This window comes from Pteropus medius, unplaced genomic scaffold (assembly GCF_902729225.1).
Source record: "Pteropus medius unplaced genomic scaffold, Ma_sr-lr_union100, whole genome shotgun sequence".
NCBI classification, from domain to species: Eukaryota; Metazoa; Chordata; class Mammalia; order Chiroptera; family Pteropodidae; genus Pteropus; species Pteropus medius.
In genome coordinates this window covers 13,383,796-13,501,507 of record NW_024352784.1, presented here as the reverse complement: position 1 = coordinate 13,501,507, position 117,712 = coordinate 13,383,796, and the positions used below count along the sequence as shown (strand labels likewise).

The 117,712-nt window shown below is 33.9% G+C and overlaps 1 protein-coding gene and 1 pseudogene across 29 annotated transcripts; one reads left to right on the top strand and one right to left on the bottom strand.

Moving 5' to 3' along the window:
* Positions 1-27,155: 27,155 nt before the first annotated feature.
* On the top strand, positions 27,156-117,447 carry PICALM (phosphatidylinositol binding clathrin assembly protein). Of its 29 annotated transcripts, none has more exons than XM_039848232.1 (23): positions 27,156-27,631; positions 54,751-54,893; positions 58,455-58,530; positions 62,057-62,159; positions 67,654-67,747; positions 69,791-69,902; positions 71,398-71,504; positions 73,550-73,591; positions 76,882-76,967; positions 79,107-79,230; positions 79,494-79,630; positions 81,936-82,039; positions 87,241-87,390; positions 90,699-90,779; positions 94,969-95,076; positions 96,950-97,081; positions 97,175-97,205; positions 97,379-97,478; positions 100,350-100,373; positions 101,761-101,820; positions 103,337-103,441; positions 114,655-114,757; positions 115,946-117,447. In XM_039848232.1, exons 1-22 carry the CDS (start codon positions 27,502-27,504, stop codon positions 114,745-114,747), a joined length of 2,142 nt encoding a protein of 713 aa, XP_039704166.1. In that variant the 5' UTR covers positions 27,156-27,501; the 3' UTR covers positions 114,748-114,757; positions 115,946-117,447. The 29 variants fall into 29 exon arrangements, with proteins under 29 accessions (XP_039704166.1, XP_039704172.1, XP_039704178.1 ...); XM_039848234.1 differs by having other exon boundaries at positions 27,168-27,631; positions 87,262-87,390; XM_039848233.1 differs by having other exon boundaries at positions 27,168-27,631; positions 96,965-97,081.
* On the bottom strand, positions 61,720-61,838 carry LOC120590680 (uncharacterized; annotated as a pseudogene).
* Positions 117,448-117,712: the final 265 nt, after the last annotated feature.

Sequence of the window (117,712 nt, the reverse complement as noted above, 5' to 3'; positions counted from 1 at the left end):
GATTGATTTGGCATAGGCTTTGGAGATAGGTAGACCTGGCTTTTTGATCTTGATCTAGTTTATTCAACCTTTTGGAGTCCGATTCCTGAAAATCATAACACTATCTTATGAAACATGCAGACCAAAAGAGTTGTGGAAAGCCTTGAGCCCAGTGCTTGACAGATTGATTATACAAGTAAAGTTTGTATGTTTCAAGTTTCTATAGGGTGTGGGAGTTGTATACTATTCACATATACTACTTTCTCAAATTTCCCCGATAATAAGCGTTTCTTATGGTATTGGTTAAAGATACAATTTCCCAGGTCTCATCCCAGACCTGATGAATCTGAAACGCCAAGGCTTGGGAGCTAAGAAACTATATTTTTACAAAAGTTTATTTGTTAGCAACTGTAAAAGTATTGCTTTTCTATAACAGCTTTATTAAGATATAATTAATGTACCATAAGATGCATCCTTTTAAAGTGTACAATTCACCGGTTTTTAGTATGTTCGCAGAGTTATGCAATCATCACCACTAATTTTAGAAAATTTTCATCATCCCCAAAAGAAATTTCACGTCTGATAGCAGTCACTCTTCATCCTCCTAGCCCTTTCTTAAAAAAAATTACTTACTTATTTATTTTTTATGGTGACATTGGTTCACAAAATCCAATAAGTTTCAGCTGTACACTTTAACTGTCAGGCATATATATATTTACACTGTGTTCACTTCCCATAGTTAGATTTCTTTCTGTCACTACATATTTGATCCCCTTGACCCCATCTACCTTCCCTCTCCTCCCCACTCTTTACCCTCTGGTAACCACTAGCCTATAGTCCATGTCCATGAATCTCTGTTTGTCTTGTTCACTTGTTGCTTTTAGGTTTATATCCCACATATAGGTGATATCATGTGATTTTCAACTTTTTCTGTCTGCTTATTTCACTTGCATGATTATCTCAAGGTCCATCCATGTTGTTGTAAATGGCAGTATTTCATCTCTTCTTATGGCTGAGTAATATTCCATTATATACATGAACCATAGCTTCTTTATCCAATCATTTATTGTAGGACACTTCAGTTGCTTCCATGTCCTGGTCACTGTGAATAATGCTGCTATGAACATCGGTGTGCAAATATCTTTTTGGTTATGGGTTTTCAAGTCTTTGGGGTAAATACCCAGTAGAGAGATTGCTGGATCATATGGTAGATCAACTCTTAGTTTTTTGAGGAACCTCCATACTGTTTTCCATAGTCCTCTAGCCCTTTTTTTAAAAAATTAAGTTTCCTGGGTGACATTGGTTAATAAAATCATATAGGTTTCAAGTATAAATTTAATAATATGTCACCTGTATATTGCATTGTGTGTTCACCACCCAGAGTTAAATTTCCTTCTGTCACCATATATTTGACCCCCTTTACTCTTATCTAGCTTCCCCCCTTCCCTCTGGTGCCCACTAAACTGTTGTCTATGTCCATGAGTCTCTGTCTGTTTGTCTTGTTCGTTTGTTGCTTTCAGTTTTATATTCCACACATAAGTGAAATCATATTGTTCTCAGCCTTTTGTCTGACTTATTTTGCTTAGCATGATAATCTCAAGATCCATCCATGTTGACGCAAATGACAGTATTTCATCTTTTCTTATGGCTGAGTAATATTCCATTGTATATATGAATTAAGGAAATGCAAATCAAAACCACAATGAGATACAACCTCATACCTATTAGAATGGCTGTCATCAAACAAGACAAGTAACAACAAGTGTTGGAGAGGTTGTGGGGAAAATGGAATCCTCATACACTGCTGGTGGGCTTGTAAATCGGTACAGCCGCTATGGAAAACAGTATGGAGGTTCCTCAAAAAATCAAGACTAGAATTACTATATGACCTAGCAATCCCTCTTCTGGGTACCTACCCCAAAAATGTGAAAATATTTACCCCTAAAGATATATGCACCCCAATGTTCATTGTAGCATTATCCACAGTGGCCAAGACATGGAAACAACAGAAGTGTCCTTTGAGAGATGATTGGATAAAGAAGATGTGGTACATAAGATATGGTATTTTTAAGAAACATTCCTTGTGATTTGTATCATCAGAAAAGTTAGAGAAACACTGATATAGACTATCAGTATCTGTTATGTTCTGTAATTATAAGCAAAATTCAAAATAACATAATATTGTTTTAATAATTTAAATTTCGAATGTGTGGAGCTTCATTAGTCTAATTAAATTACACAGTTGGGTAGTTTAAGTGAAATTTACACAAACATTTAAACTTTTAGTCCATCTTTTTCTTTGTAGGTTCCACAAAATAGTCAAACTTCACTCTCATTAGTGAATAAATAATACTGTTTTGGGCTTTAACTGACTTAATATCAGCAGAAAAGAGCCAAGAATATTATAAAACACTTTGGTAATGTTCAGCACTATATAAATGTTTATTATGATAATTATTAACTGTTACAATTATAATAATGGTCTACATCTACAAAACTTGACTTGCGAGTTAACTAGCCAGCTGCATTTTAATATGCTTTTACCAAATCTCTGTATGCGTCATAGAGACAAAGCTTGAAATAAGCATTGAAATAGCACAAATATCCCTTCTTGCTTGAACCCAAATTATTTTTTATTCTTTCCTTCCTTTTTTTGGTGGGGCAAAATGCACATTTTAGGTTATGTTTTGCAATATATGTAGATACCTTTGTATTTTTAAATATTTGGCATCCAGATATACATTTAATATTTCATTCAAAGGTAATGCTGTGGGTGCTGATTATTTTCACCTTGTGTTGTATGTGGCAGAGACCCAGAAGAGAGAGAAAATGAGGAGGAAAGGGTGGGAGATGGATTGGATAGATCAATGTAATAGCAGCTGCTCTTTTGGAATAAATGACTATTCATTGTGGAACATTTACTAAGCTTCTACTGGAAGCCAGCTACTATCCTAACTCCTGAACCTACCTACTAACTGCTCTGTTTTTTCAATGGCCTCAGTTTTGCCTCTGAGCCCTGTGATCAGTTAGAGGCATGGCAATTGTTAGTGACTGGTAGATATGTTTCTGTTAAAAAGAGCCAGGCTGTTCTTTGTTGCCCTGGGCCACAGTTAACACACGGTGGTTGATGCTCTATTTCAGAACTGCCTTTAACTCGTTTATTTTATGTCTATGTTTATCTCACAACAGTGCAACAACAATAACAAGAACAACAACAAAAATGCTGATGGTTTACCTTACTCTCACCTATTGGAGTTAACTTGAGATGAATATGCTTTAGGACTCTTAAATCAAGCATTAGACACTATCATGAATCTAGACTATGCCATCATGTATTTGTTTATAGGTTGCTTTCACATGATTCTTTAGTTGTTTTCTATTAAAATTACCTTTTTATTTAGCAAGTACGCTTCCACACTTTTTTTCCCCTATGACATAGTACCCAGGATAAAACTATACATGTGGAAGGTACTCAAATGTTGGTTAGAATGAATAAATATAAATAAACATATTCCTTCATTAACTGCACTATAGGATCTTGTTGGTGACCATTTCTCTTCATTTGACATTCAGTAGGTGACACTGATAAAAATTTCTTTTTAAAAATTTGACATGTAGTGTTTTTGGAAAGTTGGAAACTACCAATTGTAGGGAAGTTTGAATATGGTCACTAATAATGGTTAATTTTACTCCCAGTGAGTTAGATTAAGGTATTTTTTTCCTCATTCCAGAAAATCTAGGAAGTATACATAGAGTTTGAAATAAAAAATTTTGATTACTTTCGCTTTTATTGTGCATATATTCTATATAATTGTATTTTATTTAATTGCATTTGTTTACATTTTCCTTGACATTATTTTTTCTTTTTCATTGTTTGCATCTTGGAGTATAGTCTTCCTAACTTGCTTTTATGCATCTATACATTTTTTTCATAAAAATATGCGTGTTCATTTGTATTATAATTGACTATACGCATAATATCTCTTTTTACAAAGCTACTCATTTTTGATTGAACAGAGAACTGATGAGAACAAGGGATGGAGATGCAGAGCAATATCTATGGGGAGACAACATCTGATCAGGAATGGGACTTATTCTTCAGTTTCATAAGTAAGATGTCTCTGCTTTCCATTTTGATTTAAATCTGTTCTAGGGTATAGATCATATCCTTTACATCGGTGTGTCTCAGACTTTAGAATACCTCACAATTATCTGAGCAGCTTGTTTAAAAAATGTAGAAAGTCCCCAGCCTAGCCTTCAGAGATTCTAATAGGTAATAAGTCATTTTTGTCAGTTTTGACTAACCAGCATTTAACTCCACTTCCCATTTTCATCTTAATTTCCCTTCAGAGGAATCTACCTTTGTGTACAGTGTTAGAAAGAGCCACCTGGTCCTGGGACTTAGGCCCCATTATTTGAGGGCTCTTTTTCTGCACTTTCAGTCTATAGCAGTGATGCAATGATGAAGTTAGAACTGGAGATAGTGTCAGTGCGCAGACCACACCATTCCTGCACTATGATTTTTGTTGTGGTTCCTCTAAAACTTCCTTGGGTCTAATCTCTGGTCAATCTGTAAACCTTTCATATCCTTCCAGTTGGTTCCTTCTTTGTCTAAGGGAGCCCGAGTTGTTTTCTGTTGCTTGCAGAAGAAACCAGCATAGAAGATCTATACTAGTAAGGTCTAGGAACTTATGTTTTTAGCAAGTTCTCCGGGTGATTCTGATGCAGGTGGGTCCTCCCCTACAGTATTATGAGAAATGCTATCCCATATCTAGTGTTCTACATAGGTCATGGAATCATGGTACTCATGTAAAAGACACTCAATAAATGCTTGTTAGTTTAATAGATAAATGGATGGATAGATGATGGATTCCTTATAAAGCCGTCTGACCTCAGGTCTACTGCTAGATTTTTGTCAAGTAAATGTAGGGATATGGATGTTGTTCCCCCAAAGATTTCTTGGGTGTATGTGCTAGTTTTACTTTGCTGTAGTTAAAAACCAATTTCTAAAGCAGTTTGGAAAAGATACAATAGGCTGGAATTGATAAGAAAGAATCCATATCAGACTCTTACAAGGAATGAAGAAATGAGATTTTTATAGGTATGGCCATATGTTTGTGGTTGGCTTTCATTTTTGTTTTCCTTTCTGGATAACGGCATAGGTCTTTGAAATCTTGTATATTTCGTCAGCATTTTATATGGCAAAGAAAAATAATAAACTCTTAAAGACAGCTAATCGAACTTTCCTCTTCTTGCTTAAGTAGCTTGAAAAGTACGCCAGTAGCTAATGAAATTTTTCATGACTTTGACCTTGTTGGTGACCTCTTCAAAAGTTGGAGCAAAGGCCACGCTGTGATTAGTTTTCTTTGTAGGACTTTTCCATTCGCGATTTCCTCTATGTTCTAAGAAGTCCTTATAAGTATTAGTAAAAGATCTTTGTAAAAATTTTCTTTCATGTAAGGATAGAGCCCTCTTTATTACTTACAGGCCTTCAAGAAATGTGAATAAGCACCTGTGCACCCCAAGGACCTAGGCTTAGTTGACATTAATATATCTTTGGAGCAGTTTGGCCATTGCTCTCCACTCTTAACTTCTCAAGCTTTTTAATTTGAGAGGCGGTGTGACTCTGGCTTAAGAACTTGGACACAGAATTTGAGTCCTGGTTCTGCAACAATCTAACTACAACTATGGATTTATTTGTCTATCTTTTCCCACTTCTTGAATAGGGATCATGTTTTATTTGCCTTCTTATCCTTATCATCTGACACATAGTTAGTACTTGGTTAATGTTTACTTAATGAAGCTTGAATTAATTCCTAACCTTCAGCAGCTCACGGTCTTTCTGGATATCAGATTTGTCGCTTGTAAAACAGACTGGCTGTTCTCTAACATTATTTCCAGGTCTGACATCTGTGATTATATGATCTGCGTATCCTGAAGCCAACTTCCCTAAGCAATCTCTCTTGTTTGGGGCATTGAGAAATGGCATTGCGTTATTTGCTTTGTTATAAGTGACTTCCTCATCTCTGAGTCATCCTTACTGAAAACAGTGTCAGAGAGCCTGCAGTATTGCTGTATATTTAGTGGAGAACCACTTGGAGAATTGCCCATTCAATATTTACTTCTATAGTTTCGGGCAGAGTTTTCTGCTCCATGAGGACTGCTGAGATATTTCACGTGGCTTCTTAAAGACATCTTTCACCTCACGGAGTTTGGTATTTATCTGATTAGACTAACTTGGCAACATTTCAGTAAATCTGTTGGTCAGCTAACAAGAGTTCAGATGCCAGGGCATTTATCCATCCATAACAAACTACAGCTTTTCTTTACCACTTTATTGTAGAGAGAGTTTTGTTGAGGACTCATAGAAACATAAGAGCTCAAATTATAACATCAATGTTGTAGAAGGTCAGAGTGGAAGGATCTGAGATTTATTGTGAGGGGCTTCAGTGGCTGCCTGAGTGGGGTATAGAGCGGGGGAAGTCTAATTAGGCAGGACTTTGAGTTCTCCTTCCAGCTTTTTTCCATTCTACATGGTGATCTTCCGAATACATTTATTTTTAAAATTTTCTGCTGTTAAATAAAACTTTGACCTATCAAACTAGTCCAACTCATCATTTACAGATAAAAAGGCTCATGAGGATGAGGGATTTGCTCTTAAGAGGTCACTGAAAGATCTAGACTGGCTCCTTATTTTCAAAAAGATTTTTGGAAAATGTCACAAGTAGATCCGAAAGCTTAACTTTTATAATTTGCAAAGCACAAATATATACATATCATTTTGATCTTCACAACAGGCTTGAAAAGCAAGCAGCGCAGATATTATTAACCCCAATTGACAGATAAGGAAACTGATATGAGGCAAGGTCAAGTGACCTGCATAAGGCCATAAGTGTTACAGCCTGGCCTAGAGCTCAAGTCTTGACCTTGAACCAGTGCTTTTTGTATTGCATCACACTGCAGACTGAAGAAAGACACATGACAAATAAATGTCAACATATCTTAGAGACATGAGTTGGTAGTGGGTGGAGGACTAGCACAGATTCTGGTGCCTGAGGATATGATTTGGCAATCATGTGCATTTCCCCAAAGTCATCCTATGCTGCCATTGCTCATAGTCTGAATCATGTATATTGTTCCCATTGGGGGAACATTTGTGCATACTTTTCCATGTGCTATTTTAGCAACATCAATGTGCTAATTGTGAAGACAAAATTATCTTATTAGATCATAAGGAAACCTGCCTTTTGGATTTGTTAAGCTTTTGTTCCTGCTGATTAAAAACCTTTTGGTATTCCTTATAAGAATTTACTTAGCCAAAATTTTTAATGTGCACCTAGATGAGTTTTCCTTTGCATTAAAGTCTAATTTTTTCTTTCATTTTCTTTTCTCCTCCCATCTTCTATTCTCATCTACCTCATTAATAATTATTCACTATTGAAAATGTAAAATATCTTTTCAAGGGTAAAAAGAAAACTTAAAAAGAAATGAATTTATAATCTTACAACATAGGACTTATAAAATAGATTAAAACACTTAAGACATTAGATTGCGAAAATAAGAGACCATTTGAAAAGAAAAACTAGGCTTTCTGGGGAAATAGCTGCATGGTACTTTTCAATGTAATGTATAAACCAGTTTGAAGTTTGAGGATAAATGGCCCATTTGGCTAGGTTACCTTTCCTAGTACTCTAGGAAAAGGTTCTAAGGCCCTTAAAATCATAAAATTAATGAACCGTGTAAAGAGCAGAAAAATAATTTAAACAAATTTCATAGTACAGAAATCCAGAATATTTAGGCCATCTTAGGAGAATATAAACATATTATTTGAAAAACTGCTACTGTATTCATTAGCTAGGATTAATTAACAAGTTACTTCTTCTTGAAGAAGTTGTTTAGGTATCTCTGGCTTCTTTGGGCCAGATAGAAATAGGATAGATAATATTTAGAGTGGGGAGTAGAAAAGGAAAATGATCATGGGGAGAAGGCCAGATTCTTCTCTTTACTTTGCCCAAGAGAGAACAATATATAAAGATTTTAATGGATCCTTCTGTCCCTTGGGATTAGGTATAGATGAGAAGGGTAGAAAGCCATAAATAACAGTGGCTTAAATGAAATATAAATTTATTTCACTATTATATAAATTAAGTATAAAGCTAAACAGTCCAGGGTTGGTAAAGCAGATCTATAATCATCAAGGACACAGACATATTTACCTTATTGCTCTGCTATCATCAGCATATGGCTTCAACCTAGTGGCTCAGAATCGCTGCTGGAGCTTCAGTCATCATTCTTTATTCTCAGCCCAGCTGAAGGAGAGAGATGATGAAGGCTGCATGATCTCCCTTTAAGGAGCCTTCTAGGAAATCTCAAAGGACAATTCTGCTAACACCTCATTGATTAAACTTAGTCACATGGGATTATAGTTAACTGAAAAGGAAGCTTCTTTCTCTCTTTCTTTCTTTTTGAGTAGCTATAAACCCAGCTAAAATCAATATTCCATCACCAAGCAAGAATGGGGGAGTGGATATTTGGGATTTTGTCTGACACTAGTCTTATTTTTCAATCATCATTTGGTTAGCGGTTGCCTACCTCTTGGGCTTAACTGCATGAGTTTGCTTGACTCCCTCTTATTTTCCCAATCTGGACAAAAGAGTAAATAAATAGCTGCTGCTACTGGTCCAATAAAAGAGAGGTAAACTTGGGAGGGTTTATTTCTATCCCTACAACTTGCTGGGAAATGCATCTTAAGACGTTCAGTATTAGATACAGGTTGCTTCTTGAGGGACGTCAAAAGAACTGAAACATAATAAAATTCTATGACATCATCGTTCTATCCCTAAATATACAAATCTAAATTTAAATGTTATTCAAAATGGCAGATGAGCCAAATAACCATATCCCAAGTTGGTATGAACCTGTGTGTAGCATGAGATTTTTCTGAGAAAAAAATTGCTCTACACAGTTCAAATCTAAACAAGGCGAACATCTCCAAACATCCTGTAAGTCGTTTTCTAGCAAGGATCACAAGAATAATAGTGGAAGCCAGACAGAATTTCAATAAACTCCGTCTTCATTTCAAAAAGATTTATGGGAGAATCAAGATCCATATGCCATGGTTAAAAATGGTTAAGCAAGAACTAAGAGACTTAAAAAAAATTATTACTTAATAATATAAAAATTTGTTACATGAAGTAGAGGGAGTACTGTAGTTGTCTCAATGAATCTATTTTAGACTGTCAATTCACAAAATATTATGTTCATTAATTTCCCTAGCCAGTTGTTGGCTCCAGATTAATCATCATTGATTTGACAAACATTTATTGAATGTTTATTGTGTTCCAGGCGTATGCTAAGAGCTGGATAAAACAGTGTCTGCTCTGAAGGAGCTCAAAGTTTGGTGATGACAAGTTACTTATAATTTTCATCCTCATGAATAACAGTATCATTATACTCCATGATCTCAGAACTTAGTATTTAGGATTAAGAGCTGTAGATGGTTAATCAAGAACAAAGTGAAAAGAGCATAGGCTTAAGACTCAGAAAACATCCACATGAAGTTCATCCCTGTTAGTTACTACCTGTGCCCTTGAGCAGGTTACTTAACCTTTCTTAATTTCAGTCTCTTCCTCTGAAAAAAAAAGAATAATGCTTCAGCATTATTCAGAGGATTAAATGATATAATGCAAATGCTGTGCTTGGCATACAAAAGGCACTCAAAAACTGGTTGTAATTATAATTATTAATTATCGTACTATTTCCAAGAGTGAATTGGTTCTACACAATGCTTTGGAGATGTATATGAAATAATATATATTCATACACTGTCCTTAGTACTTTACTCAGTGAGATGGGTATTTTTAAGCATTGCAGCCATCCTTCAGGGTAGTTATCATTACTGTCACCCCCATTTTACAGACGAGGAAACTGAGGCATACAAAAGTTAAGGAACTTGCCCAAGGTTATGCAACTAAGTAGCAAAGTTGGGATGTAAACTCAAGCACTGTGTCTCCAGAGACTGTGCTCTCACTATCACACTATATTACTACAAATAATTTAATTCTTTAATCCATGAATCATATATAGGACTAGAAAAAACTCTTTGACTTCTAGTTATTGACTTGTGGCGCAGTTATAACTCATCCTCCTCCCTGGGCAAAGTGACCCCGCCTTAGGCCCTGTATTTTAGAAGGACCCACATATCACAAACATGAAAAATAAATTTATTAAATAGCACATTGGCACCTCTGGCACTTGAGATCTGGTGCACTGGCGCAGTGTGTTCTCAAACTTCCCTNTTCTCCCTCCCTCCCTCTCTCTCTCTCTTTCTTCTTTCTCTCTCTCTCTCTTTCTTACTTATTTATTATTTATTTATTTATTTATTGTGACATTAACGACATTCAGGCTCCAGAGAAATGCTTCTTTACATCTCTTTACATGTCTTGTCCTATGTCTCTGAATAAAAGGGAGCTATGTGTAAATGCTGTGAAGTCTTGTGGCTCGTTATCACCAACAGATTTGGAGATGAACACTGGTAGTTTGGGTGAATTTGAATAGTAGAAGCATCTGAGTAGGGAAAAAGACTTTTCAGATCCTTCCTCTCAGATAGATAGCATAAGTGCCAGAGATTTTTGCAGTATCATTTTCCAGTGTACCAAGCATTCATTTTCTTGCTTTTCTTCATGCTTTAATTTATGTTTCCAGAAGTATTAATGAACCAGTATGTTATTTGCAATAAATGAACATGATGACTGAGGGACATTTTGCAATATAAAACAATTCATTTTACTTACAAATGGGTATATAGGTAGGCTGGACATAACACACATGATGCGGGAGGGCAGTTCACCACATTGGCTGTGAGAGGGCCAATACAAGAATTGAGAATTGTTTGATTTTTATTAAAATATTTAAATAGATGAAAATAATTTTTAAAAATTGCCTTGATAATTTTGATTAATAGTTTTGATGTTTGATAATTAAAATTTGTTTTTTCCTTTTCAATTTTAAGAGAGGAAATTTTGAATTCTTTAGAAAAGTCATTTTAACTATATAAAATAATTGTAATTTTTCCATTTTTTACATTTCCTTTACATTTTTGATGCAAAATATATTCAAAATTTGATCACTTTAAATACAATTATGTTTTGTTTTTTTTAATCTTTTAGAGCATAAAGAATGAGCACAAATAAGGGCAATATAGAAATAGAAAATATGAAATTGAAATTAAGAAGTGAAAAAGAATTTTTCAAAATAGAAAGATAGGACATTTTTTTCTCTAGAGTTGAGATCCCATTTATTAATAATATTATAACTTTTAAATATTTAGACATATGATTTGTGGGCCTCTATGTCCTGTGTGGTCCTACCTCCACAAAAGTTAGGGGTGGGCCTTTCAGGCAGAGTCCATACACAGTTGACAAAGCAAGCTCTTTTTGGCCTAACTGGTATTTTAGCTTATCTAAAATAATATAATTAGATCAGTAGCTACACAAAGAGAGACAAGTCACAAATTAAGAAACTGGAAAAACAAATTAATAGCAAAAAAAAAAAATGGCACATTTCTGAAATATGAATAATTTGAAGAGGACTGCATGGTGGATTTAGGCATTTTAAGTACTACACAGTTTTCTTGGAGAAAATAGTCAATGTGAAAAATCTCTGTGCTATGTTCTGAAGTAAAGAATGACTTCTGAGACAAAATGATATTCAAGGAAGAAAAACATGTTGAGGGTTTTTCCTAAAGAAGTGTTACTATTAATTTGGCCAATCAATAAATGTATAATGATGCTCATGTAATGTGCTCCAACACTGTTAGAGAACAATGGGCAGAGGGAAGTTTACAATCTAGTTGAAGAGATAAGCGATGTATACTTTGAACAATTAGAGAAGAGACACTAAAGAAATTGTAAACAGTGAGGTTCAAAGAAGTGTCATGGAGGATAAAAGCAGAGAAAGATTGGTATGATCTTGAATCAACCTGCATGGCAGACTTCATAGAGAGGCACTGGGGTGAGACCCATTGTAGAACCCCTAGGATGGAGTTAGGGCTGTATAAGTCCAGAGAAATCACATGAGTTGTAAACTATATTTTAAAACAAACAAAATGCTAACCCTCTCTCTCCTCTCTCTCCCATAGTAGTGCTATAAAGTTCACTAGTGTTATCTAGTCCTTTTTTTTAATCAATGAGGGAACCGTTATGTGTATGTCTATGGGGTGTGTGTGTGTGTGTGTGTGAATGCCATTAAATAGCACTCTTTTTGTCTACTTGACTTTGGAATCATCTGACAGACTAGGAGTCAGATAATGGGAGGTTAAAATAGCAACTTTATTAGTAAAAATCTAAATTGAAAAATATAGCTTTGATAGGTGGTCATATTTCTCCCCAAAATTGGATAGACTTGTTCATCTAGACATGGGTCCAAGTGACACCCCCAGGCTTCCCTAAGCAGGTAGAGGCTCTGTACCACTTAGAGAGAACAGACCAGATACAAAGTCTGCAGTCAGGTGAATCCAACCAGGTAAAAGTTATGTATAGGGCTAGAGCTAGGGTCAAGTGAATGAGGCGTCTAGGGTGCAAAATTCAAGAGGACCCTCACTCTCAGGCCCATAAATGTGTCAGACTCATAACCCTGAAAGTGAGGAGATTTTTCAGTTTTGTGCTCCAGGTGCCTCCCTAGTCCTAGCCCTGGCCAAACATGTCCATTTCTTTTTCCTGAACTCATCAATCAGGTAAATCTCTCCTTCTCCCCTAGGGAGAGTGAGCATGGAGGCAAAGAGAGGCCAGGGGTGTCACTCTAGTAGATGTCTCTGCACATGGAAAGAGGCTGGAGGAAAGGACTTTCCCCCTAAAAGAGTCATAGAAGTGAAATTTCTTGCCAAGGCTATACAAACAGTGAAGGCTATACCATAGGACTCCTGATTCCTGTTCATAAAAAAAAAAAGATGATAAGATACAGCTTTGAGTAATTAAACCCATTCACTAGAGCATTAAATTAATCAGGTCCTCTATTATTATTAATATTATTTTGCCTTTAAGACTCTTCTATGAAACTTAAACAGACTGTATATTAAATTATACATGGCATGTAGTAGGTTGAACGGTGGTCCCCAAAAAGATGTGTCTACATCTTGTGACCTTATTTGGAAAACAGGTCTTTACAGGTATAATTAAATTAAGGATCTGGATATGAGATCATCCTTGTATATTAAATTATATATGACATGTAGTAGGTTGACAGTGGTCCCCAAAAAGATGTGTCTACATCTTGCGACCTTATTTGGAAAACATGTCTTTACAGGCATAATTAAATTAAGGATCTGGACATGAGATCATCCTTGATTATCTAGGTAAACTCTAAATCAAAGATAAATGTTTTTATAACAGACACATGGAGAAGAGGAGAAAGTCTAGTGAAAATAGAAGCGGAGAATGGGATATACAGCCACAAGCCAAAGAACACCTGGAGCCAACAGACACTGAAAGAGGCAAGGAAGGATTCTTCCCTAGAGCCCTGCCAACAGCTTGATTTTGGATTTCTGGCCTCCAGAACTCTGAAAGAATCAATTTCTATTGTTTCAAGCCACCAAATTAGTGGTAACTTGTTACAGCTGTCCTAGGAAACAAATACATAGGATGTATATATATTGCCATTACTTATCTATTATTATCTATTACTTATCTATTATTACAAAACTTAGTGGCTTAAAATAACATCTCACACAGTTTCTGTGGGTCACGAATTTGGGAACAGTTTAGCCGGCTAGTTCTGACTCAGGGTCTTTCCGAGGTTGCAATCAAGATATTGGTCAGGGCTTTTGATGACTTGGCTCATGGTGGTGCCTCATGATTTGCTTCCAAGATGGCCTACTTACAAAGCTGGCAAGTTAATGCAGGCTGGTGGCAGGAGGCCTGAGTTCTTTGTCACATGAACCTTTCCATTGGACTGTTTCAGTGTTCTCAAAACATGGTGGCTGACTTCTGCCAGAGTGAGTGAGCCAAGAGAGAGCAAAGTGGAAGCTGCGATATTTTTCATGACTTAGCCTGAGAAATCATACACAATTATTTCCTCAATATTTTATTGGTTCTACAGGTCGTTCCTATTTATTGTGAGAGGGGGACCATACAAGGTCTTGAATAGCAGAGCATGAGGATCACTGAAGTCCATCTTAGAGGCTGGCTAGCACGGGTCCCAAATTTTTCAGGGTATTCATGGAGCCAGACTATTTTCCACACAGTCACCTGTACCACATATTTGGAGCCATAATGCTAAACTACATAAAATACTCTTCAGAGTTATGAACTTGAGTTATTTCAAGTTATTTAAATCTTCAGTTCAGTTTACTTTCATATTTTAGGTTGAACCATATGAGACTTGCTATTTTCGTGGGTGAATAACTATCTAATATCAGCAATTTCATGTTTTCAACCTGCTACTTATAAAGGTGGGACTACAAGCTAAGACACCTTAGATCAATTTCTATGATGTTATACAATAAAAACACGTTTCTTTCAAACCATTAGTTAACCATAATTTTAAATGAACTAGAATAAACTACCCTTCAAGCACTCCAGTTATTTGAAATGTTACTACAGCTTTGATGTTCCCATAAAGTTTTCAGTTCATGAGCCAAAGAATCTGTGAGGGCAATGTATCAGTGTGACTTTATAAAAGTAATTTAACATCCCTGGGACTAATTTTCCTCATCTTTAAATAAAGGAATTGGACTAGACGACATCTAAGCAGATTTTCTGTGCAAAAATTTTTAATATGTCTTTATATGCTGAGTATGAGCCATTATCAGTTTCTTTCTTAAACTCAGCGAGAAAAACTGCATATCTGAGTTGTAGAAAAAAATGTATTTAACTAAGTATGTTTATTCATTAATATATAGAATTAATATTTAAACTCAAGGTTCTTAATGTTTTTTAGTAGCCTAGGGAGTCTTCCTTCCTTCCTTGTTCTCTAGAAAGCATAGATTGCCCTTCGGTAAGTCAATTTTCTTAATTTGACTTGCTATATTTGACAACATTTTTTTGGTTCACATATTTCTTCTTGTGCCAAGTATGGCATTTTTCATTTCCCACAGAATCAGGACAAACTGTACATCCCCTGCTGTGTCCAGGGCAGATCTGGCTAAATATCAACTATGTTAATTGGTATAGAGAAAACAGCAGTCCTATTTTCATCTGATTAAAAATCCCCACAAACATTCTCCTCTAAAGCAAAGCTATGTCAGTACAAAATGATTTAATTATAATAAAAAGTTTGGCAGATGTGTCTCTCCTGCCTTCACTTTACTGTGGCATGCAGAAATGCTACTGTTTCCTGGCATTTTTCAGTAGCTAAAAATTTAATCCTTCTTTTGGAGATTTCGAATTTGGTACTCAAAACTTTCTCTGGACTGCCAATTGGAATAAAATATCTTTGCTTTAAAGTGATATTTTTAAACAAATGATTTACACAACTATATATAGAACCTTATTTAAAATGTAGTTTGAAATATTTTATTCTGCTTTTAAAAAGTCTCCATGTTAAAAATTGCCCCAGGATGAGCAGATTATGTAATATAATTGCTTTAGTTAATTGGGGTGTGGGAGGTGTGGGTGTAAGGGAATAAAAGGTAATGAACTTTGATAAATTTATACAAGCAATAACAAGGTACCAGGGAAAATTCAATTTTATCAGTGAGTGACTATATCTTTAGTGCTCCTTCAAAATTGTATGCTTCCTCTTCAGTGTTGGAATTCCCTTAGATTCTGTCTCACTCCTGGGAGCTCACTCCCAGGTTAACTTTATACACTTCATGATTTTACTAACTACTGGTACACTCATATTGTTTAGAGCTATAGCTCCAACTTACTGAAAGCACGTTACCATACCAGACAGTCCTATTTGTGTGTCTTAAATTTAATATATCCAATCTTCCAGTTTCTGATTTGCCTGTAAGATGCTTAGAAGTTAATACTCTGTCACAGTAACAAGTAAAAAGCTGAACAAAATGAAAAAGCAACTCTTCTTAGATCTGTCAGAGAGGTGATATCACAGGGCAAACTGCTGCCCCCACCCCAAGTTGAAGACAGACAGGTGAACACAGAGAATAACAATTTACCAAAACAGAAACCACCACAGGAACAAGTAAGGGACAAGAAAACTTAAAGTGTAATTAACAGATTTCTAGAGACTCAAGCACTTGTATGGACAAGCCTGAGAGCTGAAAACTCTAGAGGATCTCAGGCATATCCCCCACCACAGACACTCCTTTTGTGAGTTTTATCTCCAGGAGCTCTACCAGGCCCTCACAGTGAATACCAGAGAAAATTCTCCTGGTGTTTCCATCAGGAGAAGGAGAAAAGAAACCATTTTGAAACATACCAGAACCTTCTGTTTTTAATAAGCCTTACCCTCAGGAGAAACTATTTTACCAGAGGCTAATCTGCTGGGGTTATATCAGAGCCTAACCTGATATATACAAATATAGGGCCATCCTGTCCCACCTAAGATGTGGGGGAAAACTGAGAAGCATTGGTAAAATTCACAAACCATGGACACAGGCTCATCAAAATACTGAAACTCTATCATTGGACTATAGAACACTTTTTCCCTGATATCTTACCACCACAGCATGAAAGATCTATTTACTGGAGTTCCTTTTATCCAGTACATCGTATCTGGATTTTAACAAAAAACTTACAAGAAATACTAAAAGGCAAAAACGCAATTTGAAGAATGTGAACAAGCATCAGACCAGAGTCAGATATGGCAGGAATGCTGAAATTATCAGACTGAGAATTTAAACAACTATGATTAATATGTTAAGAGATCTAATGGAAAAAGTAGACAATATGCAAGAACAGATAGATAACATAAGTAGAAATATGTAAGTTCTAAGAAAGAATTTAAAAAATGCTAGAGATAAAAAACACTGTAACAGAAATGAAAAATGCTTTTGATGGGCTCATTAATAGACTGGGCATGGCTGAGGAAAATCCATGACTAGACTCTGAGCTTGAGGATATAATAGAAACTTCCAAAACTGAAAAAGCAAAGATAAAAAAGACTAAAGGAACAAAATAGAGTGTCCAAGAACTGTGGGAAAACTACAAAAGGTATAATGTATGTGTAATGAAAACGCCAGAAGGAAAAGAAAGGAAGAGAAGCAATATTTGAAGCAATAATAACAAAGAATTTCCCCCAAATAAATGTCAGACAGCAAACTATAGATCCAGGAAGCTCAGAGAACACCAAGCAAGATATATCACTTTAAAAAATTACACCAAGGCATATCATATTCAAACTTCAGAAAATAAAATATAAAGAAAAACTCTTGAAAGAAGACAGAGAGGGGAAAAATGCCTTACCCATAAAGGAGCAAAGACAAGAATTACATTTGACGACTTCTCAGAAACCATGCAAGCAAGAAGAGAGTGGAGCAAAATTTTTAAAGTGTAGAGAGAAAAAATTACTAACTTAGCTAGAGAAATAAGACAAGAAAAGTCATATAGACTAGGAAGGAAAAAAATTAAACTATCTCTGTTCGCAGGTGACACAATTGTCTATGAAGAAAATCTGAAAGAATTGCGAGGAGGGGTACTCTCCGGGAACTAATAATTATAGTAAGTCTGTAGAATACAAGGTCAATATACAAAAGTCAACTACTTTCCTATATTTCAGCAACAACAAATGGAATTTGAAATTAAAAATATCATCATTTATATTAGCACATAAAAAAGTGAAATACTTAAGTATAAGTCTAATAAAATATAAGATCGATATGAGGATAACTACAAAACTATGATGATGGATATAACAAAAACAAATAAATGGAGAGATATTCCGTGTTCACGGATAGAAAGACTCAATATCATCAAGATTTCAGTTCTTCCTATCTGAGATATAGATTCAGTACAGTCCCAGTCAAAATCCCAGCAAGTTATTTTATGGACATCAACAAACTGATTTTAAAGTTTATGTAGAGAGGCAAAAACCCAGAAGAGTCTACTCAATATTAAAGGAGAAGATCAAAGTTGGAGACTGACACTACCCAACTTCGAGACTTATTATGAAGCTACAGTAATCAAGATGGTGTGGCATTGGTAAAAGAATACACAGATCAATGGAACAGACAGGAGAGACCCGAAATAGAGCCACATAAAAATGGTCAACTGATCTTTGACAGAGGAGCAAAGGTAATGTAATGGAGTGAAGATAGTCTTCTGTTCAAATGGTGCTAGAAAACTGGACATCCACGTGCAAAAACAAAGAGAATCTAGACAGACACCTTATACCCTTCACAAAAATGAATTCAAAATGGATCTTACACCTAAACGTAAAATGCAAAGATATAAAATTCTTGTAGATAACATAGGAAAACCTGGGAGAAAACCTAGATGACTCGGTATGGCAATGATTTTTTTTTTGATACAACACCAAAGGCATGATCCAAAAAATTGATAAGCTGGACTAAGTTAAAAAAAAAATCTTCTCAGCAAAAGATGATGTCAAGAGAAAGAGAAGACAAGCCATAGATTGGGGGGAAAAATTGCAAAAGATACATCTGACACAGGACTTACCCAAAGTATACAAAGAACTCTTAAAACTTAACAGTAAGAAACCAACCAACCCAGTTTTTAAAATGGGCAAAAGACCTGAACAGTCACCTCATTAAACAAGATAGACAAATGATAAGTAAGCATATGAAAATATTTTCAACATCATATGCCATTAGGGAATTGTAAATTTAAGCAACAATGAGATACCTCTACAGACCTATTGTAAAGCCCAAATCTGGAACGCTGAAACCACCAAGTGCTGGTGAGGATGTGGAATAACAGGAACTCTCATTCATTGCTGGGAGGAATGAAAAATGGCACAGCCACTTTGGAAGATAATTTGCGGTTTCTTACAAAACTAAACATACTCTTACTATGCAACCCAACACTTCTGCTCCTTAGTATTTACTCAAATGAATTCAAAACTGAAGTCTACATACAAACCTGTACATATATGTTTATAGCTGCTTTATTCATAATTACCAAAAAGTGGAAGCAACCAAGATGTCCTTCAGTAAGTGAGTGGATAAATACATGGTGGTACATCCAGACAATGGAATATTATTCAGTGCTAAAACGGAATGAGCTATCAAGCCATGAAAAGACACGAAGGAAACTTAAATGCAGATTACTAAGTGAAAGAAGCCAGTCTGAAAAGGCTACATAGTGTGTAATTCCAACTACATGACATTCTGGAAAAGGTAAACTCTGGAGATGGTAAAAAGAGCAAAGGATGCAAGGACTGAGGGAGAGGGATGGATAAACAGGCAGAGCACAGAGGATTTTTAGGGCAGTGAAACTATTCTGTATGATACTACAACAGTGAATATATGTCATTATACGTTTGTCCGAACCCATAGAATGTGCAATACCTGAAGTGAACCCTTATGTAAACCATGGACTTCGGGTATCCATATAGGATCATTGATTGTAACAAATGCGCCATTGCAGATGGTAATAGTGGGGAAGGTTGTGCACGTGTAGGGACAGGGAACGTAGGAACTTTCCACTTAATTTTGCTGTGAACCTAAAAATGCTATTAAAATATAAATTTTATTAATTTGGAGAAATTAATATGTCCAAACTGAATGTATCATTCTCTCCCTGCCACCTTCCCAATTTCCTCTCCTTCCAGTATCCTCCTTTTCAGGGAATAGAATCATATATCCAGATAGCCACAGTCAGAAATCTAGGAATCAAGCTAGACTTGGTGTTCTTTTTTTATCTATTTCATGGAATCCCTTCATTAAGTCCTATGTATTTTTACCTCTCTATCTCTAGACTCTATAGGATTCTACATTAGGATATAGATTCTAATGCCACTGTCACAATGCCTTCTATCCACCAGCCAGTTTTCCCTTGATCTGCCCTCGGGCTAAGTTTTATTAACAAGTACAACTTTTTGTTTTCTAATATTTTCTCATACAAATGTAAATCAGGCCTAATGCAGACCGTAAAAAGTAAAACTTAGCTGTTCAGAACTTTCTTGAAAACTTATCTTATAATAATGCTTTAGTTAAATTAAAAACCAAAGTATTTCACGGGTAGAGGAATGAGGAAAGAGACAGAATAATAGTTTATGGCTGTGGGACATCTTTTAATATATAATTTAATTTAGAAAATGAAAGGAACACCAAGGGCAGTTAGTTCTTCATGACATTCCTGTATGGAATCTGTCAATGAATTCCTATTGCCTTCAGAACAATACCCAGACTCCTTCACATGGCATACAAGGTTCTTCATGGCCTAGCCACTATCTTCCTTCCAACTTCCACATTCACCCAGTTATTAAGGTCAAAAATCCTAGGAGTCATCCTTATATCTCTTTCCCTTGAATCACTGTCCTCAGATTCTACTCGCTACTATTCAATCCACTGGCAAATTTTGTTGATTCTGCATTAAAAACATGTCTAACACTATCTACTTCTTATCATGTCCATGCCTTCAACTCTAATCCAAGTAAGTGTCACTGACTGCTTTTCTGGTCTAAAGCAATTCCTTCCTAACTGGTTTCCCTGCTTCCGTTCTTGCTTTAAATTCCATTCTTCGCACAACAAGAATGTACATAAAATTCTATTTTTTGAGATCATGTCATACCCTGTTCAAAACATCTGATGACTTTTCACCTCACTTAGAATAAAATTCAAATTCCTGCCAAATCTCTCTGTATAAGTTTCCTACTGTAGCTGTAACAAAATTACCATAAACATAGTTAACTACTTGATGGAAATTTATTGTTTAGACTTGGAACCTCCAGAAGGAAAGAGGCCTTTATGATGGATGTTAGTAGCCTGGACAGGGATTGGTTAGAATTTGTAAATGAAGTGAATTACTAGAACACATGAGTCTGTACAGAGTTACAGTTAAATCAGTTTATTTGTGGTCTTATCTTGTACCATACGGGTCTAAACAAACTGATGTTAAAACAAAAAGAGCTTAAATAGTTTGTGTCGCATATCATAGAATGGTGCATTGATCATTTTAGTTTTTGCTTCATTCCATTTTGCAAATCATTATAGTTTTTGCTTCAGTTCTCAGTGCCTCTTCTTTTGGTCAATCTTTGGCCTGAGCAGAAACAAAGACCATTATTTTTCTGGGGATGTGATCAATCCAGATCTACATTGCTATTTAATAAGTCACGATTATGCACTGAGTTTTTCATGGCTTTATATTGACCTAATTATTAGGTCTTCTTGTTCTTCTGTTGGATGATCATTTGTAAATCATCTAGTATAGCCGTGGCTATGCAGCAGCATTTAAGACTCTGAAGATCATATATCTGGTAACTGCAATACAGATAGACACTAAGACAAAATTATTAGAGTTTGCAAGGCATTACAAATCTATATTCCTAGATATTGAAAACTGGACAATGAAAGCATTTGACATAATCTGCTTGGATCTTCCTTATATAATCAAGTTTTTTTTCCCTTCAATTTGGGTAGGGTTTGTTTAAACTTACCAGAGTATGAAGAATTAATCCTATATCTGGTAATTGTCAAGGATACAGGTCTTGAGAATACCCCAAGTATAGGACAAGGATCCCCATTAACAATCTAGGACCTTAATCCAGAAGAAGGGGAAGAAAATAGCCAAGAGGATAAAGATGCAAAGCCAAAGGGATACACATACAAAAAAGAACATGATGATCAGTGGGGTCTTGTTCCAGTGGTCTTGGTTGGAAACAGCCTACTTCATGTAGTCATCAGCTTGTTCTAAGGATCTAGAACTAGCCGTCTATTTTCATATGACCTCTGGATATTATCTAGACTATTCAACATGCCTTATAAAACCCTACATGATCTGGCCATATCTCTGAGATCATCTTCTAAGTCTCTTTCTCCTCTTCACTCATTTCTCTGGCCACACTGGCCTTGCTGTTTTGCAAACAAGTTAATCTTGAGCCAATCTGAGAGCCATTGTTCTTATTGTTTCCATTATGCAAAATGGTCTTATTCCCTTATTTACATTGCTGACTCCTACCATCCACTCACATCCCATGTCACCTCCCTAGAAAGGTTTTCCATTTTCATTCAATTTAAAATCCTCTTCCCCTGTCATTCTTGATTATTTTGCCCTGCTTAATTTTTATTCATAGCACTCTTCACTCCCTATATGTTTCAGATTTATTTTTTTGTCATATGCCTCACTTGAATATATGCACATATTCAAGAAGGCAGAAAACTTTTCCATTTTATTCACTGATATGTTTTCAAGACCTAGAACACTATCCAGCATATGTAAATGCTCAAAACGACTTGCTGATTGAATGAATAAATGAAAACCTCACACACACTATGTGTGAGCCATATAAATTTATCTGCAGTCCTCAAATAGCACCTTCTTTTGCATGTGCGGCTTTCCACTGCAGGGAAAAATTTCTTCCTGATTCACTCACAGTTCCTAATCATTATTCAAGACTCAGCTTACTGTTACTGCCCCTGAGAAACTTTCATTGATTCCTCTAGGAAAAACCAGGTATCCTTTTTCTTTGTTCTTATAGTACTCTATGCATACATTGATGTATTACTTAATACATTGTGTTAATATTTTGTCTAACTGATCTCTGTATCTTGGGAATCTATCAGAGTGCTCTGCCCATAGAAAATTCTGAGTAAAAATATTTGTTGACTGATTTTGTTTATTGAGTGACAACTGTGTACTAGTTTTTTATGTACATTATTTTAATTCTGACAGTAAATATGTGCGATATTATCCTTGTTTTCTGTATGAGAAACTGAGTAAATTGTGCAGAGTTTTAAACCTAAGTGTGTCTGGCTCTAAATCCAGAACTTCTCCCATCGCCTCAAATGAATTAATAAATCTCCTTCATTTTACTGATGCTTAGCTGTCAAAATTCAATATCCTAATTTTGTCATTAACATTAAAACTCTGATGTTATTTTAGTTCAATGTTGCATATTCTAATACTTGATTTAATTGATTCAGCCTCTGTAGGTTACAGAAAAGAATAGACCACAGACATCTTAATGACTCAGGTATCCTTTTATTCTGCTTCATAATTAGAGAGTTTCTGATGATGATTCAGGGTCAAGATCTGGTTAATCTTCTCTTTTAAGGGAAGGATTATATTTAACAACTAGTCTACACATCATCTTTCAACAGGTATAGAAGTTCCAAATACATTGTAAGTCATATTGAAATTGTAAAATTAATATACCTCAAAGACAGGAAAGTGTGACAGGAGTGAGTTAAAGATAGTAAGAGAGCCTCTGTGTATGTGAGAGAACCTGGAGGTTACCCTGATTAATGTCTTTTCAGCATGCTAGGTGAAGCAGTGTGTATTAAATGCCATATAGAAGTTTATAAAAATTCAGACATACATAAACTAGTATCATGAGACATTCAAGCAGTGAGAGCCTAGACTCGAAAGTCAGATAGACCTGAGATCTAATTCTAGCTCCCTCACCTAATAGCTGAGCAAATCTAAGCAGGTTGCTTAACTTTTTCGAAGTCTCAATTTCTTCACCAGTAAAATGGAGAGAGAAGAAGCATATTAGGCAGGGTAGCTAATTTCAGAGGCATAATTTAATAAAACAAGCCAAATCCAACACAGGTTCTTCCTGGTCAAGCAGTTCTCCTGGGCAGCATTCCTCCAAGAATTAATTTGGGGCCCCGGTTTCTTCAGTTTTGTGATTCCGACCTCCTCTAAATTCTTTGGAATCTTCATTCAGTGGATAGGTAGAGAAAAAAGAGAACGTGGAGAGCATATAGTGTTTTTAGAGATTTTGTGGGCCAAGCTTTAAATGGCTTATCATTTCTGTCCACATTCTGTTGGACAGAAATTAGTCACATAACCCAAATTAATTACAAAGGAGGCTGTATGTTTGGGAGAAAAGAAAACAGAGTTAAGTGAACACCAAGGTGCCTCTGTTACTTAATGTCACGAAGTATTTTAGGGTTTAACTGAGGTAATGCATGTAATGTGTTTAGCACAGGATAAGTAATCAACAAAGTTACATGTTGTTACTATAAGTATGTATGCTGAGGGTCTGAATAAGGATCCTACAGTTAGAAGTGAAGTACTTGCTTTGAGCTTCCAGAAAGAGAACTCAGCCACATTCAAAGAAATATTATTACCTTTTTGCAAGGTTATATAAGATTATGATCTTTAACTGATTTGGCAGCATCGATAAGTATAAACATAGAAAGATGAGGGCAAAGAAGGTTGCCAGGTGTTCATATTAGCTTAGCTAACAGAATGTCAAAAGATTATAATTTAATAATTATAATTTAAAAGATAACATTAATGTTTAAGAAGAGTGGGAATAGGGAACTGTAGGTTCATTGGCCTGGGAAAGGACTTAAGTAATAAGGAATAAAAATTCTAGTCAATCCTTTCTTCCATATTCTTTTTCTCTCTTACTTTCAAGTCATAGACATCATCAAGGTTCTTCAGGTGCAGCATATTTTCTTGTCCTCTGTTGTCAATTAAAATATTGTAAGACTCAGAGAACAGAGACCATGTTTGTCCCACACATTATTATGTGCCTAGAATAAAATGTGTAGGCAAGAAGTATTTGTTGAATGAATTTAACCTACATTGGCAGTTGCTTAAAGTCTTGCCTAAAGGGTCTAGGTCAGTAGTCCCCAACCTTTTTGGCATCAGGGACAGGTGCTCCTATGAGAATCTAATGCCTGATGATCTGAGGTGGAGATGAGGCAGTGATGCTAGCGCACTGGGGAGTGGCTGCAAATACAGATGAAGCTTTGCTCACTTGCCTGCCGCTCACCTCCTGCTGTGAAGCTTGGGTTAGGGACCTTTGGTCTAGGTAAAGTAACAGAAAGACAATGAGTTTTTAAATCTTGCTTCTGCTACTTTAATAACTGTGGGATTCTGGGCTTTCTAAAGCTTAACCTGTAAGACTTATTTTTTCCCCTTTTATTAAAGAGGTATAATACTTTCAGAGTTACAGTAATAAGAATTAAATGAAAAACTTTATGTATATAGTGTTCCCAGCAAATAGTTCCCATCAAAGAACTGTTGCACCTTCCCCCTAAACCCTATACCTATTTTAATTTGAGGAACCTAGAAAATATCACGTGCTATTCAAGTCTTTCCTTACTTCTGTTTTTGGTTCTGTTCATTTGTAATTAAAACAAATAGGCTCTAAGTTCGTGATCAAAGTTAAGAGCTGATTAGTTCCCAAAGCACTGACAGGTTCACCTTTAGAACAGTAGTCAGCACCTAGAACAGTGCCTAATACATAGCAGGTGTTCAATACAAATTTTTTGAAATAGTGAATGAATTAATAAAGTACTGAAATAAAGATGATGCTCCAGGCAGATAATTAATGGGATGGACATGATATAAGTGTGAAAAAGTGAGCAGATTTTATATCAAATGAGAGGTTTGGAGTGGTGTTCCCAAATGGGTGACTTCAAAATGTTTTCATTTATTCATTCAACCAGCATTTTCCCTAAGAATGAAATATTCAGCTATTGATAGCTAAACACCATGCTCATGTGGACCTCCTCAGGGGGGTTACCAGTACAACTCAGGCCAACTGTGACTTATTCAGTGGAATCCGTAGAAGAGTAACAAGGATGGCTGACATGTCTTTAGAATTGGGTAATTCAACTGCCTGAAAATGGTGCAGCAAACTGGACACCAAACCTCAGGTGGACTGCAGATGCACTGAAGAAGTCATTACAGTTTTGTGAAATTTGGGGCTGGCTTGACAAAGATGAAGCCTGCTGGTTTAAGAACTGTATGTTCTTGGCAAAAGCGTGGTGTTGCAGAATTTCACCAGCTATAGTGGAAAAAAAAGGGGAGAAAGAGAATGGGAGGAGACTACAAAATCCATGATATGATACATAAAATGTTAACTATTAGCTTTGCATCTTTTGAGTCACCAGATTGAAGCACAGTATTTTAGATTTGGCTGGCAGATGGTGTACACAGACTTTCTGAGGATGTTAGCATTTCATTCGAAACTAGCAAGACTACATAGGACTATCATGGTAATTTAACTTCATAGAGGTTTTAAAACTTATCTCAAAACCTGGGTTAAATGTGGAACTCTAATAACATTTTAAAAGTCTTTGTTAATAGATCTGGATCTCATAGAACAGATTCACAGGACATAATAAGTCCTCAAAAATGCTTACAGAGTAATGTCAATGTCTTCTTTCCCTGAAAATCTGGTTTACACAAGAGTATAGGGAAGAAAGACTAAACCAGAGCAGATGGCAGGTAGTGATGCTTCAATTTTTTGAATGGGAATTCTTAATTTACCACTCTGCTCACTTCACTCTATGGTCTGGACCTTTAATCACATCAGCCAGCCTGTTGGGTTCAAGCTAATCCTGGTTGATATCGTCCTAATACTTCCCTTTTCAAATTCCAGTGAAACTATGTGTTTCCTGTTCTGTTCGACACCCTAGAGAAAGAACACTGGCTGGTTAATGGCTAAATTTAGATTGGCAGCAATGTGTCCAGTTTTGAAAGAGATAAACAAAAACAGGTGACATTTCCAAGCCTCTCAGGAAAACAGGGTGAAAAAACTCAACCCTTCTGGGGTAAGTATGCAGGGAGAGCTTCTAGAGTTCCACAATAGGGAGAGGCCTGCTGGCAGGCTCAGAAAATGAGCCGACTGAAGCCTTTTCCTTTTCTTTAAAGCCAGGATGGCCTTTCGGGCACACCTAAACACATTTTTGATTCTGCTAGGAAAGCCCGGGGAGCTGGCGCTCTGAAACCCCGTTCCTCAAGGGGAGCTTTGAAGGCATCTGCACCTCTTTGTTAAGACATAGGTTTCAACCGTAGGCACTAGGACAACCTTGGGGTGGGGTGGGAGAGGGGAGAAGCCGGACGCCCTGCCCCCAGCGCGCCAGACTCCCCGCCCCGCCTACTCTCTGTGACCCTCCCCCGCGGGCTCAGCCTCGGGCGACCTGTTGGCAAGCAGCGTCACGTGACGCGGCCGGCCGCGCACTGCCCCGCCTCGGGCCGGCCGCCTGTTGCGCCCGCCGGGCGGGTTCCATCACGTAACGCGCGGGCACCGCCCCGCTCTTCCCTCGCGGAGCGAGGGAGGGCGGGCGTCGAAAGAAAAGGGAAGGGAAAAGGGGCGGGAGAAGGAGGAGAGGCGGCGCTCGAGTCACGTGACCCGGGGCAGCCCGGAAAGCTCCGAGGAGGAGCCTGGCGCCGCCATTTTCCTGCAGCTGCCTGTCCCTCTTACCCTGCCCCGCTCCAGCTGACCAGGGAAGGGGTGGGCTGAGCTGAGGCGGGGGCAGAGGAGCGCCCGACACCGTGCCTGACCCCGCGGGTGACACAAGCCTGTTCTTTCCGGGCTGGGTGGCAGCGCGCGGCCCTGAGCCCCGCCCCAGGCCGGCAGGCAGAGAAGGAGCCGGTGGGGGTAGGGGGTGCGGTGGGGGGCGGGGGTCCTCCGGCTTTTGGGGGTCCCAGTCCCCGCCGGCTGCGGAACGGGAGGGGTGGCGGAGGAGCCGCAGAGATGTCCGGCCAGAGCTTGACGGACCGAATCACCGCCGCCCAGCACAGTGTCACCGGCTCCGCCGTATCCAAGACAGTATGCAAGGCCACGACCCACGAGATCATGGGGCCCAAGAAAAAGCACCTGGACTGTGAGTGAAGCTGACTGCTGCCCCCAGCCTCGCGCCCCGTGTCTTTCCCCCCATCTCTTTTCTTACCCCCCTTTAGCTGCCAGTTCCCTCTCTGCGTCTTGTCTGGCACGGCGGGTCCTGAGCTCGTCCGAGCTGTGTTCTTTTTGCTTCCATCACACCTGCCTTCACGGCTTCCGTTCCCTGTCTAAAAATCCCTGACAAGCCCCTCCCCTCCGGGATCCTAGAGGACCCTCGCTTCCTTGACCGGGGCGCCACGACACCCCATCACACCCGACCAACTTGTCTCCCCAACTTAGCCTCTCACCTCCCTGCCTCCTCCGTCTACTTGCAGCCTCTGCTGTTTCATCCCTCCCGTCCCGTGCTGCCTAGTTGCTCTCTCCTGAGCGTCTCCCCGCTTGCTCCCGGTCTCAGCGCCCCATTGTTTCCCGTTAGCCTTCTTCGGGTTTCCGTAAACGCCTGGTGGCGTGGACCCGGATCCCTTTTTCTCCGCAACCCTGAGAACTGCCTCCCTCGAAGTGATTACCACTTCCTTTGCTCCACTAGCTGCTTCTCCTGTCCCTTCCTTTTCCCGGTTTCTCTTCCACCTAACTCCCATTTGGGTTACTTTTCTTTGCCTCTATACCTTCAGTTAAATGCCTTCGTCTCCTTTTATTTTGAATATCATACTCAATACCCGACTTTTGTCCCAGACTACTTTCTTCCTGTGAGTAGAAGTGAAGGGATTCCGTTTGGTGTAGGGAAAGCTTTATGGAAAGTTGGGATTTTTAGTTGCCTCTGGTGGAATTTTATCATATTTTCATGCTTTTGACTGGGGCAAGTTGTGAATGTTCGGCATTCCCTCCGCCTTTTAATTTATTTTTATTTATTTTTTTTATTTTTAGTTCTAATGGGGATAAGAGAAAGGGTTTACTGATAACGGGTGTCGTTTCCTGGAACTGTTTAACAACCTCGGCGGTTTCAATTTAGAAGCTTGAGTCTGAAGCGTAGACTATTGGAATTCAAAATGGATTAAGGATCAAACTTAAACATAACATACATCTCTTTAAAAACTGGTGAAAAGATGTTTGATGATGTTTGAGTTTTGACTTTCAATTTTATGATGGCTGTCTTTCGGAGGACTGCCTTTTCTTATATGGAGTAATAGTGCTCCATTCACTAATCTATGTACAGTCACTAGAACTAACTCCTGCCAACTTTTTCCAAACCTGGAAGCCACCTGTAATCTCCTTTTTCTTTCCACACCTTCACCTCAGGGTACAAAGCTCAGTGGATTACTCAAGCTTTGACTCAATGGCTCCTCGGCCTAAAACTTTTCAGGAAAAAATAGGGAAATAGGCACAATAATTTCTTTTTTTCAAATGGCTACTGGACACATAAGCCTGTCTTCCTCCTACATGAAAGTTACTTTGCTTTACTGATCTAAGCAAGAGCGAGCATGCTTGACAGGGAATTCACTGACAGGAGCCATGTTTTGATTTCTCTTTTGGACTTTGGCCTTAAGGCTCTTGATCTTTTTTTAAAAAAATGTACAAAATGTGAATTCTTCCAAGATACTTTGCTCATGAAGTGCTGTTAGAACAAGTTATTGCTACAGACAAACCCATTATTCATTGTGACTGGTTCCTGCTCTGTGGAAAAGTTAAATATATATTATTACAGCTTCGTTCTTCTCTTCTGATGCACAAATCATTCTCAGGGTGCCTTTTAACTGTCAGTCCTCACCTGTATAGAGAATGCACAATATATTTAAATGGTGACATTTTTATAAACAAGAAATTCTTTAAAATGCATTGTGAAACTATAAGTGATTTTTTTGATTATCTGATATTTGGAGTAGACATTTCTATTGTTCATTTCTCTTTAAATGACAACTTGTATTGCTCTACCCAGTCTTGCTGTTTGCCCCGATACTGTTAATTCTTTTTTTTCTTTTCTTTCTGGTGATGGGGGTAGGTGAAGAAAGTACTTGTGACTGTGAACTGTTGTCCTCTTCCCTCATTTCAAAATGCTAAATTACCTCAAGAATAGATATAGCTTTTAAGGTTTTTGTCTTATTTCAAATGTAGCAGTTCTTTTAACACATTGCCAAAAAAGCTTTAACACATTGCCAACGTAGCCAGAAAAAAGGCTAGGTAAGATTAGGATGATGATACTTACTGGGGGTTTTATAGATGTTAACCTTTTCTTTTGTAATAGAAGCTACTGCAGATGTTAACTGGAATTCGATTTGGAGATACTCCCTCACATTTGTAGTTCCTTTTCTCTACCATTGCTGTGTTTATAAACTTCAATTTATTTAGAACTTGAATATTTCTGGTAAAAAATCTATGTAAATAAGGAGCCACTATATTTCTTTTCAATGAGATTTTTAAAATACAGTGATATGATTTTCCCTCTAATGTTTCAAATGCACTTGTGATCAGTTTTCACTAATGAAGTAAATTTTAGTCTGACCAGTGAGTGGTTTTTCTAAAGACCTTCTGTACATACTTTGAAGAAATTGAAAAAGCTTTCACAGACAGTTCTGTGTCTTGACACCAAATTTTAGGCTTTAATATAGAGTTAATTTTTACTCTTTTAGAAAGTTTTTTCCTAGTGAGGGCTTAGTTCTGTTGGACCTTTTAATGTCCCAAAAAACTCTTGCATGCTTTATTGAACCTAATGAAACGATTTCATTTTTTAAATGTTAGTGCTTAACAAAAATAGGCTTAGGACTTTTTATTTTTTTTCCTATAAGCCTTTAGAGTGTGGATGTGCTTTCTGTGTTCTTCCCCAAGGTCTTTTCCATATTAGGAAGTGATTATTATAATCCATGAATTATGGCTTAATTCATGCTACATTGTATACTTAACGATCTTTTGCTTTGCTTATAGGTGTCAGTGGATAATAGTGTTGACTAGTGTCCCTAGTGTGAAAATAGTTGTCATACTTAAAACATATTTGTAAAGGTGAACTCAGTTTGCATTTAATTCCAGGCCTCTCTTTGCCATAATCAAGGTGGAAGTATAGCAGCCCATAAAAGTTCAAATATAAATTTGCCAGGCACTTATTAACCATTATCTAATTTAATCCTCTCTCACAGATATGGAAGAGACAAACCAGATATGTATAGAAAGTAGTCTCTAACTAAAGAAAGTATAGAATGCTTAAAACATCCATAATGATTGAAGTATAGACAAAACCCAATTTTTATAAGTTCTTATTTAAAATAGTCTTATCTGATTTCACAACCTTTAGTCTGTTCTTTGATTTGAATAACTTTCTTTATACTTATTTAGTTTACTGTTCTTGGGCATTTACATAACTAACATTTCTATTAATGGCTATAATGGCTTCACTTTTTTTTTTTAATAATGGCTTAACTTTTATATCCATATTTTTCCCACTTAATTTCCAGGGACACTTCATTCCATCCACCATCTGCCTTACATTTTCTACAATGAAATCAAGATCATGTTCTTATGAAGCATCTATTATAAGCATATCTTTATGCTAGATACAGTATGGGTATTTGTGTGTTGTGTACTAGATCTAGACTTGCCTAATTTTAATTGTGGAAACAAATTTTTTTAAGAAACATTTTGAATATTTAGAAGGTGGAATTTGTATTTGGGCTAGTGGTTTGTCTAACCATTGAAAATGCGTATAAGATATTGAAATATACTCGAAATAATTACCTTTTTAAGCAAATGTATTGATTTTCAATGTCTTAAGGACATCCAATGGTTTGTTTTCTATTGTCAAGAAAATATTTGGTAACTGGGATTTGATTTGCAAGAAGATGCACGTGAGGAAAATTATTAAGTGGAAGATCTGCCCCCAAGATGTGATGTCTCTAGTTTAGAAAAAAAGTAACTGGGGTTTTCCAAATGGATCTCGTTTTACAGAGACAGTTATTATGTAGTTAACATTCAGACTTACTGTTTTTTTCCTTTAGAATTAACTATATGATTTATATTTTTATTTTTCATTATTCGACCTATTCTGTCATTTAGTCTTTAATAGTTCTGAAATACAGAAGATGGTAATGGAGTCATTAAGGTGGTAATAGTAAGATTTGACTATGTTGAAAGACATGTTGAATGCCTCAGGTATATAGTAGAACTCCATAAATGTAAGGATTTTTCCTCCTTAATATGTCTGTTTCTTAATAGTATATATTCTGGAAGAGAAACTTTGAAGAGAACTTGACATACAGCCATTTTGGTAGCCACCTTATTTGTAATTAGCAAATTAATTCTAAAATATCTTTGTAATTAGGTTTTGCTGGCGGACGTGTTTTAAGGACTACTATTAGACTTTACAGATTTAATTTTTATCCTTATAGCAATGCTTTTAATGATTCCTATAGATTGTATATGTCTGAATAATTTTTAAAGATGTCTTTGAATTTAGAGTGACAGTTGAAGTGAAACTTCATGTGAAATGATTTCGCTTTTTTTCTCATTTGATTTGTGAATCATTTGTATGAAATATTTAGTTAGATGTTTTAAAAATATATTAACTGTTAAAAAATAATTCATTCTAATTAATCAGAATTGCTTGAAGTAAAATTGTTTATTTCAACCCTGATTATCATTTAAATATTTAATAATCTAATATTTAAAGTTTTTAAATATTTAAAGATATTCAGAGTTCACCATAATGCATGGAAAGTTGCTTCTATTCTGTTTTCTTCAGTCGTGCTTAGTTCCATGATTTCTCCCTCAAAGAAGAAAAATAAGTTTAAAGGCTTCTTGGCGAGAGGTTAGAGGCCTACCAAGAAGTAGTAGAATTAAGATTTTCAAAGTAAAGGCTAGTATTTGCTCTTCCTGTTCTTTTTGGTGGTTGAAGTGGCACTTCCGTTACTTTGTGTTCTGTCTCACTATGTTTCCAAACTGCTTTATACATTTCTCTAGAGAATTGAAATTTTTGGATTGGACCTTTAGAATTTTATCTTTTCATTGTGTATATGGTTCTTTTCATGGAGAATAGTTCCTGGGCAATTAGATTTTACTAATGATATTCCTTTAAAAGAGAACTTTGATGAAGCTAAAGCTTTGTATTAGATATTATGTTCAGAGTTGTAATTTGCCAGGTTATCAAAATATTAAGGATTTCTTAAGTTATACTAGAATGTAGTGGCAATACTCACAGCTAAACATGTTCTTTGTGCTAATGCCTAGATTAATTTTATTTTAACATCTATTCGTGCTTATTTTGTACTAGGCACTCACCATACTAAACACTTTACAATTATTAACTTATTTCTTTCAACAACTTAGAGAGATTTTTATTATCACCATTTTACTGAAGAAGAAACTAAGGTACTGAAAAGTTCAGTAATTTGCCCAAGGTCACACAGCACAGCCAGGAAGAAGAGAACTGGAATTTGAACTGAGGTAGTCTAGCATCAGGTTTGTGCTTTCATCTCAGTGTGACTTTTTACATAATACATTTCTATTCCAGGAAATGAATAAACCGTATTCATTTATTCATGGTAGTGGTTCTTAAAGTATGGATGGTACTGGGAGTCCCCAAGACTTTCATCCTTGTGCATATTTGTGAGGTCAATACTACATTTGTGTACTAAGACATTATTTACCTTTTCCATTTTCATTCTTTTACGAGTGTGCAGTGGAGTTTTCCGGAGGCTGTGTGATGTGTAATATTGTAACAGATAGAATGCAGTAGCAGATAAGAGAATTTTTCTATTAGGCCAGATAGTAAAGAGTTATGCAAAAATGTAAAATAATGCCACTGTTCTAAATTTCAGTTTTGGAAAATAGTTATTTTTCATGGAAAATGTTAACATATGATTTTTTTAAATGAATTAATATTTTAAATCTTCTCAACTTTAATTTCTGACAGTAAATATTGATAGAGAAAAACCACATAACCAAAAGCTCTTTGAGGTCCTCAGTTTTTAACATTGCAGAGGTTTTGAGACTAAAAAATGCAACTTTGAGGAAGAGTGCGTATTAGGGGAGAAAAGGATTCTTCAGAAAGGGACTAAATTTAAGAGGTCCTTTAAACTCTCAGAGTAATTTTAGATTTGATTTGGTGGGTAGCAAGTGGCCCAACTATTGGAGGACTTTGAGCAAGAGATGTGGCATAATCCTTTGATTATGTCATACATTAAGTAAATTGGAAGGAATGTGCTGTGTGACTTGGAAAGGGGACTGCTGGAGGCAAAAAGGCTAACAGTAATATCTAATTTTTTTTTCTAAAAGGCCTTAATAAAGTTTGTCATTATTTGGGACTTTTGATGCATTTTTCCTCACCTTTTTTTTGAGGTCTAGTTTTGTTTTAGATATTATATGGTGTTTTCCAAAGTATTACAGAAAAAGATTTTTTTATTGTTTTAATTGCTCAGTTTGAATACTATATTAAATGCATGTTTTAAGGATATGTTCTTTAAAGTAGAAATTCATTTTAAGAATTAAACAGGGGACCAGAAGTAGATGTGAAATGTTTGTCAGAGCTGCTTCCTTGTACAACTTCAGGAGTTGGTGATCACCTTGTAGTCTATGTGCAGCGTGCTCAAACTGTATGGCAGACTTGCTTTAAAGGTAAGGAGGGATAAAATACACTTCATAGGTAGTCACAATGTAAAAAAAAAGAAATGACTTTTAGAATGAAGTCTTATAAGGTATGAAGCAAAGGTTGGAGTGATAGTAGTGATGGGCATGATAGCAGGAAGACAAAATCTAGACCATAAATTGATTCTAGGGGCTAGTGGAAATTGCTGAAAGTTCCCTCTGGTCACTGGAATTCCTGCAGTGATTTCTGAAATCAAGCTGATATTTAAGTCACCAGCTTACTACTTGAAACCACCCAAGAGGCTGTAATTTTACTCAAGGGATCTTCCAAGTAGTGATTGAGGAAGCTAGGAATGCTTTCCAAACTTCTTCCCTCACTAAAGATTGCAGGTATACTTTACGAGAGACTTCATAGGGTATATTCCGTTGCTATATTTCAATGTACATGGTTCTGCTGATTATATAGGTGGTCTCATATGTGACTATAAGCTCTGAGAACAAGGGTGATGGTGTGTATATGTTTAAAAACTTTGAGCTGGTAATAGAGTTAGTTATCTTGTGGATACTTAAGAAATACAAATATACTGTATTTTAAATACATCTAATATGCAAAAATCTTATTGTAATTCAAGTATATACCAGAGAGTAAATAGCAGGTGGTGTTCACACTGGAGAGAATTGGCAGATCTGTTTGATGTACTTGAAATGGTTGCAGAAATTTAATTCATGCATGATATCGAATGATTTGAAATATTAATCATTTAACGAAACCAAAGCTAATGTGGAAAAGGGGATTGTGAGGCAAAGTGATTATTTCTTTTGCAATTTTTAAATTGAGATGTAATTCACATAACACGGATTTTCCTATCCTGGACATTTCAGTAAATGAACTCATACAATATGTGGCTTTTTATGTCTGGCTTCTTTCACATAGCATAATATTTTTAAGTTTATCTATATTGTAGCATGTAACAATACTTCATTCTTTTTTTATAACCTAATATTCCTTTGTGTAGGTACATCATATTTTGTATATCCCTTCATCCGTTGATGAACATTTGGATTGTTTACTCCATCAAACCCTCTAAGAATGATACTGCTGTGACTATCCATGTACAAGTGTTTGTGGGAACTGAGTTTTCAATTTTCTTGGTCATATACCTAGGAGAAGAATTGCTGGGTCAAATGGTTATTGTATGTTTAACTTTTTGAGGACTTATCAGACATTCCCACAGCGGCAGCACCATTTTACATTCCCAACAATGTATGAAGGTTCTAATTTCTCCATGTTTTTGCCAACACTTATTTTCAGGTTTTTTAAACATTTAATTAAAATTTTTTTTTATTGTAGTCATCCTTGCAGGTGTTAAGTAATATCTTGTGTTTTTGGTTTGTCTTTCCTTAATGCCTAATGATGTCGAGCATCTTCTTATGTGGTTATTGACCATTTGTATCTTTCTGAAAAAAATGTCTATTCAGATTCTTTGCCCATTTTTAAATTTGATTCTTTATATATTTGGAATGCTAGAACAGTTTTTTATGCATTTCAGATACTAGATCCTTATATGATTTGTATATTTTTCCCATCCCGTGGATTCTCTTTCCACTTATTTAAGTGCCCTTTGATAAACAAAAGTTTTTAATTTTGAAGTTTGATTTTTCTATTTTTTTCTTTGTGTTTTGGTATGATATCTAAGTAACCATTAGCTAATGCACAGTTACACAGATTTACAGCTAAACTACTCTTAAGAGTTTTATAGTTTTTAGCTCTTTTAGGTTTGGTCAATTTTGAGTTAATTTTTGTATGCGGTGTAAGGAGGAGCCAAGGTGTGGTATAAGGAAAATTAAGGATATTTGAGTTTTTCCCCTTTTGAAGTTGACATGGAATACTACTCTACTACTTCTGTGTTCTGTGGAAATAGAGAATAGTGAATGAGAGAAAAAGTTTTCTTGTCACTCTACACTTTGCGTATAGTTCATTGACTAGTTTATGGAAATATTTGAGTCAAACATTCTTTCAACTGGATGGACCACTTAATCTAATTCAAAGTACTTTTTTTATTTTTTAGGTTCTCAATATAGTATTTTAAATGTGTGGAAAAATAATAAATACATAGTTGCATGAATATCAAATAAGCAGTTATTTTTGTCCACATAGAATAGTGTGTATGTTTCCATAGTATCTTGTACTTTCTCATAATGATACTTTTCATATGTTATAATTCTTTATAGCTTTTATAATTGTTTATGGAGAGCCCTTGTGTGTTTTCTTAACTATGCTATATACAGCATTTAGCAAGTATGCAGTAAAGAGATGCCGAACAAAAGGAGGATGACGTTCCATGGGTGGTTTCTAATGTGTTATCAAACAATGTTTTAGGATTTTTATACATAAAGAGGAAGATTGCTGTAGGACTAGTAGTCTTTGCTGTGAGCAGTGGTGGTTTAAATCTCTTTCGGTTTCCATGATTAACTGAATTTTTATTCTTTATTGGTTGAAAATGAGAGGGATTATGGAAGTTGGGCAATAAACTTCCAGAGTTTTATTATGTAAAATTAGGGCAGTTTGACACATTAAATATTAATTATTTCAGTATTTGCCTATTATTGGTATATTTGACCTTAAACAAATGAGTTTAAGCTAGTTAGATCTTGGATTTTCTTCTGCTTTTCTTTCTTTTATGATTGTCATTTACTTGCGTGTGGTTGTTAAAAGTGAATTCCAGGGAGTCTTTGATTTTAGACTTTGTGTTATCTATGATAGTCCACATCTGAAAGCGGAATGCTGTATAAGGCTTTGCTTGCTAAATACTTATATGTTTTGTTAAAAGACATTGGCAAAACATTTAAAATGCAAATAATGATAGTCACAAATGAAGTATCTGATTGTAATAGTCTTATATTGAATAAGCTGGACAATGACTCTGATTGATTTCTTCCTAATACCTACTTTAGCCTTTTCTTTCTTGCTCTTGGGACTCTGGTGAATTGATATGAAAATCCAAATTAATTTTCTTTTGAAAATAACCTGTAGGTAACTTAATTCATTTGTGTACCTAAATACCCAATAGTTATCATCTTGTTTCACAATTTTCTTGGAGAAGGCCTGAGTGGAAAAACAGTTATAAAGCAAATAAATTTTTATTTCTTGTTATTTTCATGAAATTCTCTAGGAAGCAGTATTAAAATATTTTGCTTGATCTGTGAGCAAGAATATGAGGGGAAAGTTCTGAGATTGAGTTTCATCCTACATTGAGTAGTACTGGCAAAAATTCTGATTAGAAACAGTAAGTGGGGTGCTAAGAGAGTGATCAAGGTCTAGAAAAGAATGTAAAGATGAATGACACTTGATCCTTACCCTAAAAGGAACATGAGATCTAATAGTGAAAATGTTTAAACAAATAATTGTGATATGTTGAGATAAATGTATAAGACTTTTTACATAAAGTATCAACGTAAGGGCTGGAGTAATTAATTTTGAAGTAAATTAGTGATGGCTTCATAGAGGAGGTAACAGGAATTTTAAAGATGAATAGTAATTTGCCAGACGGACAAAAGTGTTCCTCTTAAACAAATTAGCAAAGTGTTAATAGGAATAAAAGGTGATGAGGCTGGAGAGGGAGCCCTTAAATGTCTTGTGGCAATAGGAGTTATTCTTGATTGATTCTGGTCTCTTCACTTTTTTCCTAAATCTTCATTTTAAAATCCCCTTTCATCCCATTTATTAGCTTCTATCCCAGCTTTAGATGCCACTGTTATGGAACTGGGAAAGTACTCTTTCCTTTTCCCAGGTAATTTGTGGTAGGGTTATTGAAAGGGACGGAAAGGAAGTAATTGCAAGTCTTGTTGCCATTTGTGCAGGGGGTTAGGTAAGCTTTGGCACCTGAAATTGGACCTCTGAATATTGTTATACATGGTAATTTGGATTGCTAAGTAAATAAAATCAGGTACACTGTTCTCACGGCTTTTATGAGCTTGTCTGGAAAGCGAACTTTTTTGAGTTCCAAATTTACGAATGATCTTAAAGACAAACTATCTTATCTGGTGATGGTCAGTATGACTGGAAAAAGTTTGATAAAGCAATTAAAGTCAATAGGATTCTTGGATATGTTTGATTAATGAGATTTAGCTATTGACACCTGTTTATCTGCAAACTATGTTAATTATCAGTCATTCTTAGCTATTTAAAGCTGGATCTCCACAGAAGATATTAGTCTTGAGGAAATTAATATACTCATTAGCAATTACTTGTTAAGAGTCTGTCATATAACCAAGTGACTGAGTTGAGAATATTAAGAATTCTAAATGCGAGATCTCTGGTCATGGCCTTAGTGTAGTATGGAAGATGACATATACAGATTACTGTATTACCTGGCAAATGTGAGATAAGTTCACTGAAAATCATAGGAGAGAGAAATACTGTTTCGATTAGGGGGAGAACTGGGCCTTAAATGATAAGCATTGAGGAGCATTAGGCATTTCAGGTAGCGGAAAGAGCATGAGCAAACATTTGCAGGTAGGAAGCCTGGAACTGTGGGAAATGAAGGAATCTGTTTAACTGTAGAGGGTAAATAGAGTGCTTTGGAGCTGGGAGAAGGACAGGTTGGGTGTAAGGAGAAGTGCAGTTGGAGCAGTTGTCTGAGGCTAGATTGTAAAGAGAGTATGGATTTTAATCATCTGACTTTTAGATATCTCTTTTCCAGGTTGCTTTTGGCTACTGTTGAAGTTGGACCATAGTTAGAGCTGATTTTCAAAATTGTATTATATGTTTATTTTCTGCTGCCAGTGTTAAAATAGAGAAGGCAAGGAGTTTTGTTGATCTTGAAGCTGAGACTAGACTTTGCTGCTTCAAGCTTTTTATATTAACTTGATTATTTTAGACTGCATTAATAGTGGCAGTATCTGAGGTTTGGGGATTTCTGAGTTTCAGTTACACAGGGTTCATTGAAAGTCTTCTAAAAAGAAATAATATATTCTTCATTTTGATCTAAAGATAGATTTTATAAACATTAAAGGAAACTTTTCAATCTTTGGTGTTACATAAAATCAGTTTAGTTAGGACATAACCTGCATAGTGGGAATAATAGCTAAGATTTAAGGAATCCTTTCTGTCTTGAGCAGTTGACATGCATAACACAATTAATCCTTATAAAAACCTATTGAATAAGTAGTCTTATTAGCTCTTTTGTACAATTACATAAATTGAGACACTACTATCATTGGAGTAAGAGGAAGCATTTTTTTTTAATGATTTTGTTTTAGGAGGAAATGGCTAACAAAAGTGTGAGTTTTCTTCTACATTAAAAATGTGTGAATAATACAAAATATAAAAATTCTTGATAATAAAAGACTTCCTACTAGCCTTTCCAACCATGTCTCAGATGCTTGCTTTTCTGAATTTTTTACTTTAGTCAGCCAGGTTGACCAGAGGATGTTTATCTTCCTTTCACATTTGTCCCTTTTGGGCATGTATGCTTGTGTTAGATGCCCTTGTTTGGTGAGGGAAGATGGGACCCTTCTCTCCACCCCTCCCCACCAAACCCCACTCCCCCATTGGCCAAATGAACCATACCTGGCAAGCTGTGAGTAGCATTTGTAATTAAATTACTCCCCTATCCCTCTACATTGGCATTCTGTTTTTTCCCTGCTGGTCTCATAACATCTTGTGCATGTTTAGCTCTCCTAAAAATAGGGACTCTGCTTTATTCATCTTGTATCTCCAGTACCCAGAATATAATGCTTGGTGCATAATAGTATCTTAGTAAATGTTTAATAAATCTTTGATGAAGATAATAGACTTAATGAACTATTTTGTCAATAGTCTTTTATTGTTTTATTTTTTAAGCGTGAAGTTCTTGTATAGAATTAATCTTTATATTGAGAGTACTCAGATATGATCTTGGTCTTTAGTCGGTTCACTTGAAAAGTTCATGGTGTTCGTGTCAGAAATATGAATATGATACCTGAAAAAGAATGATGGTGGTGGTCCCTTATCTATTGCCATAGACTAAATGATCTGCATTGGCTAATTGTCTTGCATTTGTTGATTTTTAATCATAATGGGAAATCAGTTGAGGTTATATAATAGAACATTGCTAATCCATCATGTGCTCATATGCGCAGTAAGTACATCATCGTAAAATTATTTGGTTGTGATGAATTTGAATTATTGCCTCAAACCTCATTTTATTCCTTAATTTCATAGAACCATAGAAATCTTAAGTATTGTTTCAAGGATTCTTAATTTGTGTGATTGTTGTAAGGACTATATTTCTTGAAGTATATGTATACAGTGGATATATAGTGTGGATGAAGTTAATAAGTAGATACTTATTAAAGCTAGAATTCTGTAATAGGCCAAGGCTGCATCAGTTTTTCTATCACTGCTTACTCATTTTTGGCCTGCAACTGTTGTATACCCATTAAGAGAAGAGCAGAAAAAAGATTTGCTTTTACTTGCAGTACATTTAGCTAGTTTTGAATCGACTTGTTAAATACAGTATGAGATATCTTTCTCTTTGGCCATCTTTTGATCTTTTGTGACTTGAAATTAAATAAGCAACTTATTGGTATAGTTTAGAATAATCTTTAGTTGTATTCAATATGTAATTTTACCTAGGAATATTATTTTAATAGTTGGTACCTTTAGTAACTGCTAAGTTTGTCTCTCTTATAGACAGCATCTTTGGAAAGGGATGGGCAAGATTTTGGGAGGATGCAGCATTTATATTAGGTGAGCAGAAAACAAAACTGTATTCATAATTGCAGTTACTAGCCTTCAGGTGAGCTGTGATGGGAAAATCGGTCTAGTTTTGATTGATAAGACCAATGTGAAGATTTGTTGGTAAATAAAAAATTCAGTGGATTGCTCTGCAATGAATTTGTTTTTAAAAACTGCATATCTAAGAGGGTTACAGGACAGCTGCATTTGATCTTTTGGTATGAAACTCTTTTGTTCTTTCCATAATCACTTTGTCGTCTGCTTTAAGATCTGGAAGATATAACCACGTTATCTTTATTCCCATTTGTATATTTACTTTTAGAAGGAAACCCTTCTGAAAGTTTAATGACAGAGAAGTTGAGGTTTGGCAGGTAGTATTTCCTCCTTTATTTTTCTTTTCTCAACATTAACTTTGTAACTTCACAGAAATATGTAATTGTTTATCAGTTACCAGATTTGGAATTTGTATTGTTTTAATTCAGTATAAGATTTTAGATTCTTGAGATTATCATGCTAAGTGAAATAAGTCAGAAAAAGTTGAGAACCATATGATTTCACTTATATGTGGGATATAAAACTGAAAGCACCAAACAAACAACGAACAAAAACTCAGAGACAACAGTTTAATGGTTACTAGAAGGAAAGAGGGGATAGGGGAGGTAAATAAGGGTAAAGGGTGTCAAATATATGGTGATGAAAGGAGATTTGATTTTGAGTGGTAAACATGCAATGCAATATACATATGATGTATTATAGAATTGTACACTTGAAACCTATATAATTTTATTAACCAATGTCACCTCAGTCAATTTAATTTTAAAAAAGATTTCAGACTTGGTAGAGTATAAATATTCATTTAGTTTTGTTCTTCATATTCTCACAAAATATTGTTTTGAATTGGTAACCTAGAGTGGACCAAAGCATTATTTTTAGGTGATTTCTATAGCACATCCCTGACATCGCATAACACAGCTGAATGGTAGTAAAGAACAACCACAGGTACTGCCTTAAAATTTATAGAGCTGCAGCAGGCAGCTGAGTTAGAAAGCTATTTATAAAGTTGCTCAGGAGGCTGAGACACTCCTTGACTAACTACAGGGAGAAAGCTATTTCTATCAGATGGAAACCTTTTATTAACTAATGTCACCCCAATAAATTTAATTTTAAAAAAAGTGAAAGCTAAAAAAAACCAAGAGAAAAGCTTAAGTTGCTTCCTATCTTTGGGCCTGAGGATTTAACCTAGAAGTGCTTTTTCTTTGACCCTGTTCATCAGAGTTATGTTTTCTTAATTTAGCTAGTGACCAAACAAGAAGGTAGTGTAGCTTTTGAGGCCCTTTTAAATATAGTTTTCCTCTTCTGCTATTACTTAGAATGATTTCATCTCTGGGGCAGACGACTGGAAAACTGCTTTATGTGCTCCTCTCCTATAAAATCACATAAGCCCTACTCACTTAAAATCTGGTGAGTTGACTTAGTTTTGGAACATTCTTGACTTTTTAAACTTTGCTTATCAATTAAGTCTTGCAGTTTCTGAGGCACTTGGAGATGAGGATGCCCGAAATTCTTGAAACCTGTTCCTTGTGAACTTAGGTTGAATAATGTGGTGCCTTCCTTAATTTCAGTTGACTTTGGTTTTTTGTAGCCAGAATGAAGATGATGCCATTGAACAGAGTACACTATACCAGACAAGAAGTGGTTGCTGTCTATACTAGGAATTAGATCTGTAAAGGCAAAAAAGAAAAGATGTGTGCATTTTAGAGTAATTAGAGGTGATGACAAGAGTCAGACAAGAGACAGAATTGAGAGACAATATGTATATATCTTTATTCATCCCTCTAGTGGAAAGATTACTGTTTTAAAGAATCTAGTTCCAGCACAGCTACTAGTTAGTAGCACAGCTACTAATTTTTACAGTGGAGTTAATAGAGCATCCCTTGCTTGTCACAAAGCTGTTGTAATAATCAGAAGATGAAGGATATTAAAGAACTTTGTAAAATATTAAAAAATCTGCATGTATAAAAGTTTTGCCACTCTTAAGATAAAGTACAAGTAACAATGGTAACATTTCCCAGTTGAAGAAATTGGAGTTTATAAACCTTCTCAAGAGGTTTGTAGAAGTCATTGAGTTCGACGTGGTTTTATAATACTGTATTGGAAAAGTGATGGAGGAATAGTCTAAAATAAGGGCAAAACTTACCAATAAAATATAATATTAAGCAAAACTAACAATACTCAATATTTGTAATGGTGCTTTAAAGCTTACAAAGTACTCTAAATATGTTGTCTTATAGTATATTGTGAAAATATTAATATTTCTTTTTCTAAAATGGAGACATTGAAACAGAGTGGCTAGTTTGCATGCCCGAAGTCGTGAAAGTGAATAGCAAATCTGGAATTTGATTTAGGTCCTTCGCTTATTCTGATGTCAGTTTATCCTGTTATAATACAGTCTTAGCACCTGGGAATAAATGGGGTCATGCATGGAAGTGGTGATAGGAAAGCCTAGAGTAGAACTTTTGTGATGATGAAATTAGCATCATCATCATCATTAGTTTGAAGCAGAGATTGGAAATGAATAACACTTAGGATTGACTATCAAATTAGTGAGTCAGATAAGAGGTTAGGGAGACATGAACTTTAAAAGAAAAGAACAAGAACCAGACTCCCCCCTCCCCTCCCCCATCCCGGTTATTCTAGGAGGTATCCGATACAGCAGTAAAAAGCAAAAGCTAGTTAATGTTCTCTATTGGTCAAGTTTCAAGAGGTATCATACTTGAACAGTAGTAGTATTCAAAGTAGTAGCATTTTAGTTGAGTAAGAAGGCTTATTTGGAGAGAAATAAGGAAATTTGGTGAAAGGTTGGCCTTGTGGAATGAAGGGAGATAGGTGGTTAAACTTTTTCCTTGCTACTTGTCTAGACCATTTAAGATTTATATTACATTTTCATAAACGAGAAAGGTAAATGCTCTCAGAAATTTGAGGGACTCTTTAGAGACCTACGAACAGAGAGAATATGGATTTTGAATATATATGTCATAGTATCTGTCTACCTAAATATAGATACTTGAATGAAAGAATCAACTTTTTATTTAGTCTTTTATTATTAGTGTTATTTTAATTAGTACAGGGAAACATAACTACTAAATAAAAAAAACACTGTAAATGTTATATACTATATGTGTTGTGTTAATTCATGGTTTCTGAATTCTCTAGCAGCAGGGGCCTGTTTATCAAAATGCCTAGTACTGAGAAATACTTAAAGCCTATATATAGGGGAAATAAATCCGTAATTAACTGTGCAATGTGCAAAATAAGTTGTGATCATGTCAACTTAATAGAAGAGAGAATTTTCAAAATATTCAAAGTTCAAAATATTCAGTGTTCTTAACTTTTTTCTGTAATATACTTAGGTTCATAGCTTTTAAACACAGAGTGAATGAAATAATAACTTTATTTTGGAATTTAAATAAAATATACCAAATTTCCTATACTTGGGCATAATTTTGAAAGAGTTTTTTTCTTTTTTCTTTTTTTCAGATCAACATTTTTTGATAGCCAAAGCATGGATTTTTAGATTCAAGCTGATAGTTTTTTTTCCTTTTAGTTAACATTACTGAGGCATAATTTACATGGAATTTTAAAAAATAAATTGTTTTTCAATTGTCATACAATATCTGTATAGGATACATGGAATTTTTAAGTTTAAAAAAGTCTTCACTTTAATTTTGGCAGCTCAATAAAGCAGTTTTTAAAAAAATCTCAAGATATTATTCCTTTAAGAAAGGCATTTGTCAGGATGAAATTATCAGGTTTTTTTAATACTAAGAAACAGGTAAACATAGGTCATATGGAATTCTATAAGAACAGTTGTATAGTTACAAATATGTGAGGATGTAGATTTTTGTTGAAATACTCATAGTGAATATTCCTATTTGTAGAAACTTAAAGGCTTAAATTTAAACTAGGGAAAAGTGCTGTGGCTTTATTTTATGGTGATTTATTAATAGCATAATAATAATTGCTCACATTTTTCTATTTATAGAGCATTATTTCAAAACTTAAAGCCATGTAGATAGGTTATTATATGGTGCTTATTGGTTTTGGCTATATCTGTCATTACTATTCATAGCAGTTTGAAAAAAATATTTTTTAGAAATGGCTTTCACATGTTACCCAGTGGCTTAGTGGGATTGCTTGATGCCTGTTTGCCACAGGTGTAGCAATTAATGAACTGTTGTAAGTGGCTGATGTAATTTGGACTCACTTAAGGTGAACAGATTGCTTTAATTGTAAAGTATATGAATGTATAAATGAGATTCCTATTGTCTCTACTTATATCTACATAAAACTGGAGACTTTTCAGAATTACTAAGATTCTTGTTCAACATGACTTTGATTTGGCAAGGGTGAAGCAGACCTGTGTAATGTATAATGAATGGGCTGCCTCTATACTTCCCCACTATGTGGAAGATGGTAGTTGATCATGCTGGTTGGTTTCATAGGCCTCCAGGCCACTGATGACACACGACTATTGTTACTGTAATTTTCAAAAGTCTTCTTTATCTTAGACTCCTGATTATCATGTATAAATTGCAACCTCCCCCAAACACATGTCCCATCTTTCTTAAGTGCTAAGAAATCCTTAGCACTTAACACCATCTGACATGTATTTGTTCATTTGTTTACAGATTGTCTCTCCTCATTAGTATATAAGCTTCATGATGGCAGAAACTTTGTTCAATATTGTATTTTCTTACTCCTAAGACTATTTGGCATAATAGAGTTTGCAGTGAATATTGCTGGATAAAAAGGGATTTCTCTTTGTTCTAATGGAGGTTTGCAAAGATGTGGGAAGATGGAGCATAAAGACTCTGTTCTGATTGCCTAGGGACATGAAAGTTGTGTTTTGTGGATGAGGTAGACTCTGGCAGAGAGGCTAACTACAATCCATTTTTCTCTGTGAGTAGGCAGAATTTAAGAGAAACCATGAAAGTTCTTTTGGACTGCTACTTGTTAGACTTGGGTCTGGCTGTTGCAGAATAACTTAACCTAGCTATGAGGAGTACTTTTTGCCTGTTACTTTTTTTCTCCCCTGAATCTTATGAGTAGAGAAATGGGCTTTTGTTTCACTTGTAAATCTACAAATATTTATACCATCAACACATGTACCAGGCACCATGTCACACATTGTGGAAGATGTAAGAAAACAGAAGATGCCTGGATTTATTTTAACAAGATAAAGAATGAGTCTTGATTGCTTAAAATAAAAATGGGACAATCAGGTGATAGTTGAGATTATGTTCCTGTTTTTTAACCGTGAGATATTTTTGGACATAGAGGTGAAAATTTCTAATACCTCCAACTCCACTGAAGACCTTAGATTGATTTTCAGGGAAGAAATTTGAGCATTATTTGCATAGATGTTTCATTGAAGTTAGGAGAGTAGATGATTTTGTAAGGGTGAGGAAAATTTGTTTTTTTAGGAGGCTGGGGAGAATCAGAATACAGTGTTCATAGAAAGAAAAATGCAAATCCACCAGGAGTAGATGTTGGTAATGTATTAATTCCTTAGCTAGATGTAGACTTTATTAGGTCACTTAAAACTAGGGTGACATATAATTTCTTCCAAACTGGGTCACTTTTGAGAGTGAAAGGATATATTATCTGAATGGGACACTGGGACAACAGGTGTAAACCTGGACTGTTCCAAGAAAACCAGGACACTTGGTCACTCCCTACTAGTAACATACTTTTCTCCAGACTTAGTCACAGTTCCTTGAACGTCTCCAGATATTTTTTTCCTTTAGAGTACTCTGATCTGTACTCGCAGAGCCTCTCATGCTTGGGTACTTGTTTCCTGCTTTTGTTGGAATGAATTCTTTCCATTTTTTATGCTCTCCTGGGACTGTTCTGATTTACAGCATGTGGAGGTGAGTATAGTACTCATAATGTATTGTTAGTATTTTTAGGAAATCATGTTTTGTGTGCTTCTGATCTAGTATTTGATTGGTTTTGAGAATCCTGATTATAGCTCCTTAACCGAGTTGATAAACTATTAGAAGTTCTTAGAATGTAATACAAAAAAAGAAAATTTGTAATTTATTCTTAAATTACTTGATATTTAATATGTTTTCTTTTCTACAGGTGGGATTGTAATTCTAAACTTAAGATCTTCAAAGAAGGGAAGAACACCTTGTGTTTATACAACTGAACATATTATTTTTTAACGTTGGAGAACTATAATGCTTTCATTTTGTTTTCCTATTCAGATTAAATAAATATTTTAATTCTTATATTTTGTGATGAGTTTTTATTTTATTAAGTAATTTTTTATTATGATCTTGTATTTTCTGATAAATTAAAAACAAATAATAGTTACATTTAAGGTAGTGCTTACCAAAATATGGTTCTCACTTCCGATATCCTTGTTTGGAATCTGAGGTGAGAGTAGAGTGTCTAGATTTGGAAATCACCACTTTGGAATACTAGAGTAGAATTCTAAACAATCTCAAAATTAAGAATTTTTTTAATAGATAAGCCTGAGCCCACTTATGTTTTTGCCAGAGTCCTATTGTTGTTTCTCTGTATCATCTTCCATCTAGTGGTAGGAATGCAGAATATACCAGAACTCCAAGGAAAAGCTTAAGTTTTCAGACTTTTAATTTAAAAATGTTTACATAGTAGACTAAAACCTAGACTAAAACCTTTTGCTAATGGAGTGGGGAGAACGACCCTTTCACTTGAAAACTAAATCAATGGCAATGAATTACTTGGGAGTAATACATTTCTCGAGCATTTTCATGATTTAAACTCTCTTTATAGGATTTTATATATTTATAACAGATTTGTGGGTGAACAGGCAAATGCATAAATTATAGATAATTTTAAGGAATGGTCGGGCTGATTGGAAAGGATGCTTTGTGTGTGATTAAAATTTTAGGGCAATTATGTAATGATTCTATTAACTAAAACAATTTATTTTGCACCTTGAAAATTAAAGTATGGGCAATTTATCAAACTTGGCTTGTTTTTAGCAATGACTTAAGAGGCTAATTTTAGCCAGACATTAATGTAGAATACCTTAGAGTTGGCTTAGGTACCTAGCTCCATCTGAATTCTTTATTTTAGGTATTCCCTCTTTAGTTCTACTTTTTTTCTCTGCTACGGATATGAAGGAGGTCCGTCCTTTCTCTTTTGTTCCTTTTTAAAGTGTTCTGAGGACATGCAGCATTTGACAGATGTATGGTATATCCCCAGAAATGCTTCCTAAGTCTGTGTTATGCTTTTTATTCTTTTTTTTTTTAAATTGATATCTTTAGGTGGCTTCCATAAGCACCTGAAATTAGCACTGATAGAGGTCTTTTCAGATTAATATATCTTCTTTAAAAAAAACTTTATTTAAAACAAACAGAGCCAGATAATGAGACCACTGTGAAGACTTACTGCAACTTTTCTGTTGAATAGTTTTTAAGGAGTAAAAAAGCCTCCTTTTACATGGTGATTTTTTTTAAAAAATCAGTTGCAAGAAAAACTTATTGCTCAAAAACCAGGTTAATATAACATGTACAATTACCACATTGTAGCTATCTTTATATTTCTTTGTTTTCACATGTATGAAATTTTAGTCCATTCATTTTGTAGAGAACACGGTGACAGAAATAGCATATCAGGTTGTGCTAGCAAATTGATTTTTCCTACAGCTGCAACTTGTTTTTTAGTAATATGGGACTTTGCCTCCCTTTTTTTGTGTGTGAGTTCTGGAGGTTCGTCATTACTTATCATGGTGAGAACTTGAAATTCTGTTCAAAATATTGGCCTACCTCTGCGACAGTGGCTGCAAAATTTCAATCTGTCATACCATGCAGCTCTTGTGCTTCTAACACCTTTTCCTCACATCCATGAGGAAATAAAGGAACATGTTATGGCTCTCTGTTTGGCCATTGATCATCATATGCTCCAAAGGGTGTAGAATGAATTACAATACATGATTGGTGTTTGTTGTGTGACCTGAGAGGTGCTTACTGAGATTTGTAAAGTTAGGGGAAAAGAGAGTGATATAGTTCCTTTACATATTGGTTTTGACTACTTGTTTATGTATAATTTAGTTTTGAATATTCCAAGTGCTCCTTTTGCATCACCCTGTATTTGATTAAATACAGTATAAATCAGAAAATATATGCAGTTTTTTAATGGAATTTTTATTTTTATTTTTTTATATATGGTTTTCATTTAATATACTGCAGACATTTTCCCATTGCCTTTTTTTTTTTCTCCATGTGTTTGTTGGCCTGATAGTATTTCATTGTCAGACTGCTGTCATTTAATAAACTATCCCACCATTACTGGACATGTCCACTTACATTGTGACTTAGGTCCCTTAGCTTTATAGTACTTTTACCACAGCCATTTGGATATCTTTGTCTTTTTAATACTCTGAATGCTTTCTTCTCTCTTTTTGAATTAACTCAGTTCTGAGCATTCTATACTCTGTGAATCTTTCTCCAGTTTTTATCTTAATATCCAATGAAAATGTTGGTTAGATTTATTTCTTAGGAGTAAATTAGTCCGTGAAGACCATATTTTTTGTAGTTAATTCTAATGGAAAGTATGTTAAAGTGTAACATTGTCTTTCTCACAGAGGACCCCACAAACTTTAAAGATAAAATTGTAACAATTACATCTTAATTTGGACCATACTTTGTGATCCTTCTACACTTAGAAAAAAATTGAATGGAGTGAGATATATGAGTTATTCTAGTTCCCTGACATTTGACCCTTCTGACAAGGGCAGATATGCCTGCGCATGTGTAATTTCTTTTGCCTTAAGTCTGATTTCAACTAGCATGTTTTCTAAATACTTTAAAATTTTTGTTAATGAAAATAATATTGCTGATCCTTTATATCAAAAGTTCAGAAATGATTTTCTTATTCTCTAGTTACTTTTTCTTGGTAAATACTTGTTCCTTTCATTTGTACTCCTACCCAGGAAAAAGATCTGATCAGTGAAGCAACATTTAATAAACCACTTAAATTGCCTTCCAAAGTGAATGTATCTCTAATTTTCTAGATGACTGAAGAAATCAGTCTTATGTTACCAAAATTGATTCTGAAGTCAGTTGCAAAGAGTATCATTTAAAGTGACTCCTTTGAAAGAGACAGTAGTAATTTGGCTAAATTATTATGATACTTCAAAAAAAAAAACCTTATTTTTAGCCAACCTTATTTATTAGAAAATTTTACTTGGGTATTAGAATAGTTTTGATATAGCCTGGGGAGTGCCTATTTGGATGGGAACTTGAGACCTCTACATTTTTGCTAGTGGTACATGCCACTGGCTGGGTTGCCTGATTTTCTGTGGAATTAAACCCTAAGTACCCTAAGTTTCTAAGATTGGTGAACTCTGTCTGGGGAGCTCTATATAGATGGGCTTTGGGGCCGCACGAAGAGTATGGCTGTAAGATTAAGGAAATGTTCTGGTAACTGGTTACTTCTAAATTTTCTGTACTTTGCTGAACATTTTTCTCTGAATATAAAAATGCTGTTTTACATTTTGCTACTATTCATACTGTTTTTGTTTTAAGTTAGGAATTTAGGATTTCCATGAAAAGAAATTTAGAACTTGCATTACATTGGTTAGTTGGGTGTTCAGTTTATATATATGTTTCCAGTCACCCTTGTCTTTTGCAAAAATCTTATTCTATTAATCTGTCACTTAGTAGTGAGCACCTTTGACTTTATCTGTGGGGCAAGTTCCTTAACCTGTGTTAATACAGTTAACATTTACTTTATCAACCCTAAACATTGTTTGTTGGCTTGGCATATAAAAAATAAAATTGATAGCATTTTGTATAGTAGCAGTTGGTTCCTCTTACCATCTCTGGAACAATGCTCTTCATTTCCATGGTAGGCCTATTTTCTTCCTGCTCTTAAATACTGAAAATCCTCATGAATTCTCACCTATACCTAAAGCAAAGAGCCTACATGCCATGTAGTAGCTTATTTTTTTTTTTTTTGAGGCATTCAGAAATTGTTAATAATGGAACTTTTAAGGAGGTTTTTTATTCTTAAGGTAAATAACTAAAAATATGTGTTTCTACCTTGGAACCCTTTTGATTGGTAAGAGAAATGTAATACCAAGTTTGTACTTTTTAAAAAATGAAGTCTCCTGGATTGTGAATGGAAAAAGCAGTAGCTATCAAGATTGACTTTTGTTTGGAACTATTCGCTTTTGGTTAGTCAAAGGTGAGGAAAACATTTCCTTCCTGTGTTGTTGGAGCTCGGACTTGGAAGCTTTTTCAAGTTACTGCTGTAGAAGAAACATTGTGTGGAGAACAAATTACTGCATGGAGAAAATGACTGGTTGAGTTAAAATTCTATGGAGAAGTATGTTCTGTAGAGTTTGTGTAAGGATTCGGTATTTTTTTCTTCCAGTAATATTCATATAACTGGTTTCGTATTTGGTCTACTCTGGATTCATAATCTGAGCATGAACTCTTATTTTTCCTGTTAAGTCTGAAGTGTTATATTTTAGCTTCTGGAGTTATTCTTCAGTTTTTATGTAGTCATTTCTAAAGCATACTAGAGTTTTCATAAATATTAAAATAAAAATATTCGTTAGGTCTCCTTTAACTTGAAATTTGAAAATTTTCACATGTAATGGGCTTAGGTTTGTTTTTCAACCTTTTGGGAAGAGCAGGTTGTGCAGATAGTTTTAGATTGTTGATTTGGTCTATGTAAAAATTACTATTTTGGATGCTTTTTAAAAAAGTCATGTGAGGACTGTATGCACACTGAAATGAATGTATTCAAAAAGTAAGAGTGACCACTATATGGGAGGCACCAGTCTAGGCCTTTGGGGATACAGCAGAAAACAACAGAGACCCGCCCGCATAGAACTTATATTTTAATTGGGAGAGAAAAGACTTTAAACAAAATGCTTTAGGTGATAAGTGCTTTGGAGGGAAATAAAATAAGGCCAGTAAGAGGGTATAGTAAGGGTTTGGAGATAGAAGAGTGCCCTAAGTCATTGTTATTTTTTATAAAAATTCAGAGATGTTCATCTGATAAGATGATAGTTAAGCAAAGATTTATAGGAATAAAGCGAAGGAGCAAGAAATATAGATATCAGGGAGAAGAGTATTCTAGTCAGAAGGAACAGCAAGTGCTGCGCATTTGAGGTAAGAGTACTTGGATAATGGGAGGCATTTCAAAGGAAACATCAGTGTAACAAGCAAAGGGATGTAGGGGGAGAGCTTATCACAAAGAAAATATTGCATAGATTTTATATATTCTAATATATAAATTACTTGAAAATGAAATCTATACCTTTGTCTTCAGTTAAAATTAGACTTTATCTGACTAATCAAGCCATTTACTTAACCTCCATGATGAATAGTATGGAAAATGCTAACAAAAATGTTTGCAGGCTCCTTTTAAGGTCTCCTGATCTAGTAGAAAAGAATGATTTGGAAGTAAATAATTATAGTCTAAAATAATTCTGTAATGTAGAATTATGTGCCAGCTTAGTAACTGTGTGGAGGGTACCTTCTGTGAAGGGAAAGACTTCATTCATTGTGAAGAATGAGCAAGAATGGAAATATTCTGGTGTAAAACAGCATGGTAGTGATTTTGTGTTAAAAACTAAAATTCAAGAAGGAGGACGTTGTCAAGGACAAAATATATGCCATCCTTTAAGCAGAGGGGACGTGATTGAAGTTAGGCGATGATTGTTGTGTTGCAGATCATTCTGTGGCTAGTTTAGAGAATGTTTAGGGGTATTGAGTGGTTGAGACCCCAAATCAGGTGTCCTTAAAAAACGAAGAGGTCAGTCATTCCAACATTTTTCAGTGGGGACGCTTTGGGATGGGGCAGTTGTTTAATTGTGGAGTGATGACTGTGCTTTGCAGGGCAGTTACTCTCCCTCATCCTTGATATTAAATGCCGATAAAATCCCTCAGAGAGTGTCATGACCTCCCTTCCCAATTTTCGAATGTTCTCAGGCATGGAGGTACTCCTTAGTTAAGAAATAAATAGGGTCTGAACTCTGTCATTGACAGTGATAGTGGAATGGAGAGGAGAAAGTAGGATTATTGGAGGTTTGGGAGACTTGGTTACTGATTGGCTTTAGGGAGTGTATGTAAACACGCACAGAGGTAGAAGTACTTTTGGGGCAGTATTGTGACAAGAAATTTTGTGACAGGTTCAATTTTGAAAACTAAAATAAGATTCTGCGGAGTAAAATGAATATTGATGCCATTGTGAGGAAGTAACTAAGAATTAAATGGCTTATCAAGACAGTTTCTGGAAGGATACATAAATACATAAAAATAAATACAGAAAAAGCCGGGAATTTAACTTAAATTCGGAATTTGACCACTGTGCTTGAAGTTATATAGTATTCAAAATAAGCAAAAGATAGGCCTTGCCTCAGTGTATTTTTCAGAGACAGAGAAGGCTTAGCTTTGGGACAAGAAGAGTATGTTCAGTGCCATAGGACAGGTGTAAAATACCATTTAAGAAAATTCAGAGATGGCAGAGGTCAAACTCTACTTTTTACTATCAGAAGCTGACTACACACAGCAAGTTGAATGTACTATTTAATTTTTATTGCAAGTAGTCTGAATTATGAAAGCCTTGTGTCATTCTTCTGTCCATAGGCACTATTGTGCTTTGTTCTTTAAGCATTGTTGGCAAGGGTAACTACTTATCTAAAATATACGTTTGTTTATCAACTATTACTTTGTATAATAATTGGAACTATTAAACATTTTGAAAGATTATAAGCAGGTAAATGGTCATAGTTACATTAATGTTTCTTGGTAGCAATCAAGGCCAAATTAGGTCACTTGAATTCATATTTAATCATTATGAACTAAAGATTAAAACTGGACAAACTGCTAATGAGTCATGAATAACTTTAATATTTTTCCTTTTATGGTAGTTACAACTAAGATATTTGTACTTGTTTTATACGTATTTTGAAAATAAAACAACTCATTTCTTGATTTTCTTCTCTGTTCTCTAATTGGACTATATTTTGTATTTTCTTTGAATTTGCCAATAATAATCTCTTAAGCAGATTGGAGGTGAAACTTTGTGGTCTATTTAAGAGCTTTTTTTTTTAGTTTTGGTGCTAAAACAATTGTATATTAGACTATTTTATTGTAATTCTTTCCAGATTGAAATATAAAATCGGAACTTATATTCTTTTAACTTTTTCAAGGTGATATTGAATAGTTTCTGCATCATTTCTTATTTGGAAATTTATTACAGTAAGAAACCTGAAATTTATTGCAGTAAGAAACCTGTCCATTTTCAGTTTTGTTTTTCAATGTCAGCTAGTCGCTATCAACTGATATTCAAGATAACTCAGTAAGACTAAAGGGAGGAAAGAATGAGAATTATTTTAAATAAACAAACTGAGATCCCACTCTCTCAGATATCACATATCTATTATCTTCCTATTAGTGCAAACACAGCATTCCAGGAGAGATGTTAATAAAGGTAGTTTGACCTTCAGCTTGTTCATGCTTCCATAGGTATGATTTTTTAAAAAGTTTTTTAAAAGGTAGGGGTGGATAGTACGAGTTGTAATTCTGAAGGCTTAGAGTAAAAAAAATACTTGAGGATCAGTTACTCCTTGAGGGAGTTCGATTTACTTTCTGTTGTTATTGATCATTTATGTGATCCTAATCAACACCCTGTTTACTTCTCAGGTAGGTCATAGTAGTCTCAGGGGTTGTTATGAGAGATTTTAAACAACTTCTTCATACTACCTGTTGTTCCACTCTGTTAGATCTTTCGTCTATTAGTATACAAATCTGGGATTAAGAATGAATTAAAGCCAGAGAGTAATTTAATCTTTTTCTTTATTGCAGACTTAATTCAGTGCACAAATGAGATGAACGTGAACATCCCACAGTTGGCAGACAGTTTATTTGAAAGAACTACTAACAGTAGTTGGGTGGTGGTATTCAAATCTCTCATTACAACTCATCATTTGATGGTGTATGGAAATGAGGTAAGCAGAAATTTTGGTTAACAAGTGTATGTTTGACTGGTGTGTTAACTGATTATCCCAGCTTCTGCCCCTGAGACTTCAGGAATGGCATCAACAGTTGAGTCATATAGTTAAAAAGGACAAGGTGCCTTGGGAGAAATATAATTGTAGACTGTAGAATTTGAGTAAAGATAGCCTGTAAACCAGAAAACAGAAAGCGGGGTAGAGCACAGAAGGCTTCAATAATGGGATCGAGAAGCAAAGATTAATGCCTAGAGGTGGGTTCTGTAAGCAGCCCTGAGTTTTGCAGGTTTTGAATATGGACTGTATGTTTGTCTATATCCAGTTTTTACTATAGACCAACCAGAGTTCTTTCTGATCTCATATAGTTGTCTGTGGAAGCACTTTGCCTTATTCAAGGGTATAATGGCTACAGGGACTGACTAAAGAATGCCTTTCTTCAGTAGAGAGATGTATCTGAAGTCTTCTTTGCCCAAAAGGGGAACAAACAAGGTGCATAAGCTTTTGCAGTTTAATGTTTGGAGAGAAGCATCTTGTTTTCCATGATAGCCTAGCACCTCATTTCTGAATTTTTACCTTAAACGATTTTCTCTGTCCAGTATACTTGTAAATGATATTAAAAGGAACTTTTAAAATTATATTAAAAGAACATTGAAAGGAATTTGATAATTCTACACTGGTATGTGCCTTAGAAAAATGTAACCCACTGGTTGCTGGGAGATAGCTCCCATAGAGATTAGGAAGGACTTTAGTCACTGGCATTAGTCTTTTGGGCATAATGACTTTCTGACATTCGTCTTTTACTTTACTCATTATTTTGGGCTTTTCAGTCATGAAACTCTTCTGTTACCTTTGACACATACCAACAGAGCATCATTAAAGTTCAGAATTAAAACAGGAATTTACTCACAACTTTATCATTGCATGCAACAAGATCTGTTTGCACATTTTGGTGTTCCCTTTTGGTCCTTGTCCCTAAGTATTTTTTATAGCTATTTTCGTAATTTCAGTAAAATATTTAGCTTCTTAATGAATCACACCATAAGCATCTCCATGCTTTATATTCTTTTTATTTATCATCTTTAGTTATTATATAACTGTTCATATATTCCATGACTTTTTAAACCATTCTCCATACTGAAAATTTAGTTTTCTAATTATTGTGTCACAGCACCACATCGAATGATTTTATTTGTAGTTTTCAAGTTTTAAAAATTATTTCTAGAAGCGTTACCTGAAATATAATTACTTAAGCAAAAAGCATGACCATATTTAGGACATATTTTATACAGTTGGTTGCTAATTCATTATAATCAGTATACAGAGCCAACAGAAATGTTTGGATATACTAGTTTCAATATAACTTGAAATATTTTGATCTTAATTAGGATAAGTATTTCTACTTTTATCAAAAATGTGTTTATTTCAGATCATGATCATTTATTCCAAAAAATATCAGGCTTATATGTATTTTTCACTTTTTTAAAAAAATGTATAGTTGACCCTTGAACAAAATGGGCTTGTACTTCGTGAGTCTGCTCATACATGAATTTTTTTTCAATAAATACTGTAAACATTTTCCTTATGATTTTTTTAAATAACATTGAGTTTTCTCTGTTTTACTTTAAGAATCAGTGTATGATACATATAACATACAAAATAGTGTTATGTGATTGTTTATGTTATTGGTAAGGCTTCCAGTCAACAGTAGGCTATTAGTATTTAAGTTTTGAGGTAGCCAAAAGTTATATGTGGACTTTTTACTGTGTGTGGGGCTGGCACCCCTAATCCCCATGTTGTTCACCTGTAGTTTATTTAAAAAGAAAAAGCCACAAATATAACTAACTACAGTGCCAGATGAAGAGGCAAAAATGGTGGCTTTCAGAGGCTGTAAATATGGTAATAATAATAGAAACAAAACCTGGATAAAGGCAAGGAAACAGGAAGTTTACTGCCATTCCTTGACAGGAGAAGAAAAATAGAATTTCATTGTAATTTTTAGATAAATTCGTGTTTGGTTTTCCTTAAGCAGCTTAAAACAAATCCAGTGCTCTGCTCATTCTATTAGTTTATGTAACTCTCAGGTTTTTGCATTGACAGTTGTTACTAGTCTCTGAGAAAGTATGCATAGGATTTCACTGTGTTGTGGTGATGGCAATACCATGGAATAGTGGTTCTCAAATGGAGCAGGGGAGGAAAGTGATCCCTCCATACACACTACACATACACACTCCAGGGGACATTTGTCACAACTTGAGAGAATGCTACTGGCACCTAGTAGGTAGAGGCCAGGGATGCTTCTAAACATGTTACAATGTACAGGACAGGCCCCCACACCAAAGAATTATCAAAACTAAGAAAATCAAGGTCTAATATTGTCTTTTTGAACAGATTGTTTTAGGATAAATAATGAAAGGTGAGTCTTTGATTTACAAATAGTTTTTAAAAATCCTGGTTTGTTAGTTTAGGGTGATTTCAGATCAACAAGATTTGGTCAGGGGAATGGTAGTGTACATCCTAATTGGTAGTAACCTTATGCATACTTGAAAAAAAAGTGCAATTGAAATAGCTCTCTGTTTTAGAGGTTGTATGTAAAGGGAAGTAAAGATAGTGTTCTAAGGCAAGCACTTTGGAGAGTGTTTTGACAGTATTTTGAAAAGATAAACTTCTATATACATTTGACCCGACAATTCAATCTTAAATGTAGAGTATGAGAAACTCTTGTGTGTTTGCATATGGAGACAGAGTACAGATGTCAATTAAACATTGTTAATAATAGTGAAATTGGAAAGAACTTAAATATCCATAAAGAAGTTGATACACTATATTATAGTTCATTGAAATGCTAGAACACCATTTTAATTGAATGAACTAGATCTATATATATTAAATAATTCTTAGGAAAAAGTTGTTTAAAAGCACATTGGAAAAGAATAAGTACAGCATGACATTTCTGTAAATTTAAAATAGAAAAATTATATACCGTTTATAAATACTTAAATTAGTAGTAAAATTATAAAAACGTGGGAGCGATATAGACCTACTTCAGAAAGTGATTGCCTCTGAAGAGGGAGGGAGAGAGAGAGAGATTGAAGGTGTTGTGTCTTCAGTAAAGTGTATAATGTTTTGATTCTGTAAGATCTAAAGTAAACATGGTAATGTGTTTAATCTGGGCTGTGGGTAAGAGGATGTCTGTAATGTTATTGTGTATGATTATAAGTATTTTTTTTAAAGTCAGATGCCACCCGAGTATGACTAGTATGACTAGCATGTCCTAATATGCTGCAGTAAAGGCAGAATTACTGTGTTCAGTTTAAAAGTGCGTATTTCTTTTTATTTTGACTTTAATACTATAGCTGTGGGCATTAGGTTTTAGTAAATTCTCATAAGCTAGTGAAAAATACATTTTTAGGTTTGGTAACTAGTAAAGCGGACCGAGGATGAGAAATTTAAACTAGATAAGCTTAACGGAATGTGTTAACCACAACATTTCCCACTAATTCTGAAATTAGTTTGTTAGATGATGGTACCTTAATTTGACATAATTATTTTTTTTTCCAGCGTTTTATTCAGTATTTGGCTTCAAGAAACACGTTGTTTAACTTGAGCAATTTTTTGGATAAAAGTGGATTACAAGGTAAAGACAATTTATTCATTATAGAAAATCAAGAGTGACCCCATATGATGATTATAGCAGAATTGAACCGTGTCTTTTAGAACATATGCTGTGGAAAGGAATCTCATATTTTCGTGACAGTTGTAGGGAAGAAAAAACTCTTCTAACGTGATGATTGGGATCCACTTTCTACTTGACACCCAAAGCTCTTTGAAAAACAGTGTAAGGGTAGTAGTAGTTTGAGGGCCTGGATTCTGGAACTGGACTGCCTGAGTTTGAATCCCATCTCTGCCACTAACCAGCTGCATGAAGTTGAGCAAGTTACTTCATCTCTGCATCTGTAAAATGAGGAATAACGATAGCATCTACTCTACAGGGTTGTCATGAGGCTTAATCTAGTTAATAAATGTAAAGTGCTTAAAACAATGCCTGGCATACAGGAAACTCTATGTAAGTATCTGCTTTCATTGTTGTTGTTGTTATTATTTTATGCTTTGTTCCAAGAAGTGTAGTTGGGAATATTATACATTTTAGTAGCAAAGGTAAGTAGTTTTTTATTTTAGATGAATTGCTTATTGATACACTTGCTTTTTTTGTCTTATTTTACTTTCAGTTTAGTAACTTGAAATTACTGTAATCTGGCATTGTAGCCCTCCATGCACATTCTGTGTTAATGAGAACTGTTGTACTTAGTTCCAGAACTAGGTTGTTAGCATTATAAAATGTCATCTCTAAGAAGAGCCTCATAAAAGACATACCAGATGACTTGGGAATATTCAACAGTAAGGCTCCATTTGGGAAATGTCTTTAGAGAAGGTAAGATTGGTGCTGAGCTTTGAAAGATGGACGAGGATGTAAGTTGACTTAAACAGAGGTATACAGATATACACAGATATGAAGGAATATGGGGTATTTAGGATTTATAGAGCAAATGAGTGTGAATAGAATGTATGGATGATGTGCTGGAGAACATATGACAGATAGCCCCCAAGAAGCTGCTTGGGGCCAAAATCAGGCACAGATGAATTTGATAGAGTTGGGATTTTATAATGCAATGAGAAACCATCAAAGTTTTTTGACTTGAGACATGAGGGGAGAGAAAATGTGTGTTAAAAAGAAAGCATCATAGCTTAGTGCAGGTTGAATTAGAGTGGATAAAGTCTTGAAGACATTGAGACTGTTCTGGTCATCATTCTGTCATCTAGTGGAGAATTAATGAGAGCCTGAATTGTGGTTCTTATGGAGATAAAATCAGTGGAATTTAGTGAACAGCTATGTTTGGGGTAAGGACTGTCCAGTTCAATATTTGTTTACTTTTGGCGGATAAAAGTATTAATTAGGGTGAATCAAATACCCTATTTTCCAGAGATTTTGGAAGAATAGTAATCTATACATAGGATCAGTTGTTTTAAGATTGTTTTTACTTTAATGGGATATAAAGCGTTCTAAGTAGGTAAGGAAAAAAAAACTAAGCCGTGAAATCCTTTTTCAAATTGTGGTTCTAGATATATGACAGATGAAACTGGAACTGCTCTGTTTTCAGGGACTTGGGAGAAACTGCCTGCTCATCTGTTTATTTCTGCTTCTCTTCTTATTCAGTTCATTTGAACTAAGGGTCTGTGGAAAACAATATGCAAACCACTGTTCTCTATAGTAGAGTATATACATATGTCCAAGTGAGTTTTTGGTTCTTTATTAGCTACTCATTTTCCACTTTCTTAAGATAGAAGTTCAGCACATTTAGTGGTAAGGTTTTAAGATTTTCATTTCTTTTATGTAGAGAACAGTTTTTAGGCCTTTTATTTAAAGTTCACATTCTAAAGTGATAAAGATAGGACTGAAACAATAATTAAAAGCTTATAATTCAATGGTATTTTTGAAAAGTAATTTTGTTTGCTTATGTCTTGTTCGGTGGAGTCTGCTGTATTTTATTAAATATGTACTGGGTGTATATAAATATAAATAAGCTGCTGGTCTAGATACTGTGCACACTGAATAGCTATGAGTTGTAGTAAAGTAAGAATAATGTGGGAGCATAAAGAGTTCAGGGAAAATTTCAGAGATTGAGCCTTGAAGGATGAGGTATTTCTCTCATCAGAGAAGATGGAGTAGAGTCAATTAGAGGGAGCAGTGTGAACTAAAGAGCTGAGGAATGTGAATCTGTACCACCTTATTGAATATATCAGTAGCTATGAGAATATATGGGGGCAATGATTTTTTTTTTCTGTTTTGTTCATTGATTTTTCTCTAGTGGCACTTAGTAGGCCCTGATGAAATATATGCTGAATAAATGAATTGGTGATTATGTTAAATCCAGTCACTTTACATTTTCTTTTTAGATCATTGTGGTGTTCTCTTTTTGAAGTAACAAATCATTAAGTAAAATTAAATTTGTTAGATGAAGATAAGCCAGAATAAAATTGACCTGGCTTTTCAATGAGGAGCAAAACCTTATAGACTTCCTTGAGCCAGGCAGTAACTAAAATAAAAGTTTTTTTCCTTTTATAATGTTGATTAGATTTTATGTTACTAACATTTACAGATCTCATGACTTTTTTTTTATGGTGACATTGGTTAACAAAATCCAGTAAGTTTCACATGTTCAATTTAACAATGAGGCAGCATATATATTGCATTGTGTGTTCAACTCCCACAGTTAGATTTCTTTCTGTCACCACCAATTTGACCCATTTTACCCTGTTTCCTCGTCAGATATTATGATGAAACAAAATCGTAGAATTATTTAGATATTTACTTAGAAAGTTTTATTGAAAACATATTGTTTTATTGTTATGCCTTAAACTTGTATATTGCCATTTCATTGTACTATGCAGTAATTTTCTGTACTTTTTATAAGGTTGATACACATAATTGCAGTTGTTCTAAATAATATACAACTAAAAATTTCTTAAGTGTGAAAATTATAAAATTGCTTAATGATTTTTGGAGTTGGGGTTGTTCCATGGGATGTTAAATTTGAGTTATCATCAAGTAGTGTAAGAGAACATGTTTTTTTAATTCCTGGTGAACAGAAGACAAATGTTGATCAGAAGTCAAAAAAAAAAAATATATATATATATATATATTATTGTCATGAAATTCTCAGAAAGGTTTTTCTTTTTTGTTGTTGTCGTTGTTGTTTTTTTTAATAGGCGAGGCAACCCTTGGTTGACCTCACAGATTGCAAGGACCTTATTTTTTTATTTTTTACACCTACAGCACCTGCTCTTCCTAAGTGGTCTCCCATCCAAGTACTAACCAGACCCAACCCTGCTTAGCTTCCGAGATCAGACGGGATCAGGCTTTTTCAGGGTGGCGTGGCTGTAGACTCAGAAAGATTTTTCAAAGCCACATATGACATACCCGACTTAAAAAATGTGAAGTCTTATAGATATTAGAATATATTATTCATTAGTCACTTAATTTACATCACTAAATTGAATTGGGATATCAAGACATTATGCCCATTGGATGAAATGAGTTGGTTTTCTAAGCAAATTGGGATTTTAATAATTTATGAAAACTTTTAATATTTTTTTTCTTACAGGATATGATATGTCTACATTTATTAGGCGGTATAGTAGATATCTAAATGAAAAAGCAGTTTCATACAGACAAGTTGCATTTGATTTCACAAAAGTGAAAAGAGGGTGAGTTAAACTTTTTTTTTCTTGCTATATAGTGGATTTGAATATTTTAAAATATAAACCATATAAATTATTAGATTATGAATTATCTGGAATTTCAGGCCAGTTTTAAAAGACTGAACTTCAATTTTCTTTGAAGAAGAACATCAGATACTTTTTGCACTAGGTTTTTTAAAGCTCTTTTTAATTTTATTACAGCTTTATTAAGATAGCGTTCACACAACGTAAAATTCACCCTTTTAACGTATAAAATGGTTTTTAGGACATTTACAGAGTTATGTAACATCACTACTATCAAATCTTACAACTTTTCATCACTCCAGAAAGAATCCCCAAACTCGTTAACAGTTACTTTCCATTTTCCTCATCTTCTAAACCCTGGCAACCGCAAATCTATTTTCTGTCTCTATGGGTATACCTATTCTGGATATTTCATATAAATGGAATCAAATAATATGTAGCCTATTGTGTCTTGCTTTTTTCACTTAGCATAATGTATTCAAGTTGTAATATCCTTATTGTAGCATGTATTAATATTTTATTTATTTTTATGGCTGAATAATATTCTCTTGTGTGGATTATACTATATTTTGTTTATCAGCTGATGGACATTTGAGTGATTTCTGCTGTTCGGCTCTTAGGAGTAGTGCTGCTTTGAGCATTAGTGTACATGTTTTGTGTGGATTCTTTTCAGTTCTCAGGGGTGGGTACCTAGGAGTGGAATTGCTGGGTCATATGGTAACTCTCTTGTTTAGCTTCTTAAGGAACTACCAAACCATTTTTGGCATCATGTCTAAGGAAACGTTGCTTAATCTAAGGTCATAAAAATTTACTCCTAAATTTTTTCTAAGAGTTTTGTAGTTTTAGCTCTTAACATTTAGGTTTTGAATTAATTTTTGTATATGGTGTGGGGTCTCGGTCCAGATTCATTCTTTTGTATGTGGATATCCGGTTATCCCAGCACCATTTGTTTCAAAGTCTTATTTCCTGATTGAATGGTCTTGGCATCCTTGTTGAAAATTAATTGATCATAAATGTAAAGATTTATTTCTATTCTCAATTCTGTTCTGTTGGTATTGATTACTGTTGCTTTGTAGTAAGTTTTGAAATTTAGAATGTGAGTTTTCCAGCTCTATTATTTTTTTAAGACTGTTTTGGCTATTTTGGGTCCCTTGCATGTATTTCCATATGAATTTTAGGATCATCTTATCAATTTCTTCAGAAAAGGCATCTAAGATTTTGAGGGATTGCATTAAATCTGTAGATCATTTTGGGAGAGTATTGCAATCTTAACACATTATTTCTAGTCCTTATACATGGGATGTCTTTCTGTTTTTCATTTTTACTTTCAGTGCTGTTTTGTATTTAAAGTTCTTTTTAACAATGGCTTCAGAAGATGAATTTGTTTTTTGCTGTGCCCGAAATAATAGTCTCCTTGGCACATGAACTAATCACACAAAAATGATGTAATCAGTGCTTTTATACCTGATAGCACCTGGTATATGGATTTTTCTTAGGATATATGATGAGACTTCAGGAAAAAGTCACTAAAGACATTCTAAAGGGGCACTGATGACCCTTGTGGCTGTGAAATCCTGCCCTGAGGGAAATCTGGCTTCTGCAGAAATATTCTGGTGAATGCCTAAGTTTCCCTGCTGCTCAAAGATCCCAAAGATGTAAGCAATTAATATTTCTTTAAATTGTTCTCTTTAAATGTTAAATCTCTAAAATGAAATGGACAATATAATATAAATGTAGACATAGCCTCTTAGTTATTCAAGAAATTTTAAAGATGAACTTAAATGTTCCATGTACACTCTTCCAAATTAATCAGGAGGTGATTAGCTTGGAATTTACCAAAATTAAATTTCACAGATTTTGTTACATATATTTAGGTACTTTAGAAGATTATAGTTGAGGAGTTCATATTTAGAAGTCTGATTCTTAACCCCAATATCCTGTCAAATAAACCGTTTTCCAGTTGAGCTTATATTATACTTCACTGTTGAATATATTCAGTAAAACTGACCTTCAGGATATTTTTAGATTTCAGATTAATAGAATTCAAAAATGGAAACCTTTTTATTTACTTTTTATTTATTTTATAATAGTTTAAGGTATACAATACAGAGGTTAGCCATTAATTTATGAAATAATCCCCTAGATTACTGTAGTACTTATCTGGCACTATACATGGCCATTACAGTAATATTGACTATATTTCTATTTTTTCTAATCTGAAGGGTTAGTTTTGAGGTTGAGGAGAGTTGCTGCATTTCTGTATTTAATAGAGCAAATTTTCATTATTTGGATGAGAACAGCCTTTGATTATGCACAATATAATTAGTATTGATTTAAAAGAAATTACTCTCATTTAATGCTAAGGAAAAAGAAAGTAAATCAAAGCTTTGAGGAGCCATAATTGAGTGGAACCAAGAAAAAGCACAAAATTGACATTATAGAAACACAGATATATATATCTATGTGTATGTGTATCAAATTGTATAAATAAAAAATATATAGGATGTAAGGTTTAAGTTGAAGGCATGACAGCAATTAAAATTTATTATATCATGGCAAAAATCTCAGTTGATGATTTCAGTTTTAGAGAGAACTTGCGTAGCAAATAGTAAAATATTATTTATTAGGGTAATAATTTTTTATGCTTACAAAAGTAATAAACTTTTTAAAAGTTCAGGCAGCTTGTAGGAAATGTTAACATTTTAGTGTATCTAATCTTTTTTCTATGTGTAAATAGAAATGAATGTATGGAGGTACATAGAAAATTACATAAATTTTTATTTAATACTATATTACATTAATATGGTACAATATTTAATAGTATATAGTTATTCACAAATACAGTGGACAGTTTGGTGATAGGCAGAGGGGAAGGGGATTTGGAGGGCTGGGAGAATGGGGCGAAAGGTTAAAGAAGTACAAATTAGTAGTTGATGGATGGTCGTGGGGAGCATGGCATAGGGAATGTAGTTAACATTAATACGTTGGCTAAGTGGAGGGTCACGGGAGGGAGGGAGCAATAGGGATTGTTTTATGAACTATGTAGATGTCTAACCAATGTACTGTATACTTGAAACTAATTAAAATAAATAATTTTTAAAAAGATAAATAATATATAATTATCTAATATAGTCAAATTAATATTATATAATATTTAATATTTAGACATTATTTTAAGACTGCTTTCCTCCCCTACTATATATTTTAGACATTTTCAATGTCTGTACACATAGATCTATCTACTTTTGAATGGCTATAGAATTATGTTCTAGATGTATATTTAACTTATTTTTTATCTTATAAAGGAATGCATTGACTATCCTTTTGCGTATGATTGCATTCTTAAGTGAAGTTTCTTGTAGAATAAATTCTTAGAATTGATAAGTCAAGGATATACATGCACATTTAACATTTTAATGGAAAACACCAAATTGTTCTTTATAAAAGTCGTACCACATTATTGACTTAAATACAGTAATAAATACCTCTTTTACTGTATTCTTCCATTCTCATGAAATTGTATCTTATTAGGTGTTCATTTCATACTGGTTGTTTGAATAATGCAATAAATGGTGATGTTGAGCCTCTTTCAATGTCCTTTGCCCACTTCTTTGTTGGGTTTTTAAATTCTTTTCTGATGTGTTGAATAGTGTTAAGAGCTCACAGGCTGTTTAGTCAGGTCAATCTGGATTTGAATTCTAGCTTCACTCCAGTTAGATGAGGGACTTTAATAAAGATATTTCAGTCAGCTTTCTGGCTTTTTAAAAATAACTTTGTTTTGAAGTAATTTCACTTCCAGAAATACTGTAAGAATAATATAGATAACTCCTTTAGAATTTACTCAGATTTACCAGTTTTTAACATTTTGTCACATTTGCCTAATTATTCTTTGTATATGTGTGTGTGTACTTTTTTCCTGAACCATTTGAGAGGGGATTACATAACTAATGCTTTCTTATAGTTTATACCCTTAACACTTCTGTGCATATTTCTTAAAACTAGGATCTTTTATTACATGTCCATCAGCTTACTAACTTTTTTTACATTTGTGGCACACAAACTGATACTGTTTGTACAGGACAGTGGGTTAAATGGAAGACTACTTGAGGCCGGAGGATTAGGGAAGAATGCGTTGGCACATATACAGCCCATTTGTACCATAGTAGTATGCTGTGGCACAGTTAGGAAGCCATGAATAGCATTTATCTATTAAGATTGTTGTGAAAATTAAATGAAATGTATGTAATACTTAGCACATGGGAAACACAAATAAGCTTTGTGTGTTAGGAAAATAAATTATCATGAGTTACAAATATTTTTGCCTGTTTTTTAAACATTATTAAAAGTTTAAAATATTTTGTGATCAAAATTATTATCTTTATTTTTATGGTTTTTGTCCTTTAAGCAAAGTCAGAGTGGGCTTTTCTACACCAGAATGATTAATTACCTATTAATGATTTCATTGGATATATTTATGGATTCAGTATTTTATATTTAAATTTTTGATTCATTAGGAATATATCTTGGTATAAAAGTAGTGAGATGGAGACAACAACAACTATAATTTGTAATAAAGATATAGACCATTCAAAAATCAAAATTAATTATTACCCAGTTAAATTACTTTTTACTTATACCCTTGAACAACATGGGTTTGAACTGTGCAGGTCCACTTATATGTGAGTTTTTTGTTTTGTGTTTTTTTTCCCCAGTAAATATGCAGTTGGCCTTTCTATATCCTTGGTTTTGAATCCAAGGAGTCTTTTTAGTGAAAACATTTCTCTTAAGTATCATTTATTTTAATGACCAGATTAGAATGACTTGGTAAAATTGTCCTTTATTTTATAATAAAATAATTTTCGTTATTAGGATTGTTGTGAGAATTAAATGAAATGTTTACAAGCCATCTCTATTTGAGTAATGAATAAAATACCTTAAATCAGTGCTCACCAAGACTTGAGGTCAACTGCTGGCTCCATCAAGTCCTAACTGTTTAGTGATGTTAGTTAGGCAAATGTTTTTTTTAACATGTAATTTAAAAAAAAAAATCTGTAAAATTGCCCTTTACACCGGAGTGATTTGAGGATCAGATGATTCCCTCATCTGAAAAGTATACTATAAACCTGGCAGTATAATGTAAGCTTTGATTTTTGTGTGTCATGTTTTATATCTTTTCTTTCTTTTGTCCTGTCCGTCCTTCCTTCTTTCCGTCCTTCCTTCCTTCCTTCCTTCCTTCCTTCCTTCCTTCCTTCCTTCCTTCTTCTCCCCACCTCATTTTAAATGAGCATTTTGATGTTAGACATAAAATTTCCTCTTTTTTTTTTATATGATATGCTTGAGGTTTCAGGTTCAATAATGGCTTAAAAATATGTGATGTTTCATAGCAACTTGTTCTCTGTTTATATAGAGATCCAAGTGGCAGTTCAAAATGTAGATTTAATAACAACCTCAATTGTTTCTTTTAAAAATAAAACAGGGCTGATGGAGTTATGAGGACAATGAACACAGAAAAACTTCTAAAAACTGTACCAATTATTCAGAATCAAATGGATGCCCTTCTTGACTTTAATGTAAGTTGATTGCACAAATGCTTTTGTACTTTAACATTTTAAAAATTATATTCTTATAATTGATCAGATTTTATTTTCAGGTTTTCGTAGACTCTTGAACTATATGCTATCCTTTCAGTATCCAGGGGGGCTTGGTTCCAGGACCCCCAGCAGATACCAAAATTCATGGATGCTCAGTCCTTATATAAAATGGCATATATATAATATTTGCATACAACTTATGCACATCTCCCATATTCTTTAAATCATCTCTAGATTACTTATAATACCTAACATAATGAAGATATTATGTAGATAGTTTTTATAGTATATTGTTTAGGGAATAACGACATGAAAAAATAGTCTATACGTGTTCATTCAGTACAGTCGCAAATGTTTTTAGCCTAACTGTAGTATATGTCAGCAACAATATATTTTCCATCTTTGGTTGTTTGAGTCCTTGGTTGCAGAACCGGTGGATATGGAGACTATGCAAGCCAAAAAATGTGATGGGAAGGTGAAGGAATTGATCTGAAAAATCTACTTTCTTTCCATAATGATTTTTAGATTTTAAAAATGTCTGAAGATTTTCTGTAGGAATAGCCAACTTAATATTTCTGTAGCAGTGGTCCCCAACCTTTTTGGCAACAGGAACTTGTGCTTCTATAAGAATCTAATGCCTGATGATCTGAGGTAGAACTGAGGCAGTGAATCAACTAGCACTGGAGAGTGGCTGCAAATACAGATGAAACTTTTGCTGGCTTACCAGCTGCTCACCTCCTGTTGTATGGCTTGGTTCCTAACAGGCCACAGAGCAGTACTGGTCCACGGCCTTAGGGCGGGGACCTCTGTTCTGTAGGGTTAATGTCTAAAAAAGAATTTGTTGGTTAAAAGGACATAAACATTTAGATTTTTAAAATATTGCCAATTTATATTCCGGAGAGATTGAGCCAGTCGCTCCTCAGCAGGTAACCTGTTTTCTTTATCCTCATCAGCACTGAATAATACCTTGGTTTTGATTATTTTGATATCTTCTGGTGTAGTGCTCAAGAATGGATATTGCAGTAATTTAATTTGATTATTTTATCTTAATTTATCTGGTAAGTGAAATTGAGGTTCTTTTCACATGTTATTTGTATTTTTTATTTTTATGAATTGTCTGTCATTTGCTTTATTATTAGGATTCTTTCTTTATGACGGAAATCAGCCCTCTTAGTATTCTGCAGATATTTACCAATTTTTTGTTGACTATTCATCTTTCTACTTAGGCTTTTCTATTCCTAGCAACAAGTTCATTTTCATGTACTAGATATTTGTGTTATTTATAAAAGTTAATTAGACTTATCCTTTTGATTCATTCCGTGAGATAAAACTAAAGTTATTTCTAGTATTCTTGATAGACAAATAAGTGCAATTTTTTGTTATAGCATAATTCAATAATAAAAGTAATTATTGATCATTCCTGTGTAAGGTACTGCACTAGACTCTGTACACTCAGTATACCATTTAATTCTTCCAGTAACCAATTGAGGTAAAAATATTATCATCCTAATTGAAAGTGAGTTTGTTTGTAATATTGAGAAAAGGTATATGTAGTTTTAAAAAACTTATCTTCTAGTTGCGCCTTGGCGGTTATAATAGCCATTTAATACTTTTTTATTTAAAAATATTCAGCAACTCTTTCATGACTCAAACTGAACTCCCACTTAGAACTGGGCTTTATTTTACAATTAGAAGTATTTAATGTTGAAATGAAGTTGTAACTAAAAGACTTTTGAGATATAGCCTAGGAATTTCAAGAGTTAAGGGTACTTTTGTTCTCAATGATTTACTTCAAAACTAAATTGAATATCATAGATCATAGGATGTTTGTTTGCTTCAGTCTTTAACATAAATCGGAACTCGAAATTTTTACTCTATTTGGCTGTAACTGATTGTAAATAATAAATGTTTTTTCTCTAATACATCTAAATATTCAAATTCACTGTATTTTAATTTGAAGAAAGTCACTGTCATTTAAAACATAAGATTAGCTAATTTTTTTTTTTTCTGATTTTTCCTCAGGTTAATAGTAATGAACTTACAAATGGGGTAATAAATGCTGCCTTCATGCTTTTGTTCAAAGATGCCATTAGACTGTTCGCAGCATATAATGAAGGAATTATTAACCTGTTGGGTAAATATTGTTGTAGCTTAATGACATTCTGTTTCTAGTATTGTATGGATTAATAGTATTGTCTGAGTTGCTACTTAAAGCTACCTAAAAATTTATTGAGCTATCTTCATTTTTTGTAACAATTTATAACTAGAACATTTAACTAGATGAACTTTATTTTTTAGAGATATATGTGTTTTCTTCTATCAGTTTTACAATTTTTAAAAACAGAAAAATCTCTTAAAATTTAAGTTGAAATTTTTCTGTTCCAGAAAAATCTTATTTCTTCATAATTTACTCCAGAATGAACTTTAACTGTAAAATTGATATTTTTCCTAAACTTAATTTAAAAGTTGATAATTATTTTCAGTGCATTAAACATTTATTTTTAAGGCTGAGGCATTTTAAGAATGTCTTGTGCTTTATTTTTGAGACATTTTAGGAATGTGTGATACTTTGAGTGTTAGTTGACCCTCAACACAGGTTTGAATTACATGGGTCCATTTATATGCATATGATTTTTCAATAAATACAGTAAATATTTTCCTTATGATTTTCTTATAACATTTTCTTTTCTTTAGCTTACTTTATTGCAAGAATACACTGTATAATAAATATAACATACAGAATATGTGTTAATTATGTTTCACTATGGCTTCCGGTTGACAGTAGGCATAGTATTTAAGTTTTGAGAGAGTTAAAAGTTATATACAGATTTTTGATTGTGCACAGGACTCTTAACCCCCATGTTGTTCAAGGGTCAGCTCTATATGGAATGCAGTTAATTTTGCCTAGAAATGCTCACTTTTTTCAGTAGGATCTGTATGGAGTAGACGAGTAACAGTTTGCAATGAGTGCCAAAGTGCAAGTGTCATATATCAATTATGTTTACTCCAATGTGCTCATTCTACCCCTACTTCTTTTTATTTCTTTTAGAATTTCTTTTAATTTGTTTTTCTCTGTTTTTTTTTTTTTTTTTTTCATGAATGCTTTAATCCTTGGAGATACGGAAATTGGGCTTATTTTTTTTACAATTGAAAAATGGAGAGTTTTCTACAAAAATTTGGAAGGCATAGTCTTCCAGTCTATGCTTATTATAAATGAAGCTCTTTACTGCTGTTTATATATTAAGTTAAATGAGCTTTCCAAGCCAGCTTTGTTAATATATCATTAGTAAGAATATTTGGAAATATAAGTTAGTGCTGTTTTACATTGAGTAAAGGGTAATATGTATTAACATTCAAATACATATTTAGGGAATTGTGAGGGAAGGAATATTGTAGAACAATCTGATAATATAAGTAAAGTCAAGTAGTTTTTCTGCTTTTAATATAATGGTATCTCTATTTTACTTTGCTTTAAATATCTAAGTTAATTTAACACTGATATTGTTCCTGTAGGGTGAGTGTGTTCTCTGAGACACCTATATGATCCTTTGGAGCTGTTACTTAATTATTTTCTTTTTTGAGTTATATTTTGATGTGAATAAAAATATTTTTGCATCTACTTTTGGCAGAAAAATATTTTGATATGAAAAAGAACCAGTGCAAAGAAGGTCTTGACATCTATAAGAAGTTCCTGACCAGGATGACAAGAATCTCAGAGTTTCTCAAAGTTGCAGAGGTAAACTATCTTTAAGTGACTATGTCTCTTAACCTGCTGTTTTGTCTTTAAGTGTGGATATTAAAGAAATCAGTCATTATCTAAATGCAATATCTTAAATATGGTGGGATATATAGTCAATCATGTCAATAAGCTGTATTGAATTCTGTTATGGCATGAATATTATATAGTATTAAATAAAATATATCCTGTATATTTAATTCACTATTAAATATTGAAAGGTAATTTATTTTTAAATCTTTCTGTATAAAATTAGATAGGTGGCCCACGATGGTTTGGAATTAGCCATGTATATTAGAAGATTCATTCTGTTAAGTATGGCAGAGAGTATTCAATGTTAATGGTAGTCTCTTTCCTCCATTGAGACTTGCAGCTGGAGGCATGTTATTCAGAATGTTTTGTTTCCCCACAGAAGTGAATTTAGTGTATTGTTTATCATTGATTGCAAAAACCATGAGTATAGGTTATAGGATAATCTAATTTTGCAAATCTGTTTAAGAAATAATTTTCTGAAATTGTCACATAAGGCATTTGTGTTAATGCTTGCAGGTATTATCTTGCTCACACAGAGATGTAGGTCTTAAAGTATTTTTGTTTTCTCTTTACTCATCACCACCAGAGATGTCTTGCTAGGATAATTCTGGAAGATGACTAGGCTATAATTGATCAGTTATATCAAAGTAGTTAATCTGGAGCTAGCAAGTTGGTGATTCTAGCTCTATTACTATAGTGATATTTTATTCTGTGGCAGATGAATAGAACAGGATGATGAGACCTTTGAAGAAAATAGCTTTGATTTGTTAATCAGCTATTTTCTAAAGCCTACTGCAATTGAATTTAAAGTATCTCTCGAGGCAAATCAATGTTGTTGTTTTTTTTCCATTTCTTTAAGTCAGTCACATATTAAAACCAGAAGAAAATAGGATTTATGCTATGATTCCAGTAACTTCTTTAAATAAGTTTTAATTTGTTGACTTTTCCCTTTGGCCTCTTGTGTTATTTGTATATGATAGTTATAGTTTCTGACTTAAATTTTAAGCCCTTGTTTACCTCCAGATCTGCTGATCTTACTCTGAGATGCAATAGACCATCTAATTGCATGTGATCTGAGAAATAGGAAGACTCTCTGGCCTAAAATATCCTTTCATGAAGCTGTCTTAGGGATTGCAGTTTCATTATGAGATAGGTCTTAGTTATTGGAGTAAAGGCATGAATAATCTTTTCAAATGTGTTTGAAGAGAACACATAATTAGTAAGATCTCAGTTTGAATTATTTTATCAAATTTTCTACTGATATCGTTCTGGGACTGGCTTTTGAAAGATTGAGAAACGGAAAATGGAATGATTAGAAAATGAAACATAGCCACAGGGAGGGAAAACAGTTTTTTAACATGGATACTAGATTAGTAAGTAGGAATGGTTTTTATCTTTTATGCTGGAAATTGTCTTGTGCCTGATGATCATGAAAATATATTTGAGATTGCTTTGTGGAGACAGTTTATATTTTGATTAGATGTCACTTTGCATTTGTATAAAACCTGGCCTACTTGAGTGAACATAGGTTTTAAAAATTGTTATCTCAGGGCGATTGCCTGGGAAAGCATACTTTATGGCGAAAGGCAAAGTGATTGTCATTGGGTTTGTTCTTTAACTTCTTTTTATGCCTCAGGGAATTCGTTCGTTAGTGGGCAGCCTTTCTCATCCTTGCCATAGTGGTTTTTTTCATATGACAACTAGAAGTGATGGATTTTTTAGATTGTGACATGGCATAGGTGCTTAGAAGATATGGAGATGGTAACTTGATAGTCTTGTTAAATTTTCAACTCTAGTTCCCCTCCTGTTACAACTTTTAGAGCTATCAAATAACATCTAAGCTCTTGGAAACATTGAATGACATCTTTGGAGATTATTCTTCTGATTTTTAAAGAAGTTGATCTAAACTGTTATTCACAGTACTAGTTAAAAATGTCATTTTCTAATTTTTATTTATAAAACATCTTTATTATAATTTTATCTATTAAATACAATGCTGCTTCTTCTTACAGCAAGTTGGAATTGACAGAGGTGATATACCAGACCTTTCACAGGTAAGTGTATTGTTATAGTGTCAACACTGTCTGCTATGTATTGCTAGGTGTGAAGGGCACAAGATGAATAATATATGTAGCCCCAGCTATCAAGATCAGTGTAATTTTTCTTGACAGATTTTTAACATTTTGATGTATTACTGACGATTGTTCTAACATTATGATCATGTAGAATGATCTGTTCACCTCTTGTAATGGTAGAGCTAGCCACTGCTGTACTGTTACTTCAGTTTATTCCTTTTACTCTTTTCCATCATCATCATTTAAAAAAAAAAGAACTGAACTTAGAGAATGGTATTTTAAAAACAACATTTGTACTATATTATAAGTAGAGAATTATTTTACACAGGACTTATTTTTCATTTTTTAAACCTTCTGTTTTGACTATTTGGCTCAGGTAGGTGTATTAAATAGGGATAAATCTCAAAACATGATATTAGAATAAACAAGCAGGCTTTGTTTATCTCTTTGAGTCCTGGCTATACCACTAGCAAGCCCTGTGATTTGGGGAAGATACTCTCTATGATTCAGTTTTATCATCTGTAAAATGGATAAATTACAGTATTTACCTCATAATGTAGTTGTGGCAATTAACTCAGTTACTACCTAAAAGACACAGTATTAAGCACTTAATATTGGCTATTATATTGTTTTTATCATCCTCTTCTTCAAAAAAAAATCTCGGAAAGAAACTTGAAACCCGCATGTTTTTTCTGGCTTTTCCTGTTTTTTTGTTTACTGAGTATTAAGAATGAAAGTACCTGGCATAAACTATCCTTATAACACTTACATTGCTTCTCTCCTTAATAGTTGACATCTCTTACCTTATTTTAAATTGTTCAGGGACATCTTTTAAATAATAGTTTTTATTGTGTTTCTCTGTACTCACTTGTTCTGATTCATCCCTTTTATCTCCATACCAGGAGTGTGCCATAGATCTGGTTGTGGGTTATATGTAAGTGAAACACTCTGTATTTGAGGTAAATTGACCTAAGACCCAGTACATTTTTCTGGGCTAAATGTGAGAAGATTCACTGCTAGAACAATATGTAGCATACACTGATTTGGCAGTGTCAGATTCCTCCCATTTGTCATGTCACCTTCACCTATCTTTTGTTTCAAAAACATCATCTTCAGGCTACAGCGTCATGTGGCTGTACTTTACTCATGGTATTGCAATTGGGTAGTGTTGGCCAGCCTCCAACCCTCCCTCCCTCTTCATTTATCATCTCTGAGTGATTCAAAAGTGAACTGAAACAACCTGTTTATATTTCAGGGAAGATGGTGGTTATACACAAGAGTGGAAATTTGAGATTGTTTATTCTTTGTTATAAATTTTTCTTTTAAGATGTAAAGCATCACATTTCCTTCACCCTTCGTAATGTGGGTTTGACTTTTAAAGAATAGCCAGATATATTTTAGAAAGGGTTTTGGAAATAGTTTGTTATTATCATAACTTGGAAGTTTAATATTTGTAAGCCTCAGCTTAAACCCTTCAGGAAAATGTAAACTATAGTTTAAATGACCACAATTTTAATTTAGGATTCTGTAGCATTATAGTTATATCTATTCTTTTCTAAGATCAGACATACCTTAGACCCTGTTTTGGCTTCTGCTGTGTAATCTTGGACAAGTAACTTAATTTTCACTGAGGTTGTTTATCTGTGAATAAAATATACTGGTAGTGTCTTCCTCATAGTCAATGATTACATACAAAGTAGCTAGCATAGTACCTGTTGTTACAAGAACTTTTATTTTTTAAAAATTTTTATTTTTTTTACAAGAACTTTTTAAATGTTGACTGCTAACGGCAACATTCTCATCATCTCTGATAATAGCTCTTGAGATACTGCTTTGCCTGTGGACTTAGCAAACATTTCGTTGGATGAAAGAAATTGTTCAAGTCATAATTGTTAAGGAAATTAACTAGTATTGCCTCTTCCAACTGTTCTTAGATCCCTGTAACTCAGAAACTTTGTATCCCAAATCCTAAAGAATATTTGGGGTAATTAAATGCCACTGATGGATTTGCTTCATTTAAAGGTAATGAATAATTCCTCCTCAGATCTCTGAAAAGGTGTTCCTTTAAAAATAATTAACTCTTCATATTAAGTTGAAATTTGACATATAACCTGAGAGTTTAAAAGCTAGTCTTTCTTTTTTAAAAAAAATTGAGGTAAATATCTTATTTCAGTGAGATTTGACAGCTATAAACATTTATGTAGTCAACATGCCATTCAAGATGTAAATCATTCCATCACCCCAATTCTTGTGTCTCCTTCCAGTTACTTCCTAGTTCCATACAAATCACTATTTTGATTTCTAATAGCATGATTTTCTCATATTTTAAAATTGATATAAATGGAATTTTATATCTTTTGCTTATCATGGTATTCAAAGTATTATTGTATTTGGCTTCTTTTGCTCATCATAGTATTTTGAGATCTGTCCATGTTGTTGGATGTACCATTAATTCATTCTTCTTTATTGCTGCATAGTATTTTATTATGTAAACTTACCACAGTTTATCCATTTTTCCAGATGATAGACTTTTGGATTATTTGCAGTTTTTTACTATTACAAATAAAGCTACTTAAAACATTCTTGAACAAATCTTTTCTTGTGGAGACACACTTTTATGTCTCTTGAGTAAATGATTAGAAATGGAATTGGGTAATTAAGGTAGGTGTATATTTAACTTTATAAAAAACATCCAGACCCTTTTTCAAGGTAGATGTACTCCCACCAGCATTGTACGAGACTTGCAGTGGCTCCATAGCTTCACTAACACTTGATATTTCTAGTCTATTTAACTCTAGCCATTCTCGTTGGTAAGAAGTTATGTCATTGTGATTTTAATTTTCATTTTCTTGATGTTAATCTTCAGTTTCATTTATCAATAATTAATAATGTTTGGACATTTTCAATTACTCAGAAGGTAATAAGTACCAGGAATATGCTCAACAGTATGTCTTGCTTTTAGGAATATGTTTCTATTTAAAATTCAAATAAGTTAAAAATTTTTTAAAATAATTACTTGCAGGATCCTTTTAATGGATCACATTTACATAGTCTTAGTTTTCATGTTTTTGATTATGTTATAGCCCTTATTAGTTCATGTTTATTTAATAATAATAGTGTCATTCTTGGGTAGCTAAAACTCCACTGTTAATTAGTTCATGAGTAATAAACCTATTTATTTTTGTTGCTCTCCTATGTCAGATGGTACTTGATATATTTTGCCCAATGGCTTGATTATCATAAAAGTCTTAATATTTATACAATTTCAGGCCCCCAGCAGTCTACTTGATGCTTTGGAACAACATTTAGCTTCCTTGGAAGGGAAGAAAATCAAAGATTCTACAGCTGCAAGCAGGTACATCAATCTTTTCAGGGCAAACAATAGGAGTATTGTTTCTGAGAGAGATGTTTCTGAATCCAGCTCAAGTTCCAAGTCACTTCTCTTTATCTTGATTTAACCATTTATGGGTTTAATAATGGGTTTAATAATAGTGTCAACCTCATTGAGTAGCTGTCAAGGATTAAGTGGGTTAATACATGTAAATTGGAATAGTTCCTAATCTTTAATAAATGTTAGCATCTGCTAAGGTGATGACAAGGACTACTTGGTTTAAAATTGTGTTCATAGTGTGAATATTTCTCTTAAAGATGACAACGTATTGATTCCTATGGTGTTTTATAATTATAAGATGTCTTTTTACAAATTTGATTAATCGTCACAATATCCCTGTGAAGTATGCTGTAGTAACTGGGCATCAAACCTAGGATGTCTGACATCAAATTTCATTATTCTTCTCTAATGCAGTTTCACAGAGTTGATTATTTACATATTATGTTTTAATCAGTCTGTTAGGCTTTGGCCTGATTTCCAAGACTAAGACCAATTAACCTAGCAAACTGAAAGTAACACAGACCATCTCACGTCAACTTATAACATGATTTTTCTGTTGGGTGGTGACTTGAATAATTGTCATGTTTTCTTAATGAAGATTTTCTTTTAACAGTATGAAGAAAAAAACTGAAGTATAATGAGAACCTTCCTTTTTAGACTTTTTGATTTATTTTAGAACTTTTCTTTTTTAAGCAACAAAATTTAAGTAATTTGTAAAGGAAAATGTTGCTAATGAATTTTAGTAGTTTTTAATTACAAATATGCTCTTTGAATTTTCTAGTAGGTTTTTAGAAATCTAAGCCAAAATTATAATGCCCAGTTATTTGAGTAAGTAATGAAACATATAGTCAAGTAGTTAAGGTAGCAGTGATTTACCTTCTATTTTTTTTTTTTTAATCAAGCTCTGTTGGGTTTCTTGCATTTCTCTCACAACTGTATTACTCTTTCCTTGTCCTCTGAGTTGTATCTTTATATTGGCTCATTTATAAAGTCAATTTTACATACAATTTAATTAGTTTTGCTTGTATTCTTAGAGTAGAAATTAGTGATATTTAGTATGTAATGAGGAGCATGAATAAAGGTCACTAAGGAGTAGTTCTTCAGGTAATAATTCTTTACCAGATGTGTTTATTTTGCCTACATTTAACACTTGGGAATTTAATGTTGGGGCTTACGGTATGGACAAAGTTTTGATATAAGGGAAAGGAGGCGGCTTACTGTGACTCTGTCAGTGAGAGATGATGCATCGTGCATGTATAACATATTTGAAAAGGAAATTCTAACTTGGGAAAAGAGTAGCAGATAAAAAGGAATGCTAGATGGACCAGTGACTGGAATGAAATTGCTCTTCCTTTGAAGGAACCACTATGGTCCTCTGGGAGTGAAATCTTTGGGTATTATTAAAAGGGAAACATACCTAGACACATTATTTATTACTAGTACTTATGTTTTGGTGTTCCTGTAGTGCTGCCAAAACCCAGGCTAAAAATTAGCAGAGTTATTTTCTGTGAGAATCTCAATATTTTCTACCCATCAGGATTTTCTTGGGAGTATGTGAGCTCTTTCTTCATTGCATAGGTTCCCTCTTTTGGAGCACTGTCTCTCACCTTTATTGTGAACTCTTTCCAAAATCTTACATTTATTTAAAAAGCAGTAAATGTGTTTGTAAATCATCTAATTGCTAATAATCCTCTAAGTCAGGGGTCCCCAACTCCTAACCCCCTGACTGCCGATTGGCCGGGTACCAGACGGACCAAGTGGCCTGTTAGGAACCAGGCTGCACGGCAGGAGGTGAGGGCAAGCAAAGCTTCATCTGTTTTTGCAGCCGTACCCCAGTGCTGCATCACCTGCTCAGCTCCACCTCAGATCATCAGGCATTAGATTCTCATAGGAGACCAGTCCCTGGTGCCAGAAAGGTTGAGGACTGCTACTCTAAGTCACTGGGTAGAGTATTTCAGATGAAGTACTGGTTTTGACTTCATAAGTTAAGTTCTTAATTATGGTGCCTATCCATACCAAGGTTTCCAGACCATTTCATAACCAGGTTCTAAGGTGAACTGTTTGGCAAAAAGCCAAATTACCTTTGTGCATTTATTATTCTAGGGCGACTACACTTTCCAACGCAGTCTCATCCCTGGCAAGTACTGGCCTGTCTCTTACCAAAGTGGATGAAAGGGAAAAGCAGGCAGCATTAGAGGAAGAACAGGCTCGTTTAAAAGCTTTAAAGGTAGGTGTGTGCATTCTCTTTATTTGGTAAAACAAGTACAGGTTTTCATAAAGTAATTAGGACCTCTGTAGAGACTAACAGTATTTACTGTATAGTTATCCAAATGGGGTAAAACTAAGTACGTAGTCTAATTTTTCACCCTAATGTTGAATGACTGATAGAGAACACTTTTGTGCTATTAAAATTAGAAAACGCATTTTATTAGAGGCCATACAAACAAATCTGGTTTATGGATTCCTTATAGTAGTTACCTTTCTCAACAGGAACAGCGCCTAAAAGAACTTGCGAAGAAACCTCATACCTCTTTAACAACTGCAGCCTCTCCTGTGTCTGCCTCAGCAGTGGGTATAATGACTGCATCAGCCATTGATATATTTTCTACTCCTAGTTCTTCTAACAGGTAGGTGGAGAACTTAAAGATTCCCTTGTAATACTTAGGTTTAAAGATTTCTAATAGAAATTTTGCAGAGCTTTTCAGGTTTAGTTTGATTTATCATTTGTAATCATAAATTCAGACAAAGGAAATGGTGATAAATGGTGGTAGAAGAATAACTAAATATAAAATGATAAGAGTTTGTGTTTTGCATATTGAGGAAATGTGAGATGGCTAAATTACAAATTTATACTAATTGTAATGTAGTGGGTTATCTGGGCAAACATTTCATTACATAAATTAGTTATAATTAAACACATTTATGAAATGTCTTATCATTTAGGACCCCTTATAACTCTTGGAGAGAGAGACAGACAGACAGACAGACAGACACACACACATCACATCTACGCACACACACACACACACACACACACACACACGGTATGATATGTATTTCAGAATATCCTTTCATTGGATATTAAATGTCCTTCACATCTATTCTCTAGTGCTAAACTCAGTAATCTGGAACACTGTAGAACACAGTAAGAGTTTAGTTGCTTGCCAGATTTCTGTGGTATTGAAGCCTATCAGACCAACTTCAATATCTTGTTGCTTAACTTAAGTTACTTAACATTGGAAATGTAACATTTCAAGGTAAATTCGGATAATTGGCTTTTTCAGATCTGTCCTATCTTTTGCCTCACAGTAGTTTAAAGTAGAATTTTGGAAGTCAGATTCTGGTTTGAATCCTGGCTCTGTTATTTCTTAATCTTTTTTATTTTATTTTATTTTTTACTAACCCTCAGTTTCCAAATAAGATAATATATGGTATAGGTCAGAGGTTCTTAGTCTTTCGCAAACATCAGAATCACCTGGAGGGTTAATTAAACCATGGATTTCTCAGCCCCACCTCCAGTTTCTGATTCAGTAAGTGTGGAGTGAGGACCAAGAATTTTCATTTCCGACAGACTCCCAGATGACTAGTATAGGATTTCACACAGTGCTTATTAGCACATGGTAAATATGCCATAGCGATGGAGATTTTTGTTTGCTTTTTTTAGATTTTCTTGTTATTGCTGTTTATTAACTCATCCTTAAAAGGTCTTCCCTCCCACCAACTGACTCTTATCACAGTTCACTATTACTTTTACTAAACTATTACGTGCTCCCTAAAGTCTTAATAGATGTTTATTGAATTTAGTTATGTATTTTTCTTTTAGCTTTATTTTTTGTTTGTTTTGTTTTTGTATGCCGCTTTCCTTAATCCCAGTAAAATAATATTGAACCCATTAAATGTCAAGTTTTCCACTTGGGGATCTTGAAAAGAAGTTCATCTTAGGGACATAAATGAAGAAGAATGTTGAATGTTTGCGGATGAAACAAATATTAGATAAAGAACTAATTCGAATTGACTAGATTTTTATTTCACTTAATACACTCAAAAGTTTTCACCTTTTTAATAGTAATTGTGGACAGATCTTACAGCCTATTATAGACGTGTATTGCATATTCTGTATTTTCCTCCAAAGCACTAAATGCATTTGTATTTTATTTATCTACCTATAAAACATGTCTTCAAAACTTTGTTTTTGATTAAATGTAAGTTAGAAGCGATCTATGCTGTGGTACACATAATGCTTCAATTCATGGAAACTTTGAGTTCTTTTTTTGAGTTGTTATTTCCTTCATCACATAAAAGTCTTATGATAAGAAAGAAATCATGTAAGTAGTGTCTCCCTGGAGTTGTGTAATGGTGTGGCTCTGTAATAAGTTTATACCGTATGCATTATACAATTTTTTCCCCTGTATTGTTATGTTTGGATTATAAAGCAGTAGTGGTGAGGTTAACAGGTATTTCACTTTTAGGGGTATTGGTATTGCAAATGTAGTTCTTTATTTTATTATTATTATTATTATTTTTTTGCAATTGTAGTTCTTCAAAAGTAAGAAAACAGATTTCCTTAAAAAAATTAAAATTGCCATAATGCTTCATATTTCAGAATCATGTTTTTTAGGTTCTTTTCAATAAAGAAGTAAGTATTTTACTGGGGAAGTTATTGATCCTTTCCAGAAAAGATATTATTATTTGAATCCTATATAAACTTAAGATATGGACTTGAATAGTTTTCCAGGTCTCCTTCGGATATGCTGCTATATGAGGAATATGTAACTGTTACATTGCCGAAACTGTTCTTTCTTTTGAGATTTATATTATTGGAGCTTTCTCTTTTCTTTTTAACGTTTTTATTTACTGAGGTGGGAAAGGGGAGTGGCTAATGTAGCAAAATGTACCTAATAAATAAATCATCTTTTCAAAACATCTTCCTAGCACATCAAAGCTACCAAATGATCTGCTTGATTTACAACAGCCAACTTTTCACCCATCTGTACTTCCAATGTCAACTGCTTCTCAGGTAGCAAATACATGGGGAGGTAAGCATTAATGAATTCTGCTTTATGTGTTGTATAGGCATCTCCCCTCTCTATTCTGTGGTATTTTACTTTTTCTATAGTTTTTGGTTATACTTGATACATGAGAACTTGAAAAATATTAAAATGGCAATGAAGTCATTTTACCCTTTGAAAACATTTTCATTTATTTTATAAATAAAATTTTGGAATTCATGTTCAGTTAAATTATGAAATGAAATTTAATGAAGATGAAGAAGAGGACCAAATGTATGTTTAAACATGAATTAATTCATTTAATGTTGAATTATTTCTATCCAATCATCAGAAAATGCATAATGGGTATTTTCCTTTAGGGATAGAAAAATAATTACTTGTAAGGGAAAAAACTCATCTTGTGTAAGTATGTGATAAAGTTTCAATAAAACTCAGATGGTGTTACTAGGCAATGAACTATATTCTGACCAGGAATGTCATGACAAACTTATGCTATTTAGATTTAAAATGTTGATTTAATTCAGACCTATAAGAGTTTGGTATTCAAAGAATTTTCCTCTTATTACCAACAGGAATGTTTGGTGTCCTTGAGTAGTTCTTTGATCTTGAGGTGCCCATATCATGACCATGACCGTGGCATCTTTGAAGCCAAAGTCATTGTCAATTTTTAAGCAGTTTTGCTTAGACATTTAGTATGTTTTCAAATCATTTCCTCTGGTTGGTTTTGGTGCTTGTGTTTGTTTGTATATATGTAAGTATTATTTTACAAACACTTAAAAATTATTTAGGAGGGAAAGAAGATATTCTGAGAAAGGACACTGTCTAGAGAACTGTCTGGCAAGCTACCTTAAAATTTAAAACACATAAAACCTGAATCAATTGGTTTACCTCTCATAGCAAAGATTAATTATTTTAGTGAGTTTTTATGGTATATGAATTAGACTTTTTTCGTCTTTAATGATTTGAGTTTTAAGAACTTTTGTTATTTTTTATAGTTATTTCTTAAGGCTCTGTTTTATATAATAGAATGTAATCTCTGTGAAGGAAGGATGTGTTTAGTGTTGTATGCCCAGTGACTGATATGTAATAGGTACTTTGTAAAATACTTGTTGAATGAATGGATGTTTCCTTTGCTTTTCTTTTTTTCTATACTGGTTATTTCTGGTTCATGGTAGGGCAGAGAATAGGATTAGTGAAACTAAAACACTAGATATTTAGGCTAATTTTGTGAGCCATAACTTAATTAACTAATTTACTTTGAAGGCAAGTTTAATTTAGCTAAATTTTAAGATTTGAGAGTAATTCCTAAAAATGATCAGCTGGTTTAAAGTCAACAAATTTTTTAAATTATTTATCTGGATGACTCATAGACAGCTAATTAAGATTGAGAGGCATTTCTTAATATCCTAATGGTGAGTCCTAGTTTTAAGATTTTTAACCTGCCAAAACTTACATGCTTATTATAAATTGCTTTAGAAAAGGTTAGTAGAATTAACATAACTATTTAAGCAGTTCCAGCTTTCTTTTTTGTTCGAAAGTAGTTTTTCTAAATTAAGGCTGAAAAGTTGTCTTTCCAGATAGATGCAATTTTTTACGGAAGCCTTAATGAGAACTAATATAACATTTAAAAAAAAGTGAACCTGAAATTGTTTTTTCTAAACTGCATGTACAGTTAATTCTAACAATGACAAAGTTTCTGCTTGGAATTATTGAGCTCATGTATGAAGGCAGACAATTTTAAGTAATTTCAGCCTGTAAGAATTATTCTATGTCCTGTTATAAGAAATATTCTATAGCAGTCTGTGTGTGAATACAATATAATACATTTACTTATGTTTTATTTTTCTATTTTTTGGTTATTATGCTTTATGTACTGTTTCTATCAAAAATTTCCCTGCATTTTAACATTAGGCTTGTTCTTGACAAGTGAGACTGTTAAAAGTGTTACAAATATAAATCAAGTACAGTGAGACCACAGGCAATAGCAATTGACTATTGTTTTTCCAAAAGCCTGTCATTACATATGAGGAAAGAATGATGATCTTTACTATGAACTCCTCAATTTAAGAATATTTAAATCTTGTTTTGACTTTCATATAAAGATATTTGGCTTCTGAGTTGGTGATAATTTCAGAGCTTTGACTTTTGCATATTGGATAGCTGAAGAGTATTTTAAGCTAAGAACTTTGATTACTTCCTAATTTAATCAGTGTATTGTTCATTTCCGTGATACTCAGGCTAAGATTTTTTACATTATTTTTAAATTGAAGTTAGACTGAGATAAGTAGGTAAATAAATCTCATATATAAAAAGCTGTGCTCATAATGAAAACATCTTAAGCAGTTTTTTGAAATTAACCATTTACCCGAACATTCGAAATATGTAACATTTTATGTCACGCTGCTTTTATAACGTGGCAAAACAAAGATATGACTTAGTGATTCTAAAATCTTATTCTATGCTTCCCTTCTTTCATTTGCTAAAAATAGGTGTTAATAACAGATTTGACATTTAATTGTCATAAGCACCACAGAGACAATGTATATTCCCAATCACAGATAGGCAGTGATATAGAACTAAAAGGAAGTAAGATTTACATGTTTAAATGAAAAGCATTTAAGATTCCACCTAAAAATGAACTTGAAAGAGAGAGAACGCAAGCTTTCCTTTTCCTCTCATTGTGTTATTAATAAGCCTTTGATGTTTCAAGAAATGGTCTGGAGTCTAAACAAGCAGTTGGTGTTGAATACTAATATCTGAGAAAATTTGAGTTTTCATCACTTCGAAAACTTTGAGTTATAGCAAATCTAAAAATATACCATATCGTCAACTCAGTACACTGTTATATGTTTTAAACAAGATTTCAAAATGTAATTCAGACAAAAAAGAATGATCTATTTTGAAGCTTAATTTGCTTTATTCTCAGCTAACATGAAACAACATTTTATGAAAAAAACAGAAAACAGTTTTTTTGTATGTAGAAAGTATTTAGGTTCTCAAGACTATGATATGACTAGACTGATTCTATTTTAATCTTTTTTTAAAATTATTTTTCTGTGACTCTAGTGTAACAAAATTAAACTTACAAATGAATAACGATAAAAATAATGGAAGAAAACTATTTTTTAAAAGTTTAAGGAATTTAGAGGAGAGTTGCTAGTCTGTCTAATGTATACAGTTTAAATTGGAATAGTGGGAGCATTATTTTTTTTGTTTTAATGATTTTATTGTTTATAACATAGTATCCAGTAGGACATTCATACCATCTAGATTGCTTGTAGTGTTTTGTCAAGTAGATTAAGACCTGGTTTTGTTTTTTTTTTTAATTGTCTGATTGACCTAAATTCAGATGCACTTGCACATGTTTCTGCATATTCTTCTCTAGAATGTTTCGTATAATAGGAAATGATTGATATTATGTGCTTAGGTAAGATAGTATCAGTCAGTAGAACAGCAGATAACTAGTGATGTGTTTTTTCTCATAAACCAATGAATTTGTTACAGAAATGTGTTTTCTTTTTTCAAATGTCTTCTCTCATGACTTCTTTTGCATGGAAAACTAGAGAGTTCTGTATTGCTTACTTGTCTAACAAAGTCTAATGTACTTTAAAAACACCATGCCACTATCGAATATTTAAAAATAGTACTTTCAACCAGACTGACCAACTCTAAAATTAATACAGCTCCTTTCTTATATAAGAAGGAGTTAGATTGGTCACCATCACATTTTTATTTTAATGTAAAAAAATTCAACTTATACCTATTTTCTACTTTTTATTTCTGATTTTTTTCCCCCACTGTTTCATTTATTAAGGAATGGAGGAGTGGGAAATATATTAAAACATGATCCATAGGCGTCGAGCTAGTATATCAGTGAATTTTGATAAGATTTTAGGACTTTATTTTTGGGTGTGAATTGATGTTGCATAGTAATGCTTAATTCCTAGAAAAGACCTTAAATGATACAAAAATTAAAGTTTTAAAAAAATATTTATTATATTTAAGCCATATCTCAATATTTTATATATATGTATGTATATTTTTTCAAGCATTTGTAGGGTTTGTGGGACACTTGCCTTGAATTTATTGACGTAAAGGAAAGTATGCCTATACTGTAGTGAATAAGCTGGTCTTTAGGCCATTGCTGCCTTCTTGCTGTTTCATCATATAGTCTTAGAGTAAAATACAGTGCTTAATACTGTGAAGATACCACAGTATTTTTCAATGAGAGTCACAAACTGGACTAGAATAGACAACAACAGATTGTTGATTGAAACTACAGGAATGTCTTCTCATTTTTTATTGTGTTACAAGAGAAAAAAGTATGATACTATATTTTTGCTACTCTATTAAGTTCAGGTGAATGGCTTTCAATCATTAGAATGACAATTATCTTGAATTGAGGTATAGATACGGTAAATTAATGTTTCTAAAACAACTTTAGGTGTAGAATTTGATAATAGTATATATATATATACACACGTGTGTGTGTGTGTGTGTACTACATATAATTATATAGTAACATTCTAGTAGGAAACAATTCTTTTGTTATTTCTTCAGCAAATCATTTAAAGCCTAAATGATTTGGCTTTAAAACTCTTAGCTTGGCCTTCGAAGCTGTTCACAGTCTACTAAATGGCCAGTTTTTGCCTATTAATTTTTCTAAAATCTCTTTCCCCACCATTATACCTTTTCTTCACCTTCATTTTTTTTATTTCCTACCTTTGAAACCTATACAAGAGTTATCTGCACATGTTAGAAACAGTCTTTTACCCCTCAATTCCGTTGTTTTCTGAAATTTTACTTACACCACACACATATCAATTGCTTATATCAATTATTTAAGTAAACATAACTATGCCACCAAATGCCAATATATTCTCAGTTAGGGCAGAGAATGTAGTTCAAGGTTGGTGGCTTTTTTACAGAAGCATTTTAGGTATTATTCTCTTTTTTAACTTCCTATTATTGGCTTCCTAATGTTGAAGAATACATCCACCCTTAGTATGCTACTGTTAATAGACATAAATGGTTTGGGTTTTTTTGAGAATTAATTTTAAAGTACGTTGAATATAGTTCTTCCATCTTGGTGATTAGATATTTTGGCATTTAAGATTAATAAACAGTAATATAGCTACTACTTTTCACTTTGCATCTTTCAACTAATCACAATACTAATTAATTTACTTCCTTTCTTCATTTTGCTGTAATGCACTTGGACTACACAGATCCTTTCTCTGCTACTGTAGATGCTGTTGATGATGCCATTTCAAGCTTAAATCCTTTCCTCACAAAAAGTAGTGGTGATGTTCACCTTCCTATTTCTTCAGATGTATCTACTTTTACTACTAGGACACCTACTCATGAAATGTTTGTTGGTAAAGTACCATTTAACCTTTCTTTCCAATTATGTTTATACTGCTTAAGTTTTTTTCACATATCCATTAGTTATTTTTTAAAGCATTGCAATAATTACTTTGAATTCTAATGTTACATTTGAAAATAAACTAAATAGCAATAATGTAGTGAGATTTTCAAATTGACACTAGTATCCCTAATTTTATTTAATGCAAGTTTTGAGGAAAGAAAATTTCCTTTCAAGTTAGACATTTTTAGTGTTTCGTTGCGTATTGTATTATGTTGCAATACTCAAGCTGTATAGCATCACATGCTGCATCCAGTTTATTAGTTCAGAGAGTTGGTTATTAGGTGAGTTGGTTAAACTTGCATACATGTTTATATGTGCTTGTATTTTTCCCTCAGTACTTGGAAGAGAGGGTGGTTATGTTAGTATCTATCTTAATCTTTTTTTTTTCCTTTTTGAACTGTGAATAGTGCAATTTTAGATTTTCTAAAATCAGTACATACCCTCTTCCTGTCTTAAGGGGGTCTCACTTCATTGTTAGCCTTGAGATAAAAATAGAGAATGAGAAGCAACTTGACTGTGAATAGCCTTTAATTGCAGCATAAAAATCCATAAAAAGGCAAAATTCCACATCAAAATTATACAAGGAAGAGTAAATTTTTATATATATGTATATTAAACTAAAATATTTTTGAATCCTGATATGAAGATGCTAAACTTCCCTTAAAAGATGGTGACACTGCTTGAATTTGATTTAAAGAAATGGATCAGGATGATGCAAATTTATATCTTTGATTAAAGTGGCATACAGAAAGTCATCTATGTACCCTAGATATGGTTCCTGTGGCCACATTCTGGATATTGATAGATTTATCAGAGAGATGGAGGAAGGGAGGTGACTAAAAAGCAGTAGTTATAGATTTGAGGACATTCCAAGGCAGGTGCTGTAGTTTTATATAACTATTATAATAGCTCTAAAGTGTTGTTATTGATTGCATGAATTCTTTCACAACATTGTAATGTATTAAGAAATTATATAAAAAGTGATTGAAACTAAATTTAACATTTTGTTACTCTTTAGAAAATTTGTCAAATTGAGTACAATGTTTAGTAATGAGGGGTTACTAAAGTTATACTTGTTTTTTTTATTTTTTATATTTTACAAGTTTATATTTTCTTTATATTTACCTATTATGAACTAGTATATGTTTAGTAAATATGGCTGCTTCTGTCTTTTTAAGTCATTTTTCTTAATTTGGAGATATAAAACAGATATGTCACTACTTTGGCACTATATGTTATTTCCATCTTTTAGGTCAGAGAAGTGGCATGAGCTTCAGGCTGTCACATCTATATCCACAGAAGAGGGACAGAGTGGAGGGCAGTAACCTTAAGCTAGAGGTCATAGCTATTTCACATTCAAAGAGGCAGAATGAAAAAATAGGAAAGCCATTGTGAAAGAGTTACTTAATTATTATTTTGGGGTTTCAAGTAAAGTCTGTAACAAGAGGAATATACTAGAAATGTCACTGTTTTTTAAGTTAAAGCTTATGGGTTGGGTTCAGAGGAAGACTAGAAAGCAAAGCAGATTAGTAAAGTTGATGGCCGTTATACCCCAAGACGAATAAGTGCATTTGAAAATCAGAATCATAGAATTGATGATTTAGAGTTTGCAAAGATCTACAGAGAATGGTTGGTCTAGCTCTCAACTCTCCTAATGGTAAGAGAATATTATTACCATTTTATTAATGGATCACCTGAGTCTCAGAGACGTTAAATACACCAAGATAACCCAGCTAGTGGGAGCAGAGCCTGAAGCAGGAGACCTGCAGCTTTTCTCTGCAGTGCTCTTTTCCTTATGGAAATACAGACTTTCATTTAAATTTTTATATTCTTTTTCTGAGAATAAATAGTACAAATGAAAGTATAAAGCATACTAGTTATCATTCGAAGAAAAAATCATTGTCGAATACACATTTTTTTAGTGAAAATACATACCGAAGGGGAAATTGAAAATCACTGATGTCAACCATTAGGCAGCATATTAGTCTAGAATAAGGGTCAGCAAACTTAAAAGGTCGGATTGTAAATATTTTTGGCTTGTGAGCCAAACAATCTCTGTTGCAGCCATTCAGCTTTAACAATGTAGCATAAAAGTAGTCATAGAAAATATATAAACATGAGTTTGTGTTCCAAAATTTTATTTACAAAGACATGCAGCTGTAGTTTGCCAATGCCTGTCAAACTAGAAGAGGCTTTTTAGTAAGAAGCCTTTCAAGCCAAGTTAAGTGTTTCTGAGAAGTAAGGTTGTATAATAAAAATTCCAACAGTTTCTTACTCAGGGTAAGAGCATGTAAGGGCTACACAAGGTATGCCATTCCCGTAGCTTCACTGTCTAATTAGCCACTGACCACATATTGTCATTTAAACTTTAATTAATTAAAATTAAATATTAAATAAAATTTTACATCCTCTTTTATACTAGCCACCTTTTCATTGCCCAGTGGTACATGTGAGTAGTGGCTACCATATTGTACAGGGCAGACTTAGAGAACATTTCTGTTATTAGACAGTTCTCTTGGCTAGTGTTGTTCTAGAACAGTGGTCAGCAAACTTTTTGTGTAAAGAGCCAAATAATAAATACTTCAGTCAGTACAGGACACACGAAATATTTATTGTATATTCTTTCTTTTTGTTTTGTTTCCTTTCCTGTCCTTGCATTTTTTTAATAACAACCCTTTAAAAATGTAGAAACCATGTAAAAGTAGGCTGCAGCCTGTAGCTTGCCAACCCCTGCTCTGTAGGATCATGAATGACCCAGAAAAATTAGAGAATAGCTATGTAGATATCCTCCAGCCCTTCTATAGGAGGACATTGATCTGATTACGTGATGCTCAGTATACTGGGTAGCTTGTTCTCATTAAAGGTAAAAGAACACTGAATTGTAAGTCGTGGGGAATGGGCTGTGGTCTCAGCTATGTCGTGTCTGTGACCTTGTCTAGGCTGTTTCCTCACATGTAAAAGAAGACATTAGAAGACAGGGTAGTATTAACTAAAAAGCCAACTGTATCATATATATTTTTTTAATTTAAAGAGATGCAGTGTTGGTAGTTTTTATAAATTTGTTGTGAATATATTTTAAATATAGTATTTATAACGAAGCCTTCAGTGTTTTATAATTTGAAGAACACCAAGTGCTTGGACTCCCTTGGTTTTTGTTTGTTTGTTTTTAATTACTCCATTCCACTTTTAACTGTTCCTCCTCATTTTTCTCTCTTTTTTTTTTCTGTGCTTTCTTTTCTTCCTTGTATGCTTTGTCAGATTCTTTTTGTGGTACTCAAGCTTATCGTAATACTACCTTTATGTGCCATGACCCTTCTACTGTAGCTGGTTTATTTGGAGGTAGGTAATGGTATCTAAAATTTATCAATTTATGCAAGAGGGATTTCTTTTTGTTATTTTATTTTTAAAAGCTTTAAAAATATTTATAAGAAAAAATACATCTTTGCTTTTTTTAAAAGCATCATTTTTTTGCCTAATTTTATTTTCTTTGATTAAACAGATGGTTTTATAAATGGATGCCTGCCATCTTCCAGTTACTTTAATATATACTCATAACTTTCAAATTCTCAGAAAAGTTTATAACATTTTACTATTACAAGCTTATGGAATTTAAAGCTCTTGGTATAGGTGTTATTGATATAAGAGTAGATAATTTTAACTTAAGAAGTGTTGCACAGGTGTTAGGGAGATTCTACTGGAGGAAAAAACAAAACAAAACAAAACATGCTTTTCCAGCGCTATGCAAAGGCCATAGAAATGGGAAGCAGTTTCCAGGGAGGCATGGCCTATTCGATATTCATCTGTGTCTTTCCAAACATGTTCTAGGCCAGTGCACTAGCAATAAAACCTCAAAATCTAGCTGATTTTTTTTTGTGTGTGTGTTCATAAAAGTTGATTACCATAGTTAAGCTGACATTAAAAATTGGTTTGACACAAAGAATTGAGGTTCTTGACTGGTGATAAGAAGTGGACATTGTTAAAAGTATTTAAAACTGGGACTTATGAGAGCATTTGATGGAAAGATTAAGTTTGGAATCCAGTGAACTTGAGTTTGAATTCCAGTTCTACTCCCTAACCTGTATGACTTTAAGCAAGTATTTAACCTTTCTAAGCTTATAAAAATTGAGGTAATAATGTCTAGAAGGATTGCCATGAAATTTACATATATAACTCTGTAATATTTAGCACTGTCCTTGGCACATAGAATTATCATTAAAACTATTACTAAAAACCATTTTGTATATGTAGAACATTTCATACTTGGGATGTACTTCTTACCTAAATTATTATTTAATCAGGTACAATCTTGAGCACTGTTTTTATATTGCTTTTATAAAATTTCCAAGGGTTGTACACTTTTTTAACCAGCATTTGCTGTGAAAAGCTCAAGAAGTTTATAAAACTTGAATAGTTATGATAATAAAGTTTATAAAACTTGAATAGCTATGATAATAAAAATTTATTTTTCTGCCGACCGGTTTATATAAGATAAGATACTTACATAAACTAAAAACCTCTAATAGATTCTAGAGTAAAACAAATTGGGGTTTAAGTCTTGGTTCCACCACTTACTAAATCTTTCACCTTGGGTCAGTTGTTTAATCTCTTAGTTTCCTCATCTATAGAATGAAAATAATAATAACTATTTCATAGGGTTGTTGTGAGGTTTAAGTAATACCTACCTTATTTATATTGCCTTTGCATAGTGTTTAATAGTAATTAATAAATAGTAGCAGTTATCATCAAAAAAAATACGAGGCCTTATTTATTATGGAACTACCACCAAAATCCATTGACAACCCAGCCAATTTTTCTTAAAGGTGTTAGGAATGTCTTTCTGTCCCTAAAGCCTATTCATTTTGTATCTTTCAGTTGATTTATTATCATCCTCTTGAGATTTACCCTGCAAGATGGTGATTTCTAAATGTTTATCTATAAATCAGGGCTGGTCAGTGACAGAATTTTCACTGGGTCTTGGTGAAATGAAAGAGTAGGCAGGTCAATGTAGTGATTATTTCAGTAAGTTAACCTTAACTTGAAGAGTCTGTTCATCTTTATTTTTTGGTCCCTAAAATTTTCTTTTGAAATGGTGATATTAGTTTTGTACCTTCGTTTTAAGTGACTTTTAAAAATTAAAGTTTGACAGTCCTTCACAGTCTCCAAAAAAGTGACCCAGGGACAAAAAGCCATTAAGTTGATAATGTGCATTGAAATGATAATGCAGAACTCTTACCTTGAAGGTGTGTGTGTTACCAGCACTTATTAATTACTTTAAAAATTGTTACTTTGAAAACATGCTGCTTGCTTCTCTGGTAGCCAATCAACTATTAAAGTTTATTAAAATTTTCCCCATTTTCTGTGTCTATGTAGAGGCTTTTTAAATTTGAGGTAACTAGCTCTGGATTACTTTATATATTTTCAAACTTTTTATACTTTTAAGTAATAATATTGTAATTTTACAGATTGGTCCCTCTAGGAACCTCAGAAGATGGCTTCTCTTTTTACAGAAAGTATAGTGGCGTTTTTGTATTACTATGAAAGATAGGCTTATCTCTGATAGCAATCAAATTCTAGAAAGCTGGGACAAAATAACAGGAGAAAATAGGAATTTGATATACTGTCCTAGTTATAAATTATAGTTCCATGTATTTTCTAAAGCTTAGTGATATCAGCCAAGATATTGTTTCCAGAAGGATTTAAAGAACAATATGTATACTTCTTATACTATAATGGTAGATGGACACATACTTAAGCATGATAAATTTTGTCTTTCTTAAGTATATACATTTGTTCTTTTTGTGAGGAGTTACAAGAAAAACTGGTAAACCCATGGCATAATTATTAAACAGCTTGTTTACTTTAAAATGCTGTTAAATCGATAAGTCTGTATGATTCTAGGAACCTTTTGACAAATGGTCAGATTTATATACTAAGTTATATTGTATTTTGATAGTATTTGTGCTTTCATTGTATAACCAGTGTTTTTGAGTAGAGAATATGTGAATTAAGTACTTATGAAAATAAGATCAGACTATACATTCTTAAAAAAATTGTGCCCTTCAGAATATGCATGCTGTGATATAAAAATGCTACTTTTAAAGTAGTGTTATTGATATATACTAGCTTACATCAGTCATTTTTAGTAAGTCATTGCTTTCTGGCCTATCTTTGAGGATCTTTTTGGAATTCTCACCAAATCTTGTCCTACTTTTTATTTTTAGTTTTTTTTTAAGACCAGTCTTTTTAGTACAACATTGTTGTACTTCTTTGTATTTTGGTGGTGTACATTAAGAATTCAAAGCGAGATTCTAACAGACTGAGAGTCCTTTAGCAGAAAGTTGAGAAAGAGAGAAAACCTGTGTTTAAGACTTAAAAGTTTAATTTCTCCCTAATGATATAGTTGTTAATCTTCTAATATCAGATTTTCTTTCTTTTCTTTTTCTTGCATTCCAAGTTGGTAGGATTTAGAGATAAGAGAACTTAGGAACCATTTATTATAGCCTTCAACAAAGTGAAAGAATTTCTTTGCGATCTTTGCTAAATTGTTCTCTACTTGGATATATACTCACTAATCTGAAAGGAGCCTAAGTCATGTGACAGCCCTAAAATTTTTAGATGATTTTAATTTTTTTCAGCCCTAGAAATTCAGAACTTCACATCACAAAAATCCAACCGCACAATCGAAAATATTACATTTGTTATCTCAAGCCTAATGTGGTTTCAGAGACATGAGCTAGATGTTTGTTGGCTTAATACTAGCATTGGTGTTACACAGAGAAGAAAGAATAAGGTATCCTATTTAGGTTCTGGTATTTTAGACTAGAGTTAGGTAAATTAGCATGTTTGATTGTATAGTTGTCAACCCCATAGTTGGAATTAGTTAAATTGAAGTTAGAAGGTGGTTGGGAGTTGAAAATGGTATTTTATCTTTGCTATTCAAAAAGCACCTTGACAAAAGAAGGAAATAAGGATTAGTGAATTGTAACTTTCAGAATCCTGTCACTTCTCAAATGAACTTAACCATATAGCTTTTGATTAACCATTGAAGGAAGGAGAGAGAAAATGGAAGGTGAGTAGATAGAAGGAGAAAGACTTAGGATACTAAGTAGACTCATATATTTTTAAAGCACCATAGACTTACTTATTTCAATCCCAAATGATTCCCTTACATTGTGTATATTTTAGATGTGTTCAGTTTTTTAAAGATCATCAACATACATTAAGATAAAATTTAAAAAGCAATTTTTTTTTCCCCTGTATCAAAACATACTAGTAGTTCAACTTCAATTGCTATTTTGTTAGTTTTCTTTGTCAGTGGGATGATTTTGTTGTAGAAGATGTAATCACCACAAAAAAAATTGGTAATGTAGGAAACATTTGGGTTTGGCTTTGTTTTTGTTGTAGGAATTTATTTGGCTTTGTTTTTGTTGTAGGAATTTATTGCTTTTTCCATTCTATTATCATTAAGAAGTTATAAATGTAAACTTATTAAAGACTTGAGCTTTTTTTCCATTTTGGTTTTTCTTAGGATTCACTCCTTCTCCAGTTGCACAGCCACATCCTTCAGCTGGCCTTAATGTTGACTTTGAATCTGTGTTTGGAAATAAATCTGCCAATGTTATTGTAGATTCTGGGGGTAAGAAAAATTGTTTTGTTAACATTACTATAATGTTATAATTTAGATTCTGTGTAAGGAGAAATAATGCTCCTCTTAACATGTATAAACAGATTAAATTGGGATAGCCAAAGAGTTGTCCCTGCTCCCCCAACCACTGGATGAGAACTTCAAGGGACCATTAACTATTATGCTTCCTTAGTGCCATTTCTGGCTCTGGGAAGATTTTGTTTCTCCCAGAGCCAAAGAAGAGAGAGCGGGAAAAAAGAGATTTTGTTTAGATTAGACTACTAAGTTACTAGTGTCTGTGTGTAGAATGTTGAGCTTTTTAGTCATAAATTTTTACCTTTACCGAAAGAAAATTGGCTTTTTTGAAAACTAGGAAAATAAAACCTGTGGTACCTTGACGTGTTGAGGTGTGTGTGTGTGTGTGTGTGTGTGCAGTAGAAGCATGCGTACGCATTTGTGTGTACATGTGTGTGTACAGCTAGAATGTACTGTCAGAGCTTTGGGTAGAGGGGCTTTGATTATTTTCTGGATGATTCCTATAGTATGCTTGTTCATTTGTCTTAAAAGTACTTTATAAGTCTGTAGAGTCAGATTTCTACTTAAATGTTTCCATTTAATATCTTGTTAATTGGAAGTTTGTAATGACAATTCTATTCCTACCATGGAATTTTGGTTAGTAATTAAACTCAAGCCATTTAGAGAAGTATATTGAAGTGTTCCTAATTTTATAATACACAATTAGTTGTTAGCCAAAAGTAAGAAGCAAGCTAATAAAGAATATGTATAGACTAAGAATTTATTATTTTCTGTGCACTAGTAGGTTTATAATTATACTTTTTGATGCATTTGGCTTTTCCTTTTGAGTTTGTCTTGCTGGGGAAAAAAGATAAAGGAAATAGAGACCAATCGTTCATATTTTGTAAACTGCCATTTTTAATGACTTTCTTTTTCAAATTTTCTGGTGTTCCTGGATCATGCTATTTAGTCCTTTAGTGCAGGGTTCCCCAAATCCTGGGCCACGGACTGGTACCAGTACTGGCCTGTGGCCAGTTAGGAACTGGGCTGCACAAGCAGGAGGTGAGCAGCGGGCGAGTGAGGGAACCTTCATCTGTATTTGCTGCCGCTCCCCAGCACTAGCATCACCTCAGCTCCACCTCAGATCATCAGGCATTAGATTCTCATAGGAGCACCAGTCCCTGGTGCCAGAAAGATTGGGGACCACTGCCTTAGTGGCTCAGTTTGATTCTTCTACCCTTTGGTAGAGAACCTTAAGAATTTTATTTCATTTCCAAGCAGTGTCTTAGTTAACTAGATGGTGTCATGCAATTGGAGGGTAGGTTAGCAATTTATGTATAGTTTAGCTGGTTTTAGACAGAACAAAAGTGGTAATAAAAGGGTTCATTTTTATTTGTTTCTAATGTACTATTTTACATATACCTTACATTCTCCATTTTGAAGATATAAAGAGGTCTATAAAATATTTCTTGAGAAACTTTTTGCAAAGTTACAGTGATGTATTTTTTCTACTTGTGTTGCTTTAGGTATAAGTGAGTCAAGAAAATTTTGTTGGATGAGGGGGAAAATTACATTTCATTCCCTTCTCTTACAACTTTGGAATAAGAATAGTTTGCTTGAATTCTTTATTTCCTTTAACTTTAATGTAATTTTGTCATAAACTAAGTCAGATAATTTCTGTCAAAGCAAATACAGCCTTCTCAGTTCACTTCGAAATAGTGAATATCTTCTTCCATTTAAGAGCATGGTTAGTGCCCATTTTTTTTTGGAGGACTTTCCCGGTTAACAAGGTAAAAAGGCAGAAACCACCTTTAGCTATAGCACCATAAAATTCCTTACAAATCCTATTTCGTCTGTTTGTAACTTTAAGGCTTTGATGAACTAGGTGGACTTCTCAAACCAACAGTGGCCTCTCAGAACCAGAGTCTTCCTGTTGCCAAACTCCCACCTAACAAGTTAGTATCCGACGACTTGGATTCATCCTTAGCCAACCTTGTGGGCAGTAAGTATTCTTTGAATTCTTTAATCTTTTTAAAAATAAACTTTTTAAAAAAGGAGTCTAGTTTTTAACTGCTTTCTTTTTCTCTTGTTCTAGACCTTGGCATTGGAAATGGAACCACTAAAAAGTGAGCATTTTATTTGTATTCTTTTCCAACACTTATAGGTTCATTTGGCTTTCATCTCAAAAGTATTTGTACAGACGTCATCTGCATCTTTAATGCTATGTTCAATCTAAATATATACTAAAGAAACTTCATAATTACAGACATTTAATATTCTCACTTATATTTATTTAAAGTGATGTAAATTGGAGTCAGCCAGGTGAAAAGAAGCTAACTGGAGGATCTAACTGGCAACCAAAGGTTGCACCAACAACTGCTTGGAATGCTGCAACAATGGTAAGTCAGAAAAGCTCATGATATACTAACGTGAATAATTTAGGTAAATGTGTAACATAAAAATGTTTTTAAAGTGATAGCTTAAATGGAAAAGTTGTTATTGTTACTAAGTTTTAGCAATGTAAGTAATTTGTATTCGTTTAAAGGAGGCTTTGCTGACTATATTTGCAGGTACATTTTAGTAGCTAACATTTCTTTAAAGGTTAGTTGTGTCAGGCGTTATTCTAATAAATAATATGTGGCTTTATTTTATATAATCCTCAAATTAGCCTTAAGTGGTAGTAACTATTATTGTCCCCATTTCACAGGTGAGGAAATGGAGACATAAAGTTGTTGAGTAATGTGTCCAGGATCACAGAGTTCTTAAGTAATTGGGTGGGTTTTTAGAACCCAGAACCTCAGAGCATATGCTCTTTGTCACTGCTCTCTACAGTTGGTCTCAAATTTATTACTTATTTATCTAGAATATAACATCTTTAATTTTTTTTTTGATCTCACAATTGATACACTATATTTGCTTGGCTTTTATTAATATTGTCATATGATTTATGTAGTCGATTCTCCTTATTTGCTGTACTTATGTCCTTAAAGTCACTGGAGCACTGAACTATTGCTAGGTTCACACAGACATACATATTTCTCTCAACAATGGTTCAGTGTTTACTAATTCATTGTTAGGGTGACTTTAAGAACATAAGTGCTGCAAACAACTGCTCCAAGTGGAGAATCAACTGTGTGTGGGTATAAACACAATTTATATATAAACATGTAAGATGTATAAATATCTTATATTGATAATAATCTTAAATCCTAAAAAAAAATCAAGTAGATTATATATTTTTTTATTTTACAAAAGAGAAAATGAGGTTCAGGAGTATTAAGTGACTTGTCTGAAGCCACCCCAGTAACTGGTGCCAGAGTGGAGATTCTAGCCCTATCCACCTGGCCCCAGAGCCAGAGCTTCTTGCTTCTTACTACTGCGCTGTTCTCTACCTTCTCCATCCTCTGATAATCTTTCTGTCAGAGCTGAAACAAAGCAGAGCCTTACCTTATTTGACCTCAGCTGGGAACGAATGCATAGGGAGGCAAATTGTTCATCACTCTATGCATGATGTTTGTAAATGACCTCAAAGGCCTTACAAGCATTGATTTTCAGATTACAAATAAAGTTTAGGGAATAGGTGAATTTGCAAATACAGAATCCATGAATAATGAGGATTAAGTGTATATGCTAATTAAATAATTAGCATTTAATACTGAAGAAGTTCTATTAATGTTTTTAATTATGTAAGGTATAATTATCCCAGAGTAACTTTATGGCTGTACTGTCCTTGGTCAGCTGCTGTTTTACCATCCCAATAAATCATCCTGGGTCAGAGAAAACCAGTTTCTTCTTGTGGAAAAATTCAAAACATGCTTTATTGTAACTGTGCTAATAGCAGCATTTTGATTATACAAGCCATACGTTGTAGCCTTCCTATTGTTATTAGAGACCTCTCAATATCTTTGTTATAGCCCCTTTCTTGTTATTAATTCCTTTCCAGAGCATTGCCCCATTTTTCTTAGGTTAATCATATGTTAAAATTAGTAAGGCTGAACTAAAAATGGTGTGTGAAGAAAATTTTGTGAGACAGTATCTAGAGTTTTGTTAGCTTCAGTCTTCATAAATAGAAAATAATATTGATTTAACTACATTTTTAAGGCAGTAATTTTCCACTGATAGGGATCACTACTATCATTAATAATGAAACCTTACATTTACATAGTTTAGGTAACACACACACATGCATGTACTATCTTGAATCTGTATATAGTACACTCTCGAGGGAGCTTAAGTAGGTATCATCCCAATTCTATGGATGAAGTTGTGTGATTTTTTTCCAAGTGCAAAACAACTAAAAACAAATTTATATTGAAGTCTACCTCTTCTGACTCTGAATCCAGTGTTTTTCCCCATTGTAACACACCTCACGGACTAGGAAATGGCAAGAGGTTAAGTTAAGTTAGTGGATTTTAAAGCCTCTAGTGTGAATTATATATTGATACTATATGAGGAATGATATAAATCCAGATACTGATATGAAAGTACAATGAACATTTTCTTATTTTGTATTGAATTAGTATTAATCTGTATGAAATATTTGTAGATAGCACTTTACCTAATATTGGCTACTAGAATGTAATAGTCGTCTAACCATCTAGAATTTGTATGTAAGTTGATGGTAAGATAGCAATATTTATGGTGCTATGTTATATATGGTAATGCATATCATCTCTTAAGGATTTTGTTAAAATATTTATGTGTATGTATTTCATAAAGTTTCTTTTTAATAACTAATAGTTAGGGCTGGTGATGTGATTCACAATTTAGGTAAACTGCTGCTTTTGACATTTCTTTACATATCTAACCTTTTTATTAATCCTTAAACACTGTCAAGGTTTTAAAATATTTTTATTTAAAATAATTCATTGATATTTTATTAAAATGTAAATGACGTTATACTACAAATTCTTTTAATTATGATTGCTTTTTTCCTGTGGTAGATGTTATATGATGCAGCCTTGTTCATGGGATGCACTGAGTTTTGTACTATTGAGACTACTGATGGATTTTATGTTTTAATGACACTTGTAATCAGTAAACTGTTATGTATGTAAAGGGATAATGCAAAAGACTAAGTTTTCCTTGTCAACCTTGATAGTGTTTTAGTATAGATGTTCTTCCATTAAATACTGGAAATAAAAGGGGTTTTAGGTAGTTCGTGAATGTACATGTGAACTAAAATGCTCTCTGTGTATTTTCTGTTGTGTAAGTACTTGTTCTAATCCAGTGTTATTGCATTATGTAATTGTTCTCCCTGGGAAAAACAGAATGGCATGCATTTTCCACAATACGTAAGTGACCAAAAACTAGCCTTTTTTGCAATAAATTGGCATGCTATTAATCACTGCTCTAGCAGAATCTCATAATCTTCCAGCTATTACTTGTTTTCACATTCAGATTTTCAGTGTGCCAGAAATTCTTCCTAGCATCTACTGATTTCATGGGCGTTTTGCAGAATTGATTCTGATGGTGGCATGGGAAATATAAATTTTTTTTCTTGCTTAATATTCTGCCATTTGCTGCCAGATGGCTGGGTGTCTGTGTGTGTATCTGTGCTGCCACTATGCACTTGATGACTTCTGAATGAAGGGAAATGTTGATTGTGGTAATGTTGAAAATAACAATTGCATGAAACTTTACAGGCTTCTGCTGTACTTGGCAGTTTGTCTACTGCTCTTGCAGCTCTTGATTTTTAAGTAGGGAGAGACCAGTAAGTCCTACATGCTCACCCAAATACTAAACTTTTAACTATTCACTTTATGCTTCACTTACCTTCCCCATGCATATGTTCCAACTACCATATAATTTCTGTTTTTTTTTTTTCTTTTTATGTTTAGCAGTGTTATTGGTCTTTCACCTGTATTCAGTTTCAGTTTTCATTATAAGATAACATGCAGAGAATGTTGTTAAGACAGCAAATATATCTAAAATGATTCCATGCTTAGATTGTATATTTACAGAGCATCAGTTAAAGTAGAAAGAGGAGGGGAACTTAACTTAGTGGTGGCTGGTTCTTTTAAGCATTAAAGCATAAACAGACAAGTTTTTTTGCTCCTTCAAATTGCTGCTTTGCAGAAAAAAATTTAAATAATTTATGGAATAAATTAGAAGGAACTAATATACGTACTCTGTGTAAGAACTGTGTGCGTCATATAGTCATACTCAGTAGTGGTTTGAAATCTTTGAGGTTCTTTGAAAAAAGTGAATGAGGTCCATAGAAACTAATTTTTTGGAAGATCATATTATTAATTAATTTGGGATTTTTAAATTTTTTTCTTTGCTCAAAAAATGAAGTGCCTAGGAAAACATTCAGTAATACTATTTTTTCTGGGCAAACATTTTTTTTTATGATAGTGATGGACTTTAAATTTTAGAGCTCTGAATATTTTTTAAAATTCAAAGATTTTTAGAGCTATAAAAGCCTGTTGAAATTTTAGATCACTGTTTAAGTTTAAATGGAATTTATTTTTTGTAATCATTCTGCTTTTCTAATTGTAAGACACCTTTCACTGAGAATTGACTTTTTAAATTAAAGTATAGTTGACAAATTGACACAGTTATTAATGATCACAAGTGTCATATTTAATCATAGCTGTCTTAGCAATTCTTTTATGGGACTACAATTATAAATTTCTTGAACTCATACTTCCTTGTTTATTTTCTCTTTCACTGTTTCAGGCACCCCCTGTAATGGCCTATCCTGCTACTACACCAACAGGCATGATAGGATATGGAATCGTAAGTATTTTTCTAGACACAACTTTTTGAAACTAGGTTGATTCATATTTAACATGCCTTTATTACACACTTAACTGAAAAAAGAACAGTGTCACATGTACCCTAAGTGTCTAACAGAACCTCGTATCATAGCATTGGTTTCATAAGTATTTCTAGAATAGTCATTATATAACAGATATTTATTAATGTTCACAGTACTACTTGGCTTATTTTCCCCTCATAACTTTGCTAAGCATTTTATACTTCATTACAAACTTACTTAAACATTAATGTTAACTCCAAGTCTTTGTTTCAGTGACCCTACATTATAACAAGTAAGGTCTTACAACCTTGATATACTGTAGGGGAAGGGAGGAATTAACAATTCTTGAATTGTATAGAGGTAAATTTAGTCTGTTAAAGGCCATGGAAAATGTCCTATGACAATGATTGGTACAATACAAAAAACAGTCTTTTAACATTTAAGCTGCCCACAATCCACATGCTAAACTGCCCTTATACTCCCAACTATCTTCATATAGACTCACTTAGATAAGAAACGGAGGTAGTGGTTTCAACCCCGTGTACCATGTTTGAGGAACTGTTGCTGATAGGAGACAGCACTATATCCCATGGTATTACTATGGTGGCTTCTCTGCTACTTCTTTGTTTACATCTTATGGGAGTAGCTATTTTCCTACATAAAAAAAAATTTCACAGCTTTTGGGTTGGTAGTTTTTGCCTAAGAAAGGAGTCTGCACAAAAACTCAGACGATAAAGTTAAGCTGAAGTTCTCCATGCAGATGAATCTACTTGAAAGGTTAAAAATAGAACTTATGGAAAGATAAGCTTTTATATTGCATTTTAAACAGAATAATATAGCAGGTTTTATGTGCTCTATTTTGTCACAGATTATATTGATTTTATTATCATGAAGTGGTAATTTTTAAAGCAAGAGATGATCAGTTGAGATTCGATTTTCAATTACTGAACTTTGAACTACCTCTTTGTGTGTAAATTTAAGCCTCTTCTTGGTTCTCCTTTAAAGTGGTGTCTGAAATAAAATGAACAAACCACAGAGAGTAGATTTCTTCAGAATCAGCTGTGCTCACTTGTGATTGATTACTTGTGATCACTTGCATGATGGCACAAGAACTTGATTTGGTATATATTACTTTGAAATGCCTTAGTCATTTTATAGTTTTGAGTTTCCCTATATCGAAAGTTGCCAAATTTGAAATTTCTTGGTCTAAATTATTTTGTCTGCTGTACTGTAGTAAGGCTTAAATTTTGCAACTCATTGTATAGAAAAAGTTAAACTTTTATACAAACTTTAAAAATGAGCACATTAAAAACCTTCCATACCAAAATAAATACTCTTAAAAATTAGTAGCTGTCAGATGTATTTGCATTTACAGGCATTTTCCCTTTGAGTTAAAGCAAAAGTAATAATTGTTTTCATCCCTTTCATCCTTCTTGTTTACTTATGTATAAAGTGAGTCGACATTTTTTAACTTGGTATTTTTCTATTTTTTAGCCGCCTCAAATGGGAAGTGTACCTGTAATGACACAACCAACCTTAATATACAGCCAGCCTGTCATGAGACCACCAAACCCCTTTGGCCCTGTATCAGGAGCACAGGTATTAATGTGCTACATATAACTGTTGTAATGTGCTTGATGTGGAAGGAACACAGTTGCTAGAAAGATCCTTTTATACAACTTGAGAAATGAGTTATCAGCATTTCCCCCCTTCATAGCAGATGTTATTTGATTCATATCTTTCTCATGTAAGCTTTTGGTAATGATTATTAGGGAGGAAAAGACAAGCAGATTACAAATATTAAAGATGGAAAATTCTTCATTACTTACAGCTGGTGGATCCACAGGACGGTTTTTCTGAGGTTAAGGAACCTACTTTGTTCATGATTCTGGTGTGATCTCCTTTGTGAACTCTAGAAACCTTGAACTCAGAGCTCCAGTGCCTTGGCATTTGGAGTGCCAGTGCATTTGGTAATGGACTTGTTATTCCTTTCCCACTTGAATGCATGTAGTACTACATCTGCCAATGCATATAGTGTTACTTACATTGCCAAAATTAGTTTGCATTGATCCAGTTTGAAGCTACTCTCTATACATTTCACAGATTAATGAAACACAGGAAATCCTCATTTTTCAGCCTTTTTGAATATTGAACTCTTTTTAATAAATTGGCATTTTAGGTAGTACCAGTAACTGAGTAGATTGTGAATTTAGTTCAGAGTAAGAGGTAAAATCTATGTTCTTTGCAATTTATCTATTTGCCCAGATGCCTCTTTTTTTCCCCCTCATTCATGTTAATGACCTTTTCCTCCTGACCTTTATCAGTTAAGTATTTAAAATGAAGATAACTGGGAGTGTGGGTAATTGACACAGTCATTACTCTTATAAGTTAACTTTTATGCATTTGTTTTTATAAAATGGGTTATGGGTATTTATAGTTTTCTTTCTCTTCTGTCTTCTACTAGTGTTAGTTTTAAATAAGAAATATACTAGATTTTGATAATCTTTTAAAATGTTGATTTTCCTAACTATTGATATAGATGTTTTCTTAAGATTATATGGCTTCCTTATGTCCTTTAGTTTTTTCTTTGTTATTCATAGTTTTAACTTCAGACCTATATCATTTATTTTTTAAAATTAGTTTTGTTTTGTTTTTTGCTTTAAGAGACTAAAGTGCTAAGAACTTAAATGTATTTTAAGAATAAAAGATGTAGTCCAGAGCAATAAATTTACAAGGAACTGCTGACTATAGAAATTTTTTCCCCCCAATGTGTGACTAAACCCTGCACCCAGTCTGGGCTGTGTCTTACAAGCTCCTGTCTAAGAAACAGAGTATATTGTTACCTTAAGCTTGGATACTGCCTTGACAGTTTCCAAGAACTTTCACATACATTATCTCACCTTATTCTCAAAATCATCTTTAAAGTAGATAAGCCTAGTATCACCACCCTATTTTATAGATAAAGCTGAGACTCAGAATGGTTCTTTAGCTAAATAACTGGTGAAATACAACTTATCCCTAGGAATCCCTGATCCTGGCTCAGTACTCATTGGTACCATACTACCTCTCTGCTAATGGGACTGAGCTCATATGGTCATTATGGTAGCACTCTCTTCTTTTTGTTAGAACCACTCTGCAAATTCCTTGGGTTTCCTGCTAGATTATAAACTATATTTACACATTCAGGACATAACTACTACAGTTGTTAAGAACATCCTCTACAGTTCTGAATATAACTTTCAACCTTGAAACGTTTTATATTAGTTTTGCTTTTTTCTTTTTAATATGGTTTTTTAAAAATCTCAGTAAAACTCTACCTTAAAAAACATTTCTAACCCTTTAGCATCTATGCTTAACCCAGGTTTTGTATCCTGTTGCCTTCTAAAATCCATATAATTCTTTCACTGAAACACCAAAAAAGTGCATGAAAAGAGACTGTGACAGAAATGCCTTTTCCTAATTACCTTGTGCCAGATGAGAATAGAATGAGAATGTTAGGGTAATAAATTTCTAGTTGAGAAGTCAAATTTGAAGTGAGTGCTTAACTAAATATTACTGATTGAAAAAAGCACATGAAGGAATCACATTGATAACTAGAAAGAAAACATGTGAAGTAGCTCAAAGAGGCTTTTGTCTGCTCACACAATCATTTGAATCAGTAGAAAGTCAGAATCTTAAATCTTTTAATGTTACTTCTAATTCCTTTCCCCCTTTGTTCTCCATGAGTCTGATCACCTAGTCTCACTAATTATTTCTCTGTCATCTTTAGAGCCATCCTTCTTTTGTTCTACAGCCTTCAGTCAGATTCGAACCTTTTATCGTATGTTTGTTTTACAACAGTCTCCCTGTGTTCCTCACCTTTCTAATTTAATCCATTTTGTAGATACTGAAATGATCTTCTATAGGCAGTATTCGTAACTTCTTATTTCTATATTCAAAAATCTTAGGAGGTGAATCTAAATATAACTGAACATTTAAGACATCTGCTCAGCTTTCTTTGTCTTAAAAACTACCTCACAAAGTCTCCCTGTTTTTAAGGATAATAACGAGTAAACAGAATATTCAGGTTCTTTAGTTTCCATGCCTTCTACAATTCCTTGGGTTTCCTGCTAGATTATAAACTATATTTACACATTCAGGACATAACTACTACAGTTGTTAAGAACATCCTCTACAGTTCTGAATATAACTTTCAACCTTGAAACGTTTTATATTAGTTTTGCTTTTTTCTTTTTAATATGGTTTTTTAAAAATCTCAGTAAAACTCTACCTTAAAAAACATTTCTATAATTCTTGATAAGTATCCAGTGTTCTGCTAATATTTGTCTTTTCCAGGAGTCCTTCATCTATCATAAAATGAATTTACTCTTTACTCATTCTTTATTCATCTCCAGTTCCTTTCCAGACCTTCTGAGATCTGAAGTTCTTTTCCTTATCCTGCATTATTTTTCTTTATAGAACATATCACTACCTGATAACTGTCTGTCTGTCTGTCTTTCGTGCATCCATATATCCATCTGGCAGGAGATACCTATACTAGATCGTAAGCCTCTTAGAGGCAGGCAGCAGTTTGGCTTGTTTATTTCTGTGTCCCTGGTTCCTAGAATAGTATCTGTCACATAATATTTTTGAGTATTATTTGTCAAACAAGTGAGTCTGGTTAAAAAATTTAACTTTTCCGTTGTGTAACTTACTCTGTTCTTCATTGATCTCTCTTTTTACTTATAACCATTGTAATAATTCATACTAGTGTTCAAAATTGGTTTAATTTGTTGGCTAATTGTTACTGTAATCTAAAATATGAGATGACTGTCACTTGAGAAATGAAGATACCTTTAACTTCATGATAGAATATTTGCAATAATTTTAAGTTGAACTATCTTTGAAGCAGGTGAGATTTTTCTCATGCTTTAGGTTTTAATGGTTCTTAGATAGTCCCTTGGATTAATTTTTGTCCATTCAGTGCTTGTTAGAACCAAAATAATTTTTCTTAATGAATTTCCTTTTGATCTCTCATTATTTTGCTCTTTTTTTCAGTTGGATTCAAAAATTTTTAAGGCAGAGGACATCTCTTTCTACATTATAAAGTAAATGATAGTTCAAATGTAAAATGAAATCCCATCAAAATAAAATCTTTTAGTCAAATCCTAGTTCTACAGCTGTTGCCAGAAATCATTCCCTGCTCCTTAAAGTGTTTTGGAAGCCATTACCAACCAAGGACACAACTTGTAGTCCCTGGTGTCTTGCCTACTTACTATTAAATCAAGTTAGTATTTTCGGAAGTACCTCAGCCTCCCAGATATGTTTATCTTCTTGCCGTTTAGTGAGGCATTCCAACCAAACAACATGTTGTGTGTTCTACATTATATCTAGGTTACTCTAAGGGCTGCATTAGTGCCTACTAGGGAACAAGTACCTAATACCTTCAAGATGGCTATTATTCTCTTTTTAGGAAATTACCTTCATCATACTTTTAATTTAGTAGACAACACTGTAGTATTGAAATTAAGCCTTTCTCTGCACTTAATCCTGTTCTCTCCCCATTATTTTTGCTCGTTCTGTAATTTTTTGATATTTTTATGTAGTTGTTTAAGGATGGCTATTAACTTTTGTTTCATGGCTGTTTCGTTTATGGAGGATATGGCTAAAGATGCAGAATAGTTGTTGTGTTTTTGTTTGTAAAGGCCAATTTTAAGTAAGTCTGACATCAGTTAAGTGTCTGAAAGGAAACAATGGCTAGTTGTGAGTGCTTTTTACCCTCCTAAATAGGAGTACTGTCGGCTTTAGATATTGGAATAATTCAAGTCTTACCAAAAAAATGACCTTTTTAATGACTTTCTTGTGTGTAAGAACTAATGGCTCTCTTTGCTTTTAGGCATAGTTTTGTGGGCTTTTTTGGGGGAGGGGGTACTTTCTTGGTGTGTTAATTGTGGATGTTGGCAGTGCCTCTTCTGTCAGCTGATCTGTCCAGCTGGATTTCTGTGAAGAAGGCCTTTTGCCTTGTCAGCAGTGTTTTGTGCTCATTCATCTTTGCCTAGTAGAAGAATCCTTGAGGGAATTTACTTTGGGACTTGGGATTTAATGCCATAGCTGAGAATGTTTCTGTAGTCCCCAGGGTACAGCAGAGTCAGTTAAAACAAAAATTTAGAAGTCCCTTCTGATGACCACCATTGTTAATAAGACAACCTGTAGAATAAGACCGTTTTAGTGTTTTTTGTTCTTGTTGTTTTTTGTTTTTGTTTTTGTTTTTTGCTGAGGACGTTTTTTCTAAAAGTTGGAAATCTCATTTCTTGTCTTAAAACCAGAACATATTTATAAAATCTTGGGTGTTTATGAAGTTCTACAAAATCTTCATGATGAACGTCAGCAACCATATAGTGTGTACATGGAAAGCACAGGAGTATATTGATTGTTCAATATTTACTAAGGAAGTTCCATTCAAAAAATTATTTCTCTACTCAGACTTTAACTTTTTCTTGTATGTTAAATATAGCTATAAATTCTAGCTGAATTGAAATTAATCAGGATAGCAGAGTTTTGAGAGGAAACAAAGCACCAGCCTTGGAGTCAGCAGATCTGCATTTGAATCTGTTATTGGTGTCCTGGGGCTGCTGTAACAAAGTATGCCTAAAACTCGATGGCTTAAAACAACAGAAATTTGTTCTCTCACAGTTCTGCAAGAGGTCCAAAAACAAGGAGGATCCTTCCTTGCCTCTTCCAGCTTTTGGTAGCTCCAGTCATTCCTTGGTTTGCAGCTGCAACATTTTAATCTCCACCTCTGTCACATGGCATTCTCCCTCTGTCTCTGTCTTCTTGTGGCATTTCCCTCTTCTTATAAAGACACCAGTCATTGGATTAGGCCCCACCCTAATGACCCCATCTTAACTCGATTACAACTACAAAGACCCTGTTTCTAAATAAGGTCAATTCTAAATAAGGTATCTGGGGATTAGGACTTTCATGTATTTTGGGGGAACACAATTCAGTAGTTTTAATCTGACTCTTAAGTAACCTGGTGTTTCAGGGCAGGTCGCCTATATAACTTTGATGAGCCTCAGTTTCTTTATAAAATGATGATTTTACCCTGTATACTTTATAGGTTTACTGTAAGGATCAAATGAAAATGTTTGAAGTAGACTTAAGAATGTGGAGGTTTGTGGTATTTTTTTTATTAATCATTATGAGAAACTTTTGTTTTCAGAAGAAAATTCTACAAGGGTGCCCTATTTTCAGAAATTGTTCCTCGTCCCTGAGTTGTCCCTATTCCCAAATTTTAACTTATTATAATACAGTTTATATTTCTTTGCATGAGTTACAAATTATCTTGATTGTAAATAATTCAGAATTCATTATTTTGAATCCTTAATTGTGACTCACTATTACCTGACAGCATTAGATAAACACATCGGTGGGTGAGGGGTCAGTGGGGAGTTGGGGACAGGGCAGCTGAGCATGGCCTGCATTTGAACTTGAATCATCTACTTGGGTCTTGGACTGTAGACACTGTTCACAGGAACCAGACGCATCACTCTTTAGGACTACATTAGCAGCATCTGAATTGACTCAACATTTGTAGAGATGGTGTTATGTATCCTGAAATACCAAGCTTTATTTTATAATAATTAAAATTTTTATTTGGTTCAATTTAATATAGTTTATAAACTGTCTAATCTGTTTTAGGGGGAGGGGCAAACCTTTTTTGGAAATGTTTTAAGTCTAAGGAACTGTCTCTTTTGACATTTCTAGTAGGAGCCCAATATATAAATCAGGTAAAAGCAGGTAGCCTCAAGCTCGTATTGGAACACAGTTTGTTTTTTTAACGAAAACAAAATGCCATGTTTCTAATAAATAGCAAGTAAGTGATATAGGTACATTTAAATTATTATTTTGTCTTGTTATAGTATCAGTTGACATAAACCTTAGCTTTTCATTTTCTTTGGTTTCAAAGGGTAAGAAATTGAAATTTAATGTGAATCAGTATTGAACACTTTATTCAGATAGGCTAAGCCAGTTTTTGTGATTCCCCTCCATCAAATGGAACTTTAAAATGACTTCTCTTACCTTTGGATGCACTTCTGATATATGGAAGATGTTTATTTTTAACATAGGTCAGTTAATATTTCCTCCCATGAGTTTAGGAAATCTTCTGCTCTATATCTCTTTCTACAGTTTGGTTTTCTTTAACTCTTTTGTCAATATAGGTTGCCATAATTTTGAGGTGACATAAGGTGTCATTTTGGAATAACTTATTTCTTCTGAGTTAACAATTTTAAGTTATTGTAGACTTTAGCAATAGTCTTCAGTTTTAGAGAGATTTAGATAAAACATACCCTAAGACAAGATGAGTAGTGCTTTGAGGGTGACGGGAGGAATGCTGGCATAACTTTGTAATATTTCTGATGGGGAGAAAACCAAATGGGGTTACGTTGCGCACAAATCCAAGAAACAGTGATCAGAGACACTAGACTCAACCTACACAGCAGGCCCTCTACCTTATATAGTAGTCTTCTCGTTCAGCCCCACTTCATAGAGACAGCTGAGGATTAGCATTATCTTTAATATGTAATATTGGAATGCCACACTGTATATTTGTATCATTGTGCAGTGAATTCAAATGCATCACTAGTGGCCTGGCCATGTTCTAAACATTATCAGAAAACAATTTACTATTCCATGACTCAGTTTTATAGTTGATATCTCTGTGGAATTCTATTAAGTAGAGCTGTTATCTCTAAATGTTTTTATTACACAGCAGTATCAGGAAAATATTCTTTAAATATGTACCCTAAGTATATGTATATGTACATTTATATATTCCTACAACAATATATTAGGTACATTAAAAATGTAAAAATTAGAAATTTCAAAAGGGTTAAAATTAAGAGAGGATTTCTAATATTTTCCTCTAATATCCCACTTTGGAGACCATTTTTATACAGAGCTTATTTTGTCACCAAAAAAACATTTGAACACTACGGAATGCTTACTATGTATGTCAATGCTAGTTTCTGAACAAGAGGCAGGTAAAATATGTTTCCTACATCTGAGGAGCCTAAAGGTGAGCGTAATATGGATGCATAAATGACTGGTTAATGGTAGAATAAGAATCCTTTAGAAGAGAAACACGGAGTATTGAGAACAACAGTGGAAGAGCAAGAGCAACACAGACTCGATGACATTTGAGCTGGGCCCTTTATAGTATAAGAACAGATTAGCATTTTATTGTATGTGGTAGGGAAGGTTGAACTATTTGAGTGACTAATATATGCCAGGAAATGTGCTGAGTGCCTTTTTAGTTTTTGTTTTTGTAATGACATATTTATAGTATGATTTGCCTGGAATGGTCAGTTACAGTTGGTTTTTTTTTTTTTCATTCTATTCTCAAGATAGTCCTAAAAGAGGATACGAGTGCTGGGCCTAGATAGTCTAAACCCCATATTATAAAAGAGCCAGGATTAGATTCAGTTCCATCTTTTACAAAACTCTGCTTGCAGGCAAAGGAAGTTTACTCATTTTTCTCTTAAGATGTTGACTGCTTCTCCAGCAAAGACAAAATGAGTCTCTGCAGGATTGCTATTTGCTGTCTAGGCTTTTGGGCAACTGAGACGTTCACATGTAAACATGTGGCAAATTGCTGCTTCTATAAGAACTTACCCTTAAATAGCCAATCCTTTATTTTTCCTTAAGCTTTCAGTTGCACTAGTCTCACCTTCTAAGAATGCTGCTATTTTTTTTGTTTTAATCTGAAATTCTTTCTTTGGTGTTGAACAGGAATATAATGAAAGAATAATCATTTTTATTTTATAATGTTTACTGTAGCAATAGGATTTTTTTATAATTCCTTTACTGTAGGTATGTTGCCTTTATTTAAAGTTAACTTATGATTGATTTTTGTGCTCTGTCTTTATTATACTAAACACCTTCTACAACCAAAAAATATTTACACTGGAGATAAAAGCAAAGAGTTTTAGTAATGTTAGAATTATTTTTTTCACTTTACCATTTTTTAAAGGTTGATTAGGGTGAAAGGTAGGAGTGGAGGAATTTTGACTAAGAGTTACCATTATCAATTACTTGTAATTTTAGTATTGTTATTTATATGTTGCCCTTCTATAAAATGAGAAAGGAAGACTTTATATGTCTGTATTTAGACTAGCAAGACTCACCACTTTGTTTGAAAGTCATATTCAGTTGTGGTATAGGTCAGTTTAATTTGAATAAACTGATAGCTGTACTAATTTTTTTAGGTCTATAGGAATTCATATATAGAGAATATTATTTGAAATAAATCAGTAAAAGGCTGTTTGTTTAGTTTTTGTTTTTGTAATGACATATTTATAGTAGGATTTGCCTGGAATGGTCAGTTACAGTTGGTCTTACGCTAGCTTGTAAAATATGGTGATTTTAAAATTAATAATAGTTGGATTAAAAAAAAATTTCTTATTCTTCAACAATTAGAAGCCCTACATGTTCTTTTAATTTACTCACAAGAATAATAAGTAAAAGAGAGTCAGCCATGGTAGTTTCAGGAGACTTTCTCAGGCTCTTTAAATCCTGCTGCTTCTCACCACCAGGATCCTGTTGCCCCTTTGTGATCTTTTGTTCTTCCTGCTTTCCTTGAGCACTAATTGGGCTATTGCAGCATATTTCCTGTCTTTCTCTTTACTCCTTTACTCTCTGAGCCAACTCCTTTCTCACCAGTGCATGGTATGCCTATGCTTTGGTATAGATGCCAGGAAGGGGCGGGGCCAGATTGTTAGGAGCTGCTGTGTGGCTGGATCCTTGACAGTACAGTCAGCCCAACCAGTCTAGACACAGTCTCAACTGTTTGAGATGGGAATCGATGATGTGAAACTTCTTGCAGGAATATTAAGTCTTGTTTTCTCATGTTTTAATTTAACTACATATTTCTGGTGTGAGACATATGTATATGTAATTATTTTGCAATGTAAGAGAATAGTAGAAGTATAGTTAGAAACTAGTACTTTTTCTCCCAAGGAAAATTGATCATCTTCAACATATTTGTAAGTCTTTAGGACTTCTCTCTAGCAGTATGCTCTTATATTGAGATGAATCAAAGTGTTTCCTTTCACCATACTCTTCAGGGGCATTTTTTTCCAGGACTTTCAGGTCTTCAGACTGCTGCTCTCATGAAAACATGTGATTTAAGAAGACACGTTAGTGTGGGGCTCTAATAGGAGACTTGTGATTTTGGATGCTGTCTATCTGTAATAAGCAAGGTTTTTTGTTTTTGTTTATTCGAGTGAAAGAGAAAATTTGTTTTGGAGAGAAACTCAGTTAAATTTAGACTCCCTCCAATTCAGTGACTGATAATCACTTTACTCAAAATCATTCTGCTTCTTAATGGTTATCCTTGATTGTTCCCAAGGGGGAGGAGGAGACATCTTTCCAATTAAGTTGCACCTCAGTCTGTCTCTGTATGGATGGTATTTGAATCCCCAAACCCAGACATGCTGCTCTGTCCTCTCACCTTAGCTGCTTTTGTAATTCATCATCCTTCCCATTGTCTTTAAACATTTATTTCTGAGAACAAGATATAGAAATGATTCAACCACTAATAAAACTGAAAATGATTTCTAAACCTATAAATTTATTTTGGCATCCAAAACAACAAATTGCTTATACTTGTGATAATATTTAATGCGACTCATTGGCTGTTCATTCTCTATACTGTTTTTCTTAAAAAAATAAAAGGTAGGAATGAGACTACTTTGAACCAGCAAAGAGAGATTTGGGGACTTGAAGTCCTTTATAGGATTTGACTGAAGTATGATTTGAAACTATTTCCACTTAGTCATCTTTGATTGAATACTCAATTGAACACCCATAAAAGGACAGTTCATTCTATAATAGCTCTGTGCTTGCATGACTCTGCAATCTTATGCAGAGAGAGGGAAAAAAATTAAGCTTGCTCCAGACTAAAATGGTTCACGTTTAGTTTGAAAGTACTCTTAGAGTAGGCTTAGTAAAGGAGATACATATACAAAAATGAACATCTTGATTCTTTAGGAACTGCCTTTCTTTGAAGAAATACTAATGATAATGTTATTAAGTTCAGCAGTCTACTTGCCTTATTGTATATTCAGATTAAACAATAGGAGAAAATTCCAAGAATTAAGCAGACATATTCAAGCAGGAAGCAGAAGCAAAAATCTTCAGTTTAATTCTATATATTCAGGGCATTTTGTGGGCAGTTAGCCTAGGTGACTTTAATGGTATACGCATCAGCTGCACCATGGCTAGATAAACAGGCAGGAGCCAACTGTGTGCAAAAGGTGTGAACACTGAGGACAGGACTTTCCACCTCCTGTGAGGAAGGAAGGAAAGAATATTGCAGCTAGACGTGCAATAGGTCTGGACGTTAGGTCTGGGCTGAGGTCAGAGTTTGCACAGCTTTTGACAGACAGCCTGGACACAGGAAGCCATCTTCCCTCAATTAAAAAAAACAACAACACAATTATGCACTTCTTCCCCTCTCCCACACACACATAGAATAAAAAAGTCTTTACCGAGGGTCAGCTTATATCGACCTTTTTGGGTAAAAGACTTTATTTCTTTGGAATTTCAGAAACAAGAATTTGTTTTCTGAAAAATCCATGCCATTGGATACCCTTTAGCTTGACATGTGACTGAAATTTTTGTTTTAATCCATTTTCTACAAAGGCTGCCTTTATATTTATTAAAGATGACAAACAAAAACCACTTCTTCTTTCATTACATTTTTCTGCTTTCATGTTCTGTCATTCTGAGCTCTTTTTTTCTTTCCCTCTCTCTGTCTTCTTTTCCCCCAGCTGTCGGCAGCATCCAGCCCCTCCAGTCACAGTCCTCACAGAGCTTCAGGAAAGGACCCTTTTGCAGAGCTCTCTTTGGAGGATTTCTTATAAATCACTTTAGGTATTGCTGCTTGTTGGGGGAATTGGGGACTTAAATACTAAAAAAAAAATTATCAAACACTACATAGTATTCATTCTTCTCCTTAGTTTCTTTAAAGGACTTTAGGTTCCCCTCTTTCTCCTCTTCCTTTATTCTCTAGATGAAGAGTGAAAATAGATCAAGATAGGACATAAGGACAAACAACTTTTGCAAAATATCTTTAACATAATTAGAAGGTGTGAAATCAAAGGACCGCCTCTCATGTTTATATGTATGCATCCACTGCTCACAGCAGATGGATGAGATCAAATACCACCCTGATAAACTGGGTGTTTCAGTCAGCCTTAAAAGAGTTATAGAGAACAGAATAGCACAATTGTACACATCGGCCTAGAGCTTAATTAGGAGCGTCTTTAGTTTTAATGTGATGGCCAGGGTTAGTGTGGAGAATTCATTTTAACAGTTTCTTTAAAGGGTTATATTTTTTATGTATGCCTTTTCCTCTAAAAAATAGTAACATTCCCCCCAAACAGGTTATATTATTATTATTTTTTAATTAAGGTCAGGAGAATCCTTGTGGTCTTTTTGATAGAAGGATTCTACATTTGTGCCACACTGCCTCTTTTTGCTGAAAGACGGTGTAATTTGTTGTTCTTGATGTAGATATACCTTGACTTCGTACTCTTTTGATTTGACCAGTTTATTAGCACTTCTGCTTTAGTAATGTCTTTGGATGAGCAATTTAAGGGATATCATGAATGAAGTATCTGAACAGTTGTAAAGTATTCCTTTGTAGATCTTCCAGATTTTATAGCTGTAAAGAAATGATTTAGCAAGCATAATATTACCATTCTCTTAATTATCTCTAATCTTATGATATTCGGAAATAATATTTCAAATTTCGCTTTCTTAAAAGATTTTTATGTGAAATATTTATGTTCATGGAGAGGTGTTCTGTATTTATCATGGAAAATTTGTCTTCTTTCTTCTCCTACCTTTCAATTTTTAGTAATTAGAAAGGTATTTGGAAATCCCTGTATGCTTCAAATATTGAGTTCTGGCATCTGATAAACTGATAATACTGACTTTGTTTTATAATTGGGGTCACTTCTGGGCCAGTTGAATGGTAAATGCCACAAAGCATTTTTATTTATGAGAAGACATCCTACAACGCAGTGAGTTAATTTATACTCCTTTTTTTTTTTCCAGATACAGTTTATGTAACTAGATGGAAGAGAATGGAATTTTTCCAAAAAGACAAGTGCTCAAGCAGCAAATACTTACTTCCAGCAAAATCCAAACTGCTGTCTCTTAAACTCTCTTCTTCCATTAGAATGCTACAGTAACCCAGTGAAGGCCCATGAAGGAAGTTGGGACTAGTCTATAGGAGAATGTATCTATACAGTTTATAAAGCCAAGAATTGCCAGGATTTCAGACTAAGAGCTGTCTTTTTGGTGACTAACCCTTCAGTTCTTTCAACTCCTATTAATACCCATAATTAGTAAGCTACCAAGAAAAGCCCTTATTTGGGAAGTGTGAAATTTGTATTTGGAAAAGCTGCCTGGAGAGAAGAACTGTGTTCTTTACTATAATGCAACAGGACTCTTTGGGGGGGATCAAAATCATAACTCTTGATTATGCAGTATCTTTCTTTACTCCAGTCCTCACAGATACAGACACAGTAACTAAAGTTAACTTTTCTTTTTAAAAAAATTATATATTCAGTTTGCAGTAGACATTCCTTAAGTATTTGTATTTATTTATGATTATCGATTTACATAACATTAATATTGTATCAAACCTCCTTATGAAAATGAGTATGGATGTATACGGTATGTTTGATTTTTATCCACAAGAATGAATCTGATTCAGAATGCTTTTCAGCTGACATACAGAGCACTAAATATTATAAGGCGAGTCCATAGGTCTGAATCATTTAAGAATTCTCAGCCTCTGTGGGATTTAGGGAAGCATTATAAATGCATTAATCCTTATAGTCAATTCTGTGCCTAGGATTTTGCAAGGGAACAGTTCACTGACTAGGAAAAGCACTACATTTTAAATTCAGCATTAGTGCATTGGAAAGGAACTTTACTGCTTTGTGCTTGGCATGTCATTATTTTCCATGTGACATTAGGGCCTTTCAAAAATGAATGTGAGGAATTGCTTTCACTTCAAGACTTTCCTTCTTTTCAGTAAAACTGTAGGAGGTGTTATGGGGGGAGGGAAGGGAACAAAATCCTTAAACATTTTATTTGGCACATGCCATGTTATGATCATATATCTTTTAAATAATGGGAAATAATATCTTTAAAGTTAATGTCTAGCCAGGAGTTTAGTTAACGAAGAAAACTGCACTGTTGATCGGTGCTTTGTGTAAATACATCTTAACATTTGGGTTGAGAGGGGCCTTAAGAAGGACAGTTTGTTGTAGGAAAGCAATTCTGTACATGAGTTTAAGCATACTTGTTGCATTGTCTCTGCAGATTCTATTTTTGTTTACAATATTAAAATGTATGTTAGCAAAAATGGGTGGATTTTCAAATAAAATGCAGCTTCCACAAAACTTTTGTTATGTTATTCTGGTCTGAGGTGCATTTTTTTTGTTTTTTTCCTTTTTCTTTATTATAAGTATTTTTATTTTTTATTTTTTCTCATAGAAGCATATGCAGGTAATTATATTTGCTGATTTAATAAAACGTACAATTTATTTCTGTTTTAACTTGATTTCCAAAAAGATTTATCTTTATTCTTTTGATTACCTTCTAGTCTCTTACTGATAAACAGAACTACTTATTAAAATTGTTCATTTTTGTCTTTGGATCAGATGCCTTTGGTCAGGTAAGTTTAAGGGAGAAAATGCTTTGAGTTTGACATTCTGATGCATGTGATTATGTCTGCCAAAGAAAATTCTGACTGTATCATGTTTTATATTGAATAGTAAGTAGGATTCAGAGTATATAATAGAGGGCTTA

Coding starts and splice junctions, on each gene's coding strand:
- PICALM (XM_039848232.1), top strand. CDS start 27,502: ATGTCCGGCCAGAGCTTGACGGACCGAATCACCGCCGCCCAGCACAGT. Junction 73,592..76,881: donor ATATACCAGACCTTTCACAG/GTAAGTGTATTG, acceptor ATACAATTTCAG/GCCCCCAGCAGTCTACTTGA. Junction 95,077..96,949: donor TGTTATTGTAGATTCTGGGG/GTAAGAAAAATT, acceptor TGTAACTTTAAG/GCTTTGATGAACTAGGTGGA.